The sequence below is a fragment of the Chenopodium quinoa genome, unplaced genomic scaffold, assembly GCF_001683475.1.
Source record: "Chenopodium quinoa cultivar QQ74 unplaced genomic scaffold, ASM168347v1, whole genome shotgun sequence".
Lineage (NCBI taxonomy): Eukaryota > Viridiplantae > Streptophyta > Magnoliopsida > Caryophyllales > Amaranthaceae > Chenopodium > Chenopodium quinoa.
The window spans coordinates 2,409,060-2,551,210 of NW_018744874.1; the positions used below are offsets into that span (position 1 = coordinate 2,409,060).

General features: G+C 35.2%; 14 protein-coding genes and 3 non-coding genes across 20 annotated transcripts; 11 read left to right on the plus strand and 6 right to left on the minus strand.

Annotated features, from left to right (window-relative positions):
• Positions 1–10,111: 10,111 nt before the first annotated feature.
• On the minus strand, positions 10,112–15,698 carry LOC110705172 (protein FMP32, mitochondrial-like). The gene is made up of 7 exons (XM_021883023.1): positions 15,233–15,698; positions 14,757–14,888; positions 14,566–14,625; positions 11,183–11,259; positions 11,045–11,101; positions 10,869–10,935; positions 10,112–10,651 (listed from the first exon to the last, which is right to left on the minus strand). Exons 1-7 carry the CDS (start codon positions 15,413–15,415, stop codon positions 10,532–10,534), a joined length of 696 nt encoding a protein of 231 aa, XP_021738715.1. The 5' UTR covers positions 15,416–15,698; the 3' UTR covers positions 10,112–10,531.
• A 1,012-nt stretch (positions 15,699–16,710) lies between these two features.
• LOC110705173 (nuclear cap-binding protein subunit 2-like) lies at positions 16,711–21,318 on the plus strand. Its single transcript, XM_021883024.1, has 9 exons — positions 16,711–17,112; positions 18,186–18,259; positions 18,635–18,858; positions 19,412–19,550; positions 19,672–19,705; positions 20,164–20,277; positions 20,538–20,591; positions 20,700–20,803; positions 20,959–21,318. The coding sequence occupies exons 2-9, from the start codon at positions 18,242–18,244 to the stop codon at positions 21,031–21,033; spliced, it is 762 nt and encodes a 253-aa protein (XP_021738716.1). The 5' UTR covers positions 16,711–17,112; positions 18,186–18,241; the 3' UTR covers positions 21,034–21,318.
• Positions 21,319–22,542: 1,224 nt separating this feature from the next.
• On the minus strand, positions 22,543–39,739 carry LOC110705174 (zinc finger CCCH domain-containing protein 19-like). Its single transcript, XM_021883026.1, has 11 exons — positions 39,600–39,739; positions 37,717–39,400; positions 36,960–37,039; positions 34,604–34,785; positions 30,417–31,470; positions 30,148–30,275; positions 28,970–29,029; positions 28,842–28,892; positions 28,158–28,228; positions 24,581–24,729; positions 22,543–24,503 (listed from the first exon to the last, which is right to left on the minus strand). Exons 2-11 carry the CDS (start codon positions 39,375–39,377, stop codon positions 22,792–22,794), a joined length of 5,148 nt encoding a protein of 1,715 aa, XP_021738718.1. The 5' UTR covers positions 39,378–39,400; positions 39,600–39,739; the 3' UTR covers positions 22,543–22,791.
• A 2,581-nt stretch (positions 39,740–42,320) lies between these two features.
• LOC110705175 (zinc finger protein GIS2-like) lies at positions 42,321–47,108 on the plus strand. The gene is made up of 4 exons (XM_021883027.1): positions 42,321–42,480; positions 43,786–44,046; positions 45,488–45,580; positions 46,286–47,108. The coding sequence occupies exons 2-4, from the start codon at positions 43,877–43,879 to the stop codon at positions 46,839–46,841; spliced, it is 819 nt and encodes a 272-aa protein (XP_021738719.1). The 5' UTR covers positions 42,321–42,480; positions 43,786–43,876; the 3' UTR covers positions 46,842–47,108.
• A 3,581-nt stretch (positions 47,109–50,689) lies between these two features.
• LOC110705176 (endoglucanase 24-like) lies at positions 50,690–55,175 on the plus strand. The gene is made up of 4 exons (XM_021883028.1): positions 50,690–51,590; positions 53,117–53,416; positions 53,735–53,896; positions 54,510–55,175. The coding sequence occupies exons 1-4, from the start codon at positions 51,159–51,161 to the stop codon at positions 55,116–55,118; spliced, it is 1,503 nt and encodes a 500-aa protein (XP_021738720.1). The 5' UTR covers positions 50,690–51,158; the 3' UTR covers positions 55,119–55,175.
• Positions 55,176–60,935: 5,760 nt separating this feature from the next.
• LOC110705178 lies at positions 60,936–63,823 on the plus strand. Its single transcript, XM_021883030.1, has 2 exons — positions 60,936–61,328; positions 62,686–63,823. Exon 2 carries the CDS (start codon positions 62,758–62,760, stop codon positions 63,496–63,498), a length of 741 nt encoding a protein of 246 aa, XP_021738722.1. The 5' UTR covers positions 60,936–61,328; positions 62,686–62,757; the 3' UTR covers positions 63,499–63,823.
• On the plus strand, positions 61,023–61,095 carry TRNAE-CUC. The gene has a single exon. It is a non-coding gene; the product is annotated as a tRNA-Glu (tRNA).
• A 1,006-nt stretch (positions 63,824–64,829) lies between the features above and the next one.
• On the plus strand, positions 64,830–67,734 carry LOC110705177 (fructose-bisphosphate aldolase 1, chloroplastic). The gene is made up of 6 exons (XM_021883029.1): positions 64,830–65,115; positions 65,787–66,056; positions 66,163–66,272; positions 66,377–66,467; positions 66,554–66,823; positions 67,242–67,734. Exons 1-6 carry the CDS (start codon positions 64,945–64,947, stop codon positions 67,518–67,520), a joined length of 1,191 nt encoding a protein of 396 aa, XP_021738721.1. The 5' UTR covers positions 64,830–64,944; the 3' UTR covers positions 67,521–67,734.
• A 975-nt stretch (positions 67,735–68,709) lies between these two features.
• On the plus strand, positions 68,710–68,781 carry TRNAG-UCC. The gene has a single exon. It is a non-coding gene; the product is annotated as a tRNA-Gly (tRNA).
• A 3,361-nt stretch (positions 68,782–72,142) lies between these two features.
• On the plus strand, positions 72,143–72,214 carry TRNAG-UCC. Its single transcript has one exon. It is a non-coding gene; the product is annotated as a tRNA-Gly (tRNA).
• A 12,586-nt stretch (positions 72,215–84,800) lies between these two features.
• LOC110705179 lies at positions 84,801–88,481 on the minus strand. Its single transcript, XM_021883031.1, has 4 exons — positions 87,863–88,481; positions 86,002–87,319; positions 85,869–85,915; positions 84,801–85,712 (listed from the first exon to the last, which is right to left on the minus strand). The coding sequence occupies exons 2-4, from the start codon at positions 86,425–86,427 to the stop codon at positions 85,307–85,309; spliced, it is 879 nt and encodes a 292-aa protein (XP_021738723.1). The 5' UTR covers positions 86,428–87,319; positions 87,863–88,481; the 3' UTR covers positions 84,801–85,306.
• Positions 88,482–89,934: 1,453 nt separating this feature from the next.
• LOC110705180 (B-box zinc finger protein 19-like) lies at positions 89,935–95,063 on the minus strand. Of its 2 annotated transcripts, none has more exons than XM_021883033.1 (6): positions 94,795–95,063; positions 91,971–92,067; positions 91,780–91,895; positions 91,422–91,661; positions 91,237–91,325; positions 89,935–90,479 (listed from the first exon to the last, which is right to left on the minus strand). In XM_021883033.1, exons 1-5 carry the CDS (start codon positions 94,885–94,887, stop codon positions 91,242–91,244), a joined length of 630 nt encoding a protein of 209 aa, XP_021738725.1. In that variant the 5' UTR covers positions 94,888–95,063; the 3' UTR covers positions 89,935–90,479; positions 91,237–91,241. The 2 variants fall into 2 exon arrangements, with proteins under 2 accessions (XP_021738725.1, XP_021738724.1); XM_021883032.1 differs by having other exon boundaries at positions 91,237–91,331.
• An 18,689-nt stretch (positions 95,064–113,752) lies between these two features.
• On the plus strand, positions 113,753–120,868 carry LOC110705182 (kinesin-like protein KIN-7E). Of its 3 annotated transcripts, XM_021883034.1 has the most exons (15): positions 113,753–113,956; positions 114,614–114,744; positions 114,861–115,093; positions 115,530–115,619; positions 115,730–115,830; positions 115,925–116,038; positions 116,107–116,188; positions 116,270–116,337; positions 116,426–116,491; positions 116,639–116,763; positions 117,234–117,570; positions 118,203–118,307; positions 118,745–119,512; positions 119,786–120,096; positions 120,274–120,868. In XM_021883034.1, exons 3-15 carry the CDS (start codon positions 114,874–114,876, stop codon positions 120,593–120,595), a joined length of 2,709 nt encoding a protein of 902 aa, XP_021738726.1. In that variant the 5' UTR covers positions 113,753–113,956; positions 114,614–114,744; positions 114,861–114,873; the 3' UTR covers positions 120,596–120,868. The 3 variants fall into 3 exon arrangements, with proteins under 3 accessions (XP_021738726.1, XP_021738728.1, XP_021738727.1); XM_021883036.1 differs by lacking the exon at positions 114,614–114,744; XM_021883035.1 differs by lacking the exon at positions 113,753–113,956 and having other exon boundaries at positions 113,998–114,744.
• Positions 120,869–121,524: 656 nt separating this feature from the next.
• LOC110705183 (NADH dehydrogenase [ubiquinone] 1 beta subcomplex subunit 9-like) lies at positions 121,525–124,793 on the plus strand. The gene is made up of 6 exons (XM_021883038.1): positions 121,525–121,757; positions 121,885–121,926; positions 122,301–122,382; positions 123,156–123,211; positions 124,225–124,290; positions 124,424–124,793. Exons 1-5 carry the CDS (start codon positions 121,629–121,631, stop codon positions 124,270–124,272), a joined length of 357 nt encoding a protein of 118 aa, XP_021738730.1. The 5' UTR covers positions 121,525–121,628; the 3' UTR covers positions 124,273–124,290; positions 124,424–124,793.
• A 6,664-nt stretch (positions 124,794–131,457) lies between these two features.
• Positions 131,458–133,583, plus strand: LOC110705184. The gene is made up of 2 exons (XM_021883039.1): positions 131,458–132,191; positions 132,633–133,583. Exons 1-2 carry the CDS (start codon positions 131,885–131,887, stop codon positions 132,938–132,940), a joined length of 615 nt encoding a protein of 204 aa, XP_021738731.1. The 5' UTR covers positions 131,458–131,884; the 3' UTR covers positions 132,941–133,583.
• A 728-nt stretch (positions 133,584–134,311) lies between these two features.
• On the minus strand, positions 134,312–134,923 carry LOC110705185 (30S ribosomal protein S31, mitochondrial-like). The gene has a single exon (XM_021883040.1). The coding sequence runs from the start codon at positions 134,779–134,781 to the stop codon at positions 134,500–134,502; it is 282 nt and encodes a 93-aa protein (XP_021738732.1). The 5' UTR covers positions 134,782–134,923; the 3' UTR covers positions 134,312–134,499.
• Positions 134,924–137,800: 2,877 nt separating this feature from the next.
• Positions 137,801–138,184, minus strand: LOC110704885 (glutaredoxin-C9-like). The gene has a single exon (XM_021882698.1). The coding sequence runs from the start codon at positions 138,182–138,184 to the stop codon at positions 137,801–137,803; it is 384 nt and encodes a 127-aa protein (XP_021738390.1).
• Positions 138,185–142,151: the final 3,967 nt, after the last annotated feature.

Sequence of the window (142,151 nt, forward strand, 5' to 3'; positions counted from 1 at the left end):
CCTTATTACTGTTGATCAAAGCATTATTTTGTCTATAGAGACCAAGTCGGTTCAGACCAACAAAAGAAAATCCTCAAATTTAAGAGTTAAATATATATATAGTATATATTTGTTGTATAGTCAAAGGAGATAATTATCTTCGTTCCTAAATTATAGACTATAGTTCCTTAGTATATTGCCATATATATTATAGTCAAAGGAAATAATTAGCTTGATAAAAATGATAATTATCTATTTATAATTAGTTGAACCTGAATATGACCTGACTTGGAAATGACCCGACTTGATTGTAACCTACAAATTATTGACTTGAACATAACTCGAATTGAATCCGAGAATGATCCGACTTGGAAATGACCCAACCTGATTATAACCCGCAAATTATTGACTTGAACCGAACCCGAAATGAACCCGAGAATGACCCGACTTGAAAATGATCCGACCTGATTATAATCCGCAAATTATTGACTTGAACCGAACCAGACTCAAACCTGAGAATGACCCGACCTGATTATAATCCACAAATTATTCACTTGAACCGAACTCGACTCAAACCCGATAATGACCCGACCTGATTCTAACCCACAAATTACTGACTTGAACCGAGCCGGACTCGAACCCGAGAATTACCCTAACCCTTTTTAACGCGTGAAAACCCGAATTAAACATGACCTATTGTTCACCCGACCCGAATGTAACCCGACCTAAACCCAATAAGAAGTATGATCCGACGTGACCCGACTCAAACATGACCCAACCCAAACCCGACCCGCATAGGTTATGGAATTAATCCGAATTGACCCGACTCACTCTTCACCGACTCAAACCCTGACCCGTTTATCCGAATTGACAGCTCTAATTATTACCAATATTGTAATGATACTTACCTATTCGTAAGGTTAAATTATTATACTCTAATAAATTTTATCACCATTTCTTCCATGATCGCACTTATATAAAAGGCTGATTATTGCTATTATTTTAATAGGTAAATTAATCAAGAAATTTTGTTCAAATTTATTCTAAAAATTTATTGTTAAGTCTAAGGATGCATTCTATATATTCACTTGATTTTACTTATCTTAACTTATCTAATTTTATCTAAATTTATTAGCCTTTATTAAAACTTAGAGTCTGGTTTGTTCACCTTATTTCACATATTTTAGGTTTAATATGTTCTAATAAGTTAAGATAAGTTCAGTTTAAGAAAAATAAGTTCTGATAAGGGTTGTCTAAGTTCAAATTACAACTAAAATAAGTTTTAATAAGTTCAAATAAATTAATATAAGTTAAGTTAAGTTCAAATAAGTGAAATTAAAATCAGAAGAATAAAACATATCGTAGTTATAAATTGAATTTGGGTAGCACTGATTATTAACCCTTATCACAACTTATCTAACTTATATTTCCTAAACTTATTTTATCTTAATTTATTAACTTATTTTTTTTGAAATAAGGTGAATAAAACCGGACCTAAAAGTTGAAACTTATATTAACGAGTTGAGTTTACTTTTGTGTATTTTTTATACTAATCCTAACATTTCTATTTGTTCTTCTTTTCGCCTTTTACACTTCTTAAATTTTGCTCAATTATTGTTCTTTATACTTTAAGGGTCTGTTCTGATTTACTAAACTAATCTGAACTGAACTGATTAGAGTTGAACTGAACTGAATAGAGCTGTAATAAATGATTTATGAGAGAAGGAAATTAGGAACTGAACTGGATTGGTTGGAGATAAACTGAACTGAACTGAAATTAAATTGAATTGGAAGAGAATAGCCCCATACTCATGTCAGTAATTCGGTAACACATAATAATAAAAGATTATCCATTTGTTACTTGCAGCTTGCTATATACGGAGTTTTTTTTTTTTTTTTTTTTTTTTTTATAATTAAAAAAAAAAACTTTTGCAAATAGTAAACATCAAAAATCTTAAAAGGAGTAAAACTGTAAAAGTAGTATGTACATCATTTATCGTTAATAGTTTTGATTAAAACTTGGAGTACAACATGTACAAACTTTTGTTCATTGAATTAGTTATATAGTCAACAGATTTTATGTTAGAAAAAGGAACTGAAGTGAATAAAAAGAAATGAAGGAAACCAACCTTTTTGTTTTTCTTTTATTTTGTTTACTTGGTTGATTGTAAGCGTAGAAATTTAAACATTCCTTTGTTTGTTTGATTAAATTTGTGTAAAAATGAGAGGGAAAACGTCAACTTTGTGATAATTGTTTTCTTTTTGTCCAAAATATCCTCATACAAAGATAATTAGTTGATAAGAATGGTGAAAGTTCAATATAAATCTTTGTCACTTAATTAGTTCTAATATCTTTTAAAAGCATATACTTTTTCACATTCTTCCAAAATCTCAATGCTTGTCTCTCATCGAATCCCGCTTAAAATTACAAACAACATTATTCAAAAATTGAATTAATTCCTTTAAAGAAAATTAGTGCACTCTACAAAAGGATTAACTATAGACTATAGTGATAAAATAATATAGTCTTTCATTTCACACGTCATTCAAACCTTCAAATACACAGTAATTTCTGTCAAAAAAATAAATAAAAGAATATACTAATTAGGTAAAAAAAACCTCATTCCTTGTAGCGGCTTGTTACGTCATTATTTTCTAACTACATTGATATAGATAACTAGGATGGATGAACATTTATTATTAGTAAGCATACTGAACTGATTGGAGCTGAACTGAATTGAACTGGATAGAGGTGAAATGAATATTTTATTAAAGAAGGAAATTAAGAGTTGAGCTCAACTGAACTGAACTGATTGGAGCTTAACTAAACTAAAATTAAGGTGAAGTGAACAAGCCCTCACTCATCTTGAGCTATGCATTATCCATATTTCACAATTATTAATTTTCTACGGAGCAATTGTTTGTAAGAATTAAGAATTTACTTAATTTTATTTAATATTTTTTTTTATAAAAAATATATGTTTAATATTTTCTATATGTTTAATATTTTCTTACTCATTTTTCTTTTTTAGAAAAAATCCATTATTTTCTTACTCTTATCATACAATGATACAAATACATTTATTTATTTTTTCTGTGGCAAAAGTATCTATTCCTATTATTTGGTTTATTTATTTTTTTTTTTTTAATATATTCAAGTCCCATTATTTTGTTTATCATTTCAATATTCGGGGCATAGGCAAGTTAGTGTGCTATGGGCCATTGGTGTCTTATCTGTAGTCGTTAGCGTCAATCATGCTATAAATGTACTTAACACTTAACAAGTGAGACATTTCCACCTTCAACCATGTCACCTAGATTCAAAAGAACAAACGCACCATGATTATGGGAATTTTTTTTTTATTTTTTATTTTTTATTATTCTACCCTTATTTCTTAGGTGATAGTGACAACTACCCATTCAAATTGGAAGGGAGATTAGTTTCAAATTTGCATTGCCTTGCATTTCAAATTCATAAGCGTACTCCCTTCATCACATACCTTCATCACATATGGTCATATGGAGTGAATTATGAAAATATCTTTAATTACGTATCAACAAAAATTACTCCCTCCGTGTTTTTTTAAGTGACACACTTTTCATTTCCGGCCGTGTTTTTTTAAGTGACACACTTCCTCTTTTAGAAATTCCTTACATTTTAATAATATATCTCCACCCCACTATCTTTTACTTTATCATTTCTCACTTCTTTCATGGTCCCCACTTCCTCTCACATTCTTTTACTTTATCATTTCTCACTCCTCCAACCTACCCAATAACATCTTATTTTATTAAATTCAATAAGATATCCTAAAACTCTGTGTCGGTCAAACTGTGTCACTTAAAAAAATACGAAGGGAGTAATAAAAAATATATAGTTCTCCAACAGACGTGTTGGATTTATATTCGAAGTATAATTTTAACCGACCTATATAATTTAAAGCTCTTAAACTCTATAAAAAGCCAATTAATAAACAAAATCGGATTAGCTTTGTTACTATTTACGAATTAATCAATCAATAAGTCCAAATAATATAAATGTATAGAATGGGTGTGAGTAATGTAAAATTCAATATGATGTAGCTATATAATGCCAAAGAAAAAAGAATTCAAAAAAATAAAATAAAAAATTGAAGTCTCATTGTGCCTTTCTAATGCAAATACATACACCATACTCTCTATGCCCCTTAAAATTTACTCTATTTTCTTTAAGTTATTTTTAAACAATTGTTTCATATCATTTTACATGGAGATAGATCACAATTTTAACTGGCATAATATAAAAATTACTTAATATCTTATGTATCGTTATATAGTCAAGATAATTCCTTAGTTAATTTCATTTAACCGAAACATTATATAGATATAAAAATATGGCTATGGGATAAATAATCGGAACGAAGAGATGGCATCCAATCAATGAATACATAATACTAATACCCCGTAGTAGCAGTGGCGGACCCAGGAATTTCCGACTGGTGGGTCACAATCGATAATCAAGTATGTAAAAAAAAAAAAATTACCGAACAACCAAATAATAGTACTAAAAAATTTCATCAAAAAGACAAAAACCCAACAACATTAACAAAAGGTTCAAAGTTTACCAAACAAACAACAACAAAATCAACCAAAGTTTAATAGAATTAACTAATTAGACTGAAATAAATTGAAGATTAGAATTTTAAACTAAAAATTAGAAATCAACTTACTAGCAAAATGAGAATAGGAGATTAGACTTTAGAAGAAGCGACGAAGCGAAGAGCGGTGAGCACAGAGGACAGAGCACAGAGCACAGAGCACAGAGCACTGGAGCAGTGGAGCAGGGCAGCAAGCGAGCAGCAGCCGCCCAGCAGGCCAGCAGCACAGCCAGCACTGGAGGCGTGAGCAAGCTAGCGAAGAGCACTGTCAAAGTGTCAAACATTTCACAAATTCACAATTCAGAATTTCAGATAATGCAAAATTCTCAGAAATTGAGTTGATTATTGAACAATTAGGAATTTAGGGTTCAAATTTAGTAATACTAATTCATAACTAACAAGTAATATCAACAATTAAATAAATAAATAAAAAAAAAATCCGAAAGATGAGTAGATGAAGATGACTAACCTGAAATTATGCGAAGAGGAAGACGACACGAACTAGCGAAGAGGAACTGGGGATGAGGCGATTCAGGCGAAGAGGAAGAATGGAAGATGCGAACTTGCGAAGAGGAAGAGGCGAACTGGAGTGGAGAACTGGAGTTGGAGATGATTGATGAAGGATTGAAGGGAAGAGGCGAATTGGCGAAGAGGAGAACTGAAGAAGGCTAGGGCTTGAAGTCTTGAACTGAATTCGTGATTTGGTCATTTGGGGAAAACTGATTTTAGTTTTTTTTTTTTTTTTTTTTTAAAAAAAAATAACTTAAAATTTTTTTTTGGGCCTGGTGAGTCACTTGACCCACCAGATCTAAGCCCAAGTCCGCCACTGCGTAGTAGTAGCTAGAAGCCTAGAATAGCATGCATGAATAATGTTTTACTACTCCGTACCATGCATGGGCAGTGATGGAATTAAAACTGTGTTTGGGAAAGTGTGATGGAAAGGATATAAGAAGGAGTGTTGGGAGGAACACAAAAACAGTGGTAGTGGCAACAGAGGGCCCCCTGGTAGATAGATAGATAGAGCAAGTAAATGAAGATAACATACAAATACTATACATTATATAGTCAAGATAATACGTACTCACTACTCATACACATACTCATTATGTATGGATAGATTGCATAGATTGATGGATAGTGTAGTTGTGAAACTTGGGACCTTCCTATAATGTAGTTCCATACACTTGATATGACCAAATATTTGGGCTTTGGGATATTTAATTACTTTAATTGGTTTAAAAAACAAGCAATTAAGAAGTTGGAATATAATAGCAATGTGGTCATGTGGAGAGAAAGGGTGCGACAAAGAGTCTTTATTGATATTGACGAATTAAAACTGGATGGTTTTTGTTGACGTATAATGAACTTTTGGAGTTTAGTTTTTCTAAAATATGTGAAAAAATGTGAAAAGGATATAGTTGAAGGAAAACGTACGGAAAAGTAAAACTGTGTTTTCATATATCAAATCTTTTCGGCTTTAGAAAGATTTGGCGTATTAAATGAAAAAAAGGATTTCTTCGTCCATTTTTCTAGTGTTCTCTTACTCGAATTAATTTCTACATTAAGGAGAATAAGATTTGGCGTATTAAAGAAAAAAGGATTTGTTCGTCCATTTTCCTAGTGTTCTCTTACTCGAATTAATTTCTAAATTGAGGAGAATAAGTACATCACTTTTCCTTCTCTTCTTTTCCCTTCAAATCCTATTATTCAAATGAATTGTTAAGCAAATCACAATATGTTTTAAACTCAAAATTTGAAACAATCATTTGATTCTCATTGACTTATTTCATAGGAATATCTAATGTCTTTATTGAAGATATTCCATTACATTTAATTTTAAAGTAGCAAGTTGTACAAAACAGGAATATCCGATCCTCGTTTCAATAAATTTAAATTCCTTCCATTTTATAAAAAAAAAAAAAAAACATTTATAATCTTGCAAGACACCCCAAAAAAAAAAAAAAAGTAAATAAAGTCAAAATTATACAAAAGACTCTCTATTTTAATTTGTTCTACTTAGATTTTGTGCACTTTACAACGCGCATGTTTTACCAATTATATCTTTAATTGCATACTAAAATAAATTAAGAAAATTTAGTACATGAAAAATATACATTGAAATAATTCTAACAAGATTATAAGTGATAATTGTAGATGTCTAATTGAACCCAATGAATAGTAAGGATCTGTTCTGATTGACTGAACTGAACTTATTGGAACGAAACTCAAGTGGAAATGAACTAAATATTTTATATGAGAAGGAAATTAAGATCGAACTGAATTGAAACGAAAATAATCAGAAAAGAACAGGTCTTAAGTGTGTAAAAAAAAAAAAAGATAATATACAGCTCCACAACTCAGTTAGATTGGGTGTAAAACATGATTGAATCAAATCAACATAAAAGGAACCAAATTGGCGGCCCTAACACAAATCATACAAACTTTACAAGCATACTGAGATAGATTCTGCAACTTAACATTTTGTATTTTATAACAACATTCTCATATAATAAAGCAGACAATATTTTCATTAATTAATTTAATTAAATTTAATAAATTAAAACTTTATTTCCTTTTCTCCACATACACAAGGTGTAGAATCTCCGTTTGTCGGTGCTGCATGTGACAAGATTTACGTATATCAATTTAATTTTATTCTATCAAAATCTTAACAGCCGGCTTCATCTTTTGGAAGTTTATACCTTAATTATTAAGCAATTATATTATTCAAACCCGCGTATTATATACAACTGGTATCAATTATCATGGTATGCTATTTACGTGTGACGTAATATAAGGATAATTTATACTTTTTCATAATAATAATATACCAATATATTATGTGAACTGCATGTATTAATTGGTTAAAGTATTGATCTGAATTCGGTTATATTTAAGGGTCAGTTCTGATTTACTGAACTGAATATTTTATGAGAGAAGGAAATTAGAAACTGAATTAAAAATAAGCCGAAAAGAACATACCCTCCTAAGTTATGAGACAATGAGACTAGTACTTATATCATAGAGCTTCATATTGAAAATATTAAGAAGTGAGACAGAATCATGTTTATCCACTTATTGTATACTCCGTATCAATTATAGAATTACAGAGTATTTAGGATATGAATGAACTTGAACCCCGGTCTACAAAATAAAAATAAAAAAGATTATTTTTATTCATTAGCACTCTTTTTACAAAATAAAAATAAAAAAGGTTATTCCATGCTGTATAGTTGAACGAATCTTAAAGTTATATTCGTAATCATAAGTAAAAGTCATAGGTTTTAAATTTGACTGTTCTAAATTACAGAATAGAAGGTAAATAAAAGTCAAAGACTCAAAGTTTGTACATATTGCCTAGTAATAATTTAATTTACTTGAATGTTACAGTACATAATACAGTTGGCATGTCGAATATTAATCTAGTTAGAATGTCAAATTTATAATTAAGACGTGGAGAGGATTATTGAAGGTAATGAGGCCACCATGAACAGGAGAGAGAAAACGCCATATACATGTTGACAACATGGTAATCAACTAAGCCATGACCAAGCTACTACCTACATGCTAGTGACTTGCCTCACCCCCCATAATTAACGATAAGCCATTATTAACTAATAGACTTTTTAAAATTAATTATTCAATAATTTACGTACTTTTTGTATCGTTCAACTCACTAATGAGCATTTTATATCGCGAAAGTATGTATATGAGAAGATTTTACCATTTCAAAGTCGTGGTAAACATGACATCTTAGTACGAATTTTCAAAAAACAGTCGTTATATAAGGTTCAACTGTTCATCATGGTAGTATTAAGGCATAAAAAAATATTCAATGAAGGTGACACGCTAATCACACAATTTCTGGTAGTCATTCTGTTGTTAATTACTTCCTCCGTCCCAAAAAGAACGACCCATTTGGCCAAAACTTTGTCCAAAAAAGAATGATCCATTTGCATTAAAACACCACAAATTTGTAACAATATTTGTGCAAAATTAGCTTCCCCATATAAAAATTTCATTTTTCATGTTATTTTATTACTTTCTCTCTCTATTTTTTTACAAACCCCATGTAAATTTATCTTTCCAATATACTTTTACTTCTTTTTACTTAACTTCCTTAATACTCGCGTAATCAACCCAAATGAGTCGTTCTTTTTGGGACGGAGGGAGTAGTTCCTTTGAAAATTGACAAATTTATATAGGTTTATTCACTTATTGACAAACAATAAAAGTAAAGATTTCAAGGTTCTCAATGAGTTAAATTTACACAAACTTAGTGTGTGTGTGTGTTTTTTTTTTGGGTGGGAAATTGTGAATTTGACCCTAGAATTTCATGTCATGTTAATTTTTTTTTTCTTTTTTAAACAACAATGAGACATTTGCATCAGCAATGAAGGCAATGGAAGAACTGTTTAGCCCATTAGAGCTTTGATAAGCCCAAAAGGCCGGAAGTCGTAACGGGCCTTTCCAATAGCCCAACATGGTACCAAATGCACAGTCTCAGTATATCATTGCTAATGGGAACACTGAGGCTCCAGTCTCCGCCTACAATATCTGTCCTTGGTGAGATCTCCAAGGTTGCCATCTTTGGCGTTCTTCTCTTCCCCCGTTCACATCACGGTCAATGAATTGGTTGAGTTCAAATCGGAGTGGGATGATAGGGACATATAACCGCGGTAAGTGTGCAGGTACTGATAGTATGGACATAAGTCACTTAACCAACACTTGTGAAGACAAAACATTTTAAATTATGAAAAACAATGAGTGGGCCAAGGCATGAATGAGCCCAAAGACGTTCCACAAGCATAAAGTTAGCTCTTTTTGGTAATTAGGGGTAATATAATGTCGTTTGAAATCATATACAACCATTTGTTAATTACATTAAGGCACGTGGTGATCTTGAATTAATGAAGGGTGGTGGGTATGTTAGAGGTTAAATCAACAGTTTTAAAGATAGATGGTTCCTATTGCCCAAACGGCCTCTCGAGGTTTCATGGGGTCCATAGTAAACAGCAAAACGTCCCGACCTTTCGTCTAGAAGTAAAGGCTATAACCCATACTTTACGACTAATTTCAAAAAAAAAAAAAAAATAAGTACCTTATGTGGCCTTGAAGTCATATAATTTGATTTGGAACCATACCAGTCTCACAAACAAGTTTATAAAGTCCGAAGAAAGAATTTGGTTCAATTATTTGGCTATTTTGAATTCTAATTACATTGGTAGTCAAGCACTATAAAGATGATTCCATTCACAAATAATCTAATATGACGTCCAAAGATTAAAATATCAGAATCCTTCTTTGGGTTACCAAACCCTAACTCACCCATTCATTACTTACCAAGTTACAATACCACTATATTGTTTATGCATGCATAACATGAGTTGTTTCTATTATACTATAATCCTCATTGCTGATTTTGGCTGTTTGTTGACGATTGTTCATAATGAAGCTTTATTTGAAGGAAAAGTGCACGGTTCAACACCTATTAATTCATTCTTTTACATCAAACTAAAAAACCTCCATATTAATATATACACCACGTAAACTATAACAGCATTGTAGCATAATCACAAAGCAATAGGTGACTTTTACTTTTAATTCTTCCCTATTCCAAAATTCCTTTCAAATACAATTTTTTTCATACAAAAAAGACTACACAGATTTAAGACTACAAATTCTGTACACAGATAACCACTCTTGCACCAAGAAATTAGTGTTAACAAGTCAAGTGATAGCTAGGATGTTATCAAATTTCGGCTTAGAAAAAAATACTAAATTCTGGCTTAGAAAAAATACTGCCAGATAAGAATGAATTTGAACCTTTTTCGTATGGCTATGGTCATAGGCTCCTAGTGGTCTTGAAAAGAATCATGTATGCTTGTAGCCATTCCATTATTACCAAAGTGAACCTACTTGAACACTCGAAAGAAAGCAAGACCAACAGCAACAGTGGAGGCAAGGGTACCAATGCAGAATCTGATCAACTCTACCTTTCCAGCTTCCAGTTGAGCTTTCAGCGCATTAATTTCCTGGAGGCCAGGGTTTATGAATCAATCATTTAATCCAAAGTTAACCTCAAAATTGAAGCCACAACTCAACTCAACTCAAGATGCAATGTAAATTTACACCAATCAATTCTCTTGTCAAATATTGAATTGAAACGTCAATATGCAATCAGCCTTGCAAAATACAAAATGCAAAACTTCAAACTGAAGCTCTAAAATTAATGAGGGCATAATTACTCACTCGATCGAGTTTATTGGTAAGGTTGTTGTTTTCTGCCTTCTGATTAGCAAGTTCATCACGTATGCGCCTGAATGCATATTAACTATAAGCTCAGAGTAAACCAAGGAAGATTCACGAGACAAAATATCACCAGAAAAACTGCTAGTTCAAGTAAATAAAGTGTTTTCAGTGCTCACCCTTTTTCAAGATTTAAATCCAAACGCTGTCCAGCTGTTACCTTGTCAACTTCATACCTAATCCAAATATCAATTAAATTCTAGGCCAAGGACTAAATCCAGATATCCAGTTTAGGTAAACAAGAAATAAGAACTCACCTCAGCTCACTACGCAGCTTTTCAATATCATTCTGAAGTTTCTCATTTTCTCTTTGTAACAAGGAAAAATGATGGTCCTGCAAACGATAAAAAGTAGTTCAAAGTAAGGAGTATTGCATTTTTGGTCTCTCTAAACAAGGAAAATAATGTCCCTGCTAATAATCGAACCACAGTTGTTGATAGGAGATAAGTGCCTTATGTAATTGTTATGAAGATATGTACTTAGAATTTTATCTACACCCCCATGCAGTGCCTTAGTCAATCATGTTTCAAAAGTTTCCCTTCATTTGTCAATCGTACAAAGCCACAGTTAAGTTTTATGGCCAAATGTTGGACAAAATTTTGATAGCTAATTTCAATGATTTTGACAAACATAAATCTATCTATGCTATTAGAAAAACTCTGTAAATGTTGGACAAGTTCATGGTCAAAGTTAGTATATTTCACCCATCAAAGTCACAAGTAAATCCGAAGTAATATTTGGAAAAATAGTAATACTATAAGTTATAAATCAGTCACTTACATCCATCTGAAAGCCACTAGCCCAGCAATATTTTGTCTAAGGCATACAGGATAGTTGTTGCCGTTTATTCAGCTGCATACAATTATACTAGCCTATGACAAAGTGTATGCAGCTGAATATATACCTAGCTTAAGAACTAACGTTGTTTGGGTAACAAACTATATCAAGTAGTGAAAAACTGTATTAAAAAAAAAAAACAAAAACAATTCACAATTCACAAATATAAAGTGTACAACACATCAGGTTTTTTATTTTTTTAACAAAAAACCTCTCCAGTCCATTGTGTTTTCGATGTTGACTTTTCACAACTCACCAATAGAGACAATTAGTTATATACATACACAGTCATTAACTAATTAGAAATTTTCATTAAACATCCCAAAACAAAAAAAAATGGACAGAAGGAGGGAGTTGATAACAATGATCTGTTCATCTCATCAATAAAAACGCAGAGAGTCTTTTTGCTCTCAAACAGATACAATTAGTGTAATCAACATTCATGTACTTTGGCAACATCTCTCTGATAACTAATAGAGAGGCTTTAAATATCATATTAAAAGCTCTTGCAGTATAATTAATCATACTATATGTTATCAGACTTGTCACTCTCTATGCAGAAAAGATGGCATTTATATTTTCAATATTTACACTCCAAGATCAATGACCCTTCAATGATGCCACACTTTTCACCTTATCAGAAACATAGTGCAGCGAAGAAACAGCTTCACCCAGCTAAGTAGGCAAAGAAGTGCAATAAAACTGAGATGTAAGGAGGAGAGTATTCAACTGGCACTGTTTGGAAGTTGGGATGAATGTTATAAGCTTGAGGGTGTGACAAATAATACGAACTTTGTATGAAATTGATAGTCTCACTTATAACTCTATAAGCCTTGAGATAACTAAAATCAAACAAAAAACAAGTTAAAGTTTCAACCTGATGGTGACTGCTAGTTAATAATTCAGCTCAAATTCACTATCTTGCCTTACACTCCCAAATTTTCCAAAATTATATCAATATCAACCTTGATAACTATATGTAAAGGGGCTTCTTAGGCAGAAAGGGGAGTTAAAAGTGCAAAAATCCTATTGACAATAGATAACAAAGAAAATGTTTTCTCTGAAACGCAACAATATGATTTTTACAATAAGAATAACAAGCTACTTCTAATCTAGAATTTTAAACAACCGTGGTTAAGGGATATTTCTAATGAACATATCGATACAGCACAAGTATCATCTGCCATAAGAAGGTCCACAATCTCCATGCAAGGAACATCTTTTCCCTGCACTGTCCCTTTTTCTAACTCACATGACACTATTTTGATGAGTCAGCTTAGCTTTCTTATCAATAGAATAATTTACTTTTCCTCAGTTACAGAGAGTATTCAGGGATGTAAAAAGGTGTAAGACAAGTGACTGTCGTTTTTTATGAAGAACTCTACCAGTTTTATTTTGCTTTCTATAATAACCATGAAAAGCTCCAGGTACTATATAGGATGAGAGTCGTATTGTAGTCTGGTCCATATGCTTTATTCAAGTTATTGAGAAGTAGAATTACAAGGAGGAGGTGAGGTTTAGCTGGACAGCATAAAGAAGAATGACAATAGAGGAGTTGGAATGAAAAAAAAAAAAAATAATAAGCTTGGTTTTAAAAAGCGCGCCTCGGGCGTGCCTAGGCGTGCCTCGCTCCCAGGCTCTGGGAAACGGGCTATAGCTAGGCGAGGATCAGTCAACTACGGAAGATGTGCGCCTCGTGCGCGTTAAAGCACCTTTGGCAAGTCGCACCTTTGCGCCTCAAGCAAAATAACTAAGATTTAAGTTATAAATTGAAGAATGATGGACATTTTTTCAAATTTAGACTACCTTAGCTTTACATATATCATTATTTAATTTATTATGAATCTTATTAATTGGTATTAAGTAAAATCAAAGTAAAAAATAATTTGAAATAAATATCTAAATACATGCGCCTTGCATACAAAAGGCGCGCGACTTCGCCTTGCGCCTAGGCTGCAAGGACCATTTGCGCCTTGTTGCGCCTTGCGCCTTTTAAAACTAAGATACTAAGGCTTCAGTTCCTATTATCTGAAAGTATAAGCCTTATCCAGGCATTCCAACTTTTCAGACAGAAAGGGTAAATTCATCTGTGAGTTCTCACCAATGGTAAGGTAACACCAATACAAGTGATGAATCCGAAGAAGCAAGAGCAAATGTTCATCCTTACATTATATGACATTGCAAAGTTCGATGCACTATATCTAAAAACTATGGAGTATATTCTCCATGTTCCAAGCTAAAAGTCTATATTCAAAAGACCCTTTGTATGTTAAGTGAATTGTCTGCTTGAACAATTAAAATTTAAAAACCCTACCCTAATTGACGATGTCACATAAAAAAGTTTTTTTTTAAAAAATGCCAAAGGAGAAAGAGAAAAAAAAAAGGCAATGACTAGTTGATAAAAAGACTTCAGATAAAACAATTCAGGGGGAACAAGACACACCTATGGGCTACGGAGTATACTGTTAACAAAATCAAATTGCTCTCCATGAGTATATTCAATTGCTCAAACATGAGAATCTTTCAGACTGTAGTTCTAGAATTGCTACACTAACATATATTTGGATCAATTCGACACATATTCAACTGAATCAAGTCATCCAACCAAATAGAAATCAATCCATATTCATGCAGTAAATATCATGGAATTTCTCCATTACAAAGCACTTCACATAAATGGTAAATGAACATAGAGCTTCTTATTTACATAGTAAAGTATCACTTTATATAACATTTCATGCTTAATATTCAATATATTTTGCAAGGCAAAAAAGTATAGAGTACTAATAGCTTGTTTCTATACCTGAGAGGTTTTTACTTCACCTTTGAATCTGGAAATGTTTGAATCCTGAAGCATTTCCGTCTACACCACATTCAGACAACAAAAGATCAATAAGTTCGATAGGAAGCATACGGAAACTTTAATACTACTCGAATACTCGTATATAACAAAGCCTGAAGATATCGAAAAAACAAAACAAACAATAATTATACCTTTTCCATTTCCGACTTAGAAACAAAGGATTGTGACATATTTTCCATGCTGTCACCCACAACCTGAATAATTGCATTTGTTATTGCCTCAGCCTGCTTCTGCGGAACACCTTGTGCCTCCAAATTCCTCACCTGTATTCATCAACAATAAATCTACATACTCAAACCTAAAAACTCGATAGATTTGCAATGCTCAAAATCAGCCAAATTAATAGTACATGTTTTAGCAGTTAAATCGCAAACAGGCAAAAACAGCATAACATTGCAATGTACTTATTTTTACTACAAAATCAAACAAAATCAGCCATAAAAAGAACTTCAATTCTACTAGTAAATTTGAATCTAAAACTACAAAATGAAACTAAAATATGAGTATAACACAATAATTTCAATGCGAATAATTAAATATTGATTAACAAATGAACACATAGAAAATATGCACGAAATCGGATGAAATGTGGAGAGAAATTAAGTACCAAAGCTAAAGTATCAACAAGTAATCCACGCCGATTATTATTAGGAGCTTGAAGCTGAGAGAATTGCCGAAAATTATGATTGAATCGGCTAAATTGCGGATCGACAGCAGCAAAACCTCTCGAATTAGCGAAAAACCTAGTCGAATTTACACCGAATTGAATCGCGCGCTTAGCAGCTGCCATTGAAGAATCAGATGAATTTTGGTAAAATTTATGAATTTCGAAGAATTTAACAAGTAGAAATTGCAGGAAATTTAAGCGAGGAATTCCACCATTTTTCTGGAAAAATGAAGAAGAAAGTGGCGAGAGACGAAGGGAGAAAAAAGGAGGAGAGAGAAATGGAGGAGGAAAAAGGGGCGGCCTATAAAATGGGAAGTTTTTCAGGGAAGATATTCATCGAGTCGTATTGGCGTGTATAGTACTTCCGACCCCGGGATGCTATGCTTCCGTGTTCATGTAGTCAAACTGTAAAACGACATCCATTTCATTAGTTGTAATTGTGTAATTACGTCTTCTCACAACACCGTGCCTTAATTAAACTTGGATAAGAATATACGTGGTAAGAAAAATTATAAAGTACGAAGTACTATTTTAAGAAGATCAATATCTTGACAGATTGATGAAATATGTCTATTGAGACTTGAAACAACATAATTTATTGTTTTATTTGATTTCTCAAAATCATATTGAGATAAGAAGGAATTGATTAGTTGAATTTGTATTTTTTTTATAATAATATTATCCATTAATATATGAAGTTATAAATGGTAATTATGATGGAGAGAATTCATATTTTTTCTCCTAGATAAACTTGATCCAGCCATATTTTCATCATTACCTACAAAAAGAGTATGGGTATTTTAGGAATTTTATCGAATAAGTCAAATTGAGTATGACGAATGTTTGTGGATGTTGGGTGACCAGGACTTAACCCTGGGTTTATTACCGGAAGAAAGAAAGTAAAAGGTAAAGTAAGTTGGAGAGAGAAATTAAAGTCCCGACTTGGAGAAAAAAGGTTAAAATTGGACGAACACGAAGAACGCTAACCACGAGAAGAAGATTAAGTAGTTGAAGTGAAGCAACAATTGGATGAACACAAAGAACCCTAACGTTGGTGGGCACATATGCAAATCGTAAATGTTTGGTTACTAAATTTGTGAGTTTCATCTCTTTAATTTTCATTTGATCTTTTTAAAACCATGATTCACTAATTTGATTTGATATAATGATATTAATCAAGTGTGTAATTTGTACATATCGGTTGAGTAAACTAGTGAGAGTGCCAAACGCTGCTCCAATATGGCTACAACTATTTACAAGAATAGTTCTAACTCCTAAGAATAATTGGATCAGTGCTTTAGCTAATCTCATGTGATATGTATCATACAAAATTACTTATAAACAATATTAACGGAAAAGTTTTTGTTACAACACTTGTTAGTTTTACATGGTACATAGTATGAATTCAAATTGAAATTTGACCAATGATCTCGTACATAATATTCAATCTTATGTACACATTATTCCACCACATCAACTTCGGTCAATATAAAATAAATAATACTCGGTAATAATATAAAAGTCAAAGCTACTAACCTTGTATACTTGTTAAAAAAAAAAAAACAGTAAAAATAAAAAAAATCCAGACTAGGTGTAAGAAAAAAAAAAAAAAAAAACTGATCGTTGATATTATTTAGATCTGACGGTTAATATTACTTATTTCATTAATCTTCCTTTTCTTTTTTTCCCCCTTCGGAGCTTCTTACTTATACAGTTATACGCTGCACCCCCTCTTTCTCTCTCCTCCATTGAAGCGCACTCTGAGTTCTCCATTGAAGCGGCTTCTCAGCTTTCTTTCCTCCATTGAACCAGTTTCCGAGGTAAGTTTGTTTCAACTTTCTTTTTTAATCATCTTATCAATTTCAAATTCTAGGGTTTAATTTCGCATTATCGTTAATCTAATTGTCAGTATTGTTAATTTAGGGTTCCTCTAACGTGGATTCTTTCTTCAATTACTGAAATTTTGATTGCAGTTACTGAACCTATGAATGCTTATACTGTTTTGTGCAATTTACGTTGATATTCTTAAGCCAGGATAATTTTACGTGATTTTTCGAGACTAATTTGATAATTGAGTCAAATTTGGTTTTAAATGTGTTGCATTATTCAAACCTAATCAGCCGAGCTTGGTTTTTGAGGTTCTTCGAGCTTCGATCTCTAGTTGAGCATGTCTAAAGCCAAGTCGAGCCTACTCTTGTTCAGGTTCGGCTTGAAGGTTTAGCAACTATAATGGAAACCTCTTACTTTCTTAGTGTTGGGCCTGCTCCTTGGCATCGGCTCCGGCTAGTCCGGATACCCAAACTCGGAACATGGTTAAGCTGTCCCAAACATTCCTTGTTTCCTGAAACATTAATCACTTTACTATGATGGTAGTACTTGTTGATCTCAGCTACTCGTTCTGTTCAAACAAAGGATAAAAAATACTGAAATGGGGCGAAATCAATTGTTTGATCATTATAAAACATAGTGAATTCTCTGAATAGTTTGCTTATGCTGGAATCATATATGTAAAGGCCTATTTGTTTCAGGGAAACACTGTAATTAATGAATTTTTATACTTTTTTCCACTAATTTTTTTGGCATGGGGGACTGAGGGAGATATGTGAAGTGATTATTTTAGTGTCAAAATACTTGGGCAGCGCTATCAGTTTCATGCTACTCTTAACATTAATAGTATTTTTCTTTCTTTTTTTTTTTAAAAAAAAAGGTTTTTAGTATATTACTGGTATATATTGGGAACCAAGGGCTTTTCAGCTGAATGTTTAAGGTCACCATGATAATGAAGGGTAAATATGAAGGAATAAATGGGTCGAATTAATAGTTAATTAATCATCAAAATGACAGAATCCTTCTATTTTTTGATGGAAAGTTAATACTTGTCCTATCTTTGCAGGACACCAATTATTGAGAGTGGACTCTTTGAAATTCTCACCCTTTTTTGGAGTATAAATGGCTTCTTTATTCAAGGTAAGACCCCCCCCCCCTACCCCTTTTATTGTACTGTTTGTTGTAGCTGCCTATCACATGTAGATATCTTAAGCTTATTGTAAAATCTTAGGCATTCATGTAATATTGAGCTTTTGATTGTTGGTTTGTGATTGAAAGAATTGGTATTCTTTGTGAAACCCAAAATTTTGACTTGATCCTGTTATCACGGGTCAAAGCTCAGCTCTATTAGATGATTGAGGCATCCCTCAGCTCTAATTGTCTAATTGAAATGCTGCCCACTTTTGCTGTTCTAGATTCCCATAATGAACGTCCTGTACTCCTGCCAGAGTAGTGCATGTATTGGTTAGTGTGTAATGTTTTCTTGACATATCTTTATTACTGTATTGTAATTAGGATTTAAATAAGCTCTCGGCGTACCGAGATAGAAGGTTTCCTGGATCTCAAGAAGAATTTGAGGAAGCACTCAAGAACTCAACGACTGTCTATATTGGAAACATGTCTTTCTATACAACAGAAGAGCAAGTTTATGAGCTATTTTCTCGGGTTGGAGAGATTAAAAAGATGATTATGGGTTTGGATAAGAATTCGAAAACTCCTTGTGGTTTTTGTTTTGTATTGTAAGGGCCACTTCTCTTCATATATATTAGTCTGAGGTGTAGGGAATTTGCAGTTAATTATACAGAGCACATTATTTTTTCAAGTATGCTATGCAAAATGTGGAAGCCCTTCTTTATTTAATCATCTGTTTCCATGGCATACTTTAAAAACTTGATGATGTGTATTTCAAAAAATTGATAAATGATTTTATGATACATGATTTGGTTATACCTTATATGATTGGTATTTTCTTATCAAGCTACTTTTTCATTCCAGTTTAAAGCTAATCTTACATTATGAACAAAGAATATATTTTTAAAATTATTTTATTAATTATTATTATTTTGTTCCACCCTAGCTTTTATAGTTTCAAAATTTCACCCTCTTTTTTCAGATTGTACTCAACAAAAACGAAGTTATGGTGTACAATAATTTATTTATTTGGTATAAAAACTTTCTTTTGGTTATTTGATAACTACGCATCAACGAACTTGACAATTGTTTTGACTTGTGGCAAAATATGTGATAAAATTTTCTGTACATCTTATTACAACATCAAAATATATTTGACAGATATTACTCCCGAGAAGATACTGAAGATGCTGTGAAGTATATAAGTGGTACAATTCTTGATGATCGCCCTATTCGTGTGGACTTTGACTGGGGTTTTCAAGAGGGCAGGCAATGGGGACGTGGTCGAAGTGGTGGTCAGGTCTGTTTGTGATGTTGTGTCTCATTTTCTCTCTCTTTTTTTGTTAGTTTTTTTTGAGGTTAGATATCTCCTTGTTTAGCTCTTACCTTTCTGCTTATTCTTTCACTGCCCATTTTTCCAGGTGCGGGATGAATATCGTACTGACTATGATCCTGATATCCTTTTTCTATTTAAGTCAAAAGCTCAGTTAATATTATCGGTGTCGTGATTATTTCCCTCTTTGAAGGTTGTTTGGTTTATGTTATTCCTTTGATAGTGTGCTGTCATGTCATATCTCATATATGCTTTACTTCAATAGGATTAGGGTTCTGCTGTATCTTAGCAGGACCGGAGTCAGGCCTCTTGATTATATGCTCACTTTTTGTTCATTTTTTTATTGCTTTCATGCCCGTAGATATGGTTTTTTAATCAGAGGAAGATCAGCTTGTACAGTGCTTATACATCACAACATCATACCAAACCCATTGCCTTTTTCTCGTCTGCCATTACTGTTGGGATTCTTGGGACTGAATGTTTAAGTGCTGGTTAATTTATATGTTTTACTAACCTTGCTAACTGGTGTACCATTCTTGTAATTGCTCATCATTCAATCAGTTACCTTAACTCATCGTACGTAGGGGTGGTTATGGAAAATTGGTCCAGAGAGAGCTTGAGGTGCAGAGGACACTTGTGGATTATGGTGCTGGAGCTCTGGGAGCTTTTCAGCCTGTTATGCCATCTAACAACTGTAAGTTCTTATATTATATCTTGGTAATTTTTGGCGCATCATGGCAAACCAAAGAACTCAAATGTAGGCTATAAATTGCACTAATAGTTACTTCGTAATTAGTATTTCAAATTCGTGTTTGTTAAAATTCACTAATACTTACCTCCTTGGCAAGTATAAATTGAAACAGTGTATAGTCGACTTACTTTTTACAGTAGTTATCTTTTCAACTAATTACTTCAGATTGTTTACATTGAAAATGATGACAAATATTAATGCAGATGGTAGAAATGACAGAAGTCATGGTCATGGAGGCTCCTACCGGCATGGCAGAGGTAAGTACTACGCGACTTCATATTTTTCTTTCACTGTGTCCTATTTGGTTAGTGAGTCAATTTTTGCTTTCTCTTAAATCTAAAATGATTTGTTTTTTGGACTAAAAGATTTCCAACGGAAGCGACACCGTGAGGATGATCGTCATCCTGTTGACGTGCCAAAGAGAAGTGAGCATGAACCACGTAGGAACGTCGACCATGAATCTAGACCGGTGGGTTTTATGTCTCTTTTAAACCTTGGTTGTTATTCAGTTGTTTCGTCGATGGCTTTACCTCTTAGAGGTAGAAGCCTGGCAGGTGTGAACCACCAGCTATGTTTTGGCATTTTTGAGGAGGGCTGCTGCTAATTAATTTGCAAATTATGCAGGAGAAAAATCCACGTTTCCGTGAAAGTGGAGACTCCGATGAAGATGAAGATGAAGACCGGAAGCGTCGTACTTAGGCAAACTAGGTAATAGCTGAAAGCATTGTTGATGACGATTCAAGCTCAAGAGTGTTTAGATTGCAATTTAACTGTAACTTCTGTTATTTTGATAGTTTATCTTTTAAATGTTGTACATCGGTTTAGGTTTGAAGATACCAAAAATGTGTTCATGCAGCCTCTGAGTGTTGAAAGGTGCAACACTCTTGATATGAGCATGTGAATTTTTTCATTGCAAAATCTTATGTCTCAATGCTGTTATTGAATTTATTTATGTTATGGACTAAGAAGAAAGTTCGTTATGAAGTTGCTATCTGGACGAAGGAATTAGTAATATCCTTGGATACCTCTACTGATCGTCCAGAAACGGATTCATAATTTTGGCATATTTTGTCTGGCTGGCCTAAAAAATAAACAGGGGGTATTCAGATTAACTCGAATTAGTACTGGGATGCAGGTTTTTGTCCTACCGGATCTTGATTTTGAGTGAGCAACTGTCATGCATGTCGTGAATTATTCACAATATATGTTACTTTCAACATCTATACAAGGATAAAGATATTTCCTCTGTTTTTTTAGTTAGCATGTTTTTTACTATCTTTTTGTGAGGCAAGGTTTGAATAAAAGGAAATACATTTAATTAAGATTATTTTCATACAAAGTGTATATTGTAAAGAATAATCGATTATACTGTAGAATCCATTTGAAAGTCAAACATGTTAAAGTTTCTTAAGAGTATATCATTTTTTTGTCCATTTGAGTCTTATTTCACTTTTGGTATATGTACCCTTTTATTTTACTCTCATCAATAACGGGGTTCACTATTTTATTATATTACAATCTTCCCTGAACCAAAATAAATAAAATGTAATCGGTGCATATTCAATCCATCAGAAGTAGCTGAGCACTGCCATTAACAATTTATGTTTACACTAATCAAGCAGAGTTCTCGAATCCAAAGGGGGTGAAGTAACAAGAGTATAAGGCCGAGCAATTTAATCGCTCCAACAGTCCAACAAGATAGAACGTGCCTTATATTTAACACAAAAGTTGTTTCAGTAATTAAATGACCAGTGAACTACTTCCTCCACTCTCCTAAAATTCCTTATTAAAGTATTGTTAAATTTCTGGTTGGGTGAAATTGTTGAAATAGTAAGTTCAATCAGATAAGTATGTTCAGAGCTAGGTTGTGGTATATCATACTTCCTCTGTTTCTATTTAGTTAAAGCAAGTGAGGTAACTTGTAAATGCAAGGTAAAAAAGTTACCCCAACTAAAGACGTGTCAACTAAAAAAAACTTCCTAAAAAGGAATCGTGTCAACTAAAAAGAAACGAAAGTAGTATTTAGTTACGGTAAAAGGTAAATCAAAAGAGAAAAAAAAAATTAGGTCAATCTTAGAGGCACAAAGGGGGCACAAATGAAGTAGATGAGAAAAAGTGGGAAATTATGAAGCGTCAATGATACTTTAATGATTTTGACTGGTATTTTAAGCTTTTAACATCTACCCAATAGCTCGCATTAACCAAATCTGAACAAAATCTAATACCCAAGAACCATATTTTTTTACTGTTAACTGTAAGTCACCCTACAAAATCCACTATTACACTGGTCAGAGAACTGACAATACCAACAGAGAGGAAAATTAGGGTGCTGCTGATAATAATTATTTAAGCATGTGACATACAAGTATCTATAAAATTAATGAGTTGCCACCCCTCCTCCAAGGACGAAAATTACTGTACATGAGAAGATACTACCTAGTATCTACTACTGAAAATTCAAGAGTGCATAAAATCACATGACGAACCCTTCCTGCAATGGCCGTTTTCATGGAATCTGCAGACTCCTCTTTGTCCTCCACTACCAAATGATGATTGCCTGTTCCATTGAGCCCCTCCGTCATTGCGGTTCTGATCACCTCCCCATGCACCTGTGTTCCCAGGTGCAGCAACCCAAACCATGTTACTGTTTCCGGCAGAGGGACTGGGTCCTGTACCCGTCCAACCCACAGTTGGCTGCGCAGCTACCATAGCTGGTGCTCCTGGAGAAGGGCTTGTCAATTGTTGGCCCATAGCAACAGCTGGTTGTCCAGCCCATCCTATGTTTTGGTTACCTGGCTGTTGCTGTTGCGCGCCCCATGGTATGTTGGCCTGAGTAGGTCTCCAAGCATTATTCGCAGGCATAGCAGGAAAGTTTGCGGCAATATTTCCTTGTCCTGGAGGATATCCAGCAGCATAAGGTGGAGGCTGGTTATTTACAGCAGCACCAGTCCACTGACTATACGAGACTTGTGCGGGCAAAGCATTTTGATTATTGGATGTCGTCACATTAGCATTCACCATTTCTGGTCTTGCAACATAACCAGTTCCCCAATTGTGAGTATAGACAGGAGGATTTTGTCCAGTGCCTTGTTGAACCATGTTGGAGAAGCCCTGAACAGCACCTAAAGCATTGGGTCCCACATTCGTTTGGTTCATTGTGGTATCAGAAGGGACAAATGGCTGATTTGCTGCTGCATGTAGGCCTGTTTGTGATGATATTTGTTGGGCATTTACCATACCTGTATTGGAGACAAACTGAACAGGAGCATGTTGAACTGTTCCTATAGGTGCTGCCACATTTTCTGGCTTGTTCCCAGCTACTTCGCCCTTAGATTGCTGAGAAATTTTGGCCTTATCCACACTGCTTGGATTTGAAGCAGGTGATGTGGGGGTAGGAGAAGGTAATCGTTCGTTCCCTCGAAATTGATTAGTCGACTGAAAAGAACTAGAATTTTGCATTCCACTCCAGGCGGCTGGGCTTCGTCCAGGAGTTGGAGATGGGAGGTTAGAGGAATCATATCTGCTACCAGAGAGTTTGGAAGCATCTGTTATAGGCAGTGTATTCCTAATATTAGAGCTAACATCTAAATTTGATCCAACAGAGCGGGAATCCTTCTGAAACTTTCCAGCTAATGCTTCAGTTAGAAGAATAGAATCATCTTCAGTTAGTGAAGCTCTCCAAATTTTTAGTTCAGCAGGAAAGTATCCTGTGCTACTCCATTTACGAAGCTGTGTCATAGAGAATGGTCCCTGGACCTTTCCAGTTGGATCTCTGTAATGCCACATTTTTTCTTTCTCGTCAATTTGCCCATCAGTTTGTACTGCTGTTGAAGATAAAGGCAGTGTAGGTTCTGATGCAGCCGCCACAGATAAATCTGATCGCATCCCAGAATGTTCAGCTCGATTGCTCATCAACGAATCCGGAGTACTCCTTGTTTTCTCCCAACTATTTGACTTAGGTGTACCCTTGTCTATCCCATTATTCCAAGTATGCTCACTTCTCTGCGGGGAACGAGTAGCATCGTCCCTTCTGTTTGAGAAACCCTTACTGGTCAAATTTCTGCCTGGTTCCCAACTCTTGTTCGGAGGTCTTGCATTTGCACTACGTGATGAATAATGATCTCTACCCCTTCTGAAAAAACCACTTTCTCTTGGTCTCATGTTACTTGCTGCGCAAAAATACAAAATATAAATTTCAAAATAACAATTACTACAATCAAGTTGACTTAGCAGGTCATGGACATACCTTGTTTTTTATCATGTTCAATCTCATCATCAGACTCACAGCTAGGATCCATTTTTGGATCTGCATGAACTTCTGGAATTTCATTCAACCTACGTTGGCGTTCTTCTGGAGTCTTCAGAAGCTGCAATTTCTCCACACATTCTCTGAGCGTAAAGGTCAGTTAAGGACAACCAGAAAATAACGATGTCATCATACCAAACAAAAGCTTTAATAGCATACTACATGAGCAAAGCAAGACTTGAACTTTATGCATATGTCACATTATCCCAAAGCAAAACTCAATCGCACACTCTGCTTCAAAACGATGATATTGAACATTCGATAGAAACAGGACCTATTCTCCAAAGATTCTGCCAAAATTAAATGTATCCATTACACAAACCTCCAAAGGAACTGTCTCAAACATGTACTGATTTTACAATGTTAGGGAGATATCAGTCAAATGTTAAGAAGAATTTAAGCAGTAATAGCAAATGACAGATAGGGTGTTTAGTTCACAATATCATTAAATGAAATATGGGTTTAGAATAGTTTGAACCCATAACATGTGTTTGGTAGATGATTTTAAGACATTTAAATCCATACCTCAAACCCACAAGGTATGGGGTTTGGAACCTATTCATTCCAGATACTTTCAGGTATAATATAAAAGAAAAAGATATTCATTCCAGAATTGAACCAAGCACAAGATATTAAATTTAATGTCCATAAGGCATGGTATTGAGAATCAAGTTAATCAATTCAACCTGTTTGTGACAAAATTGTGCGTTGAAAATAAGGGTCAAATACAACAGAATTGCAGAAATGCTTTGGGAATAAACATAGGCTAAAGCAGTGGATGTAAAGAACACAAGTTACATATCCAATTCAACTTAACAATAGCAGGCATGCACAATGAAGAAATACTCTCTTATATTTTTATCAGCTGCTTAATAGAAGTAATTTTGGCTGGCAGAGTGAAGAACACAAAGATAAGAATGTTAAGATGTCTATTTGGCACCACAGTGAAAAAAAAAAAAAAAAAAAAGACTAGAAACAAAGTTAAAATTAAAGGCAACACATACGACAGAAGGAGAAAGACTCAACGTGATAGGCAATTCAAAAGAGGTGTTTCAAATTTCAAAAGTAAAAACAAGATACTGATCAGATATTGGAGTTTCCCTGAGATAGGTTTCAATAGAAAAAAGAAACCATGGAACAGAATCACAAATTGAACAAGGAATCTTTATTTGGCTACAGTTCACAATGCAACAGTCAGAACTTATATTGTCTCACTCACATAAACAAAAAGAAAGGAGAGACAATATGCACAGATTCTAGTACAGCATCTTCATGATGAATATGAAAAGGAATAGGAACTTAATAGAAAAAATGGTAATTAATTTATTAATCAGAAGGTTCCATTTGTTGTCAAAACACTTTCTCCTCTATTGATTGGGCAACAGAGGGGGAGGGCAAGGGAGCAAGTAAAACCTCAAAAATGGGACTCACTCCGTCCCCAACAAATTCCCCATTTTCTTTTTTGGGTGTCCTACAAGGATGCTTTAAAGGTTTAAAAGGCATACTATCTCCCACATCATTACTTTCATTAGCTCCACTCAATCAAATTACTAAGTACAAAAACCACGTAATATGTATTTGCAGCATACATTAAGAAAGACATTTCTATCTTCTACGGTACTCAAATATTAAAAGAAAAGGAAAAACATGGCTGTAATTTCTAAGGCTCTATTGCTCCTGACATTTTTTTCATGTCTCAATACATAACCTAGACTAGTTCAATAAAGTTTCCTGGTTTAAATATGCCCAGCAAAGCACCTCTCTTTGTACCCTGTCATACGACTTCGCGAAGTCAATACAAACACGAGCACAACCTTCTTTCTTGCCCTATAATACTCTATTATTCTCATAAGAAGGGCAACTTTGATACATATTGTTACTCTTTCTTTGGTTAGGGATCAACCCAGCATATCATTCGTTATATTAATACATTTCCTCAATCAATAGTTCAATCACCCTTTTCCAACACTTCATTCTATGACATATGAACTATCCTTGGATAGTTTGAAAAGTCTTGGGTGTCTCCTTTATTCTGTGGTTCTTCTTAATTCTCATATATAAGTACAAAGTGGATTTACAGGCAAACAAATCCATTGACCAACATAATTCATGCATTCCCAAATTTTTCGTGCCATCCAAATCTCCTCACATAGTCCATAAACTCACAAAAACAGGGGCACAAAGGAAATAATCCCTAACCAAACAAAGAGTAACAATATAATTCAGTTCTGATCATTAAAAATATTCAAAGAGTATTATTATCTTTCCAGGCAACCTCAATAGATAAAGATATATTAATAATAGTATGGGCCATCTATTAGCTACAGAGTCATCTGAATTTGTTCATCTAATTCCCAATGCTTCTACACTTGAAAGGAAAATAACTTTTCACAACCTTGACATAAGCCACTAGGCCATTAAATAATGGACCATCATAAAAGACAAACAACACAATTACATGTCAAGTGTTGCCCTTGGCCATTTGCCAAATACTTCATTTCTTCCTATAAAAAAAATAGAATAAAATAAAATAAAAAAGAAAGAAAGAAAGAAAATTACTCCACGTACTACAATTTAAGGCTGTAGACTACTTGAAGGTTATAAACTTAGAAAGTGACCCCTGTGACATTTTTCCTCTATGTTTATCTTACACTTGACTATTTATAATATTTTATAGGTTTAACTCGTTTAAGTATCAATGAACTGCTTGTCACTTTGAAATCCCAATTTAATCACCAATATACTAACGAATTATTCTTTAGTTTGTGTGCACGTAAGATTATTTTTTGAAGGAGACACTAAGAGAGTAGCTCATTACTGAGTTGAAAGCTTGCAACAAAATATGAAAACCTTTTAAACATGCAGAATTCTATATAGAAATCCAACTATTATTCCTGCACATGCATTACCATCTATATCTTTCTCCACAACTACAAATTTCAGAAAAGACCAGCTCAATAAAACCAGGAATAGATCTGAAAATCTGAAAAAACAAGGCAAAACAATATCATGACAACTAGATGATAGAAGAGCAAAAAAAATATACTATTGCAAAGATGCACGGTGTGTGATCAGAAGATGGGATTGTAGTGTAGTGTAGTGTTGTGAGAATTTTCTCAATGAGCATGGATAGCATAACACAATCTAGCATTGGAAAAATTGCTTGAGGACATATCAAAAATAAATATTGTTCGTAATATGGACTTAATGACTAAATAAAGCTAATCCTCTTTAGCGTTAGTGTTTAAATCTAGATTCTATTCTCACCATTTACACCTCTCCCCTCTCTCCACACCTAACTGTCTTAAATATATCCTCCTCAAAAAGCTTCAATAATTAACAGAAAACTTAATAATGGCAATCTAGTCATTAGTCTGTAACATGTATACCATATATGCCATTTAAACATTAGAAAGATATTACCAAAAGATACAGACTATATAATGAATTGAAACGCAAACTACTTTACAAACATTACAAGTGCATAACAGATGTTATAGTACTATAAAAAGGATATTCTTTCTTACGTCCAGTTTCACTAGCTCGATCACGAAGATGACTAAGCCTCACTATCTCAGCTTCCAGCCACTGTGAAGTTATGGCAAAAGTATTACTTGTTGAGCCTTGTGAATATGTAATACAGAAAAGCAAATAATAATAAACTTTAAGATATGAACTCCACAAGACTTAAACAACACCTCACTGAACAGGTGTTGGTGAACAAACTAAATAACAAGGACCACCACAAAGATTCAAACAATAGCAACTCCATCTTCACAAATCACCTTGCCAACAACAATAAAGTATAAAAACCATATATTATACCAAATAACAATAAAGTCAATAAAACTCCACGGAATGTCAACAGTATTGTTTAGCCTTAGGGTTGCTTTCAAAGATAAAAAAAAATTTAGAAAGATTATTGTTTTTTTTACTAAACCCCCATCTATAAGTTTTACTGAATACAAAATAAACAACTTTGACAAATGACCTATATAATAGAGTAACAGCTAACCCGAACAATAGTATAACACCTAAAAGAAAATAATATGACAGTTTGAAGCTACTATAACAGGCGCTTTTGGCAAAATGAGACCTAAGGCAGCGAAGAAGCAAGCAACAAAGCTTCTAGAAACACAACATAACCCACTTAAAGCAAAATACTCAGATTCAATAGAGAGGAAGGTGCTTAGTTACTCACATCAGTCACTCTGACTTCCTGCAGTTCCCTCGCCTTTTCCAGAATATCACCCTGAAAGAAAATAATACATCTCAATAGCATACAAAGTCCAAGCATTTTAGTCCTCATGTAGAGCAAAATAGCCTTACCACTGTCATCCTGCTGATAAGTCCACATTTTATACTCTGGCGCAATCTCTTGCACTCATCCTAAAATCAAAACAAGATAAAGTTTACACTCTCTCTTAGAAGGAAAAGGGAATCTTACAGACTTACAGATACTGGCCATACTGCTGCATGTAAAAAAACACACCATTGGTCACTACCTAAGGCAACAAGCAGTCAAGCAGTGCATGAAACTGCTTCCATGGTAAGAACTCCGCATGACAAATAGTACACAGTCCCGCCTATAACTGTATTGCCTCAACAAAAATCAGTGTGTCCTACTTCCTTAATTTCTCAATTCATGCATCACTTTGCCTTTCATATATGCCAACATACAATTTTGACCATTATTAATATTGATTATGTTACCAAAAAATCATAAAAATGTTTTTTGAGAAACACATTGAAATTACCCAACAGTTAAAATAAGAACATTTGTTTTAACATAATAGTAAAAAAATGTGGTAAAACTAGTATATGAATAGTGTATAAAGTTAAGTGATGCTTGTATAGAAAACCCAGAAGAAATTGTTTATAAGAGATGGGAAGTAAAAGACTTAGGACGAAATTTAATTGTAGCAAGTTTGTAGATAGTGAATAATAACAGACACCATTGATCACTAATAACTCCCAAGTTGAGGCAAATGATTACACAAAACCATGATTGACAACCATCCCCTCAATCTCATTTCAAAATATAAGCCACTTTCATTTTTCGTGGACAATGTTATACAGTACTTTCTTTAACCAATTAAAAAAACTTCCCCTGATAAGAGGGAATTCAAAATATTTGGCTGAATATATTGACCCTTAAATGTATCATTGTAGAAATTGGAAAAGCATTTTGGATGCATTAAAGTAGAGAAATATTTATATAATACAGCTATTACAGAAGGATAACAACGTAAGAATGCTTCAGTTGTTTTCAAATGAAGTTAATTTACCCCCACCCCATTCCACCCACCCCCTTCAGGAGGATATCTTAAATACAACAGACCATATATCTGCATCATTATTATTCCACTTTGGACCCATGCGGTCATGCTCAACTGCTCAAGTCACTAGTGCAGAGCAGCCATAAAACATCTAAACTTTTCAGACACAAAAAAGACCGCCAAAGGAGGTTGATTAAACAAATAAAATATTGCAATGTAATTAATTACCTCTGTAAATTCCTGATTAGATATAGTATCTATTGATACGATCTCTGTCTTGTCCAAATTCAAGATCTCAAGCATAACATCAGTTGTCCTTTTACCAACTTTGTACGATTCAGGTGCCTTGCTTGTACCTGATTCAGACAAAAAAAAATGAATCTTCATTTTATAGAAGACTACATTACAGAAAATATTTTATAGAAGACTACATTACAGAAAATATTTTATAGAAGACTACATTACAGAAAATAAAACATCATAAACATATTGGTTACCAATTATTTGCACAAGCCTATAAATGTCCTGCTTTTGGCTGCTGCCAGATATTCTTATCCTCACAAAAGAACCGACAATTTTGTCATGGAATGTTACAGGATCATCCATGAGAGGCTCCATTAAGCTCCGGCGCAAGTAAATTAAGTTAATATTATGCATATCTATGGCAGCATAATCATCGAGGTTGGATTGCCCCCTCTCTTCACCTCTTTTGCGAGATTTTTTCCCCTTACTTTTGCCTGAGTCCCATAAAGGATCAGTATGATCATCAACATCATATTGACTGACTTCGGTATCAATAACGCTTTCATGATTATCATCTGCACGAGCATCCTCCTTCAGAAAGAAGTGTGATTCAAGCAGCTTCAACATTTCAAAGTGACCAACTCGTGCTTTTCCAAACAGCTTTTGAAGCATTGAATCACAAAGTATTTGGCTTTGTCGATGCGGATCACGAAGTTTATTTATTTTTATGTATTCTAGCATGAGTCCCTGCACATCAAACTGAGTAAGAACAGAGCTATCACCATTTTTCATGTGCATCACAAACTCCAATAGCTCCTTTGATGCCCACTCAATATTGCCTTCAGCAGTAGCAGATCCACCACCCTTTGAACGAGACTTAGCCAGCCTTCTGGCCCTGCTCCCCCTCTTTGAACCCTGGTTTCCTGAAGAATGTTCTGAATCTGAATATGTCTCCTTAGCCTGGGATTTTAACCTCCTTTTAGATTTTCTTTTCACCGTGCCTGTTTCCTTCTCAGAAGAGCTATCTGTATCAGAATCTACTGGCTTTGACTTCCTCTTAGCCCTCTTCCTTCTTAAATCAGTCACTTCTACGTTTGGAGGAGAACTGTCAGAATCAGTTCCCACATCATTACTACCCTCAAGTAGTTCAGCTGGTGTTCGTCGTCTGTTAGTTGCATCAGAATTCTTCCATGGATTTTTTGCTTTTGCTAGCTCATCAGATGTAATACCCAGTTTCCCTTTTTGTTCAATCCAGTAATCTTTGAAGAGATATTCCCAGCTACTCTTGTCATCGAAAGCAGCATGACTCTGAAAAGAGAATGAGAAAGAAAGAAAGATGAATTCAAATAATGTAGAGAAATATACTCTGTAACAAATTTAAATGATCTTCATTCAGTCAACTAGAGGCAATATGAAATACATATTTGACTGCAAAGTCATCTATAAGTGCTATGTTGCATCTTCTTTTGCCAGCAAATGCAGCCAAACTCCAATAATAATGCAGGGCATGGTGCAAGGAAAGAGTACAGAAAAATCCCATCTGCTGGTAAATACTCATTTAAAAAAAAAAATCAAACTACCACCCCACCAAGCACATAGAAATTAGACAAACTACGGTGATTTTGACAGATTTATATCCCCTCTAATCACATCAAACAAATCATGAAATAAAACTGCTGTGTCACCAAAATCAGATGTAAAAGTTTTTACTTAGCACCATTATGTCTAAAAAGCAAAGTCACAAATAAGAATTAGTTCCAGACATCAATTTAACAATGAAGACGAAATGGGGCAGAATTATCGACTCAAGCTTACAAGCAGTAGTAGGACTAGCAAGCTGGCCCTGTATAGCTCAACATCATATAAACAAAATAGATGACTCCCTCATTTTCCCACTACAAATTAGGACCCCAAAAGAAATTTGTGATAATACTTCAAATCCGTCAGTGTATAGCCTTTAAAGGAAGAGATGAATTATGAAGGTCCAACCTACCTAATAATAAATAGAGTGGGAACATTAGAGATACTTCAGCGTCGTGCTCCTTTCAAATACTTTGTTTTTTCCAGCAAGAGCACATCTCATTAATAGAAGCTCGCTTTCCTTTGTTAGCAGAACTAGCTTCCTTTGATTTAGATAGGGCAACAGTAGGTGTTCGATGAGTGCAAACTAAATCTAGACTTTTTACTGTAGACATTCACGATATACTTTGAAACAGAAAGCGTAAACTCCTCTTAGCACAAAGACATGTAGCTTTCACTTCCTTTAGCAAGTTCCTAGCTTCACATCACTACATAAGTAAGCAGTTGATCATTCCTCAATCCTCATGGCCCTTGAATTAATCTATGTTTGGGATGTGTTAGGTTCAGCCATTGAAGAACAAATAAATAGCCTACAAAAGGAGGTAAAAAATAAGAATACTTCCATCTTCATCTTCCCAAGAGTCCCCTAGCGTACAAAAACATGAAATGATAAAAGCAGATGTGACCAACTCCAATCCCTCTTATCTCCTTCTCAAACTTCCTCCCCATGCTTACGGCGACTCTTAATGAATCTGTCTCTGTTGTTGCTAGCCAACAAACAGTCAGGATCTACAAGTCATTGGTAAGACCTCAACCGGTCACTCCTCTCCTCCAATCCTCACTCCCTCATTTATATCTTTCCCCTGCAACACTTTGACAAATTCTTTCTTTACCCACCCCGGGCAATAGGGCACGACATGAGACAGCCAGGCTCACCAATGGTAACAAGATCATCCTGGGGTCTTTGCCCCTCTCTCAACCAGTTCCCCATCCTCAAACATGAAAGTTAAGGGTTTAATTTCAAATGTTTGAGTTGGTGGAACAAACAGGATACAATTCAAAATAGTTTGACCGACACATATTGGCCATGTTTTATAATTAGAGTTTTGACCAAAATGAGCTTATTTTGACCAAGTTAGAGGTTTGACTACATAAATCATCTAATTTGGTTGTTTGGTAAAAGTGCTTTTTAAATGAGCTTATTGAGGCAAATAAGCTAATTTGTAAAAAGCTAAAAAATAGAGCTTTTTAGATTAGCTTATTGAGTAATGGATGTCAAAAGACAATTTTATCCTAAAATTTACTCTAATTCACATTCTTGCCCTCCCAGTTTCTTACCCTAATCAAGTAAAAAAAAATTTATCAATGTCCTAAATTGTCATTTCATATGTTCAACTAACAAATAACTACAAATAATAAGCTAATTCTACCAAACAGCTCTACATAAAAAGCTCTTATAAACCAACTAGTCAAAACAGCAAATACAACCAGCTCTTACCAATCAGCTAACCGCTAATTACCAAACAGGGCCATTGTTAAATCCATGGTGATATTCTCCTTGCTTCATCTCTGTTTCCTTCTCATCTAACATCATTGTAGGGATATCAGCTATATCATTGGTGGTACGACAGAAGCCCATTTTTCTAGTTGTTTTGACTATTTCTAGATTGTTTAGTTTCAGTTTACACTCTCAACAACGATAGTCTCTCTATATGTGGAAGTTTTTGTCTTTGTGAGACTTAGTTAATTGTCTCGCTTGTGGTCCAAAAGCTTAAGCTTTTGGTTGAAATGGTCCTCTGCATGGTATCGGAGCGAGGTCACGAGTTCGAATCTCATCCACCCCTCCTTCAAAGTGGAATTATTTCGCGCCGGATATGAGAGGGCATGTGCTGCATTCACATTTCAAGCCCAAAGGCCCTTTCATGTGAGGGGGAGTGATAGAGTATAAAACATAATTATCACTAAAGTTGTCATAAGATTTCTCTTTAGAGCAATTATAGCATGGATTGTTGACAGAATACAATCAAGCATCTCAATAAGTCTTCCAAATCCTTTGCACTTTCAGGTAAAATGAAAAGATAGTTTTCCAGAGATATTATTAGAATGCAATGTTTCGAGTTGGCATGTTAAACCTCAGAAATTTAAGATAAAAACATAAAACTATTAACTTGAGAGCTTAAAGTAATCTAATCAACATTTTGGAAACAAAAGGGGAAAAAACGTTTTCTAGAAATAAACAAATTAGGAATATCTGGTGTTGACATTGCATATACGAATACAACTAGGCAACATTTACAGGGATTTCTAGCTTTGAGTAGTGAGTTGAGACCTAATCAAAGTCCTTTCTCTGATGGAACAAACACTTGGATCTGCTAAATTATAGACTATTTTGAAATGGTTCACTAAAACTGTCATATCCTTCTTATTGATAGAGATATATCACGTGGACAATGCATTGTGAAACAAGTGTAGAAGAAGAAGCTCTAAGTTGTCACTGAGGTATACTGACAAGGTCTCATCAACCATATACGACATGCATTTGTGTTGATATCCTTGCCACAGCCACAGAACACGTTTCAACAGAGTAGAAAAAGAAGAAAATCGAAACTTAACCATAAAAAGAAAGGAAACGAATACGTACCATCGCGTTTTGTTCACTATTTTCAATCATCATTACAGCTTTCATGCAGGATTCACAAAAGCCTTTGGTTCCTTTAACACAAAATATATCAGCATCTTTACTGCATCCTTTGCACAATGAAAATGTGCAGGTATAACACAAAAAGTAGGCGTTCTTCCCACATTGATTGCAGAGATGCCAGCCTGTTCATAAAGTGAAAAAAAATAAATAATCAGCCATTGTGATATTAAAAAAATAAAAACAAAGTGGTAAGGGGGAACATAATACGGAGTATAAGATAAATTTCACATACTGAGAGTAATGCAAGAATATGAAGCAAGTAGCAATTAAAACATCACCAACTAGCTAAAAGTACAAACCAGAAACTCTTAGAAGGTTTCATATTTGTGATGCCAAGCAGCATAGAAGCAAGGAATCTGCATTATGGCTGATTATAAAACTTAAAACTTATCATTTTAATATCAGTAATTCAGGTTCAGACACTGTAGCTTTGCTACTCATCTAAAATCATGAATATGTATGAACTCAATTAGCAGCAAGCCAGAATTGCTGAAACAACACCAAGAGACGCGAATGTGTAGTCAGCAGCACAAACCACCGCAGACATTGTGATTGCACTTTATATATAGTAGACCATGAATCCCAAATCATGAAAGACTGTAAGGGCCTAAGGGGGATTATTGCAAAACACACTAAGAAGTGTAATTGGGTACTGCAGACTGTAACATGCATAAATTTCAGATAGTTTGTAGGATAAAGAATCAAGGATTTTCAAATGGCCACGATATGAAAGTACATTACCAACATGCAGTTCTTCCACATAGCTGCACCAGTTATTCAATTACAGCCTTTACACTCCCCTGTCAAACAGATTATAATTTTCATATAGGATTCTATATGTATATTTCTCTTCTATAGTATCACAATATTCAGGCCAATACCTGGAAGTAGCATATATCTGTCTCTTTCTCTTCCTTTATTATTTTGACTAGCCATTTACTCACAAGGGAATTAAATTGAGAAGAAAGGAGTACTTGAAAAGTGGAACCATTTTGGTAAAGACAGGGTAAAGGTAGGATTATTAGAATTAAGATGAAAATTCTCTAACAGACTAACAGCAGACTTTAGGATCCATCAGTTTCCCTTCCCTAGAGAAAAAAAAAATCTGAATTGACAGTAAAAAGAGGAGTCTATAAAAGGTACAGGCCGTAGAGCTACACAAGATATATCTCAATTATATCCTCAAAATTTCTTACATGCCCGTAATCTTTTGGTTTAGGGCCTAGAATGAAAGCTTAACATGATAGTAGTTCTCTCAGGCAACAACAAAATAAACACGTCTTAAAAACGCCAAAGTACAGGGCAAAAAATCAAAATATATAGCCTAAAATTCTTGTAGATAACAGCCTTGCAAATTGTAATATGCATGAGCAATGTCCAGTGACATAATATTATCAAAACAAATTCAAATCTAAATGTTACTCCCACTGGTTTTTATACATATATATATATATATATATATATATATATATATATATATATATATATATATATTATTTTTATAAGCTAGTGTAAAATTTACACATTTGCTGAGACACAACTTTGAGCATCAATATTTTGAGTGTGAGATTAGTAAAAATTATGAAAAAATAAAATTTACAAAAGTAGACATTATGACAAATCCAACAACATATTATATGATCATATTTATATATTATATATTGGTTAAAAAATTAAGTCAATGATGACATATGAATAGTGGAAAATCTCTAACTCTAGCTTATAAAAAAAAATGGAGGGAGTATTAACTTTCCTGTGGTCAAGTAGGCACAATGTGCAAAACTAGTTTCAATATAAAACATCTTAAAATTAGACTCATGTAAATTGCTAATTGGCCATGAGATTATACAACCATATTACTCCCCTTGTCATCAAACCATTATTCTATATACCATATAGGTCCATTCATATTTACCTTTAGTGGAAATTTTACTTTATCCCAGCATCTCAACCTATGTGCTATGGGATTCACTATACGTGTATTTCATGTGATGTGGAGCCCACCACAAACATTCTCTATCCTTACTTTTGTACTAACAAACAACAATATAGTTCCCTATTTATACTCTCGATTGGTAAGCCTAACTTGAGAGAGCGATTATACGAGGATGATGGAAGTAGCAAGACTAGCAACTATTATGGATGTCCCCAACATAAAGCATTTAGGATTTTAGGTTAAAACAATGACAGTTAAATGAGACCAAAGGAGATGATTTCAAATAAACAAGCAAAAGACGCACATGAGTTTTTGGCGTAAACAACACATCCAAAACAATACAAAATTAATCAAACTTACCGCAGTTCCATTTACCCTTTGATTGGAAAAACTCCTCATCATGATCCACGCATGAAGGATGATATGCCTTGGGGCAGCCCCTGAACCACCAAGAATATAGACTTAATATATTAGTATCTTTCAGTAATCCATCCTTTTTTAAAAAAATTTGAGACATCTGCTCGCTATACAAGTTCCCTCATTTCAAAACATCTATTCACATATAAGTACCCATGCAGCAGTACTTCCAAAATTATATAGTCAATCTATGTTCTGCTAAAATGCAAAGCCAATGCATGTTACCATGCTACATGATGCCCCCTCACTATCAGTAACACTAACATCGGGCCATGCCAACTACAAGAGGGCATGTCATTACCAAACTGTAATCAGCCCCAAAACTCCCTCCAATCCAAAAAGCTAGACCACTCAACTAACCTTTTTCATCCAAATCATTTGCCTCTTAAAATATAAATGCAATATCCCTTGACCACTTAAGTTACAAATACAATCTTAGTTGCAGGTTTAAATACCAATGAACTAACGCCCCCTTTAAAGTTCTGTATTACTTCAAACAACAATGAAACTGAAACTAAAGGTAGTAATCATACAAATTACAAATGTAATAACTAACAAGTTCAGCATAAATGCTTTAACATTTTTCTTTAATATATTGGAAAGGACCAAAAGGTGATAAATGGAGTATAATATATCAAGCACTCAAATTCGCAAAAACTAACAGAGATATAACTTCCTATTCACAAGTAAAGGTACAAACCTCCGGTCACATAGCACAAGATCCCCTCCATCAAGACATACAAAGCAAACATCTTCACCCACAGTCTTCCTTGCTGGAGCCTTCGTTGGAGTGGGCGCCTTAGAATTCCGCCCACGTCTCCGCTTCCCACCACTACCAGGCTTCTCCACATCCATTTCTGCATCAGCAATAGGCGTCTCTTCTCCTTTCATTAGTTCCTCGTCTTCTGCCACAACAGATGAATCCTCCCTTTCCCCACCTCTCACATCCTCTTCCATTTTATCAGCTTCCTCCACTCCTTTTGCCATAACCGGCGAATCCCCCATCTCCCCACCTCCTTCTCTAACATCTTCTTCCATTTTGTCAGTTTTCTCACCTCCTTCTCCCACTACCTGTGATGCCTCCTCACCTCCTCCTTCTCTCATGTCTACTTCCACCTTGTCAGCTTCCTCCCCTTCTTCTCCCATAACCGCCAATACCTCCTCACCACCTTCTCTCACATCTTCTTCCACCTTTTTAGCTTCCTCAGCTTCGTCTCTCACATCCTCTTCCACCTTGTTAGCTTCCTCACCTCCTCCTTCCCCCACAACCCCCAATGCCTCTTCACCTCCTCTTACATCTTCTTCCACCTCTTTAGCTTCCTCACCTCCTTGTCCAACAACCGCCGATACCTCCTCACCTCCTTTTCTCACATCTTCTCTCACCTTGTTAGCTTCCTCACCCTCTTCTTCTTTCACATCTTCTTCCATCTTGCTATCTTCCTCACCCCCTTCTTTTCTCACATCCTCTTTCACCTTTGTAGCTTCCTCACCCACTACCTCTCCAATAAACTCATCAACCTTGTCAATTTCCTCACCTCTTTTATCTCCCCCAAACTCATCCACCTTATCAGCTTCCTCACCTCCTTTTTCTCCCCCACCCTCTTCTACCTTATCAGCTTTCTCAACTCCTTTTTCTCCCCCAAATTCTTCCAGCTTGTCAGCTGCCTCACCTTCTTTTACTCCCACAGACGGTTCCACCTTATCAACTTCCATACATCCTTTCTCTCCCACTACCTCTTCCGGCTTCTCAGCTTCCTCACCTCTTTCTTGTTCCACTAAGACCTCGTCTGCCTTCTCAGCTTCCTCACCTCCCTCTTGTTCACCCACGACCTCTTCCGCATTCTCAGCTTCCACACCTCCTTCTTGTTCACCCATGATCTCTTCCGCCTTCTCAGCTTCCTCACCTCCCTCTTGTTCACCCACGACCTCTTCTGCATTCTCAGCTTCCACACCTCCTTCTTGTTCACCCATGATCTCTTCCGCCTTCTCAGCTTCCACACCTCCCTCTTGTTCACCCATGACCTCTTCTGCATTCTCAACTTCCTCACCTCCCTCTTGTTCCCCCATGACCACATCCGCCTTCCCAACTTCCTCCCCTCCCACTTGTTCACCCATGATCTCTTCCGCCTTCTCAGCTTTACCTCCCTCTTGTTCTCCCATAACCTCCTTCGCCTTCCCAACTTCCTCGACTCCTTCACCTCCCAACACCTGGAATTCCTTCTTAGCTTCCTCACCTCCCACCTCTTCTTCCTCCTCCTCACCTTCCTCGCCCCCTACTTCACCTCCCACACTAACCCGTCCCTGATCAAGGGCAGGCCCAGGGAGAAAAGGTCCATTTTCATGGCTCTTTCGCCCTGACATTAAATAGTTATACAAACCAAAACCTGCAACACATTAGCAACCAAAGTTGACACAATTATCAAATTAGGCTCCAAAAATTACGATAAATACTTCTCGCTTAAGAACCCTAAATTGACTATACTGATAATCAAATTAACGATAGTGTGAAATTAAACCCTAGAATTCGAAATTGATGTGACGATTAACAATGAAAGAACAGAAAAGAAAAAAATAACATCTCACCTTGAAAGCTTCTTCAATGGCGGAGAGAAAGCTCACAAGCCGCTTCAATGGAGAAATTCAGAGTACGCTACAATGGAGAATAGAGAGTGCAGCGAGGTAGCGAAAACGTGAAATGGAGCTTAAGAGAAAAAAAAAACAATAAAATAGATATACGAGGAATTACGATGACACGTGTATAAAAATATTAACTGCAAAAGGGTTAAAAATTAACTCGATACGAAAATTTCACATTTAATTAAACCACATAAACACGATTACACGAGTAGCATTAATGGTCCATTGGTCCGTAGATCCAAATTCGTTGGTAATTTCGTAAGATACGACTATATGAGGTATAACTGATTAGAAGTTTAGTTGAAACCGGTTAGATAATGTACAACGAAACTCAATCTATTACAGAATATAACTTGATAATTCTATAATTGAACTGATTTCACTAAAATGATCAAATTATTTAGACTCAAAAATTACCTTATTTTACTCAAACTTGTTATTACCTACCCACTTTACTTAAATTGTTTTGACCCAAGCTAAAACTATTTGTAACCCAATTTGACTTGACATTTATTTAACCCAACATTACTCAGATTCCACATCAAACAAATATATTACATAATCAATTTACGTAATAAAAATTACTAGAAGTTAAACAAAAAGTTTGACAAAGATAAGTTACGTTTAGTAAAAATATTTTGTAGTTATTACGTCAATAAAGAATATAATTGTAATTTAGTATATATAAGTACTAATTAATATTCTTCAAAAAAAAAGTACAAACTAATAAAAATACGCCTGAGTTTACTAAAAATAATAAAATAAAATAAAAAGTTTTAGCTTACCAAGTATAAATTAATATTAATAACAAAAAATAATTTTAATTTAGCAAAAATTAAATAGTATAAATTCATCATAAAAAAAACAAAGACTAAGGGCATGTTTCATAGACTGAACTGAACTGAAATGAATATTTTATAAGAGAAGGAAATTAGGAGCTGAACTGAACTGAGCTGAGCTTAACTGGACTGAACTAAACTGCACTGAATTGAAAATAAACGTATGAGAACAGGCCCTAAATGTTATTTGTCTTTAATTAATCCAAATTATGTAGTATTAACATTGCTCAACCAATTTCTTGTTAACATTTTTTTCAACATAGACTGACATTAAAAACTTCTTATTTGTAATAATTTTTTTATTATTTTTTATTATTGTTGTTATTATTGTTGGCAAAATTGGCAAGAAAGAATATCTTGTTTTAAGTCAATTCATGAACTAGTTACTTAGGGCTTATTTGACCTTTTTTTTCGTTTTTAAAATAAAATAAAATAACAACAAACAAGAAAAAGGTATTTCCATTTTTCTGTTGTCAGTTTTCAAAATTAACATGAATTTTATTTATTTTTTTGAAGAAAAATTAGCATGCATTTAATAAACTTAACTAATTTTTTTATTCATTATGAATTTTTTTTTTTTTTTAAAAAAAAAAAAAAGAAAAACCGTTGTGATGCCAACAAACCCTGATGGTTTTTTTTTTTGTTGAAATTAAACATATGTCTTATTTTGTTTTCCTTAACTTTCATTAGACTCTACCAAGCTAAGCTAAGTCTAATAGAAAGGGTTATACCATCCAACCTTGAGGTTGGAGGTTTAATCCTCACTAGAGACACTTTAGGGTGGGAATTCCCTCACCCTTCACCCCACTCCCAAAATGCCTAGTCAGCTAACCCGAGTCAGGGAGGAAGTGTTAGAGTTCCAACCTGGTAGGGCATATCTCCTTACCAAAAAAAAAAAAACCTTCATTAAACTCTGGGAAAAATAAACTTAAGGTGTGCTTTATACATTTGATATTTATTAAAAACTTTTGAACTCCCTCCGTCCCTGAAAGAACGACCCATTTGAGTTGGTTACGCAGGTATTAAGAAAGTTAAATAAAAAGAAGTAAAAGTATATTGAAAAGATAAATTTACATGGAGTTTGTAAAAAAATAGAGAGAGAAAGTAATAAAATTACATGGAAAATCAAATTTTTATATGGAGAAGCTAATTTTGCACAAATATTGCTGCAAATTTATGGGTGTTTTAATGCAAATGAGTCATTTTTTTGGGACTAAAATTCGGCCAAATAGGTCGTTCTTTCGGGGACGGAGGTAGTACAAAATACTTAGGTGACCTTAGGCCCTGTTTGATTCACCTTAATTAACTGAAATTATTTTATTGAACTGAAATTGAAATTATTTTTACAAAACTTAAATTATTTTTACTGAACTGAAATTATTTTTACTGATTTTTTATTATAATTCTTCTTTAAGAAAGCTGAATTTTACTGAACTGAACTTATTTTTACTGAACTGAAATTATTTTTAGTGAACTGAACTTATTTTTACTGAAGTGAAATTATTTTTACTTAATATTATTTTTTTAAGGTGAAGAGAACAGGGCCTTAATCAAAACTTACTTTTTCCAAAGTATTATGAATTTTTACACTTAAAATAAATGACAGTAATATGAACAAACTAACCCCTTAACTGAAAGTTTGAGATAAATGTGGCAAAATACAAAGACATACAGTGTAAGTTCAGATTATACCAGGTTAAAAAAACACATTATTTCGATAAGTTACAATTACTTTGTAAATTCGTAGTTCCAAATATAAAGATATTAAGAGCCATTTAAGTTTAGTTTCACGATGAATTAAGAATAATTCGTGCTTTTAAGGTTAGGTTAGGTTAGATTAGATTAGATAAGTGCAATTAAGTCAATGCGTTACCAAATCAAGTGAATGGAACTTGGATACGAATACATACTTGTTTTTCTCTGAAACCCTACATCAGCAACAACAACTCTCCAATTGAAGCATACGTAACTTAAAGTTGTGAACCCAGGTATTCTCTCTTCACCTTCTTAATTTAAATTTTCAATCCAATTTGTTTCAGTTCAATGCAATTTATCTACTTTATTTGCAATTAAGAAATTGAATTCAGTATTTGAATTCGTTTAATTTGTGTTATACACTTCCTTTGCCTGTATAAATTCAACATGTAAGCCTAAAATTCATCGAATCCTTGTTGTTTACATTCGTAATTTGATGTTAATAGATCGTATCAATGTTGAATTGATTAATTTGGTGTTCAATTGGTTGATTTGATTAAAAACAAGAAGCAGTGTGACGGATACAGGACATTTAGTTAATATCATATTCTTTGTTTTTGGTTGAATATGACAGATTAAAATGTCAAAAGTTTTATGTTGGATTTTGTGGAAAAATGAAATTGAGTAGATTTGAGTTGTTTTGCAGCTTGTGAAATGAAGGGTATGAGTAGTGGAATGGGTTATTGCTTAACTATCGGCTGGGTTCCGGGTGACCATCTAATCCCCGAAAACCACAATATTACAATGGCTTCGATGTAAACTTTAACATGATTAAGGCATTATTATTACATGTGCATTCTGGTTTCAAGATTTTGTTTGTGACTTTTTGACAGTGCGTTCGAATTGTCAATTAATCATATCTTGTTTCGAGCACTCATAAGTGGTTCATATACATTACAACATTATTTGGTTAATATGCATGTTGTTGCTTTTAGCATAATTATACGCTTCAACTTTTTTTTGAGTGTATTTGGCTGTTTGTCTTATAATCAACTCGTCATTGTCCCATAGATGATTTGATAATAGTCAAGTTGTAATTTGTATAGCTTTAATGTCATTGCAGTTGAGATAAGAAGATGATTTTGCATTGTTATGTGGGCTATGTTGAGGTATATAATCCAAAGGGATATTACTTGTAATGTTTTGTTCTATGTTTGGGCACTATTTTTGTGCACGATGGTAGGATTTAATTGGAGCTTTGCATACTCGAGTGACCAATCTGACCACATCAGACAAACTTCTTATACTGGGAGCATCTGGATTTTCTAGTGTGCCTGTTTGTATGATTGTGTTTGCGTAATGCTGTTTTGGTTTACCCTATATCACAGTCCGCCTTCGTAGTTGATAAAATCTCAAGGTTGACCCATGGTAAAGACGTTAAGAACTGGTGGTGCAAGGATTGCTTAATGCTAAATAATGTGATATGCAGTTGGTAGATGGCTTGTTTTGTTATTTTTGTTTTTCTGTAATGGAGAAAGTAGAGGAGTTTTATTGCATCTTATAGATGTGGCATTGGGTGTGCTGTATGATATGGACAGGGAGAAAGTTGCAGCTCGTGGGGGTGTTTTTGTTTTGGCATTTGTATACACCGGAGGCGGGTAGTTGGCGTACAGAAGGAAGGTTGTGAGAATGAGTTCAGACGGGGACAGAAGCAGGAGCAGGAGCAAAAGTATGAGCAAAAGTAGAAGCAGAAGTAGAAGCAGAAGTAGAAGCAGGAGTCCAGTAGATCGAAAGATTCGTAGTGAACGCCAGTCATTTCGTAGTGCACCTTATGGGAGAGACCAACGTCGGGGTTTCAGGTTTTTTGTTATTGCTTGTTGGGCTGTTCAATTACCTATTTGCCTAGTCTTTCTATGAATAGCTGTGGAGAGGTGGTAACTTATTCTATTAAAACAAAATATAATGGTAAAACTGACGTGAGATTCTCCTGTTGTGTGTGTGTGTGTGTGTGTGTGACCTCTCTAAAATCATTTCGTTGTACCTCAATGTCTTATGGAATGAAGGGTCTGTCATGGTGTGCTAGTAGTTATAGTACGATGTTCTTCATTAGGAGTCCTAAAAGTTTGGTGCTAGTACTAAGTCTGCTGGCTTTTGTTTTAGTTATTTTTCCTCCTCAATATATTTTGCAACTGTTAATGGATTTCTTCGTAAGTTGATTTTATATAGGGACTTTATGTGAAACTAGTCACACTTCATATTTGGGATAATTTCTACAGATCTTGAAATTATTAATTGAGTATAGTGTCTTGATAATAATTCCTTTGAAATCAGTTTGAAGTGAGGTTACTTACAATATGTGTGTTTGTGAGTCAATGGTTTCTGACATGATTATTTGCATGCAACAAACTCTTTACCTGCACATTTTCCATTTTAATTTACAATTGGCGTGCCTCAACTCTTACTTTGGTAAGTTGCATAACAGCCAACATATATGAATGCTGGGATGTAATGTTCTAGGGAAGTCTGATGGTTTTAATAATCGGCCAATTTTTATGACTAGCCCTTTTGGCTAAATGATTTTAAAGTGAAAAGAACTGTGATCAAGAAGTATTTTTGTGGGACAACTCTCTCTAGCTTCAGTGCCTCTGTGCTGATGTGAACTCTCGCCCTTCTCAGTGGACTTTATCATTTGTGGTTTTCTTAAATACTGAGTGAATTTAAATTGGATTACGTTAGGGTATAGTTTTCTTGAATACAAGAGTTAACTTCCCCCTTCTGATATTTTTCCATACATTCTTTATGGCTAAAGATGTTGAATCTTTTTTTTCAAGAAAAACTAATATAGTGTCTCCATATCTTATTAAGTCGGCCTTAAAACTCAAGTGGACTTCAAGAAGACAAGGGAAAGCAAATAGTTAGTGTGGCAGAGCCATGAAAGAAGAAATATATAAACGATTAAGAGAATTATTGCTAAACCTGATAATAATGAAGAGGCAAAGCGAAGATGATATAAATTGTAGAACTGGTTGTAAATAATATCAAGGCGACGCTATATTCAACGGAGGCTGCATGTGGACGTGTAAAAGACCCTTTAACAATGTTTTCTTGTCATGTTGGCATTGTTGTTATTAATGGTTAAGTGCTTTTTTATGATTCTTGAAACACATTTTATTTTTAGCTGAAGTAAATATTCATGGATATAGGAAGCTTATTGCCAAATATTTATGCTCCCCCAAACACCCCCTCTCTTTTCTCTTAACTGAGGATTATGACTTTTCTTGATTGTGTATTTTCTTTCAGCCAGAACAATCTGTGCAAGAATTGCAAGCGCCCTGGCCACTTTGCTAGAGAATGTCCTAATGTAGGCATTTGTCATAATTGCGGTCTTCCTGGGTAAGTATGCTGCATAATTATCATTTGCTTTGAATTGCCAGCACAATCTCTGTTTCTTTGTTTACTTTTTTTTTTTTTTGTGTGTGTGTGTGTGTGTGTGTGTGTGTGTGTGCGCGAACGCACGCGTGTGTACACTCTTTATATTTAGTTTGCGCGTGTGTGTGCGCGCGCGTGCGTGCGTGGGGGGGGGGGACAGAGAGAGCTCTTGGTAGATGATGTTTTTTGAAAGTTAATCAAGAAACTTCAAACTTGTATAAAAATCTCCTTTCCAAGTTTTGCTGCTTTTCATAGCAACCTTACCTTGAGTTGATAAACTATAAAGTTCAAGGTATTAGTTTATGTGCTTGACCAAGGTTCAATTCATGTTTTAGGAAGTTGTAGGGCAATTTACATAGTGCCGTAGTCCCTTTTTCCTGCTGCTTTAGGAGGCTCTAAGCTTCTAATTGCCCTAATGATCTCTGACTTAGAGGGTCAGTGCCTTATTATCACTTGTTGTATGTAGTGGGATTGGTTGAGGGAGTTCATTAATATTATTTTTTCTATCCTGTTTTTCAGAATTGTGTTTCTATTCCCTCCCCCTGGCCGCCGATCTGCCACCTTTGAGCAGTTAGTCATAAAAACTGTTTTGAAAATGCTGTTAGTTTTTTGGTTGTTTGTTATAACAAGTATGGTTTCGTCATAGTTTGTCTGGTTATTTTCTATCAGGCACATTGCCCTGGAATGTACCACAAAGTCTCTTTGTTGGAACTGTCGAGAACCTGGCCACACAGCCAGCAGCTGCCCTAATGAGGGCATTTGTCACAGGTGTGGCAAGGGTGGTCACCAGGCCAGGGACTGTCATGTCCCACCACCGCCACCTGGTGATGTGAGGTTGTGCAACAACTGTTACAAACAAGGCCACCTTGCACCGGATTGTACCAATGAGAAGGCCTGCAACAACTGTAGGAGGACAGGTCACCTTGCTCGAGACTGTACTAATGAACCTGTCTGCAACCTGTGCAACTTGTCAGGACACGTAGCAAGAGGTTGCCCTAAGGCGGATGATCTTGCTGGGAGAGGAAGTGTGGTTCGAGGTGGCGGTGGTGGTTACAGTGGTGGTGGCGGTTACAGGGATGTTGTATGCAGGAACTGCCAGCAGCTAGGGCATATGAGTAGGGACTGTGTTACACCAGTGATCTGCAATATGTGTGGAGGTCGTGGTCATCTGGCATATGAATGCCCTTCAGGGAGGTACTTGGACCGCTACCCAAGGAGGTACTGATTGTTGAAGCTTATCGTGTAATGGCTATCCATGATAATTAGGTGTAACGGCATATATTTTGCCAGTTAGTTGTGTTACCAGAATCTTGAAGTAGACTTTTTTTAGGTTCAGCTGAGGTTTTAAGTTAACAAGTTTCAATTTGGTCTTTGAGTGCTGTACTAGTGAATGGAATTTTTAGCATTATTTGAAGTTTGTTGAAGTTGAGATTTGAAGAATTTAGTATTTCAATCCATTTTAATTTTATCATATCAAGATTATTAAAAACTATCTTGTTGCTTTTATCTCAGTCCTGATTTCTTTTAAAAGCTTGTTTATTTGTTAGCCTCATTACAGATTTGACCCCTTGGTAGAAGCCTAGAAGGATATGGAAGAGTCTTATTGGCTTTGAAGGTGAATATATATTTTAAAAACTCGATAAACTTCAAGGTTTAACGTCGTGCTCTTCCTTATGGGCGAGCCTTTGCTTGATTACGCTTGATAAATACATTAGCTGGTGTGTTTTTAAAATGCCTGTTTGGAGCAGCTTACACATACCTGGATCTGTGCTACCTATTTTGTCAAGGTACAATTACTAACCCTTGGAAACTGTCTGCATTTCAAAACTTATGTGTGTATAATTCTTACTCCTATCATCCTATGCAATTATATTATGATATATATCAGTAAGTTATGTAATTTGTATGCATTAGTCATAGGTGGCTAAAACATAAGTTCTTGTGGCTTGGTGATGAGAGTGCAATATTGTATCAGGAAAAATGGCCTGCTGGATTGTTACCGCCAAACTTCTTATAGAATGAATATGATTGTCGATAGGGAATTTGGCACGTTAAAGATCTAAATACAATTTTCTTGGGTTTTTAGGACGTTGTCTCCTATTAATTGCCTAATTAGTCGACAAATAGATGTCAGAAAAGTTGTAAACATTGAGAAGAGTACAACAATATCTTACTCATGTTATCATCTTTCACTAAACACAGGAAAAACTCGAAAAGTAAAATCGAAAGCAAAAGAAGCTTAATTAAGGTTTCAGTAGTTAACTCCTAGGTCCCTCTGATTCTCTTACTTGAAACATCCGCAAAGGTTTCTTATCAAGAAACTTGCAGACATAACAACCCTTAAAAAGCCAATAAAGAGTCATCTTGCTTACTGCAGACTGAAGATTTCTGCTGTACAACTCTGCTTCTGTTTCTGTTTCTGGTTCTGTTTCAATTGATTAAGTAATTATTAACAAGAAAGCGAAAAGATGAATCTACCAAAACATGTAGAGGCCACTCACATGCAGTTTGATTACCTAAAAAAGCAAAAAGTATTTCTTACAAGTTATAATATAAACAAGATTTGGAAGAATGTTGTTGGTAGGATGACAAAAGTGTGATCCAAGTTTTCTCAGTTGATTCTTCTGATTCAGTGAATTATTGACAAACAGCTGATTGTATGACCACAACTTTTTTTTATGCTTCGTTTGCTTCCACTCATACTTTTGCACTCCACTCTCACATTATACAGTACAATTAGTTGAGGAGAATAGCTTATTTTATGTTGTAAAGTTTTTGTTAGGCAACTTTGAATAATACAATGTCGAGCTGAGTAGTTTGTGAACGGATCATCTCATTTACACCCCTATGTAACATCTACTGTTAGCTTGAAGTACAGTATGTGTGATTTATACTAATACGATGGACATTAAAGACAATTGTTTTAACTGCTGTTATGTTTTCGATTGTGCAATTCTAGTCGTAAAAATTCCTGTCAGACGATGTTGTCTGGTGTGTGAATTGTTTCTGTACATGAGATGGATAGGAGAATGGAAATCGTTTATCCTTATGAATATGAGATACTAACTCAAAATATTAAGAGCTAACAATAACTGAATTGTCAAGGATAATGTTTGGGATGAACAACATATATGAATTGACAAGCTAAGCATGGTTGCATACATGTAAGCCAGAAATACTGGTTGTTTCAGTCTTTCACATATATTCTCCATATTGAGGCTTGGCAAAAAACTAACAAATACGAGTACATATTATCACATTGCGTATTATATAGTGATTAAATGATACTTCGTATGATACTTCTGCATACCATTTTTATATCGTTGTTTAATACAATACATACTTTTTCACGAATTCTATTATCAATTATTGGTTGTAGTTAAGGGTAGACTTTGATCTAATAATTGATGATAGCCATCAAGAGTGAAGACATGACAATTGTAGCAATAACAAGACATAAATCCACATAAAATTAGAATATGTATATGTGTTATAGTCTTTTTATCTGTATTTTTGGTTGTTAGTGGTAAAGTCATTATCTCATAGCTGAGGAATCTCCAAGTCTGAAGCAAATACAAAGGTCTGATGCAAACTGGGTCTCACGTGCAGCCGCTATTTACTCACAAGAACTACCATTATTCATGCTCTCTTGTAAATTCTTTCCATAGTAAGTAAAAATAAATTAAAAAAAAAAAAAACATGATTTTGTTTTCATTAAAAGAAATAAACAAGAATAACTAATTACTTTTTATAAAAGTGAGTAATACGCCATTTTAAATACAATATTATATGTCCCACACTTGTATTACTTGAGAATCTGCTAACCAATCAATATCAATTAAAGTACTACTTTATTAGATAATCAAGTATACCCAATGCTTCCTCTGTTTTCATAATAATCGAGTTTTATGCTTTGGAACACACAAATTAAACATTTAGTATCTTTACTTTATTTAATGTTCAATAAGAAAACTATAAAATGTTGACATATTGAAAGTATAAAATCAACAACTCTAACATGTATGATATTAGAAAACTGCATATTACCTTGTGTTTGAATTACAACCGATGGTTAATGAATAAAAGTCCGATTGATGCAATATTATTGGAGAAACGGGGAAGTAGTATAATTAATTTAGCAGCCTACCATAATATTGTTTTGCAAAAGCGTGAATGATACATCAAATGTCATCACATTATTCTCATCTTATTATTTGGCCGGAATGATTGAGTTTGTGCACAATTGTTTTGTTTAATGGTTTATTATCTTAATCTCAAGTTGGAAAGAAAGTGACCAACTTGTATACACTAGGTTTTTTTTTAAATTTTTATTTTTTTTATTTTTATTTATTTATTTTTATTGACAAGTGCTAATTAAATACTACTAGTTTTAGTTGAATATATAGTTTGTTGCATTTGCAATATGTTTTAGTACTTTTTTTTTTTTATCAATTTATGTAATTATTCATCGTTGGCCTTATTTGGTAGGCAAAGTTTGGTGGCAACTCATTATATTCGAAATTCATGAATATTGACATTAATCTTATATTCTAATGTCTTCTTTTGAGTTTAGCCTTTTTCCGAAATATATATATATATATAAATGATAAAATTAATATAGATAGAAGATAGAAGAAAGAAGAAAATTTGGTAGTTTGATATAGTGAACATAATTGAATTATCATAATTTTTATCCATTATTGTAACCTAAAATAACAAAAAAAAAAAAAAAAAAAAAGTGGCTAGTTGCTCCAACAGAGACAAACATTCCATTTGGTACAAAACTTCAAACTAAATTCTAAATTTAATAAGTACAAAGACATACTTCATGAAAATTAAACTTGGATTACAATTGATACATGTACCATTGGTTTCTATGTTCTTCATAATCCTTCTTCCGTTTTAAGTTGATCATTAGTAAAGTATTAAAAACCGCACTAAATAAAATACTTCATTCGTTTAAAGGACGTCCATGTTTACAGTCATGTAACACTTCAAAAATGTTTATCATAAATTTATAATTATTGCTAGTTTGTTGAACTCACTTCAATGTGAAATTTTAATTATCAACTTTATATTTTACCAATAGGATTAAACGAGTACGATATAAAGAGTAAAACCTCATAAATAAGTTGGAAAAAATACAAGATGGAAAACAATAGAGTAAAGCCAACACAAGTACTACTAACTTCAACTTTATGCTTATTAATTGGACCTACATATAATAAACTATAGTCTTCAATATCCTTTTTATTTTGTGACTCATATTTTTGCTATGCATGTGACTTCCCAAATTAAATTACCCATCTTGTCGGTTATTACAACCTTCCCACCCCCACCTCTTCTCTTCTCTTTTTCTCGTGAATAATCCCATTAATATTTTTTAAAAAAGATTTAATTTATATCCAATCACAATTTTACACGCAACTACCACCCCCCTTAATTTGGCAATAAAAGCCAACTTTCTTCTCAACTAACAAACACAACTTAAACCTCTCCCTCCAAAAAAAAAACTAACTTATTAACAACCTTAACTAAGAAAATGATGAAAATGAAACACACATTATTTCCTCATTTTTTTGTTACACTTCTAATGTTGTTACTTACTAGCATGCCATATTTGGTGTACTCATATCATGATTACCATGAGGCACTTGTTAAGTCTATTCTTTTTTTTGAGGGCCAAAGATCGGGTAACTTGCCCCGAGACCAACGGGTCGAGTGGCGTGCTCACTCGGGTCTCGGGGATGGATTTGAGCATGGTTTGGACCTTACGGGCGGGTACTACGACGCCGGGGATAATGTTAAGTTTAATTTTCCTATGGCCTTTACCACCACAATGTTGGCATGGAGTGTGGTGGAGTTTGGGGAGTTTATGCCTCCTAGTGAGCTGAGGAATTCTTTGGTTGCTATTAAATGGGCTACTAATTACCTCCTCAAGACGGTTTCTCAGCCCAATAGGATTTATGTACAGGTAATTTAATTGATTTGTTGATCTTATTTTAATTTATTTTTATTGGTTCATATGCATGGCTGCTTTTGGAAACATTATCTCTAATGTTTTGTACGAATGTGATTAATAAGGATAAAATTGCGTACATCTGCTTGAAGTCTGTTTGTTTTGTTGAGCGAAATTATGGATTAATATTGGGTTATTGTTGTTGTAGTAGTATGCATGGAGGTTTTGTAATTTTGCATTTCGGTTAAGGGTAATATTGGAATTTTTATTGTGTAGGTGATTAATTGGATTTAGAAACCATAATTAAGTGGGATTAGCCTAATACGCCATTACTATTAGTAGTAGTTAAGGAGTGTGTTTTGGTTCTTGTGTGTTAGTGAAGATATTATACTACTCCGTATATTGGACCCACAATTTACTTGTTTATTCACCAAAAAGGTTGAATTGGTGGGCCATAGTGAAAAATATGGCAATTATCTTGACATTAGGGAGGAGAAATTAAACCAATTTGATAATTAAGACATAAAATAAAACACCTAAACATAATTTTGCTTGCTTGTTATCAAGTAGCCATAAGCCATGCAACAAGCCAAATTAGCCATTTTGCATACAGAGTAATAGAGTACTACTTTTACTCCTTCCGTCCTATTAGAATTATCTTATTTAACAATTTTTATGAGAGTTTTTTTAAATCCATTGGTCAATCTTAGTGTAACGGAAAAAGTATATGATTGATTTTCTAGTACTTGAAGGCGCTAAACTATAACTACAAGGTGTTTAATAATTGAAATGTAAAGACAAAATGCACATAGTTTGAGATGTTTCGCATAAATGCTGTCTAGATACAAATTTTTACAAATTTTAGGAATCTCTCGTACATAGACGAAAGTGTTTGGCAGGAAATGCATATTTCTGCCCCCATTTTTTTTCCATAGTTACTGATATTAGATATTTTTTCCCTATAAAATTACATTTAAATTCATTTCCATTACTATCATTTTTATTACACTTCAAAGTGTTGGTAAGATGTTTAATGATCCATACACTATTTTATACTATTAGAGATGCGTGAATCTCTCACCATCACCGTCAATGCAATATGGGACATAAGTCATGCATATATCTTTTGTTCCCTTTCCTAAAAGATCCGCCATTCTCATAAGATCGAGAGGGTCACCCCATATCGTGTTGGGGCTATGTTTGTTTAGCCATTTATAACAAACCATGCGTGGAGAGTATTAATTAGTACGAGTACTATTTCATAACTTAATTGTACGGATATTCTTAAGGCTTAACAATACGTCTCCTTTATTACAATTAAATTTATCACTAGTTATACCATAAAGTCACGTGGGTGTCAATTAGTTTAGTTGATATTAAAATTTGTAGCAAACACTTGTCTTCTTATTCTATTAAGGATTGTAAAAGCCAAATGTTTATGATGATACCGACATTCTTGTTAGTCGTTACTAACTTACGATGTTACATACGTTGTTTAACTTGTGTATGTTTAACTTGTGTTAACTTACTACTACATGCAGGTAGGTGATCCAATTAGTGACCATAATTGTTGGGAGAGGCCAGAGGATATGGACACTAAAAGGACAGTCTACATGGTTGATGCACCAAATCCGGCTTCCGATGTAGCCGGTGAGACCGCGGCAGCCCTAGCAGCCGCTTCATTGGCCTTCCGATCAGCCGATCGTGGCTACTCGGAAACCTTGTTAAGAAATGCCCAAAATGCCTTTCAATTTGCAGATAGCTTTAGAGGAGCTTATAGTGACAATTCAGATGTTAGAGGTGGTGCCTGCCCTTTCTATTGTGACTTTGATGGATATCAGGCAAGTAATTTTATGATAATCCTTTAATTAATTACGATGGTAATTAGATTGTTATATAAACAAACACAAACTATTAAGTGTAACGAGTATGTGGTGTGGCCAAACAAACGTGTCACATAGTCGAGACTTAATAAATAGATTTAAAATTTACGTAATAATTATTGATTAGACTAGAACAATAAATAATTAGGTGACATTATAGCCGAATAAATCATTTCATTATCTATAAATAATACTGCGATAGTTATTAGAAATTGTCTAATCAATTTATTATATATATCTTAGTCAATTAACTAACTTTTAATTATTTTTTGGCAGGATGAACTGCTTTGGGGAGCAGCATGGTTGAGAAGAGCAACTGAAGATGACACATACCTTAATTACGTAGCAAGTAATGCCCACACTCTTGGGGCTGATGACAATATCAATGAATTTGGTTGGGACAATAAACATGCTGGTCTTAATGTACTAGTCTCCAAGGTTGGTAACATTTTTCTAACCCTCTTTCTTCTAATAACTTCCAAATAGTTTTGAAATCATATATATAGGACATTGTTATGGGTTCGGTATTGATGTACATGCTCGGATTTTACTCCGATACATTCTTAGTTTCTTACTTTGACGGACCTTGATTTAATTCAATAATATAACGTTTCATTGTTGTTAATTGTTTGTTGATCGATCAATTTTCATTGATGATAGAAGATTTAATATGTTTTACATTATGCATGAGGTAAGAAAAAGGTCAATCTTTTTTCCAAGTGTTGGAGTTGGACCATGCAATTTATCATAATGCATGCATCTTGAATTCTTGATAATCTGTTTTTTGTTGGGCCTACACAAAATATGATAGCGTATTCCTAGGAACATGTTTGGTAGAGTCAAATTTCTTTCTTCTTGTACATTTATTTCTAAGTTGCTATGATTTTTTGTGACGCTCAAGGCAATTGAATTTACATGTCTCCCTTATAATGTTTATGATACAATTTTTGCAATAGCTTTTTTCTAGTTAGTTTTACCGATTAGGAATAAGGTTGCGTATATCAAAATAGATCGTTCTATTCGTTAAATTAACACAATATTTATGTTGCAGGAAGTGCTAGAAGGAAGCACATACTCTCTACAACTCTACAAATCATCAGCAGATAGTTTCATGTGCACATTAATCCCCGAAACCTCGTCTTTCCACATTGAGTACACCCCCGGTGGCCTCATCTACCGCCCGGGGGGCAGCAATCTCCAACATGCCACAACCATATCTTTTCTCTTACTCGTGTACGCAAAGTACCTTGACAAAACGTCTCAAACCGTGAATTGTGGTGCCGTTAGCGTTGGGGCCGACAAGCTCCGGCGGATAGCGCAAAGGCAGGTTAACTACATTTTGGGTGAGAACCCCTTGGGAATGTCCTACATGGTAGGATATAGTCTCAAGTACCCTCAAAGGATTCATCATAGAGGTTCATCATTACCTTCTATTAAAGACCACCCTCAGCCCATTGCTTGTAAAGAAGGGTCCATTTATTTTAACTCGACCCAGCCCAACCCAAATGTCCACATCGGTGCTGTTGTGGGCGGGCCTGGAGAGGATGACTTATACGACGATAATCGGGCTGATTTTAGAAAGTCCGAGCCCACCACCTACATTAATGCCCCATTAGTTGGGGCCCTCGCTTATTTTACAGCTAATCCAGGCCCAAATTAGTGATAATGGGCTACTAATCACATTTTGTATATATAAAAAAAAAAAAAAAAAAAAAAATCAGTAGCGATTACATCTTCAACCACACTTGGACAATACCCCGTCCATACTCTAGTTGAAAACTCGAGCAGGGTAAGGTGAGTCATAGCATGTGCTACGCGATCCTCAATAGTTCTTAAGCTCAACCCATAGGTTTTTTTTTTTAATGTACATGGGAAGTGTCTCTCATCTTGTGTGAAGCCGAGAAGGAAGAGGCTTATACGTCCATTTTTTTTTTTTTTTTTGTGGAGAGAAATTAAATTTCGATCTTCAGTGAGATTGAGGAAGGGAAATCCTCCTACAAGTCACAATAAGTCATTGTGATTTTGCATTAATGATGTTGTCAATTTGATTTGTGTTTGATGTAATGAAATAGTGATGCCGACACTTTTATACTGTAGTATTGGTGTTGCCATTGGTACTTCCATAGTTAGTTAAAAGAGTATAAATATAGTACTATTCCATACCTTTTTTATAATGCTTAAATCTTAATCAATACTGAACTGATTGGTGTTAAACTGAACTGATTGGTGCTAAACTAAACTGATATTTTATGAGAGAAGGAAATTAGGAACTGAACTGATATTTATGAGAGAAGAAAATTAAGAAGTGAACTGAAAATAATATGAAGAATTGAAGAGAACATGCCTTAATTAATATGGAGTCATACTTAATCTATAACTATAACTAAAGTAGAAACCACTACATCACCGCTGCCTATGTGTCAGGTTTTTATTAAAAAAATTCCCGCCAAAACTATAAGTGACATCATCCTTTTTAAGTTTTTTTTTTCAAGATAAAGCTAATGTTTGGAAAAACTAAATTAATTACACATTTTCATAAAAATTTAATTTTTTTTTACTAAATTGACTAACAGCACAATTTCCTTATTAAAAAAAAAATACTGCGTAATTGGTGGTAGCTCCTTCATCTTTCCTTCTTTCCTCCTATATTAACCTCTAAACACTAATGCTATCATTTTTTTAATTTTATTTTAATTTTAATTAGAATATTTAACATCATGTCTTCTACGGAGTAATACAAATGAACAAATATTTTATTGCTAAAATCATGCATCGCACAGGACTAATCTAGTGTAAAAGTAAATAAATTTCTTGTAGTGCAATGTCAATAGAGTGTGCAATAGTTTATTGTATGATCCAATAATTATTCCAATATATTTATAAGAAGTTACAGTAACTAATAACTTCCATACACGTAGGTTACAAAACTAATTTTCCAACAAGAATTTCAACTAAATTAATAAATTATAGTTAGTTTCCATAAGTAAGACAATTATGTTCAAAAATTTGGAGACCATACACATTAAATGAGTGGGGAATTAATTTTGATCAAAAGACTGAAAATTGGACAAATAAGTCAATTAAATCGGTGCCCGCCCGATAAAATTCGTGGAGAAATATGTATGGTCGTATGGATCAAAAAAATTAAAATTAAATCCATTTTTATTCAAGTACTCGTATAATTAGGACAAAATGTTTAAGACATTTAATTCGACAATGACGTAATAAATAGTGTGTTATGCTCACCATTGAAAAATAATTACATAACAATATAACATCCATAATATTATTAAAACTCAAAGACACAAGTGCACAACCGCATAACATACTAACATCATGTGTCACCATTCCTTCGTTATGATTTGGTGTTACATGTCTTAAATGTCACCTTATGTGTCATCACTCTTCTCTCATTGTGTTGAATTGTGTTAATTTATATTTAGTCTCTTTGAAAACCTTTTTATTAGCGTAAATATAATTCTTTATATTTTTATAATAGTGTTTAATTTTTCATATGTATAACCTCTTATAATCTTATTATATTTTTATTTACTTATTATTCAACATTAACTAAATTAAGATGATTCGGGATACCACCTGAGCTAATAACTAACGCCAGTAATTAAGTAAGTTGGCATTTGAATATTAATTTCATAAAAGAAGGATATAGAAGTTGGCATTTGATTCTTGTCGATCAACATAACTACATGTATAATGCATTAATTGACTACTTACGTACCATTGACGTATTGTACCGTACGACCACATTAATTGTAGTTATTAGTAGGGTATACGGTACGGTTGGGTCAAGTAACTAATTAATCAAGCTTGATGTGATTAGCAGCCATCAAGCATTTGAGAGTCTAAGGTGAATACTGAGAGTCCGAGATCAAATGTTGTCTATATCATTTTTTTTTTTAGTAAGTCTTTTTTTTTTTTTTTTTTTTTCCTTTATGGATTCTACAATCTTCCTAGAAAAAAAAAAGAAGAAAAATAACTCATATTTTTCAGTATAGATGTGTATCCAGCCATCCAGGTATTAAACTCAACTATTTTATTCTGTGATTTTTATTTTTAATTTTTTTTGATATTAGAGAAAACTAAAAGGGATGAATTAATATAAGAGTAACATGAGAGCCAATGATATTTTTAGAAAAATAAAATAAAAATGTGAGTACCAAAATTGAGTCACATGAATACATGCATGATGCTTTGAAAAATTGATGATAGTGCTTAATTAAACTGGCAGCCCAAAATTATAAAACGCGTCTAAAGATATATACATGTAGTTTGCCAGCCCAAGATTTTGCCAAGATTTCATTTTCAATTCAAAGATCCTTGACTGTCAACACGTGTCACAATAAGAACACTCAAGAGAGCTCACCTATTAACATGACTCAGCCTCTGTTACAGGTAAGCTACCAATTATCCGACGTGGCCCAATTAAATTTTGCCCAATTTCATCTGGAAAACTATCAAAATTAATTGAAAAAAAATCTCAGAAAAAGAAAAATCTTATTCTCACCAATTAAAGAGATTCTCAATATTAATTAAGCCTAAAACGTGAGATGAGTTATAATTTTCTTAGCACATCTTTTGTTAGTTTGTTGCCATTTGTATTTTTGAGATATGTTAGATTAGTGAATCTTGTACTACTGAAAAACTTTTTTAGATGTTGATTGTTGACATGGAATGTTAAATAAATTGCAAAAGTATATATACCAAAAATTAAATTGACTAAATTTGCATTAGTATTTTTATTTATTTATTTTTTGTTGTTGTTGATTAAATTTTATTAAATCGGCTATATCTTAGATCTTGGGCGACCCAACAACAATTATGAGGGCTCGATCTACTTACAAAATTATAAAGTGATTTAGCTCTTTTCTTCTCCAATATGCAACAACTTACATATTAAGTAGACAAATTTAGCTCTTTTCTTCTCCGATTAAGTAAGCTAATATCAGTCCCTAGTAAATAGTAATGTACTCATGCAAAGGCAACTAAAAGGCCCTAGTAATGAAATTGATAGGGTGTTCAAATTTCAAAATAATGATTCTTATATTGAAAATCTACCAATTTATTTTTATATAAAACCACCCTGACATGCAATTCTAAAAAAAGTCGTCAGTCTTGCCTTGGGCCAACCCATGCTAAATTTTAAAAATGATATCTATGCATGATATATGACCACTATAACCCACCACCAGGCCTCTCATTAAAGTTGTCAAAACCTAATTCACTCGATCTCACCGACTTCGATCCGAATACTCGAATTAATACATCTACCTCTCATGCCATATCAAATCAATTTCTTGATTGGCATCAATGACCCTCAGTGCTTGTCCCATGCCAAAGTCCAATAGTATTGGGCTTGAAAATGAAAACCAAACCAAATGGGTTGGATAATTTCTATAGGTGCATGGCTCAATAAGCCTCAATTCAAAAACGTTGACCAAATAAAATCTTCAGATTTTTTTTCCCTTATAATTTCCTTTTTGTGTGTGAAGGATATTATAGGAATACAGTGTTACTGTGACATAGTAATGAAAAACACGGGTAAGATCATGTCAACGTTGTCAAAAAGCAAAAAAATTAATCCATCTTTCACTAACCAACTATCCCTACTGTAATACTACGTACTACTCTCCATAAAAATGACTATGCATGTTTTTAATCAGTCAACTAGTCTAAACTATGAGCTGGTATTTTGTTGTAACTCACAAGTTTATTTATGACCCCTTTTTTCTCCTTTCCACCCTCATATAAAGGTTACCATACAATTCACCCAAAAAAAAAAAAAAAACCTCACCTTCCAACATATTCCACTCCTAAGAAAAACCAACTACCTTACTCCCCACAAAATGTCAATAATAACATTCCTCATCCTTTTCCTCTTCCTCTCGCCCTCCTCGAACCTTGTCGAGGGCACGAGGCCACTAGGCTCGAGCTTCAGAGATGAGTACGTGTCATTGTTGGTGCCACAACCAATTGGGACTCCGGGCATGCCAGATGGGTATACCGGTAAGGAATTAGATGATTGCTTACCAAAGCACTTTCGGCGCAACTCGGCCCCTAGCCATTATGTCAACTACCACACTATGGATGAAACATTGTGCTCCAACGATAAGAGGACGGTACCAATTAAACCTTGAAGATCGATGTGATGTCGTATGTGACTAACGGAATTTGCGTGCTCAAGTGTTATGTTGATCGGTCGATATTTATTTTTTCACCCAAATGACTATGCATTAAAAAAGACAATTATTGCTGTTTATAATCGTTCATAACTTCATATACTATACAACAACCAAATGTATCAAATTATATATGTATGGGTATATTACATGTTCTGAATTTTAGTGGAACGAAATATATGTATTAACCTCTACGTATTGTACATAAATTATGTTTTTCTTTTTCTTTTTAATTAATTAATTTATTTATTTATTTATTTATTTTAATTGACATTATATGGCTTTTAATTAGTGATTAATTATTGCTAGAATTACTATAGCATGCAAAATTTCAGTTTGAATTTTATTACTGGTAGAATTAATGAGAGTAGAGATATTTAACCTGGATTGGTATATTTGACTATTTGAGTGGAGGAGGCTTAATTTATTTTTACGTACTTCATGAATTCATTCATGCTATAACTCTAAAAGTTGACGTCTTTTTGCCAATCCACTTTTTTGAGTTTATTGATCGGTAGAGAAAGGAAGGCCATTGATATTTTTTTTAAATAGTAATGATAGTTAAACATCATATCAATGTATGAAGCTAGTATCTTTAGAATGATGGTACACAATATCCGAGATCAAATTATACTATGAATACTGATATTGTTATATATACAAACGTATTTATTTGAGATTGTAGGGTGCAGTGCATAATGCATACTAGTATGTATTATAGTAGATATTCAATTATATATAAAAGGTATTATCGAAAAAATTATAAAGATGATAAAATAGTCATTATCATTGGTTTTTTGTCAATTGGAAAAAAGCCGATCATTTTCAATGTTGAAGCAACTTCATTTATGTTTATACAATTATTATCAAGCTAAGTCACGTACTCATGTTAGTTTATTGTACTATTTACACTAGTTCACATATACTCTTCTTTGACCATTTTTTTTGGAAATCGATCCTTTTTTGACCATCTTTTGGTTTATGCATAAAATAGCGTTAAATTTTATTAGATTTGTCTTAATATCCATTGTTAATATGATCAACTTTTATAATCTTTATTCATAAAGGATTAACTTTTTTTTTTTTTAACAAAATCCACGAAGGATTAAGTTATTAAATTAATAATCAAAGTTCTTGTATAGGAAAAAAAAAAAAGTTCTTGTATAGGAATTTGATTGACCTAATTAAGAAAAAAAAAAAACAGTAATAATTATTGACCTAACAATAATCATTTTTTTGGGGTGAGAATAAAATGATTATTCATATGTATAATATCATAAATTGTTTCTTCAAAAAAAAAAAAAATATCATAAACTGTGAGAAAAAACTTAGTTATAAGTTATAAGTAGAGAATTATAAACAACAAATCCGTTGTAGTCTAGTTGGTCAGGATACTCGGCTCTCACCCGAGAGACCCGGGTTCAAGTCCCGGCAACGGAATATTTTTTTTTTTTTTAATTTATTTTTGCCGCTTCGAAATTTATCGTCTTCTCCAAATATCTAGCTTGAACCCTTTTATTTTGCAAATCCCCTTTTTCTCTCTCCTTTGATTCCTTTATAATTCCCTCAATTTGTCCCCAATTTCGTCCCTGTTTTTTCTGCTCTTTTCAGATAACTTCAAATTTGGTTAATATTCAATTATTCTTTCTCTTTTTTTCTTCAGAAATCAAAAGGTAAATTTCTAAAGGGTGTTTTTTTTTTTTTTTTTTTTTTTTTTTTTTTTCATTTTAATTTTATCTTAATTCTGGCTATTAGTTCATTATTTGTTGACTTGTATGCAAATTTGAAATCCATTTGTTCAATTAAAATTGTATAATTGATAGTTTTCTATCAATTCGAACTGTTCATTCTCACTTAGGGTTTTAATTTACGTCTAATTAACCAACTTGATGATTCTAATCAGATTCTTAGTCGATTTTTGTTTTATTTGAAACGAAATTAAGATTCCTGACAAAATTACGAGATATTAGATGTAGACGGAAATCCGAGGTTTTAGGTAGTGTTGGCATCCACAGAATCATGTTATGTTACTGTTTCATGGTTTTGTGCATCCTTTTGGTAGTTTTGATCACAAAATTGGTGTAAGATTGTTTCTACAATATGTGTGTACTGAATACTGATTTTAAGCTTTAAGGATCATAATACTGTATTAGTAAATTGAGAATCAAATGAATATTGAATGTAATTATAAAAGGTCCCTTTTATTGGCTGTATGTTGGTGTTTCTTCGATTGTCGTTTATTGGATACACACTGAGATTTGTTCGAATTCGTCTAGAATGAGGTTAGGTATACTCTGGTAGTTCATATAAATATGGAATTTATGATTTCTGTGGCTTTTTTTTTCTTTTAGTGTTTAGATATTGAAAAATGTGGTGTACATAATAAAATTATGAATGAGGGTCCATTAAGCTTTTATTAGCTATTAAGTATGTTTTGCTGTGCTCATAGATAAGGGTCATCTTGTTATGGAATGATGAATGTTGATTTGCTAGCAATGTTGTTTATGATACAGCACGCGTTTTAGCTTTGAGTTAATCAGACTTAGGAACAATTTAAAAGATATTGTGAACAATCCATAACTTAGTAGTTTTGCATAACTAGAGTTAACATGTGTTGGTAATTGATCTTTTTGTCATTCCTTTTCATGGAATAGAGCCATCTCTGGAACTGCTAACTCAACATTGATAACAGGCTCTGAAGTTCGAGCTTTAAGTTTTTTTAACATGAATCAGTGGCAAGGCTGTTGTTCTTTTAATGACCTGCTCTTGATAATTATGCTTGGGATGTTCAATCATATCTTACTTTTTATGTTTGAATTTTCTCTTTTGATTAATTTTTCATGGGATATCCATCTTTTTCATTACATTGCTGATTGCTGGATGTTCTTCTTTTGTATTCTGCGTATGCCTGAAGAGTTGTACAGTTGTTCTTGCCTGCTTCCTTGATTTTGTTTAACTTGAGTTGATTACAATGGTGAATTTTTTATTCTGCGCAAGTACTCATCTTTCCTTTTACTTGTCTGCTTGCAGGTGTGGTTATTTCATTCTGAATACTTTCCACCTATCATTAATTTGATTAATAGAAGGCTAATTTTTCAGCCTATGGCTATAGTAGATGATGATATGAAGGAAGACTCACTTCGTTCTGTCTTTTTGAACTCCCTAATATCCAACGTCGATGAAGAGAGTCTCTCTCTTGAAGATGTAGCTTGGGCTGATTCATGCCTGAATAAAGATGTGGATGATTCGGATACAGACTGGAGTTCTATTAAAGATGCATTATTGGAGATTATCAGCGCTCAACCAGAACCTCCAGCCACGTCAGTGGTGCAGAGCAGTATGCAACTATCTGCTGATGAAATTCCTCAATTCAGAGAAAATCTGATTAGTATGGATTTTGGCGCAGGATCTGATGAAGATGAGGATCTCATAGATGGTGATTTTGGAGAGATTGAAAGCATTGATTTATCTGAAGATGATGAAGATGATTTTGTAACCAGAAATAAGAGAGGCAGGGTGAGAGGAAAAGTTCTTAACGTTTTCCGCCCAAATTATTCTGAAGACGTAAAAGCAGAGAACCTTGATTCTGATTTGAACTCGAGTTTGACAACATTTGAGGTGAATACTTCATTGGAAGACATCTTCAAAGTCTGGGATCTTGGGATTTCAGACGAGCAAGATGAGTTTGGAAAACAATTGAACAAAGCCCTTGCTGATGTTCCTTCACAGATTCAATCAAGTTCCAGTGATTCAGCAGTAGTATTAAATGATCCGATGCAGGTGTCTATAGATGATGTCATTGCTGGCATTGGTGATCTGTCTCTCAAGCAGTATACAGAATGAGTTGTTCGTTTGCTTCTAACTTTTCTTGTTCATATACAGAATGAGTTTTTGGTCATATATTCATCTGGTAGTTTTACATTTCTGCCTTCTACTTCTACACTATGAAACTCGAGTTTCTGTAAACTTGTTTTTGGCCTTCTGCTTTTCCTAGAAATCAGAAATGTGCTATTGAAATGTTCTGCTTTGCTGGTAAATTGTTTATCTTCAAAGTATTTAATTTCAATGGAAGTTGAAGTGCAAGTGTTCTTTTTTAGAGTAAGCCTGTAATTGTACACTCCTTTTGGATTTTTTCATCTCTATTGGAAGCTCATAAGTTCAGTAATCAGTATCCATGTCATTTAAAATTGATTTACAGGGACTTAATCATTTGAGTATTATAGCATAACACGAACATTAACTTTATGCTATGTGGTAACGATAACGGGTAGGGGAGGGAAGGAAAGAGGGAGAGAAAGGAGTAGGCTAGCCTTTTCCTTTCTATGCTAGCCTCTTTCTTTCTATCGCTCATAAGCATCCTGTTCTCTTTCTTTCCAAATTCCTGAGTCCAAACGCACTGCAACTTCTTTTTGAAGGAAATGAGAACCAAGTTCCATGATTTTGACATAGTCACTCACTGTTAGTGATACCGTAACTACTTTCTGAAACGGGCATTGAATGACATATTCGGACATCATGATTAGCACGAGGAATCATGTGATTATACGGTAATTAAGCAGGGTATTATTGTAAGTATTCTATACTCTACAACTTTATAGTTTGTATATCTTAAATGTCTAGCTTTTTTTTTGGATGTGGATGAGAATATGTCAAAAATGTATTTGGTTGTGATAGTATTGCTACTGATATCCATACTGATGTGTAAAATCCCATTTCTTCAAGTTGAAAGATAAAGCCAAGATAATGGGACATAAGGGTGGGCCCACACCCTTGATCAACGAAGATGGTTCATCCACATGGTTTTGAACCACAATCTTTGATTTGAAATGGCCAATTATTAACCGTCAAATGTAGTTCATCAAACCTTACCCTCAAAATCCAGTGATTAACTAATAACCATTTATCTCTAAAATGCTAAAAGACATTTTTAGAAGGATAATAGCCTCATATTCACCTTTCACTGATAGGAATACATTGCAATCTCTGCATCATCTGTCATTTTTTTCCTATTTTTTATTTCTATTTAGATTTTCTCGCTTATCGAGCTCGAGGCGTGCCAACTAGGCAAGATTTATCATCCACATGGCGGTACATCACTGGCCGAAGCATGACAGCCTCTCAAGCAAGACATATTATGATAACATGCATAACTAGACTTATATAAATTTGTAGTACTGAAGCATTGATTAGCCTGTGTGGTAGAGTTTGCTAAGAGGAGGGATAAGACTTTGCATATCTTTTGGCTAGTCTATTCTGTTCTCTTTAGCATACACAGTTCATTGAAGAAAAATGGCCTCAGCTTCTCTTCTCAAGACCTCACCAGTCCTTGACAAGTCTGACTTTGTCAAGGGCCAGACCCTCCGCCTTCCTTCAGTTGCTGGTGTCAGGTTTGCTCCCTCGGCTCCATCGTCTCTGACTGTCCGCGCCAGCTCCTATGCCGATGAGCTTGTTAAGACCGCGGTACGTTAACTTTGCCTTTTCTATCTCTTACTGATTAAATGTTATGATGTTTGCTCATGTACGTCTGTTAGCTACAGTATATAGTTATGATTGCTCCTGAAATTTATGCCTATGATTCTGAATAGTACTTCCTCTGTTGTTAATTAGTCGCTACATTACTTTAGTCATGTTTGCCAACGCATATTCTCAACCATTTATACTTTTAAATATCAATAAGGAATCGCTATAAAAATTGATATCTATAGATTACACATGGAGATTAATCTAATCTAACAAGAGTTCACGTGACTTTGTTTTTATTTAACACAAAGTATAGTCTAAGTAGATTATATGGATAGTTTATAAAAGAAACATAGCAACTAAGTAATAAAATACCGAGGTAGTATAAAAATAGAATATAATAGAGAATAGAAGTTATAAAGAAGAAAATAAAAAAAAGGAGTTTTTGTAGACATATATAATGACCGGGAGAAGTATCTAAGTGGAGATTCTATGATTCTCTGACACTTGTGTTTATGATTTTGACTACCTTAAAAGCTTATCCATGTTGAAGAACTGTAGTGAATGGTTTACCAAACTGATGCTAGCTCTAGTAGTTATAGTTGTCTACTGTAACATTATTAAAAAAGAATTCAGAATCAAAGTTGTTTATTTGTGGGGGTTGTATGCAGAAAACTGTGGCATCACCTGGCCGTGGAATCTTGGCCATGGATGAGTCGAATGCCACCTGTGGGAAACGTCTTGCCTCAATCGGTCTAGAGAACACCGAGGCTAACCGCCAAGCCTACCGTACCCTTCTGATCAGTGCCCCAGGCCTTGGTCAGTACATCTCTGGTGCTATCCTCTTTGAAGAGACTCTTTACCAATCCACCACTGATGGCAAGAAAATGGTTGATGTCCTCATTGAGCAGGGGATTGTTCCCGGTATCAAAGTTGACAAGGTTCGATATCTTGCCACTCTCTGACATGTAGATTAAATTAGAACAGAAAAGTAAGTATGCTAGTATAATATTGATATGTGAACATTGATAATGTACTATTTTACAGGGTTTGGTGCCACTTGCTGGTTCAAATGACGAGTCATGGTGCCAAGGTCTTGATGGTCTTGCTTCCCGCTCTGCTGCTTACTACCAGCAGGGTGCCCGCTTTGCCAAATGGTACATAACATGATTTTACTCGAAGTATGACTAATTGACTATGTATTTGCTTGTTAGATAATGTCAATATTCACAACAAATATTGGATTGTTGATTTTCTACAGGCGTACTGTTGTGAGCATTCCCAATGGCCCATCTGCCTTGGCAGTGAAGGAAGCTGCTTGGGGTCTTGCTCGCTACGCTGCTATCACCCAAGTAAGCAACTAAAAACCAGAACCTAAACTTTTTATTATAAACTATTTCACTTTTATTGGTTCTAATAAATCGTATGTTGTATTTAGGACAATGGGTTGGTCCCAATTGTTGAGCCAGAGATCTTGCTTGATGGTGAGCATGGAATTGACAGGACATTCGAGGTTGCTCAGAAGGTTTGGGCCGAAGTGTTCTACTACATGGCAGAGAACAATGTGCTCTTTGAGGGTATCCTTCTTAAGCCAAGCATGGTTACCCCAGGTGCTGAGTGCAAGGAAAGGGCCACCCCTGATCAAGTTGCCGATTACACCCTCAAGCTCCTCCACAGGAGAATCCCCCCATCCGTCCCTGGAATCATGGCAAGTTCCTATACCTTCATTACACTTAATACTAAAATGCTGAATTTAATTGACTTAAAATTATTCATTTATTATCTGTGTACTTTTATCATACATTTTAGCAAAACATCATGTACTGCCTTCGACCCTAAATTGTAGGCCACATAGTACCCGATAAGCTATGTTGATTAAGGTTTATCTCTTTATCGTTCATGGTTTCTATCCTGTCCATTCATTGCCCCTTAATACTTGAATGTTGAATATAAGGTATTAAGGTTGATCCCTAAATCGTTCAGTTATTAATTGTGAATGTTTACTGATATTATACATTTTATAGAAATGTCATGTATACTACCTCAGTGTGAAGAATTTAGTGTTTCACCCCTTTGATCATTTCCTGAGAATATTGTTGTGATTTTTGATTTGTTTTGGTTGGCAGTTCTTGTCTGGTGGGCAATCTGAGGTGGAGGCAACCTTGAACTTGAATGCCATGAACCAGAGCCCCAACCCATGGCACGTATCTTTCTCCTACGCAAGAGCCCTTCAAAACACCTGCTTGAAGACCTGGGGTGGAAGGCCCGAGAACGTGAAGGCTGCTCAAGATGCCCTGTTGCAACGGGCCAAGTCCAACTCTTTGGCTCAGCTCGGTAAGTACACCGGTGAAGGTGAGTCCGAGGAGGCCAAGAAGGGCATGTTTGTCAAGGGCTACACTTACTAAGAAGATCATTACTGAGTGGGAGTTCTTATTAGATTAAGTTTGTTTATTTTAATGGAGGTTGATCATGGACCTAAAATTTGTGTATTTAAGTTTGAAGGCCCTAATGATGTGATTAACGGCCATGAAACAGACTTTTTTGGTAATTACTTAAATTGTATGTACCTTATACTCAAGTTTTAATAAGATTGTTCAGCTACTAATGAGATTTACCTTAGCTCTTGGAAATTTGTTATTGCTTTTTACAAGGGTTTGAAATGAATATGAATTGAATCGATTTTCTTCCAAACTTAAATTTTAAGTATTCTTTACTTCTGCCACCATTGTTTACAGATTTGTTTCCTTGGTGCTTGCTTCATGTTAATTTGCGTTTTAGTTACATCAAACATTTCTTTAAGATATGGAAACAAGTAATAATGAGGAGTCCCTCTCTTTAAGGGAGCGTCTACCCATGATATAGAATCGAGAGAAGATGCAGACTATTTCAAAAATTTATATACATAGGGTGTATAACGGGTGATCAAAGTTAGCCATACTTTCTTGTTTCTTCAGAAATATGTTGGCTATACAATTAGTCGCTCAGTTTTTTTCCTAGATATGTGCAGTATCTATGATAAACTCTGTGTAGCTGTTGTCATTGCTTCTGACCAAGATCGTAAAATATCATAAGAGTCGTGTTGAGGTTGTTCATGTGGGCTGGGACGTGGTTGCTGTGATTGTCGTGGATGAAGCTGATGAGGAGTTGGTTTTACACGAGCCATCAAAATTAAGGTTGTAGCATCAATAATCCCATTGAGGAAGTAGTTGGTGAACCACCGAACAAAGGTATGAGATACGTAGTGTTATGGTTGATGGGATTAAAAGAAGGTGTTGAAAGTGTTTGAGGTAAAAAGGTATATGTGATTACAACTTACAAGCACATGAGCAAAGAAATAACTTTAGTTGTACCATGCATAAGGTACAACCGATTGTACATTAAAAAATCACTAATTAAGTATTTTTCAAATTGCATATACATAGTAGTATAATTAGAATATTTTGTTTTTTTCAATTTATGATATGTGGGCGGTAGAACTATTGAAATTGAAGGGCATTTTTCTTACCTAAAAATATTGAGAATACAAGCATATACTCTTGTGCTCCTTGTGTATAAGACTTCATATTTATTAATTATAAATTAAATTAACAAGTAGCGTTTGTAGTCCAACGGTTAGGATAATTGCCTTCCAAGCAATAGACCCGGGTTCGACTCCCGGCAAACGCAATTTTTTTCAATACCATCGTCTGTTTTATTATTGTCATGGTTTGCACACACACTTCTACTAGTAATTGTGATGCGAGTCCACTTGTTGATACGGTTGCCTACTTTCTTATCGCCACTGGTTTGCTCCCCGGAGCCATTGGTATTGTTTACAATATTGATCACACAACCCCCGTGAGGCGGAGCATGAACGGAAGGTAAAGGATTATAGCCGTAGTTCGGGTTGTGAGGAGCATGAAAAGGAGGATGATGATTATATAGTGATGAATGATGATGGTGGAACATATGCATGAACAATATTAGGAGGAGCTCCTCTTTGAGTTTTAGGAGCATAATTATTTTGGTTTGTTTCTTGCACTTTTGAAGTGAATATATTGATGATATACTTTTGAGTTGGGGAGGAAACCATGTCGTGTGAGATGCAAGAGAACAAAAGGGCTTTGATCATAGAAGAACAAGGACGGGTTAAAAAAAAATAGATGACTCTGATACCATGTAAAGAGAGTAATATGCGTATATTTAAGGTCGAATTAGAGGATACATGTACAATTATAAGCTTCATTTAAATTTATTATCATAATAACTTTTAAATTTTATTATATGATTCGTCATTAAACAATGTCTTCAAATAGTTACGATTCTATATACTACTATAATTGTAGGACAAAGATGAGCTAGATACTATTCTTCTTATTTGTGATTAATAGGCTATTTCATTGTCACAGAGATTCGTCCCATGGTGTATGCAATATGCATGTTGTAATGTTTAGTATTAATTAACCTAATTACATTATGCTCCTTTACATAAACTTTGCACTCAGATTTTTTTTTTTTTTTTTTTTAAAGAAATTTTGGCCACTTATCTTCTCAAATGAATTGAAATTTTCAATCCATATATTTTGAATTTAATTATAGTACATAAACGAGATAATCACAAAAGTTCATTGGATCATATTAATAAGAGGATTCATATATATTATTCATGATTTATTGCGTGAGATTGTGAAAGAGAAGAAAATTATCTATGACAAACCAATGCTTATGATCATTTTTCTAAATAACGACAACTATTAGAACATAATTTCTTAACCGTAGTATATTCAAGGCTAGCAAGAACTTAAAGCATACCTATATACCTCGTTACAAAATTATTACAAGCCCTATTATTATTAGTACGTATATATGTAACACGTACATGACAAGTCAAACTAGACATGAATAGTAAAGTGCGTTTATGTAAACAAGATTCACTTAATCCGGCCAATATCCCCTAGGGTAACATCCCCGGATTTGTTCTGGCTGTCTATATTGTCATGATTTCCACCAATACTTCTGATTTTGACATGACTCAAACTAGTGCTGCTATTGTTGCCAACTTTCACATCTCCGTTGGTTTGTTTACCGGAGCCATTGGTATTACTTGAATTGATGAATCCGTAGCTACCTGGCGACGGGGCATGGAAGAAAGGAAAATGATTATAATTATAAGGGTAAAATAGAGGAGTATAGCCGTAGTTTGGGTAGTAAGGAGTACCAAAAGGAGGATGATTGTATAATGGTGGTGGAAAACCATGACTAGCATTAGGAGGAACTTCTCTTTGATTAGTAGGAGCTTGATTTTGCATATTTGATATATAGTTTCTTTTTATTTTGGTTATGTAACATAAGAAGACTAGCTAGTTTCCACCTTTTATAATCAATGAGACGTACTAATGGTGGTATTAAGTATTATATTGTTTTTATTTGTTTGTTTATTATCATATATAAAGAATTATAGACTAAAGAGCATATGCTTTAAAGAACACTACTAAATTAATAAATATGCATGCATGCATGATTTTTCTTGGATGGTGGCTATAGGTCTTCTCTTTAGATATAAATCTTGGATATTATGGTTTCCATTAAACCACTCGTAGTTTTGTTCTTTTGTGATGGAAAGATAGATTAGTGGATTTTATTAATTCAGTTCGAGCTAGTTTTGTCAGTGTTGTTACAGGACTTGAGAGGAAAAAACCAATGTACATGCGATTTGAACATAATTACGAGTATTTCACCTAGCTAAGTAGCTAATAGACTTCTTGCATATGTGCAATGCCTTCCTTCACTTATAAATTCCCCAATTGTGTTATCTAATGGTACTTCTTGTACTAACAAAGTGCATTTATATCTTTAAGCTAGAACTTACCTGTTCAAAAACTCCACAATAATTTAAGCATGCTTGGTTAGGAATTTTAAATCATTGTTAATACGGAGTAATATATATGGGTGACTTAATTAGCTAATTAAACCTAATTGTGCATTAAATTACTATGGAACCACAACAATTTGGGAGAATAAAATTAAGAAGAGGGTGATTCACACATTTTAAATTTTTTTTTTTTTTTTGACAAGACACATTTTTAAAGATAGACAACGTTAGCTAGCTCATAAGGCAAATTAAATTTAAAAGAAATTTGACGTACTTATTTGAAAGTTAAAACAACATTTCATCACATGTTTATTAGGAGATTATTTATAATTAATTATTGTAACTTTTGATAAGATTATTCTTCTTTGATAATTGTATAAAGAAAAATGAACTAGATACAATTCTCTTTATTACTGATTGGCCTTTTCATACAGATACGTCCCATGGTGATTCGTCATAATTAATAGTTTAATACAATATTTAAACACTAATTAGCCTCGTTATGTTCCTTCTTACATGGAGTTTGTATATTTTATTTTGGTCCCTTATATGCTTCTCGAATGGAATTTGTATTCCATAAATTAATGTTTACATACCGTTTCTTATTAGAGCAGTCGGTGACAATTAAAATAATTAGTAGGGTCAAAGTAATTCAGATTAAAACAAAATTAAATCGATCAAATAATTTTTTTTTTATCCGGATTGGATTGATTTGGAAAAAAAATAAAATATGTATTACGGTTTAGATTCTGTTTGGGGTTAAAAAAAAAAAAAACTAAAAACCAAATTACAAACCGAAATTTTAACCCATTACATTAAGCCCATTTTCTTTTAAAAGTATCCCAACCCATTTCCCCTTTCATATATATATATATATATATAAAACCTAATTCTCAATCATCCTTTCTCAGTATCTCGGTCTCTCACAAAAAACTTGGGTTTCGGGTTTGAATGTTACGAAACAAGAGAACAAATTTTAGTTTGGATTGAATTCTAATTAGAAAAATCGAATTAATTTGGATTGATTTGGACTTAACTGAATCTTAATTCGGTTTAGATTTGGTTTGAGAAACCAAAAATCAAATTAATTTGGATTGAATCTGTTTTTGCTATAATCCAAACTGCAAAAAATAAATTCTGTACATAAGCTAAGTATACTTTATTAATGAACATCAAGCGTTTGTAGTCCAACGGTTAGGATAATTGCCTTCCAAGCAATAGACCCGGGTTCGACTCCCGGCAAACGCATTTTATTTTTATGGTTGTCAACGTTATATAGCTGCTAAACAAGTAGGTGTCTATATTATTGTCACTGGATTAAGCGACTTGAATTACGAAGTACTTAAAACAGCAACATTTTTATGAGAAACAAAAATGATTAATACGGAGTAATATATTTTTATAAGAGCTGTCAGCTGACACCCCATGCACCTTAATGGCGTGGCTATGCCTATTCAACGGAAGAGAAGTTCATAGTTTTTAGTAGTACAACAAAGATAATACTTATAAAGCTATTGTGGTCCAACAATTAGCCAATGTTGGCTAGTTTAACATCACCAACAAGTTGTTGTCCACCTTGGTTGCCAATGTTGCTACCAATACTTCCTATCTTAACACCTCCAGTTCTTTGGCTTCGGTTCCCAATTTTGATATCTCCATTCTTTTGAATGCCTGATCCGTTCACATTGTTACCCGTGTTGTAGTACGATCCATACGTACCATTAGGGGCATACGCGGGAGGGTATCCATAACTCGGGTTGGAATAGCAAGGCGGGTTTGAGTTTGATTGAAAGTTGGATTGATGATAATAACTACCATTTTTTGGAGGAGTTTGTGTTGGTGAGGGAGGAGCACAATTAGTATTAGAGTTTGGAGAAATTGGAACAACATTATCAATAGCATCAACGAGGCCCATATTTTACAATTGAAATTATAAGCTTATGTATGTTGAAGTATGTTGTTTTTTGTGATATGAAAAATATTAGCAAGAGATACAAATCCTTTCTATATAAGAAGGTATGTAAGATCAATTGTCCTAGCATAAAGCATCTGCTTAAAATTCAAGCTAAGCAAATTACTTGGTGATAAGATTCGCAGTAAAGTGATTATTTATACAAGCATAAATTAAAGTTTTTTTTTTTTTTAATGATTTTACATAATTTTTTCCTTTTACAATAAGACCACATGATCAGCAGTGTTATCCAGTCACAACTAAAGACGTGTCTGTATTGATGGGAGATTAATTTTGATTGGCCTAGAAAAGAAATTGGATAGATGCTTCAAGCTAGTGGGTGATAACCTAAGGGTAAAGGGTCATTATCATCATAACCTTTGAACATATCCCATGATTATAACTTTATAAGGCACATATATGTATAGAGAAAATCTAGCTCTTGTATGTAAAAAGCAAAGGAATGTAACTTTTTTGAATGTTAGAAGTAGGGGTGTACAAAAATTGGCCCGGACCTGAAATCGGACCTGAACCGACCTGAACCGGACCGGACCTGACCCGGACCTGTTGATTCAGGTCCGGTCCCGGTTCTTAAAAATCCAGGTTCCCGGTCCCGGTCCGGACCCGGTCCAAACTCGGGGTTTTCAGGTCCGGACCTGAAACCCGGGAAAATCGTAATTAAAAAAAAAAAAAAAAAAAAAAAGCAGAAGAAAACCAAATTCTGAAAAATTGAAACTGAGTTTTCGTGGACTTATTTGTATTTTCGGTGGACTCATTTGTATTTTTGGTGTTTGAGAATCGAGACTTTATAGACTTTATGTAGTTTTGTAATTGATAATTTTGGTTTGTATGTAATTATTAAATTATGCAACAGGTCTAAAAATCACAAAACAGGTCCATATGCAGGTCCAACAGGTTTTGTATTAAAAAAAAAAAAACGAAAAAGACACAAAACAGGTCCATTCAGGTCCAAACCCGGACCGGACCTGATTTTTCAGGTCTGGCCCGGAACCGGACCTGTTAATTCAGGTCCGGTCCCCGGTCCTCATAATTACCCAATTCAGGTCCCCGGTCCAAACAGGTCCGGTCCAGGTCCGGTCCGGTTTTGGACCGGTGTACACCCCTAGTTAGAAGTATGTATTTTTGTAAAACATGGACGGTGGTTAAATAATCAGTGATTCTATACCCACCATGTTTGAAAAGCATATATCCTTACTTCCTTAGAGTAGCTCTCTTCAATAGAAATAGATCGCGAAAACAATAGTTATCATGACTTCGATTAAAATTTTGCATTGACATTAGCCTTTGCCCATATTCGTTATTCTGTTGTGGCCTCACCATGTTTGAAAAGCACATATTCGTAGGGTAGTTAATTCTCTTTGTAAGAAGTTAATTGCGTAAAATTAAGTCATATGTTACGTAACACACAATGTAAGTTCAATTTGATCAATTAACTTTCATATAGCTCACTTTATTCAATCATAATGAACATATCTAAAGTTCACATGTTTAAAGATCCTTAAAAACATAAAAGGATAGACAGTCCATTACATAGTGGCTATAGCATATGTTACACAATAATATAAAACCTGACCTGTTTAATTAAACGTACATAAGGTCAGCTTTACGTTGTAGTACATTGTTAAGTTTAGTTGTTACGATTGCCAACTTTGACATCTCCATTCGATTGTGAACCGGAATGATTGACATTAAAGCCGGAATTATAAACATTTCCCGCTATAGGAATATAGCTACCTGGTCCCCAAGGAAATATAACGGTAGGATATTCATGAACTTGATCAGTAGGCTGAGTAGAAGCTGGATTTGGCGGCGATTGGTGGTTAGTCACGGATTGGTTTTGGTAGTGATCGGAAGGAAGACGAGGAGGATAGCCATATTTTTCGTATTGTTCCGGTGGATAACCTGGTGGGAAAGGCGGAGGGTAGCCATATTTTTTTAGTTCTTGTGGATAACCTGGTGGAAACACTTGAGACATGTTATTGTGTTGCAAGAAAAACCAATCCCCTTGATACCTTATATAGTGAGGAAGTGAAAGAAAATATCGAAATTTCATAAAATAGAATAAAATTGATATTCACAATTGTGCATGTAGCTTGTCTTTAAGTAATAATTAATTTTTTCTGGTTTTTGGCCACAGATTATATCGTGCACTTGGGATTACTCAGGATGGTGTTCCGAATCTAGCTAATACATGCGTGCTGCACGTGATTGCATGAAAGGATCACGTGATTGGCAAGGGATGTTGTGCATATAACTTAATCTCAAAGAAGTTATGCATGTTTGGTTCAGCCCTATTAAATGTCTAATTGGCAATGATTAAGAACGTGATTAGATCTCAAAAGTAAAAGTATCATCATGTTTCAAGTTTAGTTGTTTGTTCAATCTACTACTGATTATAATGGACAAAAAGCCTCAAAATAACACAAATATCTTGAACTTCAAATATATTAAACTTGAAATTCAAAAGACAACAAATTGTCAAAGACATCATAATCATACAAATGATAGCAAATCTTCCGAGTTACAAATTATCACAACTAATTAACGATACAATAATAAGCATAACAAATCAAAATAGCCTCTTTTTTTAAAAAAAAAAAAAAAAAAAAAAAAAAACTAATACATAGATTATAAATTATTCGATCAAATATACAAAATCAAAAGATTAAGCACGACCACCAATGTTGCCAAGAGTAACATCACCAGCTACTTGTTGTCCAGTAGTATTACCATGATTTCCACCAATTTTACCTATATCAACACCTCCGGATTTCTCCTTACTATTCCCAACGTTCACGTCCCCGTTCTCTTGCGTACCGGACCCGTTCGTGTTACCCCCGGCGTTAAAAACACTCCCGGGGAACGCGTTATAAGGGGCCGGGTACCCCCACGAGTAGTAAGGAGGGTAGCCACAATTCGAAGGCGGTGGATAACACGGTGCCGGGGCATAACCATAAGGAGGGTACCCTTGTGTTGGAGCTGAAGCAGGAAATTGCATGGCTAATAAATTTGTACGACTTTTCTATGTAATTTTAATTTTTTTGACGTGTTTGTAAAAATATCTCGTTTAATTGTATTTTGAAGTGATATATTTTGTGACATATATCATCTCCTTTTATAGAGGTAGGCAAATATAATAGAGTACCTGATTCAAAGTATGTACTACTATAATTATACAAGTACAATAATTTAATGGTTTGCAACTTGCTTGTGAATTATAAATTGGTCCTAAAATTATATTCTTAAAATTATCATGATCAATCACTTTGTTCCTAGAATTGTGATAAGAGATAGGATGGAATTTTACTCATGATTGGACTTGGATAATGACTTGTATGAAGTTGTGATCCCTCAATCTCATCCATAGAATATATCGTGATTAATGTGAATATTAAGGTTGCACCACATATTATTGTTGCTCGTCTCGATGTTGACTTTGATCATACCAAACATACATTCATAAGATTGACCTTTTTTCATGTCTAATATGGTGAATTTTAAATTATATAAGAGCTAATAAATTCATATTAGACTATATAGATAGGGTTAATAAGTCCAAATAAGACATAATATAAGAATATAAGATAAAGATAAGTTCCAATAAAATTTCAAGGTTCAATAAGATCGGTAAGATAGGTAATACAAATGGAGTAATACGAATGAAATAAAGGATGACGGATTCAGATAAAATAAAATGTTGATGACTAAGTTGAGATAAGATAAGAAAATAACTACTTGTAATAAATTAAGATAAAATACCCATTTAATAAGTGAAATAATGTAATGTAAATATGTAAAGCCTCATACAGAAAGAGGAGTCAAGACATTAATGTTCACAACTGGACAAATCGCAACTCGCAACTTCGCAAGTCCCTCTAGTAGGCTAGAATTTGCAAATGGAAAAGGAATCGGAATAATTCTGTAAGTAGACTTAACAAGTCAAATTATTCTAGATTTTTGTTATATATGGACTCACTATAAGCTAAATTTATTTGAATCACAAGTTTAGCATATGTGAATGTCTTGTTTAGCCAAGAATTTTTACATGGGCCACTATATATGCTTATATCATTATATGCAACCATGCATGGTTTGATTGGTCAATTATTATCTCATTTTTTAAAAAATGATTTTAACATTTTTCATTTTTTATGTGCATTTTTAAAAATTAAATTTAACATTATTTTTCCCTTTGTTCTGTATTTCTGTATTTGATAGATCCATTTTATTGTTTTACTCTTCTTATCTCACAACATTTATTCATTTATTTTATTATTTATACTCACTTTATCTTGTGATTTAATTCTTACACCAACACACCAAATAATGCTCTTTCTGATCTCCAATTATGTTAATCTATATATAATAAATAGATTTTACTTGATATTCCATACTAACTTTTGGACATAAAGAGAGTATATCAAAACAAATACTCCCTAGACCTACCCAAAGGTCCCAAGCAATTAACTACTTTTGTTTTCTTCTTCACAAAAATTAAAGAATTGAAGAATCTAGGTATCTAGCTATGTATGTAGCTTCATGATCACCAATCAAGAAAGTTGGCTTGTCCAAGTAGATTGTTTGAGCAAACTTTTGTGTTTGAATTTTACAACTTTTTTTTAAGTATTTGCTTTAAATGTATATTGTACTAGTTTGAAATTTGACTTTTATTACAGATTTTACGCGTTGATGATTAAAAATAAAAATATTTTTTCTGTACTCACGTGTTTACTAAGGTAAAAGTTTGACAATTTGTATTTTAGTAAACAATATAGATTTACAATTTTCTAACTAATTTTTTCCTTTTAACCCACTATTCACTAATAAAAGTCTGGTTTTGAATATAATTACATTGAACGTAATTGGCATAGAAATTGTGATTGATTTTTAAAAAATATTTCAATTTTACACTAAAAAAAGAAAAATCATTTAATCAATATTTGATAAATTAAAGGCTATGTGTCTTTGAAGACTTCCATACACGACTTGATTTTTTTTTTTTTTCGGGAAGACAAAGATATATTAGCATGTGTTAGTTATTTCATACATGGGTCACTCTATGCATGGTATGTTCTGATTTTTAGTTAGCCAATTGATTGAGACAAAATATATAATATCACATGTGAGCTTTTTAAAGCACAATAAGCAAATAAAATTAGAGTAACTTTATAAATATTTCATAACTTTTATTTATATTAGGGTAAATTTTGCTCATTTTAAAATAACTTTATAACAGTTCTACAATATTTTTTATACATCCGATTTATTTAAAATTTTGTTACAAAATCTCGTACTTAAAAGGCTCCTATGACTTACCCAAAGGCCAAAGACCCTATTTACAAATTTTTATTTCAACCTCACAAAATTAAAAGCTTAATTAGCTAGCTTTATCACCAATGTTGAATGTCGGTTGCAATCCTATCAAATGTTGGCTTGTCCAACTTTTTAGCACGTTTAATTTTACTTGTAAATGGTTATGGATTACCCATAAAAAAGACAGACTACTTACAAGCCTAAAAAAACTTTAGTGGTAGATATTTTTTAATCTTACCTAGTGTGAGATGACGGTTACGACTTATTGTAAAAAACTAAGGGCGTGTTCGGCAAAATATAGTTGTATAGGTAGCTGTTAGTTGTGAAAGTAGCAATTAGCTGTGTAAGTAGCTATTAGCTGCCAACAAGCTATTAGCTGTGAAAATAGATAATTTAGGTATGAGTATTCGGTAAAGTAGTGGTTAACTAGCTGTTACATATAAGAATCAATATTTTATTTTTAAAACTATACATCAAATATTCAACAGCTACTTCAAAAGCTATCTCTAATTTCAAAATCTAATAATCCTAACTTTTCATAAAAGCTACCTCCACCACTAAAAGCTACTTGAAAAACTACTTTGCCAAACACTCACTAAAAGTCATAAGTAACCTATCTGGAGGTAACTAAATTCCTCATCTACTTCTATTTCCTAGTAAATCCCAATTCTCATGTTTGCAACTGCGATTATGCCTACTGACTAGAGTTATTAAATTTCGCTTTGTTACAGTACATATTCAAGTCTGTAACAATTTTATCTAGATATTAACATTTTATCAGTCTATCTAGGCCATTATATATCGTAAACTCTTAATTATAATTAACTTTTAGCGAAAACTTAAGCCAATTTGAGTGACAAATAAACTTCAGGGCATCTGTTGATCTGTATATCTTGTGGCCAGGTAGCTGATCTAGTTTGAATCCTAAATTAGGGGAAAATCTAGCAAAAATTGTCATACATAATACCGTAGTAGCTTAAGATACAGAATCAACATGAATTACATACTAGCTAATATTATCTACTGCAAATCATTTGAGAATGATCAAGATCTGCTGCTATAAAAGTTGACAGAAACATCTCTGGTGTTACCAACAGCAGTATGCACATTCACATCGCTGTTAGTCTGTGTACCGGAGCCATTAACGTTGTGGCCAGAGTTATAATGAGAGTAACCACCACCAACCCCAGGAGTGAAGTAGTTCAGAACCACCTGTCCTACGTTCCATCCAGTAAGTTGGCTCAACTGATGAAGACCGCCGTTGTTACTAACAGGCGTTCTTACAGCAGCAATCTCTTTACTAACAGTAGTAGTCGTAGTAGTAGTATTATTAGTTGTAGGAGGAAGTGGAGGAGTGTTACTACCATTAGTAGAATTCTGTTTCTTCTGATCTTTTTTATGTTTCAGTAGCTGCTCTGCATCAACAAGCTGATGCACTATCCAGTTATGCAAGCGCGATTTACAGGCTGAAGTGTGAGGCTCCAATCGAGGAGTTGCAAATCTGTCATAGCTACACATCATAGATTTAGGACCTGCAAGGAAGTATCTAACTTGCTGGTAATCGATTGTGAGCTGAGCTTCGATCCCAAGACCTTCTCCGAAACTGACTTGCTTCAAGCTGAGGTTCCATTCAACCTCAGTGCCCTGATCTGGGGAAGGCCAGCGGTCTTGGTATACCCTTATATATCCCTGCTGACATTCACCTTCACGGCGAACCATCAGGACTTTTTTGTAGATGGTATGAAGGCGGCATTTACCTGTGAAAGCACCAGTTGGACCTTTTATCCACTTTACTCTCCACTCTGCTCCGTTAGGGAGTGCTCCAGACTCACTCCACTCGTGTTTGCGAATAAGAGTAACTGTTTTCTTGTCTTCACAGGCTGTAAGATAACAATTACAGTTTTGTTCAAAGAGACTTACCACTTTGATGGACTTTAAAAACTTGTCCATGATACATACATATATCTCTCATACACATAAACACACGATGTATATATACAACGTAGTAGACATTACACTCTAAATTAAATACTAGGCCTAATTTATGTAAGCAAGACCTGGAAGTGTGGTCCAAAAGTGCATTACACTCTACAAACTATATATTGATTATAGTGATAATAACTAATGATATGGTATGTTAATAATTAATTAATTAATTTATAAGCACCATGTAACACAATTGACTATAGGTTATGCGTTGTATACCAGCAGACAATGTTGAGTGATGAATATATCCCATGCTATAAAGTATAAAAGAAGAATGGTATCCTTAATGAAGTGCGTTGAATGAATGAGGTGCACATTATTAGTATCTTTCCTACATAACTAGACGTTTAGGCGACGGAATTTATCTGTTCAGCCTACTCAAGACCTCATAACCACTCGTAGCAAGATTCTTTTGAGATAGATATAAGATTCATTCTATTGGCAGTATAATAGCAAATTTTTATCAGTCGTAATGTCTGTTTCTGAAAAATTACTATATATTGCTACTGAGTATGAACATAGCATGCATTATCGTTACAGCAACTTCATCTTTACATTGAATGTTTGTCTACTAAACTATATATTAGCGAAACATACAAGGCATTGGCTTTTTTGCTATCTTGATAGTAGTCCAAACTAAAGAGTAAGGCCCATTCATTTCACCTTATTAATTGAAATTATTTTTTTTACTGAATCTCTATTTTATTTCTTCTTTACATTTATTGATTTTTACTAAACTAAAATTATTTTTGCTGAACTCAACCTATTTTTACTGAATTGTAATTATTTTATTGAATATTACTTCCTCTGTTTCTATTTAGTTGACGTGTTTGATTTAGGCACATGTATTAAAGAGAGGAGAGAGAGAGAAAATGAAAAGGCAAGTGGGGTAGCTTATAAATGTAAGGTAAAAAATTTATCCCAAAAGGAAATGTGTCAGCTAAAAAAAACTTTCTAAAAAGAAATAAGTGTCAATTAAAAAGAAACGGAGGTAGTATTTTCTTAAGGTGAAGTGAACCGGACCTAATTTGACATTTCTAAGTACGTGATCTAGAAAAATACATTGTCAAGTATTATATATATAGGAGTAATAATCTTGATGGACACGGTTTTAGTATCTAAATTACCAGTGTATCATAGAGTACGTTGCTGTACAAGTTTATGTTGCGGAGGACAGATCTTAGAAGGGTGCTCTTAGAATTTGTTACATGTTTTAGGGGTTTTAACAATATCGATCCTGCAAAAACAAGTAAGGATAATTGCATAGAAAATCAAATAAAATAACGAACGATATTTAATTTAGAAAGTAATAAACAAAACTGAAATTAAACCTTTAAGTTGGACCATCCATGCTAATAAAGAATGGGCGGCCCAACTAATTAGGGAGAAATACATAGATTCAAAGCCCAGTCCAACACCCTTTAATAAGGGCTCTCATATTTGGAAAAGGTTGGCCAACTTTCGAGCAAAGCCTTACCACATTACTAGGGTACCACACTACTTTTTGAAACAGACATTTTTTTTTTTTTTTTTGAAGAATTGAAGCAGACATTTGAATCTGGCTTACTAAGGTCTAAGGGTAACTGATTCACAATCAAAAGCTCAGATTCTAAACCCTCGTGATAAGCTGAAACTAACCAACCTACCTTATATGTGGTCAACTGGACACTGGTCAGTAGTATGAAAGTAAAGGTTACATAATACTATAGTAGTGTGAACTGTGAAGAGATGTTTGAATATATTATCCTTAAGAGAAATAATTTCTTGAAACATACTGAAATACTGATATAGAGTATAATATAAAACATATTTCTAGACTTTAACCATCATCTTAATCTTTTGGTTGAGTTGGTCTTTTAACATGGTATCGAAACCAACATGAATTCTGCTTATAAGATTAATACTGTTAAGTGGAGAAAGATGTGGAGAAAATGGCTTAGCCTCTAGAAATTAGAGAGGCATGATACCATGTTAAGTGGAGAAAGATGTGGAGAAAACGGCTTAGCCTTCTGTATTCCATTAATCACAAATATATACTCAATACAATAGAATATCTAACTTGCCTAAAACTCCTAACAAGATAGACTTGCCAAATATACAATATTCACATAAATATAACAAACCAAACTCCTAATAAATACAAAATCTCATGATATCATATCTCTAACAAAAATAAAAGGGTTTTATTAAGTTATGCCCTTGACGTTATTGAGTTTTCCTTACTAAGGTCTAAGGGTAACTGATTCACAATCAAAAGCTCAGAATCTAAGGTCTAATGTCTAAGGGTAACTGATTCACAATCAAAAGCTCAGATTCTAAGGTCTAATGTCTAAGGGTAACAGACATTTATAAGAACTTTTGGGCTGAATAATTTGCAATTCGCAAGTTGTGGCAACTCCTAGCTGATATGTTCAAAGCACAAGCAGGCAACATATTAGAAGAAGCAAGAAAGAATCAGAAACAAATAAAGATGCATTGGCACCCACAATACAGAGGGGCAACACAGTATGGCTCAAGCCAACTATCGTAGCCACGTCTGTCTCATCTGATAAATGCAGGTAGAGCATAGAACAGCAGATGAATGTTCAAGTGCAAAACACCAAAGAAACAGTTAATGTAAACTAACAAAGATGCATTTGACAACTGAGTTCACAACTTCACCCTTAGCAACTAGCAGAGTCAAAGTCAGCTAAAATATGGATAGATTAATACTTTATAATCCCATTCAACTACAAAAGGTTCATCCACGAATGAGTTCACCGTAAGGTAGGTATTACAAAGCAAAGGTAGGATAATTGCGGCTAATACACAGTAAGAAACTATAATTATGGGTGCACCGAGTCTGTATAGCAGCCTAGATAGTTGAATTGAAAATTTTAAAATCACAAAAGGAAATAAGTAACCATCTCTAGAGTCGCATGAAAATAGAGAAGTGGTAATTATGAAAAGTTCTGGCTGCCTATTGATTTTGTTGCGCTTGAAAACAGCATCAAGTTCTGCAGGAACAGAAAGGCCTACTTCTTTCAGTAAGAGCTGTCACAATTTTATTTTGACTGTGTCTGTGAGAAAGAGGAGCAAGAAGGACAGGAGTCAAGGAGGTTAACGAGCGTAGCCATGGAAGTAAATTACTCACTCCATGGTTTTTTTTTCTCATGAGAAATCTTAAAATGCTAGTAACATTAGATGCTTAGCAGATCACCCCTTCCCTAGTTGAAACCAGGCCATCTTTTCTCCCACGAGGCCATGATTGCAGGCAGAGTTTTAGAAGAAATTTTTTTACAGTAACATTTTTCTGGTTCCCAATCCATCAAAAAAGCAAATGCATTTAGAAAGAATTCTATTAGACCTTAAACCTCACAGAAAATTCAATCCACCTAGATATAGGAAAGGTTGTTACAGGAAAGAAACTGCATCAGAGTATCACAGTACACAGGTGTAAGCACACTTTCTTTAAGCATGAAATCATCAAAGCTCTACGTAATAAACACAGATTCCAAGGTTCAATTCAAAGGAACAATTATGAGATTTCCATCGTTCAGCTACCAGAATATGGTTCAATATCTTCTAAGATGAAGATAAAAGGCAGTTAAAAGAGGTTAAATAAGGTATTTACTTGATCATAATTGCATTTTCCCTCTGAACTAACACCAAAGGCTGTGATAGACCCAAAAGTTGACCACGAAAGTAAACCAAAAAAATGCCTCAATGCATCCCAGGCTCTACCAACAATTGAGTTAGGCTTGAAGCTAGAACGTGACCTATGACTACTAAAACCAGAGCTCGGGGTGTTGATACTAGATCGGTGGCCAAAGTAAACAATATTGTGTCCAGATGATCGGCTAAACGGCTAATATTACTAGCATTTCTAGTTGACACCCAAGGCAACATAAGGAAGTCATTAAGAGACCTTTCATCTAGAGATCTTCAATTTGTCTATTCTCCATAGTCAAGGTCAATTATCAATTCAAGGCACAAAAACAAGCCAAATCCCCCCTAAATTTCAAAAGCAAAGCCAAAATAATTTATTTTTCTAAAAAATAACACCAAAATCCAACTCCAATTATAACAATCAAGAAAACAACTAAAAAATCAATAAAAAGGAATTCCAAAAATACCTCACACTTGGCTGCAACCTCCAATCCTCCATTTGCTACAGTTTAAGCAACGCAAAAGTATGAGTCCATGAAAGAAACCAGGCTGAACTAGCTCCTCAACCAGCCAAGAATCGGGCTACTACTCTCAACCATAATTACTCTGAGAAGAACAAGCCACTATTTTACAATACCCTCCAATTCTACCCTAGTGGTGAAATAACCCCAACCTTGTTGGGTAATATACATTCCAAGTAGCTTTTTGATAACTAAAACAAGAGAATACTCCAATGGACTCAGCAATAGTAATATAATGACACAAGGACTCTCTGGTCCAAGTGTTCCTGTTGCATCATCTATATGACACATACATCTTAAAATGCATTAAGCAGTCATTTAGAGTTTTAGAGCCAATGTTATAATTGAAAGGTAAGATTTAAAATTAAAAAAAAAAAAAATCAACAAGTAATACTGGAAGTTAAGGATCGTGATAAATATAAAAATAAATTAACCATAGTTGTCCATAAACACCCTTCTAACAACCAAATATACCTAATATGTCAAACCAATAACCTACATTACAACTACAAGCATAATATGCCAGTCCATTCTACAGAAACTAACAACCTAAAGTTGGATCCGTGCACTACATCATTTCTGATTTCTGGACGTTGAGGCTTTACAGGGTTGAATGAATTGCTATAACTCAAAACCTCGCGACATATATCTCCACAGAACACCCGGAAGTTAGCCAACACAATGAGAGTTGAATTCAATGGCACAGCAACTATGGATTTTAATAACGGAATTTGACCTTTGATTAACTTCACGGACCCAGGCTCTCCAAAAAGAATACTCTGATAATACTTTCTCGCATAATGAGAAGAATATCCAAAGTTACCATATCTGCAAACAGCCCACCCACCAACTTCAACTCGCACGTCTGTTGAATCCAAACATTCTAAGCTAAACTTAAGTTTAGCTTGTACAGCATCGCTGAAAATTGTGTAATGCAAAGTTGCAAAACCATATTCCTTTTACAACTGAACAGATGCGCCTATTATACCAGGAACTAATTGTGCTCAAATCATATGTCGCATATCCTGAGCTGATTTCTCGTCCCTCATCGTCCTTCAAATCACAGTATATACCAAAATATTCACCTCTATAACAAGAACGGGGACCTTTTAGTCGAACATTTTCATTGGGGAATAAATCGACAGGCAATTTGTCTCCATCAAAAAGAACCGTGTTTCTTGATCCATCAGTTGCCTTAATAATTCCCTTGAGGCGAAATGAATCACAATCACCGCAAATAGGATGTACAGACACTGAAAAAATCTCCATAAGTGCATCACGATCATAACTGTCAGAATATGTGTTCCTAGAGAGAATACAAAAAAAAAAAATGAAAGTTATTTCACACCATAGTACAACAACAACATCGACTTTCAAAAGTGCTTTTATGCAATGCTCGTTAATATAGGAATCAACAATAATAACCTAGGCTATTTTCAAAAAGAAAAGGAAAGCAACCTACCATTCCATCTCCCTCAAATGTTCCAAATGTGGTTGAATATAAATGAGCTATAACAAAAGAAAGAACCAAGTCAAGTTTGTTATCTAAAACATGAATAAAACATCAAACAAATGCACTATTACATAGTACTAACCCGGTCTTTCTTTAGAAATTTATTTGTTGGCCTCGTAAAAGTAGGCATCTCAATCATCAAGTTCACATACTGATCTTCAAAAAATTCTATGATATTTTCATCAAATCCCCTTTCAAATGTTTTCAGCCCTTTCCATTCACTTATCGGATATTCAAGGAGGACACTTTTAGCCGGTGCAAACTCAACAAACACTCGGATACAAGATTTCTCCCTAAAAATTTTATCTTGAAAGGCTAAGCCGGGTTTGCCATAAGGTTCAAATTTCAAAATAGCAGCAACATTGTCATCATTAACCTTGATATTTGAATGAATTTGAAGCACGGAATGGCTAGGAACAGCAAATGTCGACGATATATTCACAGCACCGTAGGTCAACTCCTCTGACTTATCGAAAATAGTACGATCTATGAACGACATATCACTCATTTCATTGCTAGCAGTAATCGTACCGCTAACTTGAGCACATATAGCCTCGGTGTCTTCACCATTATTTTCAACTACAATAGACACACAAGCTACGAGGGCACAATGAAATATAACATAACTCACATAAATTGTGTGATAAAAGTCAAATTGTTGTACTTTGTCGTAAACAACGAAGTTAGTACAATCAAAAAATTTGCAATCATCCACAATCAGCGGCGGACCTGCCTTTGTGCCTGGTGGGTCAAATCACCAGGGCACAAAAAAATTATTAAGTTTCTTAAAAAAAAAATTAAATAAATAAATTAGTTTGTTAATTATTGTGATTATTATTTTAGGTCAATTTTAAGCTTGTTAATTATAAGTTAGTATTGTAATCTTGTCAATTTTCTATTTGGATGATCTTTGTAAATAATTTTTCTTAGGAATTTTGGTAAAAAAATTTTTTTACATATTTAGTTATCGATTGTGACTCACCAGTCGGAAATTCCTGGGTCCGCCACTGTCCACAATTACTATACTACGATGCTTGTCTCTAAGATAGAAATCAACATAAAATTTACTCGGCAAACAGTGAGGGCTGTCAAAATCAGAACTTTGGAGGATTACCGAAGAGTCACTTGTGCCATCTAAATAGACAAATTTAGCCTCAACGGACTTTCTTTTAAAGAAAGTGAATTCATTACCATATTCATCAATTAGGCGAATATGACCAAATATTTGAACAAAGAGAGCCTCAGACTTATCACCGGCTTCCATCAATCCGTGATTAATACCCTCAAAGACAGTAATTCTAACAATGGTGATCCTTCGATAGCAAAGTAGGTAGGCTGCCGAGTGGGTGATGTTCGTCTCTTAATACAACTACCATTTTTGAGAGGATTGTCCATTGTGCCTACCATATATAAATTTCAAACAAGTATTACAATTTCGCACAATAATAAAGAGAAGAGGTCTAAGTTCATAGGTTAATCCTAAAATTGAAGGGTTCTACAATACATTAAAAGCCAAATTTGATTAAATTATCAAAAAAGGCTCGTGATATTAGGGATATTCGGTTCAATTATCAAATTAGGCTCATAATTTTCGTAATGATAGTTATTAGAACCCATAGTTTGGATTTTCCATTATAAATTTCAGACAAGTATTACAATTTTGCACAATAATAAAGAGAAGAGGTCTAATTTCATAGGTTAATCCTAAAATTGAAGGGTTCTACAATACATTAAAAGCCAAATTTGATTAAATTATCAAAAAAGGTTCGTGATATTAGGGATATTCGGTTCAATTGTCAAATTAGGCTCATAATTTTCGTAATAAAATAGTAATTAGAACCCTAACTAATCTAACAGCACAGACAATTAAATTAAATTATATCAAATATAAACCCTAAATTGTGAAATTGATATGATGAACACAAAAGGAAACAAGAACTTACCACAGAATCTGCTTCAATGGGGGATACAAGTATGGAGAACGGAGAGGAGAGGGACGAGAGAGGGCAAAAGGCTACGATGATCCGTATTTTTCTTTTATTAAAGGGAGAGTGTCATGTTATTAAAGTGTGTAGTAAACAATGAAGAGCCTAAGTCAGACTAGTCCGCGACCCTATCGCAGTCCACCTACCTTTACCGCAGCCTATCCTGCTCAACAAGTTAACTTCCAATAACAACAACAACAACAACAACAACAACAACAACAACAACAACAGTTTAGTCCGCGACCTGCTCGCGGGGGAGACCCATATACCACAGCTTGCCCACTGCTTCCACCAGCTATAGTGAATGTTATTGTCTCTAAATTCACTTCACTTTGTCAAAAAAAAAAAAAAAAAAAAAAAAAATCCACTTCACTATTCTTAAGCTTAATTGACTATGCCTTACTACCTAAAATTAAAAGTGTAAATTTTTTTTGTAGGAATAAGATAGAGTAGAGGTTAAATGCATTATATTATTTCAATAATTTTGATAAGAATTGATGAGCAACAAGGGAAATTTGAATATAGGGGTAAAGATAGGATAAATATTGTAAGATTATGTTGAGTAATCACCAAAGATTATTGTCATAATCATGAATTAGTTTTGGTTATTAATAAATATATCACTAGTTCTTATTTAAGTTGAACTTACATCAAGTTATTATAAGACGGATTAAAGCTACCCTCAAATTGACCATCTTTTAGTACACTTAACGTAAGTTTGCTTATACAAGACTTATTGTGCGTGTCCATCGGTACTAAAGCCCCTAAGTATATTAGGTCAACCCTAAAAATAAAATGAATTTAGTCAGATTTACTATTACTAGATATACAATACTGTTATGATTAATCACAGCCCATACTTGCTTTAGTCATACAACTTCCTATCATAAACTGAGTTTCTTAATACACTTCAAAGTAAAAATGAAATGAGGAAAACACAATTGGGCTAAGAACAAACAAAGAAATTATCCCAACTCACAAAATCATCTGCTTTTGTGAAACCATTGACCCCAATCACAAAATCATCTGCTTTTGTGTTCTCACTGCTCTCAAAATCCGTTGTGTAAGACATGCCAGAGCAAGCATCTAGGATTTTTCTTAGATGCTAAATTCCAAGACAGAATTTTATCAACTAAAGATTCAGATTCTAAACCTTCATAACTATACATTGGATATGTGGTCAGACAGGTCAGTAGTCTGAAAGTGAAGGTTACATAATAGCGTGAAATTTTTTTTTTAATTCATTTTTTGTTTTTGAAAAATAGTTTGAATATATAATCCTTGTTTTACAAAAATATTAAGATTGGGAGAAATTATGAAATTTTAACATTGATTTAGTGTCACAATTTTTATTTGTACATGTAATTTTGCCACATTGATTGGATTTAGCATGCATGAAATTGCATATGGAATGTGGCATAACTATGACATACACAGGACGTGTTATGTAGGAATGAGAGTGTGGGGATTAGAAAATGGGATAAAGATACGAGATCAGAGATACTATGCTAAAACAATTGACATAAGCTAGACTCCTGATCTCTCCTCTTGTCAATAGCGATATAAATCTTCTGTACATGAGTGTGGGCTGCACTGTGGGAGCAAGCAGGGCCAGATCTTGCTATGGGTTATGTTGGCTACCTTGTGTGGTCCGACTGCGGGCCAAATGTTAGGCCATGTATATTTTAGGCAGCCATGTTATGGTTGCAGGTCTAGGCTTTGATTTAAGAGGGTGCATGATTTCTCTTTCAGCTCATTTTTCACTAACTTAATTGGTCTGCTTCAAGAGATCATGAACCACGGTACCAGACTAGCAGTTACCCCTTCCAAGTACATGCTCGAAGGCTCAAAAATCTTCAAGTGTTCGAAGGTTCAAAGAGTCGTGGATTCATGCCATAACTCGAGAAAAATAAATGATGCAGAATGAAGGAGCTGATGAAAACTGTGAGCACCATGCCCGACCCTTGTCATACTAATGATTTCTAAGTTACTTAATTTTGCTACCAAGACTTGAATACTTTATCACTATAAAGAAATATAGCAGATGCTTCAAACACTGTATACTAGATGAAAATTTGTTGCTGAAAACATTTTTACTTGAACCTAGACCATACAATGTTAAATTTTGAGAAAATTGGAATTGGAGCTGAGCCATGTCTATGAAGAAAGAGGAAAATAAAACCACTTATAAGCCTAATTAAGGTTTTATCCCAAAAATCAATGAAGGGAGCAACTCCAACAGCTTATAAAGTGGTTACTTTCTCTCATCTTCACCGGTGTGTAACAATTCACACCTGTACACATATATGGAGTTTCAGCCTGAGCAATATCATTTATCCGTAATCACTTACTTCAGCGATGGTAACAATGGCCACAGTGAATCCACTCTACTTACAAAGAACACCCAGTTTAAGTTATGGAGTTTGTCCTCAGGGGCATGCCAAGATAAGGGACTTCATATGAATGTTTTTTTAAAGCCTATGACTTTGGCTTTTTACATGCAAGAATAAACTTCAAGTCCCAAGGTATAATCAGGATTATGGGGCCTTCAGTAAGCATATTTGCATTTTGCGATCTGAAAATGAAGATAGCAATCAGATTATTCTTAGACTCGGTATGCAATCTCAAAAGGAAGATAAACTATCAGTCATTGCTTAGAAATTACAGGCAAAATGCAGAAGTAAGCTACCAGTTCTAAGACTCCAAACTATAGCAGATACTTGAATCAAAATAAATTTCCCACCACTCCCATATTAATTATTAAAATTCGCATACTATACGTTCTATTTATCTGCTTTAGAGGAAGGAAAGAATCAGACAAAAGGTTCATACATGAAAATGGAAAGGTGCTTGTTTGGTTGACATGGGAAGTAGAAGCTCCTAAGAAGTGGAAGAATGAGAAGTTTATTTGGCAGGCAAAAATGTAGTTAGTGACCTAGGGCCCCTCAAGCAGGTGGAACTTCACGTGACCAACCAAGCAGCTTATTGCACTTCCTAGTAAATGTAACTTCATACATCTTCCTAAAAAATGTTCAACCTAAGAGCTGCTAAAACAATCAGGTTGAGGGCCGGTATACAAAGGTAGCAAGTACAAATTCCATTCCTTATCCCCCCCCCCCCCCCCCCCCCCCACCCAAAAAAAAAAAAAAAAAAAAAAAGAGAAAGAGAGAGAGAGACCAGCCAAGGTTCTAAATTCCAACAATTTGCCACAACTGGAGCTCATGAACCATTATTTCAAAAAGTGACATTTTCCAATATCACCACTGAAAATACGACATTAAAGAAACACCATGATATTTAGTTAGCAAATTACAGTTATAAGTAGTAATAACCTGATTCATTTTTCCGGCTCACTTTTAAAAGATCTAACAGGAACAACACTTGCAGAATCACCATTAGTTCCAGGAACATAGTCCATTCCCTGTGTCTTAATCAGCCAGAGGAATACCAGTTATCAGCAACATATTTTATATTATTTAAAAAAGGCAAATTATTATAAACGAGTCGCGACATGCACCTGGTTATTGTTAGGAGACTGCCCAGAAGTCCTTTGGGGTCTGGCATTAAGATCAATCATTTTGTTATCCATTTGAGCATCAGAAACACCATTACCATCTACATGTACTACATGATTTTGCTCCTTCTCCATCACAATTGCGTCAGATGATTGATTTGGTTCCCTCCTAACTTCCATTTGATCACCTTGTGTCCCTTGTGAGCTCATGTCTTCAACATTGACATATTTATCCCCTGGAAACTACATGCAAATACCCATCAGTGACGGAATTTAAGTAAATTAAAACAAAATCCCTAAGAAAAGAAAAGATGCAACAAGCAGACCAACACTAATCAGTAATCAGCATTGAGACACAGACCTCTGCTCTCTGCCTCAATAAGAGATATCGTCTGTGAGTTCTTTTACCGCCAACATGAACAACCATGTCGCATTGCAGGCAAAGCGAACTCCCATCAATCTCGCAATAAAAGAAAGCTGCATACATGGGCTAATCAATCAACTCTACAGTAGGAAAACAAAAACACCACTCTGATGCAGAAAGCTACCCACCAGGTGCATTTTCGCAAATGTCACATTTTGGTACAGCATTCGGGGCAGCAAGTCCAACACGTATATGTCGACTAGCAAGCTTGTTACACATATGAACCTGCCACTCCAACTCATTAAAATTATATATTAAAAAAGGAATTCTTTTGTACATCAAGTATTGGTCCAATATGAATATATGATCCATAATAAAAATATCAAAGCTCTCAACTGTAAATTAACACACTAGTCTAGACTCTAAAGAAAGATACTCAGTATAAAAAAACAATAAGCTAAAATAAAAGGTTTTTAAGGCTATGAAGTAAGATCAGTCTTCTCAACAGCAAAACAGAAATTTGCTGTATTAGGTATTTGGTAACAAAATAGTACTGTATTAGTTTGTCAGAAAATACCTTTTAAAACATGAATTTTGTGAGACAACAGCCAAAAAAAATTTATTCCTATTCTATTTAAAATACACCAGCCAATTAGTTAAGTTCCATGCCATTTTGCCACTTACTAACTTTCCCAATCTTTCATGTATGTCACATGCACACTGTGCATCTTCCTCCTTTCTTCCTTAACTGCTGTTCATTCTTCCTCATTACTAATTATAATTTAATTAATTTTTTCCACTAATAACTGATTTATTTATCAAGCATACTGTGAGCATAAAATATGCTCACTCAAATCAGTCCATATAGATTTATTCAATTTGATTTGATGAATAATAGGTACTACATCCTTAGACCTCTGTTACAAAATAAATTTTATTTTTTTTTATTCCGAAATTAAGAGAAAACACTGATTAGGAGAAGGATAAACAAGACCAATTCCATTTCCAAAGCATAATTCTGACACTAAAGTACTGAAAGAAGAAACTAAGATTATATTTTCTCAGAATTAAGGAAAAAAAAAAAAAAGGCACCTAAATCAATATTGTTTTGCTGGACTTACTCAAGAAAAATATATTCATATTCTATCACCATCAACATCTTTTTTTATTCACCTTAATAATTCCACTACAAGTTATCTCCTAAATTACACCCCATATAAATAAGAATTTTATTCAGGTACAGGTGGAGTATCGATTAATTAAAAAACCTATCTTTAACTCTTTATAGTTTATATTCCCAAGGTTCAAATTTTTACTCTGAATGGTTGGCTATAGAGGTCTAATTCTTCTTAAGTTGCAGTAACACTAGAATTTATGCTATTTGCACAGAGATCAGTAGATTTACTTTCACATCAAAATCATCTGAAGTAAACAACAAGGAATCTGTGGATGATTCAAGCTACAAATAATTGTAGGTTTCATACTACAGGTAATCAGAATGCACTGCCATCACACAGCTTATACGTCAAAAGTCAAAACACAAAGTTGAAAAATACATTTCTCTAATCTCTTCCTCTATCTTTGCCAATGCCTGTTACTATATATATTTGCCAAATCAAAATTGAACTTCAAGCAAAATGCTTCCACAAACTACAATAGGGAAAGAAAAGAAAAGGAGAAGAGAACGGGAGGAGGGAGTAAAAAGAAGCTGGAGGAAAAGATGGAACCAAAGCGAGAGATAAGGCTAAGTGAATAGGTGTGAGGAAGAACACCGCTTATAAGTTATAACTTACAAGAATCTTTTTAAATCAATCCTACTTTACATTTACTGATAACTACCAAAAGCGGTCAACCAGAATAAACATCCTTGTGACGAGTTCCACAAAAGAAATAGGGCCCCAAGTCCGTAGGATAGAACCTAAATATAACACCGAATATTCTTTTCCGGTGAGCAAAGGTAATGCAAACAAATGGAACTCCAGATGCCCAAAGAAGCAAAAATGTAGCTTAGACCTATTCAAGCTCCTAAATTACACCTGGTAACAACAATGCTTCCAGACTGAGGAGATTATATAACAAAACATACGCTTCTATGTGAGAATGTAGCTTTTGTCAGGAGCATCAAGCAAAGTTGATGGAAGACATTTGATCCCATCAGCTGGTCCTTAACCAGAAAATACACAACAAATGACAGCAAAACACCCTAACCCAATTATCCCCACCTAACACCCTGCCTCCACCCCACATCTTATACCATAAAAGAGACAGTTTAATGGAATCCTCCACATCTTGAAACAAGTCACATTCAAGATTTTCCCTCCACACAACTCCGGGCTGACTCGAAACTCAACATGTGCAACCACATGTCACATTCAATTCAAACTTCCCATAAACACCACAGCCACTGACAAGCCAAACTAACCTTACTGTATGCAAATGCCAAATATAGCATTGTATGTGGCCCGAACTTTCTTCTTCCCGGATAGCTTAAGCCTAATTTCAGTATTTTCTGAAAAATTCACATTACTACGAAGTACAGGTACTGGACTACTGGTTATACTTTAGAAATCCTTATTAAAAAAATTTCCCAAACAACCTATTGGGTAATCATATCAAAAACTTTCTAGAACCACTAGAATTTCCAACCACACATAGTGCACCCATTAACTTGTATAGATATGGATGGCCTAAGATCGAATCTTGTCTACATCATTTGCATGTTAGTTGCTCTCTCTACATCACCAAGCAAAAAAAAAAAAAAAAGAAAATCACTTTGGATAAGCTTGATTCTTCCACTTACCTAATTTGAATACTAGATTTTGAACACAAACCCAAAAAACTACCAATTAAGCTAAATCACTAAATCTAATGAATACATTAAATTGGTAAGGCAATTAAAGTAGCAATTAATCAAAACCCCATCAAAAAATCATTAAATCAACAACAATCAAATTAATACAGACTAATCAAAAATTACCAAAAAATCAAAAGAACCCAGATAAAAGAAAGTACCTTCTCATCACAAGCACGGCAAAGCGCAGCCTCATCAGCAGCACAAAAGAAGATTGCAGCAGCACCTTCACAAACATCACACAAAGTCCTCATTTTTCCCTCTTTCTTTCTCCAAATTCTGAGCTTCAAGTATCACAAAATCATATTTTTGGATGGAATTTCCATGGATTTGATGATGGGCAATTCAAAAAATCAATAAAGATTGAAACTTTGGGTTGTATTTGATGGAAATGGCAGATTGAAGAAGAAGGGTTATAATAAAATTAAGTATAAGTTGTTTGGGTCCAATTTAGTCAAAATTGGGCCGGAGCACTAAATGATCCAATTAAAAGCCCAAGGTCAAGGTTCAACTCTCCAATTGCTCAAAAGTCAAAAGTCAGCCCACAAAGTAAGCCAATTGGGCTAAAGCCCAACCTCTCCAAGCATGATGAGGTATAAAAGCCCTCATATTGACATCTCATAACATCACATACACTATCAGACACAACAACACATGCATCATCACTTGCATTATCTCATACACCGATTATTGCAGCTCATATGCTCATTCTCGCATTGAGGAATACTCCACAAAAGCCTCAAGCTACAAACTCTCTTGCATAGTGTCTTCCTTTTTACACATTGTACTGACTTTAGCATCGGAGGGGCCTTCCTCGGAAACACCCCCGAGGCTAGTTTACGTGTGTTCACTGTGCAGGAAACCTTCGGCCCAACACAGCTTGGATCGAATCCAGTCTTCTCCATTTTAGTGGACCTTCGGCAAGGTCCCATTGTTTTCAACCGAAACAATTTGGCGCCGTCTGTGGGGAAGACTTTCAAAAATCTTTAAGCCAAATTCCTAACCAAGATCATCTTGCAATTGTCTTAGCAGCCATGGCTAAGAACCGCAAGAGCAAAAGCCTCCGTCAAGGAGCGGGCGAAAAGCCTAAAACCCCTACACCATCGCCCTCGCCGGACCGGAACTCTCCCAAGGGTGCCGGCTCGGGGGGAGGATCACACAAGGAGGATTCCCTATCTCCTATAATGCATGACTCTCAATATAGGCCGGACCACTCTCGGTCTAGCAGGGGTCAGTCTGATCATAGGACATATTCGGTGTCCCAAAGCCAACCATCGGCTGCACGGCCTCATTACCACACTCGGCCGGGGACCCCTTTGACGGGGCCCAGTTCGGAGGAGGTGGCAAGAGCGCTGGCAGTACTCATGGAGGCAATGAGGGCACAGAATATGCCACCGCCTCGTGATCGAACTCCTCCGCATACCCGGCATCAGCGGAGGAAGTTAGACCATGACGGTGGGAAGCTTCCTTCCTTCCGGGAACTGGAAGAGTGGGAGGAGGATTCTTGGAAAAATGAAAAACAGAGGAAGAAGAACTCTCAATTATTTAAAGGATCCTCATCCTCAAGACCAGCAGCGCATAAGAGCAGCAGCTCAGCTTCTCGGCCAGAATCTACTCGCCGGGAACCTGAGACTGCTCGCAGAAGCGTCCTTGACCGACTCGGCGGCCAGGAACCGAGCGTGCGTAGTCGCCTCACGTTCCCTGCAGCCGAGGCCCAGACTTCCCAGCCAGGGACGAAAACCACTCCTACCTCTCTGAGAGGGCGGAGCGCGGTCCCTTCGGCCAGGAACAAGGGCAAGGCCATTATGCTTCCCGCTAGTTCACCATTCGAGCAATGGATACTAGAAGAGCGCGTACCCACGGTTAAAATACCGTCGCATATCACATATGACGGGACCACGGATCCGAAGGACCACGTGGCCTCGTATGAGACTCATATGCATCTTTGCCCCAGATCCGAGGCGACTTGGTGCAAATATTTCCCAACCACTCTCAAGGGGGTCGCGCAAGCGTGGATCTCCAAGGGAGTAAGGCAAGGCTCCATAACAGGTTGGGATGATCTGTCCTCCAAGTTCAGAAGCAAGTTTTCCACGGCAAACCGCCGAGAGAAGACTACCGCAGAGCTCATGGGTCTGCAACAGGGGGAAACTGAAAGCCTCCGAGACTACCTGACCCGTTTCAGTAACGAGTCATCAAGCGTCTCTCAGCTGGACCAGGGGCTAGCTGTTTTTGCAATGCAGAATGGCCTTCAGCCAGGAAAATTCCTAGACTTCATGGTCATGCATACCCCGCAGACCTTGGAGGAAGCTCTTAGTGCTTCGGATAAGTTCATCCGAGCCGAAGAATGGAATAAAGCAAAAACCCAACCTCAATCCGGGGGAGGGAAACAGAGGCAAATACCCTTGTCTGAAGGCCAAAGCCATAAGGCAAAGGGAAAATCAAAGGCCTCGGAGCCATCTTCGGCCAGCGACCTAAAGAAGGACAGGTTTGCCTCATACACAGGCAGATACGAGTCCTACACTCCGCTCTCTCTTCCACGCGCCAAAATTTACAGTGTGACGAAGGAGGAGCAGAGTTACCGAAAGCCGAGACCACTCCCAGAGTGGTATCAGCGAAAAAATAAAAATCAGTGGTGTGAGTTCCACGAGTCTTCGGGCCACAACAATGAAGAGTGTATCCAGCTGAAGGACCAGATAGAAGACATGGTCCGGAAGGGATACTTGAAAAAATACATCGCGGATCACCGCGAGAAAAAAGAATCCGAAAGGTTAGCAAAGGACCCTCGGCAGGACCTTGATTTCCCTCGGAAAAACAGTAAAAAACCGGAGGGGAAATTCCCTCCGATCAATGTTATCTCGGGAGGAATATACTCTCGGAGGGAGCACAAGCGTCACCTTAGAGCTTTGACTCACCAGGTGAACAACGCTGACATTCAATCTCCCCAGTCGCCGGTGCCGAACATGACGTTCACAGCCGCCGACTGCCGGGGGATTACGTTCCCTCACGAGGATCCGTTGGTGATCATCGCCACGGTGGCCAACCACGACGTCAGTAAGGTCCTTGTTGACGGTGGCAGCGGAGCAAACATTCTGTTCCGAAAGGCCTACAACCAAATTAAGCTGAAGCCCAAGCACCTTACGCCGGTACCCTATCCGGTATCCGGGTTCAATGGGGCTTCAACTTATCCAGATGGGAAGGTGACGCTTCCTGTCACCATCGGTTGCGATGAGGCAGCCCGGAACGTCATGATTGAGTTTTTGGTCATCGACGCTCCTTCAGTGTACAACGTGATTTTGGGGAGACCCATAATTCACGAGATCCAAGGGGTCGTCTCAACTTATCATCAGCTGATGATTTACGTCTCAGACGCCGGCTTCCCCGAAAGGATACAGGGCAACCAGAAGGACGCCCGAAGGTGCAACTACCTCAAGCCATCCAGTAGTCGCCAAGATAACGACAAGGATGAAGAGGAGAAAGAAAAAGAAAGAGAGCCAAGCACAAAAAAGCCGAAAGGCCTAAGTGCTTCGGCCCAAGGATCAGTGCCCAGAGAAAAAGGTCCCGAAAGGGAAAAGGTTGACTCTTCATCTGAGCCGAAAGACTCAGAGAGCCAGCCGAAGAACACAAAGACTGGGACACCTGCTGACATTGGCAGCAGACCAGATTCTGAAGAGTCCAGTCCATCAGCAATGGACATGGACCAACAGACTGAAACAGCAGAGTTGGCCGAAGGAGATGCTGAGAAATGTGTAACAATCGGGATGGACCTTGATCCTAACACCCGTTGTGAACTTATTCAGCTCCTGCGGGATAACAGAGATGTGTTTGCTTTCTCGGCAGCTGATATGCCCGGGATAAGTTCAGACCTCATCTCCCATAACTGAAGGGTCCATGCAAGGCCTCTCAAAATTGGGGATCTTGTCCTTCGGAATGCTGCTGCAGTTCAGAAAGGCCGAATCCATGGGAAGCTCTCAGCTACATGGGAGGGACCTTATGAAATTTACGATGAGCTTCAGCCAGGGACATACCGACTTCGGCAGTTGGATGGAACTGAGTTGAAGAATCACTGGAATGCTGATGTACTGAAAAAATACCATGTGTAAACCCTTCGGGGCAGAACAATCTTTGTAAGTACATTTTGAACTAATGACAGGCCTTGGAGCCGCCATTTATATAAAATTTACAACTGTTTATCCTTTCAAAATTTTCTTTGTTCTATCTACTCTTTGAGGGTTTTTTATTCAGCCTCGTCTGAAGCCTTCGCCTTCGGGTAACTGGGTTTCAGATTGCTGACAAAACCTGTCTTTTTAAAGAACACCGGTCTTTCAGCTGAAGTCAAACTTCAGTAAGACTTGTTCTCCAAAGACATGAGTCCATGGACAATTCTGGGATATTGCCTTAACTGAGCCTTGTATCCCAGAGAGCCATTATCCGAAACATTGCCTTAAGTTGGCCCTGTGTTTCGGGTATCCATTTTTCAAAGATAGCCAGAAAATCAAGGATAACAGCAACAGTTGAAAATTTTTAAACCAGCCTCGTCTGAAACCTTCGCCTTCGGGTAACTGGGTTTCAGATGGCTTACAAAACTCAGTCTTTTTAAAGAACACTGGTCTTTCAGCTGAAGTCAAACTTCAGTAAGACTTGTTCTCCAAAGACATGAGTCCATGGACAATTCTGGGATATTGCCTTAACTGAGCCTTGTATCCCAGAGAGCCATTATCCGAAACATTGCCTTAAGTTGGCCCTGTGTTTCGGGTATCCATTTTTCAAAGATAGACAGAAAATCAAGGATAACAGCAACAGTTGAAAATTTTTAAATCAGCCTCGTCTGAAACCTTCGCCTTCGGGTAACTGGGTTTCAGATGGCTTACAAAACTCAGTCTTTTTAAAGAACACTGGTCTTTCAGCTGAAATCAAACATCAGTAAGACCTGTTCTCCAAAGACATGAGTCCATGGACAGTTCTGGGATATTGCCTTAACTGAGCCTTGTATCCCAGAGAGCCATTATCCGAAACATTGCCTTAAGTTGGCCCTGTGTTTCGGATATGCGTCTTCTTTAAGAACGCTGGTCTTTCAGCTGAAGTCAAATTTCAGTAAGACTTGTTCTAAAGAGGTTAGTCTCAGTAAGACTTGTATCCCAGAAGCATTGCCTTCAGTTGGCCCTGTGTTTCGGATATCCAACTTTCAGACAGTCAATCTTCAGTAAGACTTGTATCCCAGAAGCATTGCCTTAAGTTGGCCCTGTGTTTCGGATATCTATTTTGAAGAAGTTCAGAAATTGCTTATTCAACTAAAGTCATACTTCAATTTCTGTGGGGGCAAGAAGCACGCAGTGCAGCTATGTTCGGCAGAGTTGAAGAAAAGAAACAGTAAAGCATTCAAAAATAAAGCAACTGAAAAAAAAAAAAAATTTGAGCTACAAGTTCAATAATTCAGTATCGGCAGCCGCCCACAAGCGGAAAATAACAGCTGCCGAAATACGTACATAAGCAAAAAAATAAAACTGCTGTACGACAAGGCAAGCTGAAGCAAAAAACAAGGCAAAAAACTCAGAAAGCGGCAAGTCTAAAGTTAAGCACATGATGAACCGCAAGATTCTGAAGACGACTGCCCGAGTTCCTATGCTTCAGCCGGGGGATCAGACTGATCAGCGTTGAGTCCCATGATGGCCTCAGCCCCAGCAGCCGAAGAGGCGGGCTTTGCATTTTGCCGAGCCTCCCTTTCCCTCTGCTCAGCTTCCAACTCCAGTCTTTCAGCTTCCTCTTCGGCTTCCTCAGCCTTAAGAATTTCAGCTTCAGCTGGAGTTGCATACTTCATGTGAGGGTCTTCGGGATTCTGGACCCACTCAGCACATTTAGACCAGTCCAGCTTCGGCTCAGCATGAAGGCAGAGTCTTCGGCATACTCGGAATCCGTTTCTGAAACCCATCTCATATTCCTCTTGGGTATAAACACGGACCTTGAGTGAAGCCTCAGCATCAGCCAGCTTCTTCTGGGTCTCCTCCAAGTCCTCCTTGGATTTCTTCAGCTGTTCAGCGACTTTGGAGGAGGACCCCTTCAGCTCATTCAGCTCTTGCTGAATTTGGAAAGCCTTTGTCTGAGCTTGGGCCACTTCAACTTTCTGGATCAGCAGTTGATCCTCAGCCTCTTGGAATTTAGCTCTTTGAGCTTCAGCAGCAGCAGCAGCCTCTGAGAGTTGGACGTCTTTGGCCAAGAGCAACTCTTCAGCAGCCATTCGGCTGGCTTCAAGAGCCTCTAGACGCTGCTGCACTTCAGCTTGTGCAGCAGTTCCTTCTTGAATTCGGCTCTCAATAGCAGCCTTGAATTTGGAGACGTCCACTCCCATATGCTCCTGGAGGAATTTTTCCCCTTCCATCAGTGGGGGAAAAACCTCCATCTCCATAGCATCGCAGAAGGTTTTCAGAGCTTCGGCAGCTTTTTTACCGTACTCCTCAACCTCCTGCTGCTTCTCTTCAGCTGCTGCTTGCTTCAGCTTAGCAAGCTTAACTTCCTCTTCAGCCACCTTCCTTTCGTGCACAGCAGCGTCTACCCTATCTTGTAGGGTATCAATCAGCTCTACAGTGAGAGTCTGATTGTGCACGAACTGAAAACAGGAAGACAAAAAAAAATAAGTAATAAAAAAAAATAGAGCTGAATTTCGGAGGAAATGAAGGAAAATTACCTGCATCATCAGCAGTTGGTTAGACCTGGCTGGGTCAGGAACTGATCTACTGGATTCGCCCATCCCAGCAGTGGCCTTCAGCGACCAGATCCTTGCCCTGTCTACTTCGGACATGCCAGCAAAACTGCCGAAGTAGGCTTCAGCTCCTTCTCGGTTTTGACCCCATATGAGGTCCCAGATGTGATCTGGGATTGGAATTCGGGGGGCCGAGAAACCCATTTCTCCAGAATGCAGAGTCTGGAAAGAAGGGAAGGACGACGATGGAGCTTGATTAGCTTTGGTTGTCTCAGCATCGTCCTTCTCAGAGGAGTCAAGTACTATGACCTCCTCTTCTTCAGGGGTGAGGACGAAGGCCTCAACCTCTCTTGCGATATCTGCCGTGAAGCCTTCAGCACTTGACATCACGGCATCTTTATTTCCGTGCTCAGCAGCACTCTCCTTGATTTCTTCTTGGACCCCTCCCTTAGGTTCGGGAGTCCTCTGATCCACCTCCATCTCAGGAGGTGGCGGAGGGGTCTTTTGAGGAGATTGGGGTGTTGGCTGGGGAACCCTCGGCGATCCATTGCCTTCCTCAGGTTCCCTTATTGCGACGCCGATGGTCATCGGCCTCTGCTGAAAGTCATGAGGGCCGATGATGGCCATCCTTCGGCGCCTTTTCAGAAGGGGCTGCTCGTCCATATCTGAGTCTGAAGACTCTTGTATTTGATCTTCGGGACGAACAGGAGCTTTGCCTTCTCTGTGTCTGTTACTCTCTTCAGACTGTAACAGACAGGGGGGAAGAAGAGTGTGAGTAAAAAAAAAAAAAAAAAAAAAAAGAAAAGAAAAAAGTTGTCTGAAAGCTCACCGAGGTTTTCAGCAAAGCCTCGTCTTCTTCAGCTGCTCTAGCTGCAGCTTCGGCTTCAGCAGCTCTGGAGGACCCTTCTCCTCCTTCACAAGCCTCAAGTACCCGTGCAACCTCTTCGGCTGTGCGGGCAGCTTCAGCTTCTTCGTTCAGCAGCTGAAACCAAGGGTCTCTCTTCTTCCACCAAGGCTTCTGCCTCTGATACAGAGCGACAGCCTCAATTTGGAAGTGGGAAGAGTCCAGATGAACTTCCCTATGCCTCGGCTCAGTGATAGACGGGGCCCGTTCAGTTACAACTCGCTCTCGGTTAACACCAAGACGAGCGTAGTTAATACCAACGTTGGTCTCGTCTCGCTCTGAAAAAAGGAAAGGGAAAAAGTTTAGCTCAGATATGTTGGCACAGCATAAAAAAGCAAAGCGAGAGAAGAAAAAGAGGTAGTTAAAAAGCCTCGGCCCCAGCCGAAGAAGCTTACCATCCTTAAACTTTCGGCTGAGGCCAACAGCTGCTAGCATATTCTCTTGGAAAACGTAATGCGTATCGGGGAGCCAAGTCTCCGGGATATGCTGCATTCGACCACTCCCCCCCGGGTTCGGCAGCTTGCCGAAGATATGTTGCTGATCCAGGTTCGGATCCGCCCCGTTATCTGCGGGGGGACCTAGACTTCCCATTTCGGGATCAGGCTCAGCTAAGTACCGGGGAGCGCTGAAGACGCAAGGGTGGCCCGGATCTGTGGGTGCCCTAACCCAAATCCATTGACCTCTCCAGTCCTTGTCTGAAGAGTCATTTGGCCACATGGTCAAGTATTGGGGCCGGGACTCAATCCGATACCACCCAGAACCATGGCTTCCGTGCCCACTCTGAATACTTGGCACTAGCCGATGGAGCTTTCTGAAGCAGTGCAGGTTCGGCACGTATCTGAAGAACTTGCAGACCCATAAGTATGTCATCACCCTTCGGATGCTGGTGGGGGTTAGCTGACATAGGGAAATGTTGTAATGGATCAGCAAGTCTCGGACGAAAACGTCCAAAGGGAACCTCAGCCCATACTGAAGCTGTCTCGTGTACACCCCCACATACCCCGGGGGTGGACGATGGATTCTATCAGATGCTGAGGGCATTCGGCACCAATATCCATCAGCTTCAAAAATGCCGTAGTGCAACTCAATTTGCTCAGCAAATCGATATTGATCGGCGTTCTCTACCCACCATGAGTAGGGGCGGTTCTTTATCATGGCCGAAGCGACTTCGGCATTCTCCCACTCTGAAAACCCAGGGAGGATATCCCAAAGGACAGCGGGGATTTCATCGTCCCGTCCAGAAGCACTCGGCTCATCCGTTCTTTGAGGAGGAGCCGAGGAAAGGGGAGTCGCCCTAATCCCTTCAGCAGGGACAGACTCCGGCCTTCGACCATTCCAGGTCCCAATCCTATTCCTAGGATCGGGAATCGGCCTTGCTCTTCTTGGAGCACGGGCTCTGCCTCTAACTCCTCTTGCCATGGACTATTTCGAAGAGAAAAGTCGAAAGAAGAGGGGAAGGAGTTCGAATTCGAAGAAAAATAAACTGAAATCAAAGGAATTTACCTTAATCTGAAGCGAAAGTTGCCGATTTACGAGTTCGTAGTGGCAAGTCTCAGCTTCTAAGCTCAATGCTCGGGGGAATTTGCGAAGTTTTGATACGGATTCTTGGATTCTCTCTCGAAGAATTCTGGGTTTGTGTTGGTGAATCAGTGAGGAGAATGACGCGCCTCTGTTTATATCTCCAGGTACGGGATACGAAGAGTCTGTGCTTTAATTTCTCTTAAGTACCCACTAAGTAACCATTAAACACATGTCTTGTGATTAAACTGCCCATTATCCGTCCAACTTCCGCAAATCATTAACCGTTGTTATCTCATTAATTACGGTTTAAATTCAAATTTTTGGATCAATTAAATCATTTACTTCCCTCCTTTTCTGAGTTAAATCAAACCCGACTCGTCATTCTTCCAAATCGGGTCTGGGGGGCAAGTTGTTTGGGTCCAATTTAGTCAAAATTGGGCCGGAGCACTAAATGATCCAATTAAAAGCCCAAGGTCAAGGTTCAACTCTCCAATTGCTCAAAAGTCAAAAGTCAGCCCACAAAGTAAGCCAATTGGGCTAAAGCCCAACCTCTCCAAGCATGATGAGGTATAAAAGCCCTCATATTGACATCTCATAACATCACATACACTATCAGACACAACAACACATGCATCATCACTTGCATTATCTCATACACCGATTATTGCAGCTCATATGCTCATTCTCGCATTGAGGAATACTCCACAAAAGCCTCAAGCTACAAACTCTCTTGCATAGTGTCTTCCTTTTTACACATTGTACTGACTTTAGCATCGGAGGGGCCTTCCTCGGAAACACCCCCGAGGCTAGTTTACGTGTGTTCACTGTGCAGGAAACCTTCGGCCCAACACAGCTTGGATCGAATCCAGTCTTCTCCATTTTAGTGGACCTTCGGCAAGGTCCCATTGTTTTCAACCGAAACATAAGTTACAGATAAATGATGAAATTATTTATCTAAAAGAAGAAACAGATGGTTGAGTTGGAAGAAATAGGTGGTGACAGTACCAGATTGTTGGATGTTTCAGAACCCACTCACTGATACGAGAAGTAATAAAAGACTACTCCAGAAAATTCAAATTCTCTCTCTAGTTTCTCTCTCTAATTTCAATTGTCTTGTCTCTTTGTTGTATTTTCCTTTGGCTTCTTTTTCGGAGGATCGAAAGAAGAAAGGGAATGATGCAATTGATGGTACGTCTATAAACTGAAAATAAGAATATCCCTTTTTTTTAAAAAAAATCTATTTTATTTAGGAAAAAGATATATGAAGTCCCCAAGGGTAAGAAGCTAAAAGTAGAAAGAATTGACAATAAATATACAATTATTACACCGATTTACTCGTGAATTGTTCATAAATTCCCAATTTAATACTAAAAAAGGAAAGATATTAAATGCTTATATGCAGCCCGTAAGGGCTGCATATAGCATTACCCTTTTATTTATTAATTATACATGGCAAATTAAATTTTATCAATGGCTAAACAAAAAATTGTGGCAATTAGAGCATACACAATGGTAAAGAAAAAAATAGATGGGTTCTTATTTGTCATGTTTTTTTAACTATCTTATTTGTCAATTTAGGGTATGTTCTGATTTACTGAAATAAACTGAACTATTTATGAGGGAAGAAAATTGAGAACTGAATTGAAATGAACTGAAATTAAGCTGAAGAAAATAGGTCCTTAAACCCTTGTAATAGCTAAATAAGGACCCTAAGAATGTAAAAATCAATCAATCCAAAACAGATTATTCTAATTACGATGTCCAAAAGGAAAAGTGAAAAAAAAATATATATTTAATCCAATATGAAATATTCTAAAAATATCTATTTGGTTGGTTGGTATTAATTGAAGATAATTTAAAAAAAAAAATGTTTGATTGGTATGTTACCAGAGTGTAATAAACATAATTGTCTCTGATGAGATACTACACACTTATTGATATGGCACTATAAAAGGGAACCACTTGGAGTTTGCTCTACTTTCATTAATCCTACTTCTAAATAATACTCTGTAAAATAATTTTTAAATTATACTCCGTACTAGTTTTATTGTGTTACCAAAACATGAATTAATTATCTTTTAAAAAATCTTTACTTGAGTTATTACTTATTAAACTTTTGTAAAAAAAAAAAAACAAAAACAACTTATTAAACTTTTGTAAAGAAAAACAAAAACAACTTATTAAACTTGTCTTCACCTTATATCAACACTTATCAAACTTGATTAAACTTGATTGTCAATTTCCATAATATGATAAACAAAGCAAGAGTTTGATTCTATTTTCCAATTGTATATATTGATATAATAATACACATATACTTGGTGGCTATAATCTAGGTCTGTGTGGTGTGAGACTTGTTTTGATATGATACACTGAATAATTTATCATTGGATATTAACAAATCCAATTAGTGTTCATATACATGTTTGATTATAGTTTAGTTTTTTGTTTTGTATCTCACAGAGGATATTGTTATGCCAGATGTATTGATGTAGACGATAACCAATCTTGTATCTTGTGAAAAACAATTGACATCCACATAAAATTGTAAATCTCAACTATGGTTATAAAATTTTGGTTTTCAACTTGAGATGAAAATGATCGAGTAGTTTCTTGAAAATAGAGTGATTAATCACTATGTATGTGCCATGAATTTAATGCAACTTGAAATAATGTCCACAAACTAGATTAAGAAAAAGAAATGATGGAACGGAGTCATAAAAATTGGGTAAAAGCTATTTTCTTCAATTTCATCCACTAATTCAATGGACTTTTTCTGGCCCACAAATTTCTTTATGAACCACCCATTTGGCCTTATTCACTTCTCTGTTTTTTTGTCCATTTCGTGCCAACAAAGTCAATCATTCTATTTAAAGAAAATATTAGGGGTTTATCTTTTTTTAATCTACTTCTATTAGCCATTATTAGATGCTTTTAGCTTTACATTATTAGATTATTAAACTTTAGAAATCAAATAGATTCTTTATTTTAATCTTGGGTTAGATGTTTTTTAAAAAAATGCCTAATATCCATTCTTAGATATGTTATGCTTTTTGAATATTTTAATTTGTGGCCATAAACTAATGAGAAGTATAGTTTGTTCATCTAAATGTAGTTGTGGTCATTGGTCACTAATGGAGTGATATTGGAGTAGCTATTAATGGTCAATTAAATGTTATTAGGTATGAAAATAGATTTAATTTCCCTAATTATGTACTCCAGAAAATATCAACTTCTACTTAAATCCCTCAAAAACTAAAAACTAAAACTTTTTTGGCAAAAATTATTTTCTCTACTAATCACTAATAATAAGTACACATTGAAACTATGGTTTTTATTTATTATTATTTATTTTTATTTCTATAAATCACAAATGTTAGTCAAAAAAAGTTTATAAATAGTGTAAAATTTTAATAAGAAATGGAGGAAGTATTATATTATAACAAGTCCAATAACACTTTATAAAATCTACTTTATTTGTCATCATTCATTATCCTAAATGTTTCATACATTTAACCTTTGTACTTAATTTTCCTTAAGAACGTAACTCTTAAATAATTGCACAATAAATACGATTAAATTTGTAAGACATTAATCACACACTAATAGTTGTTGATTCCTTGGATGTTAATTTTTAGATTCAAGACTTATAAAATAATCATACAATACTCTCTAATATTTACACAAGTTATTATTTAATTTTATTTTGACAAGAAGTTATTATTTTATTATGTAAAGTAAAATGAATAAAAACTAGAGCCCATTAATCTTAATTTATTAATATATTTTTATTCACTTATAAATATTGTTGAACACTAACTTAAAAACTTAGGGTCTGTTCATATTTACTTAATTTCAGTTCAGTTCAGTTTAATTCAGTTCAGTTCAACTCCTAATTTCCCTCTTTCATAAAATATTCAGTTCAACTCAGCTAAGCTCAGTTCAGTTCATTTCAGTTCAGCTCCAATCTTTTCAGTTTAGTTCAGCTCTAATCAATTCACTTTAGTAATTGTGAACAGATGCTTAATGTTTTATCAAACTTACTACTCCTTAATTTATAGTGATCTGGGCATCGCCCAGACTAGTAATTAGTTTAACATAAAAAAAAAATCAAAAACAATTTAACAAGTGCAGAGTATGATTAGATGTTCAATTGTTATTACATGCACCATGGGCCAAAATGGGCCGAGCATCATGGGCCAAATTATTCTTTAAAAGCTAATTTGTTTTGTGCTGATTGGCCCATTGAGTACCTCTTTGGTCGGCGACGAAGCTTCATGAAGTCATGAACATGATTGAGGCCCTTTCACCTTTCCTTTTTTTTTTCATACTTCCTGTGATTTGATCTTTAAGAAATAGTATTGGAAAGTTATAAGGTTCACAAACGTATGAATATCCTCGTAATCTTTGTGTAAAATTTGAGATTCAAGGTATGTCAAGTTGTTAAAGCTTTTTTCCTCAGTTAATTTTTGAATTGTTATCATATACGCAAACATTTAAAAGAAGGGTGATGATGCAGGAATTTAATGTTTGATTTTAGTTTTTTTTTAATATAATATTTAAAACATAATTAAGGGCCTGTTCTGTTTATATTATTTTCAGTTCAGCTTAGCTCCAATAAGTTCAATTCAGTTCTTAATTTCCTTCTCTCATGAAATATTCAGTTCAGTTCAGCTCCAATAAGTTCAGTTCAATTCAGCCAATCAGGACAAAACCTAAGTTAGTTAATTTGTATTTACTGGAGCATGTTGTAATGTTGTTGTCTCGATTGTTTATGAAACATTTAAAAGAAGAGCAATGATGTAAAAACAAATACATACTAAGGGCCTAAGGCTCTCTTTGTACATACAAAACGCGAAAAGTTCTTTATTTTTTTTTTTAAAGAATACCAAAAAATCAACTTAAACATCGTCTATTAGTCTATAAACACCCATTTACAAAATTGTGTTCAATAAAAGTTATTTAAATTCTTCAATAAATCACCAAAACTAATTTACAAGTAAACAAACTAAACACAAATTAAATGAAAGTGAACATTTGTTAGAACACGTCTTAATTATTTGCCCTCTATAAACAACCTAAAACGGTATCCTTTGGGAGTACCATATAAACTCCTCATATTTTTACTAAATATCTCACACTTCATATAACAAACATACCAAGAAATACATCGTGAGTCAACAATGTAGATTTGTGCATTTTTGTTTGATTTTTTGTTAATCTTTATTCTCCAAAATTCATGCATATATAATCAAACATTATGAGACAAACTACAAAATGACATGAACAAGTCATAGCTAGAGCCAATTCAGAAGAACACGTACACTATTAAAATGGGTTTATTGAATTAAATTAATTGATTAATAACAATCCTTCCAACATACTTCGTACCTCATGTTAGTTAACTTTGAAATCAGTGTAATTGACCACTTATATTATTGACAGATTAGACTATGAGATTAGCCAAATTAGATTATTATATGATCAGAGCTAATGTTTCTCCTTTGGTCGGACAATTGTTGTTAATTGACAAAAGACAACGAACACTAGTAAGTACTAAGTTTGTAGTAATTACAGTAGTAATTAGTGAATTAGAGTACTAATACAATTATATAAGCTAAGCTTTCAATTATGAAGAGAAAGTAGTAAGTAGTGAGTAGTAATTAGTAATTAGTGAATTGGAGCACTAATACTAAGATGTTAGCTAAGCTTTGAATTATGAAGACAAATCACATAATCTTCATATATTAACATATAAGTGTGGTGGGTAAACCTAATTATTACAACTATAATATCTTTCTCCAATAACTATCAGAAATAGCTGGTAAGTTACCACTAATAAGGATGCAAGTGACCTCAAAGTACAATTTTGTGTGTAGCAAAAGTATTATGGAAAGTAATTAGTGGTTAATCTTCTTGATTTATAAGCAAAGGTGTAGTCTTTTTAATTATCATGATCTAACCATTTGCCACTTACTATTATTGTTTCATTGTTCCAAACTCGATCTCAAATTTAAGAATAAAAATTGATTTTACATAAAAACCATTTTAATTAGTTAGGGCTTGTTTGGCATTGTTTTTTGTTTTCGATTTCTAGTCTTTTTAAAATTAAAAATAGGAAACAAGAAACAAGAAAAAGGTGTTTCCACTTTTCAAAAATTTCATGATTTTAATAAGTTTGATTATTTTTTTATTCATTATGTGACATATATCATATGATTTAGAAAAATAAAAAACCAAAAAACAGAAAACCACAGTGATGTGAAACGAACTCTAAAGTAATTAATTTTCTAATAAACAAAATCTTGTTTGGTAACTATAGCTGGTATATAATGTACCCCTATCATATTCACAAGTTAGACTTACTTCTCAAAAGTTGATTACATCATTTTAGTCCATCTCCACTACTCTATCCATTAATTAAAGAATGTTTATGCATCAATTAATTCGGTAATATTTTTTTTGCTACAAACTTTGACCCATTGCTTAAAAAACAATAAATTAATCATAAAAACAATATATATATGATGGTCAAAGCTAAGTTTAATACAAAGATTAAACGGTAAGCACTCATTGTTAAGCCAGTGGAGTTGTTGACTTGTTGATCTCTCACTTTCATCTTAATTCTCACTTTAAGGTTTAATGCCAAGTATAAAATAGGGAATTTTGATTATTTCCCAACATCCCCTTAAGAATTGGGGCAAGATTAGGAGGACTAGTTATTGCTATTTTTAATTCATTTTTTTGGATCTCATCTTTATCAAGAGTACGTCTAGATCTCTTTTTTAATTTCTTTGGTTACAAACTTTCTTTGATAGATTTTGTTAAGATTTTTGGTATACATGTCTTTTAGCATTGTGGACACACATGTGCATAGAGGTGTTTTTACATTATTCCAATCAGGGTTTGGTTTAGTGGAGGAAAGATTAAATCTCACAACTTAATTTAATTTTTATTTATGGGAGCCTAGACGTCTAGTTGATCCGTGTGACATGTTAACATGCCGATATGATTTTTTTTGAGAGATTGATCGATGTTATAAATTACGATCAAAGGATTTTGGGAGCTGCTTTGCATATGATATATATAACATAATTTATTAGACCCGACTCTACATAATTCTTACATTCTATTCCTTACATGCAATTCAGGTCAATTAGAACTTTGAAAGTGTTGGGGAAAGATAAATGTAAGATGAATGACTCAACTGGATGTGACTCTCACAATTTTTACATTACATCCTTAGAAGTCGAATCCTTTTAAAACAAGCCGAAAATATAAGATTAAGAAATATCACCCAAAGCGTGGACTTATGATTGATCAATCTTAAGACATAATGGTTAGATTAGTCATACATCAATCAGCTCAATCCTTATCATTAACTACACGTACCAATTGTATTAGTTGGTCCTCTATATCGTTGCTTAATGAATTAGTTGGTCCAATACATCGCTACTTCATTAATATATGAATGTGTGGATGCGTTGAAAGCTTAAGGCATAGTACCAAACTACCAATACAATAAAAATCTCAACGTCAAAATTATGAATGTTCAAATTGAAGTAACCCATCTATCAATGCTGAGATCACGGCTTCTCTTCATCTTTTTTTTTTTCCAAGTTATAATAATATGTTCCTAGTAAAGGTGCCTTTTTCCTTTGATCTAGGCCTTTTCACTTGAACCTTAATGATTTGGTATGCTTTTCACTTGATTGTTTTTAAACTAATTTGCTTTTCACTTAGTTAAATTTAATTTAAATAATTAAATGTCGAGGAATAATGTCACAACTTTTTATATTAGTTATATAAGCAAATACAGAAATAGTGCATGTGCATTTCCTCGGCCAATTTTGCCTTCAAATGTTGTTGACTATAGTACAAATGCATTATTTTTAAAAGAAAATGATTAGCCTAGCAATAATTAAAATTAGTTAGCATAAAATGATTTTTTGGTTTGAAAAAGAAGATGCACCAAATCTATATCCATAACACCATTATTGATTTGGCCATGAAGGTTTACATAGTACATACCATACACCAACCTGAGAACCATGACAACCTTTTATGTCAATCGTTCAATCTATAAGTCTATAACACCATTATTGATTAGCTACGTTTACATGTATGTTTATAATACACCAACCTAATATATACTCGTATACACAATCTTATTTTTTTTGACAAAGTTGCTGACTTGAAATTTTGTCTATATATTTAGCTCGGTGATGATATTTTTAAGACTGTAGGTCTATCCCAACCAATAATTATATTAAAAATAAAAGTTGTTACATAGTTTAACAACCTTTATGTAATAACAAATTATCTTATCGCGTACAAATGAATAATGATACAGAGTACATATTAGGGCCTGTTCCGATTGACTGAACTCAGCTGAACTGAACTGAACTGAACTTATTAATTAGTGATTTCTAACTACGGATTAGTGATCTTTGATTATTTATTGATTATTTATTACTATACATATGTGTATATACAAATGTACATATTATTATTATTATTATTAATTTTGATTATTATTATTATTATTATTTATTGATTATTATTATTATTATTTATTGATTGTTATTATTAGTATTATTATTTCAATTATTATTGTTATTATTATTATTATTATTATTATTTATTGATGATTATTATTATTATTTATTACTTATTGATTATTATTATTATTATTATTATTATTATTATTGTTGTTGTTGTTGTTGTTGTTGTTGTTGTAATAAGAGCTTAAAAGAATGAAATTTGGCTTTATATCATTAGCATATCATTAGACGTAAATTAAGAGCTGAACTGAACTGAACTGAACTGAACTGAATTTCAACGGAAGAGAACAGACCCTTAATCTAACATTTTTTGTTTTGTCATTTTGTTTTTCTTGTTTCATACTCCATTGATTTTGTACTAAAGTTCTATCATTTCTATGAGAAGAGTAATTTTAATTTTGGCAACACCAAAAAAACAAAACCCTTCTAATTTGGCAAAACCTTTCAAGAAATGAAAAGACAAATTTACCCCTCAACCACTGTGTGTAACGGTAACAAAAATAACATGCAAGAAACAACATTCATTAACTCACAACTCTCAGTCTCTCACATTCTTCCATACACGAGTCCTCCTTCATCTATACTCCACATCAATATTCATGGAAGTAAACAAAGGTTTTTTCCTCTACAAACGCACCCATGTTAAACTCGGTGAACCTGGCCCCACTACCCCAATCATATGGATTAAAAATTCAATCAGACGGTTAAAACAGTAAAAACTAACTAAAGTGTAAATAGACCACTTTCAACAGCGTTACACCATATATACCCCCTACTTTATCCTGCCACGTGATAGTTTTCTCACTTTCTTGGTACCACAAAGTAGGGGCAAAATGGGTATTTCACTAAAACGGCAACAACGTTGACACTTTTGTTCTTTGTTTAAATTTTTGGTAAAGTACCGTAAAACACTATCATAAATTTTTTATATTGATCCCAAATAGTATTATTTTACTAATGAACTCCCGTCTTCTCGCTTATTAGACAATGACACATTTCTTAACCATTATTAATATAATTCTATTGATCTTTTCTCAAGAAAAGTGATTATATCGTCGCTCTTCTACTGTTTAATACGTAAGAGTATTCATTATTGATTTAAGACTTATTTCACTTTACAAATCACAACATAATTTTGTAATCTAAGGTTCTGAAAGAATGTCGTAAGTGGTGAACGAAGTTGACTCGCTCGTTAGAGGAAGTGATCGCAAATTCGAGTAATTTACCATTTTTTTTTTTTGAAGCAAGTAATTTACCATTTTAAATTGTTGAAATTTCTAAAAGAAATGCGAGGAAGGTAAAAGTAAAACGACCACCCATGAAAGTATGAAACAGTCAATGATATGTTTTGGTGGTTAGTTTTCACACCATGTTTCCGAAAATACCCTTTTTCTGTTTATTTCTGCTTTTTAGGCCGGCAATTTTAGAGTTTTTATTAAGAAATTTCGCGTTTTTGTATTTTCAAACTGAGCGTTTTAGAGAGAGAGAGAGAGAGAGTGTGAAGAGAGGAGAGAGAAATCAAAATGAGGTGACAAAAATTTATCCCAAAAAAAAAATAAATTAAAACACAAAAATCAAGTTTTTCGGAGGATCCGATATTTTTTGTTGGGATTTTTCGGAAATTTTTCCCCTTTAATGAGGTACACTATCTTAGACTTAACTCTTCTATAATTCTTCAACTGTCAAAAAAACAACGGCATTATTGTTTTAATTTTGAAATTAATTACTTCTTAATTGCTAATTTGATGCATAAAGTTTCGATCTTGATTTCATATTCTGTGTAATCTTGCTATTAATCTTAAAATTTCGTTGATTTTAAGATTATTAAGGGCTGTTTCATTGACTTTTCAAATTTTTAAAACGGTAAAAATATAAAAAAAATCTTAGAAAAATTTAAGGTTGTTCAATGTAGAAGAAGTTTCAGAAAAAAAAAATACTGAATTTTAAGAGGGAGAAAGTAGAGAGAGAAAGCTTGGGTGGGTTGCTTTAGAGTAAAGGGAGAAGCTTTATTATTAAGATTGCTGGGATTTTTATTTATTTTTTCTTTTTTGGAAACTTAAAAGGAAAGATCAAGCAAAGTTTGATTAGTTTTTGATTTATGATTATCAACCTAATCCCATGATTATAACCTCTAAACCCCCGTGTTTTTCTGTCTCATAAATCTTAATTGTTGAATTTTGTTGTGTTTTTCCTGTTAATTTAATTAAACCCAGTTAAGAAAAAGTGAGAAAATTGCTATAATTAGTTTCCTTTTCTCTTTATTTTTTTCTTTTGTTATTTGGGTGTTAATTTTGCAGAGAATAAGGTAAAAAAGGCACTTCATTTGCTTTTATGAGCTGTTGATACACCAAATTTTAATGATGACAATGCTTTTCTTGTGAGCAATTAACTGACTTTGTTGATTTTTGGAGAATCTAAGGTTACTAAAGTGAGTTGTTAATTTTGTTGTAAATGTTGAATTTATTTCCTATTTTAGGGTGTTTTTTGCATAAGTTGTGTTGTTATGAGTGTTGTTGATTGTTGTATTATGGCTACATTGTTCAGCTTTGGGTGTTGAATGGGGGCTATTGTCGCCGAGGAGTCGAAGAATTCGGACAAGATGACCGGAGGGGCGGGCCGAGAGGAGAAGATCTTGGTGTTGGTGAGGTTAAGGCCCTTGAATGACAAGGAGGTCTCCAAGAACGAAGTAGCTGATTGGGAATGTATTAATGATAGTACCATTTTGTATAGAAATAGTCTTCAAGAACGCTCTGGACTTCCCACGGTTTATTCATTTGGTAAGGCCAAGCTTTAACTAGTAGATCATTTAAAAATCGTGATCATATGTTGATGCTTGATGCTCGATGCTCGTGTTTATGTCCTTTTTGAGGTATAGGATTGCAAGGAAATTGTGAATTTGTGATGGATATATTATGTAGACGAGTGAAAATTGTAACATGTCTAATGTATGATTATAATATTTTTGCTCATGCATTTCTCGAACTTTGACATTATAACTTATAAGGTGCAATGTTCTTGGACAAGTGACTACATTGTAATTATAATGGCTGTTTAGTGAAGAACCTGTGAGGCCGTGATTAAGTGAATTTTTTAATGATTTTGGAGGTTGATATTATATGTTTGTAACTTGTAAGTATGTGCTTGTGCTCAAATGGAATGTAAATTCTTGTATGTTTATTATTAATTTTGGTTTATCTTAATCTTGTTTGGTAGACAGGGTATATTCAGGCGATTGCCCATCCAAGCAGGTGTATGAGGAAGGAACAAAGGAAATTGCTCTTTCTGTTGTTAGTGGGATTAATTGTAAGTTAATATTCGTGTTTATACATCTACCTACACTAGGTATATATTCAGACGATACAATTCGACTATTTTTGACATTTTTTTTATTGAAAACCTTTTTTGCTCATCAGCCAGCATTTTTGCTTATGGACAAACAAGCAGTGGAAAAACATACACCATGAATGCAATTACCGAGTATACTGTTGCTGATATATATGACTATATGCAAAGGGTAATGGAAAATCGGAGTACTTTTTTTCTATCTTGGAACTTTGGATAACTAAGTCGAATGTAATGTTACTAAGATAAGCTTCTGTGGTCTTCAGCATGAAGAGCGGGCATTTGCTCTCAAGTTCTCTGCCATGGAGATCTACAATGAAAATGTGAGGGACCTTCTCAGTTCGGACAATACTCCTCTGAGGCTAATGGATGATCCTGAGGTAAATATAATTCTCTTGTACTAGAGTATAGCGAGAATGCAAAAACTGATATGTTTGCATTTTTCCAGAAAGGAACCATTGTGGAAAAGCTGACTGAGGAAAAATTAAATGATTGGAGCCATTTAAGGAAGCTTCTGTCTATTTGTGAAGGTAAAGCACAATGACTACCAATTTGATATATTTTCTCTAATATTATGTTCTTGTTTATTCAATTTTATCATGACATTGCAGCTCAAAGGAAAGTTGGAGAGACCTCCTTGAATGAACATAGCTCAAGGTCACATCAAATTCTGAAACTGGTATTATTTTTTCCTTTGATGTTTTAATTGAACTTTATTTCTTATAATTTGTGTATCCATCTCTTTATTTGTTTGTTGATACATGCAGACAATTGAGAGTTCTGCTCGTGAGTTCATAGGCAAGGGAAACTCAAGTACCCTTTCAGCTAGTGTGGTAAGCAACTCAGAACTTAAGTACCTCTTGTCTTATTTTGAAAAAAATGTTTAATTTGCTGTGTATCAGTTTCTTCAATTTGTCTAAATACATTCCTTGAGGTTGAGGTTGTCAAACCAACATGATTTTATTGGTGTTCATCTGCAGTTTTTTATTGATCTAGCTGGAAGTGAACGGGCAGCTCAGGCAATGTCAGCTGGGACACGATTAAAGGAAGGTTGCCATATAAACCGGAGTCTGCTAACACTAGGGAATGTTATCCGCAAGCTAAGGTTTCTTACTGAAATCCAGTTCTCTAATTTTCTTTTTCTTGAAATGCCTTCTGACATACCGCTAATGAGATAAACTATGTTTTAGAGTCGCTTCTTTAGTGTGATGTTTAGTGTTTAACTTTTCAGTATGGCCCTTATGGATTTCTTCTTGCCTGCTTGTCATAGTGATACTCCGTATGTTACTTAGTAGTATCCTCAATGGTTAATTGACGACTAATTTGTGGTAATGGGGTAAATGCTAGCTCTTTTGTTGCTGATAGTTAAGTTCACAGCACCTTCTGATAAAAAGTACAAGTACTTAGAAATTCTTGCTAAATTTTGTACTCCTAGGTTACTTAATCCAATCTCTCATATTTTTGTTTTTACAAAATAAATTTATTTCCTTGTGTTACTTGACGGTTAAATCACTAGTGATCGTTGGGTAGCACCTTCATTGACTGCTTATCAATCTGTACTCTTTCTTACTGCAGCAAGGGAAGGCAAGGACATATCAATTATAGGGACTCTAAACTGACTCGCATCCTGCAACCCTGCTTGGGAGGCAATGCTAGAACTACCATCATCTGCACTCTGAGCCCTGCACGTAGCCATGTGGAGCAATCAAGGAACACTTTGTTGTTTGCTAGTTGTGCTAAACAGGTGACAACAAATGCACAGGTGAATGTTGTCATGTCAGACAAAGCCTTGGTCAAACACTTGCAGAAAGAACTGGCCAGACTGGAAAGTGAGCTAAGGAGTCCAGCTCCCACATCATCATCTTGTAATTGTTCAGTGACAATCAGAAAGAAAGATCTTCAACTTGAGAAGGTAATGTTTTTGTTCTGAGCTTTTCTACGAAGGTGGTTGAGCATTCTAGCTCTATCTAGTAGACTTGGCCACTTGGGTATGACCATGGTTCGGTCGATTGGTTGGCCATCTGTATGAGCAGTTACCTGGTTTGTTTTGTAAAATAGTGAGATTTACACATTTTTTTCTAAATATTTACTCCATCCGTCTGAAATAATAGCTACTACTATTTTGGGATTTATGGACAAAGGATTGAGAAATAGAGAGAGTGTGGACAGCCCAAATACAAAGGTTCTTTTAGTAACATTATGTCTACTGATGAACGAATATACTTTGAAAATCTTCCTCTTTTTGGTACTGCAATCTAGACCAGATTAGCTAATGATTTTATATCTTAATATGCTCTGCTGCATGTGAGATTCATTTTAGTCTGTCAGGAAGCAATGTGTGTCACAGGAGCAACTATTGTCCAGGGTTAGAAAAAGAATGTATTATACTATGATGCACATTCTTATACAGTTACCTGAACGAAACCAACGATTATCACTTTTGGTCTATATGCTGTATCTACCAATTTATTATTTTTTTTCTAGCTATTGAATTAATATTGCGTTGGTCCGTTGGATGCTATAATGTCCCTTTTTTTTTAACAGATGGAGAAGGAGATTAGGGAGCTGACAAAGCAAAGGGATCTTGCTCAATCTCGAGTTGAGGATCTATTGCAAATAATTGGAAATGATCAATCATCTAATAAACAGGTAATTAGACAATAATTCCCCCGTTTTATAGTTGCAGCGCTTCTCTTTTCACATGTGCCAGTGTGTAATTTAAATCACTTATATCACTAATTATCAATAACTAACAATCTTTTTCTTTTTTTTTCCCTTTATTTTTTGCCTATTTTTTCTTCGTGAAATTACAAACTGTTTGAGATGTACATAACAATATTTTTTGTTAAGCAAATAGAGTAATTCGTTAAAGAGTGTAAAAGCTGAGTACTAGGGTATGTGAATAGTGTAAAAGTTAAGTCGTTGCAACTTAAAACAACAGGAAAAAGTAATAATATTGTTCAATATGCTAGCTGAGAGCATGCTTCTATTTCTGTGGATTAGTGACAAATCTCCATTCATTAAAAGTAAATGCACCCTGAAAATTGCTGCTTTGGTAACTAATTGTCTCTGTTTTTTTCCATCAGCAACGGCATAAACCCCATTCAAAGTGGAAAGTACCGAACAAATGGGAAGATGAAGGTTCTATTTCAGACTCAAGTGTGAACGGTCATCATCGTGTGGATGGTGTCCAAGATGAAGACGGTGAAAGTTATATTGAAGATCCATCTTCACGGGCATTAGAGCATGAAGATTATACATCTGAGATGGGTGACGACCAGTGTAGAGAAGTCCGATGTATTGAGATGGAAGGATCTGAAGCTTCAACTACGTTTGGTAATGGGCATGGAAGCAATGGCAGGAGCTCCCATCAAAATGGTTATTTGTATGGTTCATTGGAACAAAGGATCCAGGAAGTGCAAAGGTCAATTGATTCCCTTGTTAGTCCTCAACCTGAAAATCCATCTGTGTGGGATGATTCTGCCGATGCATCAAGCTCCAGAAGTATGAATTTCAGTAAGGTTCGGGGCTCTAAGGGAAGTTATTCAAACGGCCAATCTTATCCCTCTAGTAAGGAAGAGTATTCGGAGAGAACCCCTCCTAGTGATGTGGAGATGGACTACAGTGGCAGACCTGGAGAATTTAAAAGGTTTGCTGTACTAGATTATGGTGGTAACTCTGAAAAGTTGTCACGTAATGGCTCTCAGTCATCTGTTGGAACAGAAGTTGTTGACGATGTAAGATCACTGAGTGGGAACAATGTTGCTGATGAGGAGATAACAAGTGTCCAGACTTTTGTTGCTGGCCTCAAGGATGCTAAGCTTCAATATGAGAAGCAACTTGGAGACGGCCAGGTTAGCATACTGCTATTCTCAGTTGTAGTATAGTAGCACTGGTAAAAAAATACTAGTAGATCTCAGCATTTAATCATCTAATCTGCAGTTTTTTTTTCTGATATTTTCACTTTTATTTTTGTTAAGAGTTTTTCTAATCCTGCCAATTATTTTAAGATATTATTTTTGAATGGTGCTGGATGAATACATCAAAACTACCGTAAAATTTGCTAAATTAGTCCTCTACATTTTGGTGAGATTTATAATTATGTATTATTTTGTTGATATGATTAGGGACCTCCTGAATTGAGAAAGTCGTTGAGAGACGTGGGATTGGATCCCATGATTGATGGAGAAGATTCAGAAGACACTACATTGGATTGGAACTTGCAATTTGAAAAGCTTCAGAAAGCTATTGTTGAACTTTGGAAAATATGCAATGTTTCATTGGTTCACAGGACCTATTTCTTCCTTCTTTTTAAGGGCGACCCTACGGATTCCATTTATCTGGAGGTCGAGTTAAGGAGGCTTACTTTCCTAAAGGATACATTATCCCATGTTAATCGTTCGGTAGATGGTGGACATGCACTGAAATTGATTTCAAGGTTCATCTTCCTTCCTCCAATTACTTATGAATGATTGCCTTCACACTTTTTTTTTATTAGTTTTTGTAGTATGTTATGGCGTACTTCTGCTTTAGTTGAACAATATAACCAGTAATAGACTAATTTAAGGTTGAAACAAGCATCCAACTAAGTAAAATGTGTTTGGTGGTGAAACAGTGAGAAGGCACTTCGAAAAGAAAGGGAGACGCTGAGCAAGCTGATCAACAGAAGGTTCTCAAGTGAGGAGAGGAAGAGACTCTACACAAAGTGGGGTATAAAGCCAGATTCAAAGCGTAGACGAGCACAGCTTGTATCTCGGTTATGGACAGAGACAGAAGACATGGACCATATTGTGGAGAGTGCAGCTATCATCGCCAAACTAGTCAAGTTCTCAGAGCAAGGACGGGCGTTCAAAGGGATGTTTGGGCTTAGCTTCTCACCTCCAATTTTAAGGAGGAGATCATATGGTTGGATGAACAGCAAGACATCCCTTGTATGAGTATTTAGTGTATGACTTGTGTTAGTGTGTAGGTAATAGGATCTATCTATATATAGTCGAAGTTAGCCACAGATATCGTTCGATTTGATTACAGTGTTGCCCATTCTTTCCACGTTTGTAGGTGAACAGAACATTGTTTCTGTGATTCTTGTAAGCTCAAATTAGGAAGTGTATGTTGGTTTTTGGTTTTGTGCTGCTTCCTGCTGGTGATTGTATCTAACTAAGAGTTGATGAATGGGAAAGTTGTTTTAGTTACTTATTTTTCGCTTCGAAGTTGGTGTGGTGTGACATCTTTAACAAGTACAAATTATAATACTAATGGCTTGGAGTATTGTATTTCACAATATGCCACTTGATTTCTCTATTGATCAACATGTATTGGTTTATTCTTGACACTAAATGTGTTGTAGATCCACCTTGATTTCTCTATAGAGTATGCCACTTGAGTTCTCTATCAATCTTGCATTTCTTGAATTAGGCTCTTGTCAATTTTCACAGCGGGCAAGGTACAAAAGTTAAAGGTATTCGAGGGTTGTGTACCTACAAGTCATTAGACCAAGATTTTTGAGTCTGTTAATCCTAGTCTTGCTCACAATTTCCTTTTCCCACAATCCGTCCAAATGTATTATATATAGATAGACTTACGAGTAATTGGTCCTTCCTCTAGAATGTGAATTAGTGTCAGTGCACGTCAATTTATCGAAGGACATTGTTAAATAGGTTGATTTGATTTAGAAGGCTCAATACTTTAACCAACTAAGTTAGTTGACATTCACAACGCAACATTAATTCGCATATGCCACATAACATTACATATGTGTCTACTTCGTGTATATCTTTACTTGTTACACATTACATGTCTACATCATTTACCTTTCGTCATCAACAGTCGTAAAACCAAAATAAATAAATACTCCGAACGACGTCGTAGGGAGTGAAACTCACCCCATTGTTGTAGCAAATGCAAAATTTCTCTAGAAAACAAGAAAGAAGAGAAAGAGAGAAAAGTTGAAAGAAAATCCAGAGAGAGAAAATGAGCTTGTCGACGGCGTCGTTCTTTGCCAGAAGAGCCGCTCAGAAGCAGAAGGTCCGCCTTCTCTATCGCCGTGCACTTCGTGATACCCTCAATTGGGCCGTTCATCGTCATCTTTTCTACCAAGATGTATTCTCATTTTCCCTCAATCTCAAACCCTAATTTCATTCCCATTTCCCCAATTCATTTCTAGGGTTTTGATCTGATCCCTTGTTTTTAATCTATCTTGCTTTCTTTTGATCTTCTTGTTCTGTAGGCTGATGAGCTCCGGAAAAAGTTCGAGGCTAATAAAAATCTGGTACCATTTTCCTTCTCCTTTTGATACAATGTAGAAATTAGGAATTAATTTATTTTTTTTCATTAGTTAATTTTGATGGGTACCAATTGTTCAAATTAATACACAATGTATTGGATTAGTAGCTGAATTAGAGTGTATAATTGGTGACATTGACAATGGACAGTCTTTTGATCGAAATTCGAGTGCTTTTGTATTCGATAATCAGTAAATTTGGATGCTTTTGTGTAAGAAGCTGGTGCTTTTGTGATGTTAGTTTTAGTGTATTTATATAGAGAAATGTGATTGAGGTATAATTTTCGATAGCGAATAGGTTATGCAATTGCTGATTGATTCAACTTTGTGTGATTCTTACTGTGTTTTTCATTGTGTTATAGGAGGACCTTGATACAATTGACAGAATGATTGCAGTTGGTGAATCTGAGTACAATAAGTGGCGACACCCTGATCCTTATATTGGTAAGCAGTGACATAAACTGTGGTTTCTTATTGTTTGATACATGTTTTCATCCATTGATTGATTGACGTGTAACCGCGTAAGTTGTATATCAATGTCATTAATTGTAGTGTTTACGAAAGGAGCTTTCAACTTTGGAACCTTCATAAATGCAATGTATTGTAGGAAGATGCTATATTGGTTAGCTTAATGTATGTATTGGATAGGAAATTAGAAGAAGAGGATAAAAGAAACATCTTTGATCTCAATTTGTTTTGTTTTTTTTAGATTGGCGGAGCGGGTTGGTTATTGTATAAGAAATCTTTTAAATGTTTAACAGACTGTCCTAACTCGATTCTGCAACTATATTTGAAAGCATGGCTGCTTAGGTTAGTGACTGCTTGGAAAATCGTTTTAGATGAGAGAAAATTCTTTTAGCTTGTAGCATTCCACAATGTAGGTTACATCAGAACCTTAATGATTACATGTATTTTGATCCTTATCCAATTGAACCATATGTGTCAACAGAGTTTCTTCCTGTGTTTTTCTATTGCTCGCCAATTTTAACTTTGTGTCACTCTAATGCCTGGTGTGGAGTCTTAAGATAAATCTGTACTTCTGTAGTGTGCTAAATAAAATGGGTCAATGTTGAGATTTTTCCATTTGCAATTTATAAATATGCCAACACCCTTCTTTTTAAACAAGTTAATGAAGTCTTATTGCTCTTTGTATCTTATGGTGTTGTAACTTGTTGATAATGGACACTGTAACTCATGCCTTTTCAAACCCTCTGCAGTTCCATGGGCTCCTGGCGGTTCAAAGTTCTGCAGAAACCCAGAGCCACCTAAAGGGGTATGTGACAATGTGCTATATGGCTATATCCTGTTCTTTCACTGGTTGGAAAGTGTTTATTCTTTCTTTGGCACAACTATTCTGTTTTGTCTCAGGATACTCATTTCTGATTATTGACATCATATTGCTATATATTTACCCTAATGAAATGGAATGTGATAAGTGCTCTATTTTTGCATTACCAATATTTAAATTTTGTACCAACGACAGCTTGTGTTAACATGGCTTTATGTAAGTTTCAAATGTTTGCTGGTTTAAAGCTTTGTTGTCTTCATATTGTAATTAATACGAAGTATGACTACCTTCAAGCATCAACGTATCAAGCTCCTTTGGCTGATTTTAAATAAAATGTATTTTGATTCTTTTGTGGAATATAAACGCCTCTTTTTACGCATTCTAGGCTAAGAAAAACCCCTTAGAATACTCTTGCATTTGCAATCACTAGCCATGGAACTAATTCTATTTTAATTACTACCTCCAATTTTTTTTAGTTGCAACTAAAAAAAATCGGAGGTAGTATTATTTGTGGCATCATTTAGGTGCCATTTTTTACATTGGTATTGTGTCCCCCCTTTCCATTTGTGTGCTATTGGTTGTGCACGTGTGTTCAAGTGTTAGGGTGTATACCTCTTCAGTTTACTGATTTGATAAAACAACTCCTCCTTACCAAGAGTGGGGAGATTCTTTTTCTTGGTTTCTTTTGTCCCCCTTTTGGAGAGAATTACATAGAGCTGTTTTGGGCTTTGCGGTGCTGGTCTCTGTTTCAATATTATTCAATATCATCTAGCAGTGTTGAATAGTTGCCATGACTCATGAGTTAGCAACTCAATGATGTTGTCCACTTTTCTATGCTCATATAAGTTAGTTGCTTGAGATTATTTGATTATTTGGATCAATTGCTTTCTTTGTGCTCTCTTGTTTGTAAATATCTTGAATTTATTATGGTTGATTCAATTTGCCCATTTGATTTCTGATTTCTACCTTGCCTGTTTCTTAAACTCTGTCAATTGCAGATTGAGATTATATACAACTATGGCCAAGAAGAGGCCGAGCTAAAGTAGCTGCATATACTTGATGCCGTAAGTTTGGCAGTGACCCATTTCTTTCTTTCTCCTTTTTTATTTTAGTGGAAAAATTGGCTTCTGACCTGACTTTGGATTGTGTTCTTTCAGTGATTGTTAGTCTTATGTGTTTCCTTACTGGTTGATGCAGATGAGATTATTCTGCCTGTGGTGGGAAGATAATGATGAAGAGTCATCTCCTGTTTGCATTTAATTACGCTTCAAACATTTTGAGATGTTCAGTTTTCCGTTTTGAAATTTACCTAGGTTCTCTGCACTTCATGTAAACTGTTTGAAAATTTGTGCACATGAATTGTTAATCTTCTGAAGATGTTAATAATTTACCATCATGAATAAGTTTCCTCCTTTTGTTAAGGCATGATTCAGTAGCTTCTCTTATGGTAAATTGGTGATTGTGGCTCGGGATTGTATCAGACAGGGAGCACTCTCTTAATTGCTAGGATGCCGTTACTGTGTGTTGGACTTGAGCATCGAGCCAATAACTTGGTATTGAAAAGAAATGAGAAATAAGCTTGTAAATTTCAGTATATACTTAGTAGCTGGTTTGAATTATCTTACATTCTTGCGGCTGCAATTGCCACCAGGACTCAATATCGACTTGGGGCTTAAGAAGCCACTTAAGCGAAAGCCTGTTGTTACACGGCATTTAGGCAAGATTATAATAATAATAATAATGATTATATACTGTATAATAAAGGTTCATATATTATGTTCAAGAGACTATTATAAATCCATGGTTTAAAATGAGGTGAATTTTAATCATGTTGTCAATGTCTTTTGTCAACCTCCCAGCCAACCCCTTTCATCGTTGCAAGACTAACATTGTCTATTGGAAGATATACATCAACTGTAAATTTGACAATCAAAGAATTGTGGGAAGACTGCGTTGCACCTAGAGCTGTCAATTTGGGTAAACGGGTCGGTTTTGGGTCAGGTAAGAGTGGGTTGGGTCAATTCGGATTAATTCCATAACCTATGCGAACTAGTTTGAGTTGGGTCATGCTTGAGTCGGGTCATACTTCTTATCAGGTTTGGGTCGGGTTTAGGTCGGGTTAATAACAGGTCGGGTGAACAATAGATCGGGTTTAATTCGGGTTTTGACAAGTTAAAACGGGTTAGGGTAATTCTCGGGTTCGAGTCGGGTTCGGTTCGAGTCAATAATTTGCGCGTTAGAATCAGGTCAAGTCATTCTCGGGTTTGAGTCGGGTTCGGTTCAAGTCAATAATTTGCGAGTTATAATTAGGTCGAGTCATTCTCGGGTTCAATTCGGGTTCGGTTCAAGTCAATAATTTGTGGGTTATAATCAGGTTGGGTTATTTCCAAGTTGGGTCATTCTCGGATTCAAGTCGGGTAATGTTCAAGTCAATAATTTGCAGGTTACAATCAGGTCGGGTCATTTCCAAGTCAGCTCATATTCGGGTTCAACTAACTATATATAGATCATTATCATTTTTATCAAGCTAATTATTTCCTTTGACTATAATATATATGGCAATATACTAGGGAAATATAGTCTATAATTTAGAAGATAATTATCTCCTTCGACCATACAACAAATATATATTATATTTAACTCTTAAATTTGAGGATGATACTCCTTTCTTTTGCTGGCCTGGACCGACTTAGTCTCTCTAGACAAAATGCTTTGATCAACAATAATAAGATGGTCTAAATTGCATTTAAGGTGATTTGAAATCGCGCCAGGAATAATTTGAGTTGAATTTAGGGTCAATAATAAGTTGTGTTAATTTCAAGTCGAGTTAATAACAAATCGGGTTGAAATTTTGGGTCAGGTAAGTAATAGGTCTGGTAAAATTCGGGTCGATCAATAACAAGTCGAGTTGAATTTGGGTCAGGTTAATAACAAGTCGATGATTTCGGGTCGGGTTTGTAACATGTTGGGTTAATTTCGGGTCAGGTTAGGAACGGGTCAGGTTAGTAACAAGTCTAAATAAATTCGGGTTTTGACGGGTTAAAACAAGTTTAGGTCAATTTAGGTTCAAGTTGGGTTCGCTGCAAGTTATTTAAATTGGCCGTTTTAAACCGTTAAATCGGTGCAAGTTGTAAATCGATAAATTGGTCGTTTAAAGGCAAATTGGATGGTTCCACCCACCCAATTGGACTCTCTGAGGATATTAGGGACCATGGTAAATATTTTGTCAATTTTTATTTCCGGGCGAATAAAAGTCAAAAAATTCCAAAATTGAAGGCTAAGATCCACACTTTTTCAGAAATTTTTGAGGTTTTGAGGCCCGGTGTCGAAAAGCCTTAAAACTTTAGGTACATCTCGAGGTCATATAATACCGTTTGGAACCATATATAATCATTATATGTTGTCATAAATGTTCGTGGTAGACTTGATTTAATGAAATCGGTGCAAGTTGTAAACTGGTAAATTGGCCGTTTAAAGGGAAATTGGATGGTTACATCCACCCAATTAGACTTCCAGAGGGTATTAGGATCCATGGTAAAAATTTAGACAATTTTTATTTCTATGCGAAAAAAGTCAAAAAATTCCAAAATTAAAGGCTTAATATCCACGCTTTTTGAGAAATTTTGGAGGTTTTAGGGCCCGGACTTTAAAAGCCTTGAAATTTTAGGAGATACATCTCGAGGTCATATAATGTCGTTTGGAACCATATATGATCATTATATGTTGTCATAAATGTTCGCGGTAGGCTTGAGTTAATGAAGTCGGTGCAAGTTGTAAATCGGTAAATTGACCTTTAAAGGCAAATTGGATGGTTCCACCCACCCAATTGGATTTCCGGAGGGTATTAGGGACCATGGTAAACATTTAGACAATTTTTATTTCCGGCAAAAAAAAAGTCAAAAATTTCCAAAATTAAGGCTAATATCTAATTTTTTTTAGAAATTTCCAAGGTTTCGTGGCCCGGTGTCGAAAAGCAATGAGATTTTAGGGGATACATCTTGAGGTCATATAATGCCGTTTGCAACCATATATGATAATTATATGTTGTCATAAATGTTTGTGGTAGGTTTGAATTAATAAAATCGATGCAAGTTGTAAATCGGTAAATTGGTCGTTTAAAGGAAAATTAAATGGTTCCACCCATCCAATTAGACTCCCGGAGGGTATTAGGGACCATGGTAAACATTTCGACAATTTTTATTTCCAAGTGAAAAAAAAGTCAAAATATTCCAAAATTAAAGGCTAAGATCCATGCTTTTTGAGAAATTTTGAAGATTTAGGGCTCGGTATCGAAAAGTCTTGAAATTCTAGGGAATAAATCTCGGGGTCATATAATGCCTATAAGAACCATTTATGATCATTATATATCGTCATAAATATTCGTGGTAGGCTTGATTTAATGAAATCGGTGCAAGTTGTAAATTGAATTTTTTTTCGTTTAAGGGCAAATTTTATGGTTCCACCCATCCAATGGGACTCCCGGAGGGTATTAGGGACTATTGTAAACATTTCAGCAATTTTTATTTTCGGGCGAATAAAAGTCAAAAAATTCCAAAATTAAAGGCTAATATCCACGCTTTTTGAGAAATTTTGGAGGTTTCTGGGCCCGTTATTGAAAAGCCTTCAGATTTTACGGGATACATCTTAGGGTCATATAATGTCGTTTGGAACCATAAATGATCTTTATATGTTGTCATAAGTATTCGTGGTAGGCTTGAATTAATGAAATCGGTGAGAGCTGTAAATCGGTAAATTGGCCGTTTAAAGGCAAATTGTATGGTTCCACCTACCCAATTGGACTCTCGTAGGGTATTAGGGATGGCAAACATTTCAACAATTTTTATTTTCAGGCGAAAAAAAGTCAAAAAATTCAAAAATTGAAGACTAATATCCACGTTTTTTGAGAAATTTTGAATTTTTCGGGGCCCGGTGTCTAAAAGTTTTGAAATTATAGGGAATACATCTTTGGGTCATATAAGGTCATTTGGAACTATATATGATCATTATTTGTTGTCATAAATGTTAGTTTGTGGTAGGCTTGAGTTGATGAAATCGGTGCAAGTTGTAAAGCGGTAAATTGGTCATTTAAAGGCAAATTGGATGGTTCCACCCACCCAATTGGACCCCGTGGGGTATTAGGGACCATGGTAAACATTTAGAAAATTTTTATTTCCGTGCGGAAAAAAGTCAAAAAATTCCAAAATTGAAGGCTAATATCCACGCTTTTTGAGTAATTTTGGAGGTTTTTGGGCCCGTTGTTGAAAAGCCTTGAGATTTTACGGGATACATCTTAGGGTCATATAATGTCGTTTGGAACCATAAATGATCTGTATATGTTGTCATAAGTGTTCGTGGTAGGCTTGAATTAATGAAATTGGTGAGAGTTGTAAATCGGTAAATTGGTCGTTTAAAGACAAATTGTATGGTTCCACCTACCCAATTGGACTCCTGGAGGATATTAGGGACCATTGTAAACATTTCGACAATTTTTATTTCCAGGCGAAAAAAAATAAAAAAAATTCCTAAATTTAAGGCTAATATCCACGCTTTTTGAGAAATTTTAAAGGTATCGGGTAAAGCTGTCAATTTGGTTAAATAGGTCGGGTTTAGGTCGATAAGAGTGGGTCGGGTTAATTCGGATCAATTCCATAACCTATGTGGGCCGAGTTTGGGTTGGGTCATGCTTTAGTCGGGTCATACTTTCTTATCGGGTTTGGGTCGGGTTACATTCGGGTCGGGTGAACAAGGTTTAATTCGGGTTTTCACTACTTAAAACGGGTTAGGGTAATTATCGGGTTCGAGTCAGGTTTGGTTCAATTCAATAATTTGCGGGTTAGAATCAGGTCGCGTGGGTCATAAAATCAGGTTGAGTCATTTTCAAGTTGGGTCATTCTCGGATTCATGTCGGGTTTTGTTCAATCAATAATTTGCGGGTTATAATCAGGTTGGGTCATTTTCAAGTCGAGTCATTTTCGGATTCAAATCGGGTTATGTTCAAGTCAATAATTTGCAGGTTACAATCAGGTCAGGTCATTTTCAAGTTAGGTCATATTCGGGTTCAACTAACTATAAATAGATCAGTATCATTTTTATCAAGCTAATTATTTCCTTTGACTATAATATATATGGCAATATACTAGGAAACTATAGTCTATAATTTAGGAAGATAATTATCTCCTTTGACCATACAACAAATATATACTATATTTTATTCTTAAATTTTATGTTCCTTTCTTTTGCTGGCCTGACCGACTTGGTCTCCAAAGACAAAATGCTTTGATCAACAATAATAAGGTGGTCTAAATTGCATTTAAGGTGATTTAAAATCGGGTCAAGAACAATTTGGGTTGAATATAGGCCGGGTCAATAACAAGTCGTGTTGATTTGGGTTAGTAACAGATCGGGTTAAATTTTTTGGTCGGGTCAGTAATAGGTCTGGTAAAATTTGGGTCGGGTCAATAACAAGTCGGGTTGAATTTGGGTTAGCTTAATAACAAGTCGGGTTTGTAAAAGGTTTGGTTAAATTTGGGTCGTGTTAGGAACGGATTAAGTTGAATTCAGGTCAGGTTAGTAACAAGTCGGGTTAAATTCGGGATTTGACGAGTTAAAACGGGTTTGGGTTAATTTCGGTTTAGGTCTATAATTTACGGGTTACATTCGGGTTGGGTCATCTCCAGGTCAGTTCATGTTCGGGTTCAGGCCTCACATACTCGGGTCAACTCGGGTATAGGGTTGGTTTCAGGTCGGGTTTGGGTCACCATTTTTTTGGGTTCAGATGGTTCGGTTAATAATCGTGTTTGAGTCGGTATTTCGGGTCGGGTCAACTTTGATAGCTCTAGTTACACCTCTTTGTTCTTATTTTTTTATCTTAATTTAACTAATTTTCAAATAACCCTTTATTTTAATTTGACTGATAAAAACCAATAATTAAGGGCTTGTTTGGCATCATTTTTAGTTTTCAGTTTCCTATTTTTTTTTTAAAACTAAAAACCAAAAACAGGAAACAAGAAACTAGAAAAAGGTGTTTCCACTTTTCTGTTGTCAGTTTTCATAATTATCATGATTTTAATAAGTCTAAATAATATTTGATTCATATGTAACATATATAATGTACTTTTAAAAATCAAATAACCAAAAAATAGAAAATTACAGCGACGCCAAATGAACCCTAAAGTTGCAAAATGTAGAAATTAAAGTACATGTAGTTTTGCAGTAATAAAGTGAAAGTCTACCCTTTGATCAACTTTGTTGAACGTTTAACCTTTTCCTAAAAGAAAAGAGTTGGTATTTAAATTGTTCTTAAAAGGATAAAATTGAGATTTAAATAAATCAAATTTAACAATTTGAAAAGGCAAAGGTTTGTCCAAGGTAGTATTTACCACATCCAAAACAATTATCTTTAATGAGAACATATTAACCTTCTCTATTCGTCTTAATAATATCAAACTTGCCCGATTGTCTTGATAAAATCTATAACTATTACTAAAACAAAACATTGCTGACAACAATTCTCCTTAAAATTGTATACGTGTCGCTTTCTTATGAATTTTTTCCCGCTTAAAACCATTGATGATGTCATTTTTTTTTGTATTAGGTTTTTTTTTTGAGTGATACTTCATAAACAAGCTAAGTAAGTTCTTTCAACAATTTTTATCTAGAAAATCGAAGTATAATAAATGGAATTGCTACTATATTCCTTTCTTTTGATTTAAAGATCTATCATTTTCTTTTCTCAATTCTTTAACACTAGTGTAATATTCAAACATGCGAAAAATTGTTGAAATATTCAAGCTATATTTCTTTTAAGAAATCTCCTTCCACTGAATTTATGACAAAATTGTAAAGATTCATTGTTATAAGATATCTATACTATAATTATTTTATTAAAACCGTGCATCGCACGGGGATAATCTAGTTTTCACCTAAATCAAAATCCTTAAAACCGGATTTTTTCAAGGTTACCACCTTCGTAAATAATTGACAAGTGCTTCCTTCAGGTTAATAGCTACGATGCTGTCATATAATGGCATCACATTAATCCAACAATAATAACCTAATTAGCAAAAAAAAAAGTGAGTTACTATATTTAATCAGAGGTGATGTAACCCGTTAATACAAGATTGGACAACGTAATTGGTGGCTTAGTGCTACTCCATACTCAACTCAACTTCCACCAACCTTCTAATGGAATTTCCCCCTAAATTTAAAAGTGGAATTAGTCAAAATATATGCAACTTCCATTTTCTGGGTTTGGAAGGCACGAACCCATTTTCTCTCTCCTATTTTTTTGCATTTTATGTGGTTCTCTAACTGCCAGATCATTAAATCTTATAGTAATATAACAGAATTTGTCAACCCATTTTATTTTATTTTTTATGTAAGAGAACAAGTCATATTACTCCTCTTAACAAGCCTATTATGTCTCCTACTAAGTGTTAATTATTAACCTTCTTCACACGATCAACCAAGTAAGTGGAAGAATAAAGCTGATTATGACATCCAAAACTCAGATTTTATATCTTTGATCATCATTAGCTATAGGCTGTTAATTGTTAAACCTATTTAAGCGACGAAAATCCGAGTGACAAACGTTAAAATAACCTTCCTCTGATCTTTCTCTCTTGTGTTTCATCTGAGTTACAGCAGAAGATACTGGCAATGGAGGATGATGAGGCTAAGAGAGGTAGAAGAGGTTGTACGGATACTGTTCGGGTTATTGGGTTTGTGCTTCCTTTGGTCATGCTTGTATGGATGGTCCATATGGGATATAGACTGACAACTGAAACGAGAGATGATGAAGGTGGTAGTTTTGAGGGAAGCTACATAGCTCTTTTGTTCGGGATTGTTACGGTAGTTTTTGGTTTGATCTATTTCCTCGTCGGGTTGACCATTGTTGCAGAATTAGCTCAGGACTTGGTAGCTTGGGCGGACAAGGAAGAAGACGGAGAAATAATCAGAAACCAAGGTAATTACAATTTAATTTTATAGTATTAATACAGCATTGCTTAATCAGAAACCAAGGCAATATACAACGCCATCAGGAATGTTAAAAAGAGTTACGCTAATTGGCTAACAGTTTGGCATACAACGGGACAAAAACTCTTTCATGTCTTACTCTATCTCTTTCATTGACTATAACAGTCTCTAGTTTGGTCCATAAGGGCATTTTGGTAGATTTGTCAGCATTCGTCGCCTAAGTTTTTAAGCAAATACCAAATACACATCTTTTGCTATACGAAACAGCTAATCAAGACAAGCATATTGGAGTAAGAATAGAGGGCCTAAATCCCTAAGCAAAATTTCTTATTCTCTACAATTCATACAATATACTTATGAACACATTAGCTCTGTTTTCTTGAATGCATGATACAGTGTAATAGTCTAACTATATGTAATACGTGCACAGAAAAGGAGCAGAAGACCATTTGTCAGATCGTTATACAAGTTTTAGCCACCATGATTTCAATGTTCATGCTCACGTGGACAATATACTACGGATATAGGCTAGCAGCAGAAGCACAAAGGGTTGTCATGTACAGTCACTTGGCATTCTTGATAGGAGTAATTACCATGGCTTTTGGCTTCATATACTTTATAATTGGGATTGCTCTAGTAGCAGATTCTGCACTACATCTCTCAGGAAGATTACAACAAGATGTCTCTGAAAGTGATCTATCCTTAGGCAAAGACATAGAAGCAAGTCTTCTGGTGTAATAGGGCAACCACCAGAGAAATACCACTGACTACATTTTTTTGTTCTGGCTGCTAACAAGCTGACACCCTATATGGTGCGATTATGTTCACCATATATGGATAACGCCAAAGTGCAGACTTTACAATCCTGAAACAGGATTAAGCAACAACTCTTGTAATAGGCTCGACTGGTGGGAGAGGAAGAAGAAACAGAACATGCAAGTGATGCATCCTTTTTTGAGCAAAATTTCAAGACACGAACACAAGAAATGCATTTGAGAAGAGCGATTCCTGGGCATGTTCCATTTGACTACAAGATCACAACTAACTGATCAAGTTTTGACTCTAGACAGATAATACAGTAATTCTAATATGAAAATAATTTAGGATAGAAGCATGACTTTAAGCCATTAAATTATATACAGTTAATGTTCTTATATTGTAAGTTTCTCCAAATCATGGTATTGTATGCTGGATATTGTCGTATTTAAGTATGTTTCTCCATATGTAAGCTAGCTATACTCCTAGAGATGAACTGATAAGATTCCTCTAAGCAAATTCTAAGTTTCTACTTTCTAGGCAGCATTACAAAATTGTCTCTCAATATCTGATCACATCTTCTGTTTGCAACTGACTCACCAATTCAACAGAAATTAAAAACAGCCACCTTTCCCCCAACAACACTTATAGCTAGATCCTGAATGTGAAGCTTACACAAAACCATCATTGAACTCACAATAAGAAACCTAATGCACTGCATTGAACAGGATTCTACAGAAAGCACGCCTCACACACGAAGGCTCCCATGTAAGGCTGTAAGCTCTCAATTCGTAGATTTGTGATTGGTACCTCCCTTGGTTGTTCAAAGGGAGTGCTATTATGAGGCATAAACCACCCCAGACCCATCGCCACATCCTCCCATCATCCACCATAAATGCCACCTCCCTTTACCACTTCTGAAATACAACGAGAGTGAGGGATAGCTCAAGTGGTTAGAGCTCCCCTTCCGGTTCCAAGAGATCTTGGGATCGATTCTCATCACCCGCCCTTGTGGCTCTCTAAGCACAAAACATCTGAAATACAACAAATTAATCTATATACTCCTAGAATCGGAATCACCGGACACAATCGAGGTTCTTAAGAACGAACATGGAGTCCCTCTAATTTCATAGCCAATGCCAAATAATAGACTTCCTAAAAATCCTAATCTATGTATAACTCTATGCTTTCAATCGCCAAGTTCCACATACTATTAATGCACACTTCACTAATTGATATATTGTTTTCAGCTTAATATACTATCAAAAACCATAGAAAATCCTCTAAACAATCCAGCCATCACACAATACCAATCAAAATTAAACAAAAACCCAATAATAAAACCAAACGAACTCACATTAACAACCACCATATCATAACATAAATACTTGTATTTCAAATACCAAGCACAAAAATTCATATTACCATTGATCCAAAATAAAAAAATTCACAACAACCCAATTCAAACATAGTAACATATTATTAAATCAACATCCATAATCAGCAAATATCAGCTGAACTATAACGAAAAATAACAAAAATTAGATAACTTTGAAAGGAAGAGGCCAAGGAGTGTTACTGGGAACTTCAAGTTTGTCTTTAAACCTCTGAATCATATCTTTCTTCTTGGGTCTGGAATTGCCATAAGAACCCTTGAATCTCTTTCCTCTCTTCGTCTTCTTGTCACCTCTTCCGCACACTATTGCCTCTGGTATTGATGAAGAAGACGCCATTGATGAATATGAAGAAATTGGGGAAGCTGGAATCTGATGGGTTGACATTATTCTTCTTGCAATTGAGCTGCATAACTGCTTCATCGCCATTTTTGCTCGGTTTTTTTTATGGGATTTACAAATGGGGTTTTCAATCGGATTTTGGGGTTTTAGGAATTTTGATTGAATATTATTTTTTTATTTAAGATTGAAGATTGAAATCGGTTGTATTGGATTTGAGGCTTTGAACTTGATTTGGGTTCAATTTTGCCCTAAGGTTTTGAAACTGAGCCCATGTTAGCACTCACCCAATTGACCCAATGTATTTTTTAATTTTTTTATTGTTTTTGTGAAAGATTGACCCAGTGAATTTTTTTCCTTTTTTATTTTTCTCTTTTCATTGAAAGAAATTTGCAAATATTATTACTCTATATCATAAAATGATAATCATTGCTATGGCCTGATAAATTTCGGGTTTAGACAATATTCTTAGTCTTAAGTTAGAATCTGGCTCGAAAATCATAATTTAATAAAGCGAGTTTGGGTATGAATTTTCGACTAAAGTCTGGCCTAACCCAATCTTTGACAAAATTTATTTCATTATTTCTATCTATATAGAGTGTATTTCTAATTTGGGATGTCTCAAATCGAGCTTTTGTTGTATTGAGACATTGAGTTTCTTAAATTGTCAATTTTATCATACTATTCTAAAATTCTTACTTCGTATTTATTTTATTTTATTTTTTATTTTTTTTAAGGTATGGTGTTTGTGTTGTTGTGATAAGAACGCTTGTTCAATTGTAACTATTGTGCTTACATATATCATCAACCATATGAGTAGTTATGCTATTTAGAGCACAAATTCCTTTTTTTTTTTATTTTTTTTTTTGACACAAGAGCGCAAATTTCTTATAGAAGGTATTTAATTATTTAAGTAATATGACCTATACATAGTGAGATGAAAAAGAACATACTAGTACAAGTTTTAATTAGTTTATGTACCTTTTAATTGTCAATCAAAGCACCATAAAGATTTTGGCTTGGTATTTGATTACCACACCACCTATAGCTCATTTGCAAAATAATATTATTGAAAAATAATTTTAACAACCTTTAATTTATCAATAATACTCGTATAAGCTTTCTAAGAAATATGTAATCATTGACATTGATGATACAAATTACAAAGTACTCCGTACTAGGCAATAATTACCCACTGATTGAAAGTCACAACTCACAAATTATCATGTCCAAATCGTGAAGCTCTACTCAGTCACAAGCTAATTGAAATTGTTAAGTCTTTGTCCTTTAAATCCCTATTGATAAATGAATCTAGCTTCTTTTCAAAAAAAAAAAAAAGAATCTAGCTTGGTTTTGTATGTTGTAATACCATTAGGCCTTCACTTTGTCGTAGATGTCTATTTGCCTTTTTCTTTTCCCGGTTATGGCAGAAAAATTAAAAGACACTAATAACATATGGAGTACTCCTGAGTCCTCACCCAAACTCTTATACAACCGAAATCGTACTCTCTTACATCAACCATGAATTCCAACAAGTTGTTCATGACATCCAATTGTCCAAATCATATGTGATCCCATAAGATAGACAACACTTATCACCTCATTCTTTTTAAATATGTAACAAAATTAAAGCAAGATGAAATAAAAATTTGGTTCAATTAATCAAAGCATCATGAAGTTCCAATGTCCAGTCAAAAGAATCCTCCTTTACACCAATGAGGTCAAACAAGATCATCCCACCAAATCTCAATTATACAAATTTACCACAATTTACATTTTCATATTTCATACAGAAAGGAAAACACCTGCTATAACAGATCACATGTTTTACTGTCTTTGTAATTTTGGCAAAACTTTTTTTTTTTTTTTTGTTTTTTAACGGTCAAATTAATCCTTTTCTTACGTGAGCATAAAACATTATCTTTTTTTTTTTAAATTTATTAAAATTCATATAATATGAAAATGATATCTGAAATAATTAATTTCTGACAATTTTATAATGAGCTAATACATAGTTTTTGATCAGCAACATTATCAGAATTCACCAGAAAATTCCTCAGAACTTGTTTGCCTGCCATTTGACACCTTTTTTGGTTCTCCAATTTTGGCTAAAATTTTATTTCAGCTAATTTTAAGCAAAAAAATGGTACAGTATCTTTTTTATTTTTATTTTTCTTTTTTTACCCAACATTTTCCCCTTTTCAGATTTCTGAATTTCTGGCCTCATAGTATTGGCATGCCATATTAATTATAGTACGATCCAATGACGTCCATCTCCTCCTTTTTTTTCATGTTCATTGAGTGAAAATTACTGTGTTACACTAATCAATTAATAGCTAAACTAATCAGATCTTGCTCTAATTATGATTGAATTTAACTTATTTAATCTACACAACATTGATAGAATTACTAAGTAGTAATAATCAATTAATCATTATTCATATGAGTTATATCTTTGCACTAATAATCATCTTATTATCAATCATGCATCAATTCATAATATTCAAATCTTTCAAGATAGCTAGATTAATGACGACTTTGTATGTAATCAATTGATATCAATAAACATGAAGGTCACAAATTCAAATAAAAGTGAAATGAGGAATTGGTTAATTTACTATTTCTATAACAATCAAATATTGTTTACCTACTTTTTTTTTTTTTTTTTTTTTTTTGTGTGTGTGTGATGATCTTCATTTAATTTGCTACCAATAATCATTGTGTAAATAATTTGCTAATTAATATCAAAGCTTAAAAATATTAAACAAAAAAGAGTCAATAAATACCATTTGCATATAACACTAACATAATTGAAATAATTACACACATTTAACAATATAAAAGAGGTTATATTACATGCATAATAAAGGCTACTAATAATAATAATACCATAATAATATGCTTAATACCATATATAATATGAGTTTATATTTACACAAACTAAATAAAAACCCATCTACTAAAAACGACTAATACAAGTATTATGCATTAATCTTCTATATTAAAGTTAAACATTAGTACTATATTGCCATAATATGTGTAATTAGACTAATTACTAACTAGTCATCCTAGTATAAGTAACTAAAAACAGATATAGCTAATAGATTAATTAGAGCCAAAGTGCACCAGCCTCTTTAAGGAGAGGAACAAGAGAACCATTAATATGGGAAGCCATAAGAGACTCAATCCCACCTAAAAACTTCCCACCAACAAATATCGCCGGAAGCGGGTGATGCTCACCGGAGAGTTGGTACAACACAGCTTGAATCTCGGCGCTACCCTTGTCTGAATCGAGCTCGATAACAGTAGGGCCAACGCCGAGGCTAAAGAGAAGGCGCTTCGCTACATGGCACATACAACAATCACTTGAACTAAATACCACCACCGCGCTTTCGCCTACCACGGCCTTAACTTTGTCGTACATCATAACCATCATACTGTTGTTGTTGTTGCCAATTTCTTGAGTCATTTTTAGCTCTTTTACCATTGCCATTATTATATGTTTGTTAGTGAAGTAGTAGTAGTGAGATGGTTTAGGAGGTATTTTGGTAGAGAATGTTTTGATAGAGGGAGACAGTCATGATCTTTTTATAGAGGAGAGTTGTACAATACAAGTAGTTTATTTGAATTTTTTTTTTAATCAAATTCAAATGTCAAGGGTAGAGAGGTAAATTACATGTATGTCTAGATCTAATGTTTACCTTATCCTAAATTCCTAATTAACTTAGGGTTTTCTTAACCAATTAAGGGCAAAACTACAAAGCATTTTGAATTGATGATTATGTTGCAAAAAGTATTTAAATTATGCTTTTATAAACATGGTGAATATTTGAATTGGTGCGCTTATTATTTTTTAGGTTTTGGTTTTGTGAAATTGCAAAATTAAAAGCAACGAACAACTACTAATTAGCAAGGATCGATATTGTTTATAATTTATATGCGAATAAAATTATATTTCGCACTAAATTTCTTTTGTTATGTGTCAACGGTTTGACTAGACGAGTTACCTTCATTCTTATCAATTGTGTGTATGTTTTTTCCCTTTAATATTTAGGTATTTTTTACATAACTATATAAATTTTAAGAATTCTAGTTCATACTTTCCATACAATAATTTTACAACTTTACTTCTTAACTTTTTATTGGTTTAGAATTTATAATCCTTTTGAACTTGTTTGACTAATTCGAATTTATTTCACCCTAATTATTTACTTTTCTAGATTTCTCAAGGTTAGCTTAGTTTAAACATGCTCATTACACAAATTATAAATTTATAAGCCAGGCCTACAATATATATAATCAAAAGAATTGTTATTCGTCACACCATACCATACATGATACATGTTTCGGGTGAAAACAATGGGACCTTGTCGAAGGTCCGATGAAGTGGAGAAGACTGGATTCGGTCCAAGTGATGTTGGGCCGAAGGTTTCCTGCACAGTAAACACACGTAAACTAGCCTCGGGGGTGTTGCCGAGGAAGGCCCCTCCGATGCTAAAGTCAGTACAGTGTGTAGAAAGAGAACACTATGCAAGAAAATTAATTGCTTGAGGCTTTGTTGAATTTATGTACAAATGAAATATTGATGGCTTTTATACCTTTTCATATATGGAGAAGGTGGGCCTTAGCCCAATGGACTTGCCTTGAGGACTGATCTTTGACTTTAGCACAAGTGGAGAGTTGAACCTTGACCTTGGGCTTTTAACTGGATCATTTAATGAATAGGCCCAATTGGACTAAATTGGACCCAAACAACTTGCCCCCCAGACCCGATTTGGAAGGATGACGGGTCGGGTTTGACTTAATCAGAAAAGGAGGGAAGTGAATGATTTAATTAATCCAAAAATTTGAATTTAAACCGTAATTAATGAGATAACAACGGTTAAGGCGGATAATTGTGGAAGTTGGACGGATAATGGGCGGTTTAATCACAAGATCGTGTGTTTAACGGTTACTTAGTGGTATATTTAAGAGAAATTGAAACTCAGACTCCTCGTATTCCCATTTCCAGAGATATAACTAGAGGCGCGTCATTTCTCCTCACTCATTCACCAACACAACCCAGCATTTTCAAGAGAACCTGAGAACCCGCATCAAAACTTCGCAAATTCCCCGAGCATTAAGCTTAGAAATTGAGACTCGTCACTACCAATTCGTAAATCGGCAATTTCCGCTTCAGATTAAGGTAAATTCCTTTGATTTTAGTTTGTTTTTCTTCGAATTTGAACTCCTTCCCCTTTTTTTTTCGACTTTTTCTTCAAAAGTATCAATGGTGAGAGGAGTTAGAGGTAGAGCCCGTGCTCCAAGAAGAGCAAGGCCAATTCCCGATCCCAGGAGCAGGGTTGGGACCTGGAATGGACAAAGAGCAGGGTCTGACCCTGCTGAAGGGATTAGGGCGACTCCCATTTCTTCGGCTCCTCCTCAGAGAGCGGAGGGGCCGAGCGCTTCTGGGCGGGACGATGAAGTTCCCGCTGTCCTTTAGGATATCCTTCCCGGGTTTTCAGAGTGGGAGGATGCCAAAGTAACTTCGGCCATGATAAAGAACCGCCCTTACTCATGGTGGGTGGAGAATGCCGAACAGTACCGGTTTGCCGAACAAATTGAATTGCATTACGGCATCCTTGAAGCTGATGGGTACTGGTGCCGAATGCCCGTGGCATCCGATAGAATCCATCGTCCACCCCCGGGGTATGTGGGGGTGTACACAAGACAACTTCAGTATGGGCTGAGGTTCCCTTTGGACGTGTTCGTCCGAGACTTGCTGATCCATTACAACATTTCCTTATGTCAGCTAACTCCCATTAGCATCCGAAGGGTGATGACATACTTATGGGTCTGCAAGTTCTTCAGATATGTGCCGAACCTGCACTGCTTCAAAAAGCTCCATCGGCTAGTGCCAAATATTCAAAGTGGGCACGGAAGTCATGGCTCTGGGTGGTACAGAATTGAGTCTCGGCCCCAGTACCTAACCATGTGGCCGAACGACTCTTCAGACAAGGACTGGAGAGGCCAATGGATTTGGGTTAGGGCACCCACAGACCCGAGCCACCCTTGCGTCTTCAGCGCTCCCCGGTATCTTGCTGAGCCTGATCCCGACATGGGGAGTTTAGGTCCCCCCGAAGATAACGGGCCAGATCCAAACCTTAATCAACAAAACATCTTCGGCAAGCTGCCGAACCGGGGGGGCAGCGGCCGAATGCAGCATATCCCGGAGACTTGGCTCCCCGATACGCATTATGTTTTCCAAGAGAACATGCTAGCAGCTGTCGGCCTCAGCCGAAAGTTTAAGGATGGTAAGCTTCTTCGGCTGGGGCCGAGGCCTTTTAATTATCTCTTTTCCTCTTTCACTTCGCTTTTTTATGCTGTGCCAACCTAACTGAACTGACCTTTCCCCTTTTCTTTTTCAGAGCGGGACGAGACCAACGTCGGCATTAACTACGCTCGTCTTGGCGTCAACCGAGAACGAGTTGTAACTGATCGGGCCCCCTCTATCACTGAACCGAGGCATAGGGAAGTTCATCTAGACTCTTCCCACTTCCAAATTGAGTCTGTTGCTCTGTATCAGAGGCAGAAGCCTTGGTGGAAGAAGAGAGATCCCTGGTTTCAGCCCGCTGGACGAAGAAGCTGAAGCTGCCCGTACAGCCGAAGAGGTTGCACGGGTTATTGAAGCTTGTGAAGGAGGAGAAGGGTCCTCCAGGGCTGCTGAAGAAGAAGCTGCGGCTAGGGCAGCTGAAGAAGACGAGGCTTTGCTGAAGACCTCGGTGAGCTTTCAGACTTAACTTTGTCTGTTTCCGTTCTGTTTTTTTTTTTTTTTTACTCACATTCTTCCTCCCCCCTGTCTTTTACAGTCTGAAGAGAGTAACAGACACAGAGAAGGGAAAGCCCCTGTTCGTCCCGAAGACCAGATACAAGAAGAGTCCTCAGACTCAGACATGGACGAGCAGCCGCTTCAGAAAAGGCGCCGAAGAATGGCCATCATCGGCCCCCATGACTTTCAGCGGAGGCCGATGACCATCGGCGTCGATATAAAGGAACCCGAGGAAGGCAATGGATCGCCGAGGGTTCCCCGGCCACCACCTCAATCACCTCCAAAGACCCCTCCGCCACCTTCCGAAATGGAGGTGGATCAGAAAACTCCCGAACCTAAGGGAGGGGTCCAAGAAGAGGTGCTCGAAAGTGCTGCTGAGCACAAGAATGAAGATGCCGTGATGCCCAGTGCTGAGGGTTTCACGGCAGACATTGCAAGAGAAGTTGAGGCCTTCGTCCTCACTGAAGAAGAAGAAGAAGAAGTCATAATAATTGACTCTTCTGAGAAGAAGGGGGATGCTGAGCCATCCAAAGTTAAAGAAGCTCCATCATCATCCTTTCCTTCTTTCCAGACGCTGCAGTCTGGAGAAATGGGTTTCTCGGCCCCCCGAATTCCAATCCCAGATCACGTCTGGGACCTCATATGGGGTCAG

Excerpts from the sequence above, each read along its gene's own strand:
- LOC110705185 (XM_021883040.1), bottom strand. The coding sequence starts at position 134,781 with ATGGCGATGAAGCAGTTATGCAGCTCAATTGCAAGAAGAATAATGTCA.
- LOC110705179 (XM_021883031.1), bottom strand. The coding sequence starts at position 86,427 with ATGAGTGATATGTCGTTCATAGATCGTACTATTTTCGATAAGTCAGAG. Across the intron at positions 85,916-86,001 it reads AATTTCTAAAGAAAGACCGG|CTCATTTATATTCAACCACA; the intron begins GTTAGTACTATG and ends CTTTTGTTATAG. Across the intron at positions 85,713-85,868 it reads CATTTGAGGGAGATGGAATG|GAACACATATTCTGACAGTT; the intron begins GTAGGTTGCTTT and ends TATTCTCTCTAG.
- LOC110704885 (XM_021882698.1), bottom strand. The coding sequence starts at position 138,184 with ATGGCAATGGTAAAAGAGCTAAAAATGACTCAAGAAATTGGCAACAAC.
- LOC110705177 (XM_021883029.1), top strand. The coding sequence starts at position 64,945 with ATGGCCTCAGCTTCTCTTCTCAAGACCTCACCAGTCCTTGACAAGTCT. Across the intron at positions 66,273-66,376 it reads GGTGCCCGCTTTGCCAAATG|GCGTACTGTTGTGAGCATTC; the intron begins GTACATAACATG and ends GATTTTCTACAG. Across the intron at positions 66,824-67,241 it reads CATCCGTCCCTGGAATCATG|TTCTTGTCTGGTGGGCAATC; the intron begins GCAAGTTCCTAT and ends TTTGGTTGGCAG.
- LOC110705180 (XM_021883032.1), bottom strand. The coding sequence starts at position 94,887 with ATGAGGACTTTGTGTGATGTTTGTGAAGGTGCTGCTGCAATCTTCTTT. Across the intron at positions 91,896-91,970 it reads CATTTGCGAAAATGCACCTG|CTTTCTTTTATTGCGAGATT; the intron begins GTGGGTAGCTTT and ends CCATGTATGCAG. Across the intron at positions 91,662-91,779 it reads TATTGAGGCAGAGAGCAGAG|TTTCCAGGGGATAAATATGT; the intron begins GTCTGTGTCTCA and ends ATTTGCATGTAG.
- LOC110705172 (XM_021883023.1), bottom strand. The coding sequence starts at position 15,415 with ATGGCAGCTGCTAAGCGCGCGATTCAATTCGGTGTAAATTCGACTAGG. Across the intron at positions 14,626-14,756 it reads CTAAGTCGGAAATGGAAAAG|ACGGAAATGCTTCAGGATTC; the intron begins GTATAATTATTG and ends AATGTGGTGTAG. Across the intron at positions 10,936-11,044 it reads GATTTAAATCTTGAAAAAGG|GCGCATACGTGATGAACTTG; the intron begins GTGAGCACTGAA and ends ATATGCATTCAG.
- LOC110705174 (XM_021883026.1), bottom strand. The coding sequence starts at position 39,377 with ATGTCAGGGCGAAAGAGCCATGAAAATGGACCTTTTCTCCCTGGGCCT. Across the intron at positions 29,030-30,147 it reads CTAATCAGGAATTTACAGAG|GATGAGTGCAAGAGATTGCG; the intron begins GTAATTAATTAC and ends TTTTGATTTTAG. Across the intron at positions 24,504-24,580 it reads TGAACATGATAAAAAACAAG|CAAGTAACATGAGACCAAGA; the intron begins GTATGTCCATGA and ends ATTTTTGCGCAG.
- LOC110705173 (XM_021883024.1), top strand. Across the intron at positions 20,278-20,537 it reads TGTTATGCCATCTAACAACT|ATGGTAGAAATGACAGAAGT; the intron begins GTAAGTTCTTAT and ends ATATTAATGCAG. Across the intron at positions 20,592-20,699 it reads CTCCTACCGGCATGGCAGAG|ATTTCCAACGGAAGCGACAC; the intron begins GTAAGTACTACG and ends TTGGACTAAAAG.
- LOC110705175 (XM_021883027.1), top strand. The coding sequence starts at position 43,877 with ATGAGTTCAGACGGGGACAGAAGCAGGAGCAGGAGCAAAAGTATGAGC. Across the intron at positions 44,047-45,487 it reads GACCAACGTCGGGGTTTCAG|CCAGAACAATCTGTGCAAGA; the intron begins GTTTTTTGTTAT and ends ATTTTCTTTCAG. Across the intron at positions 45,581-46,285 it reads CATAATTGCGGTCTTCCTGG|GCACATTGCCCTGGAATGTA; the intron begins GTAAGTATGCTG and ends ATTTTCTATCAG.
- LOC110705178 (XM_021883030.1), top strand. The coding sequence starts at position 62,758 with ATGGCTATAGTAGATGATGATATGAAGGAAGACTCACTTCGTTCTGTC.
- LOC110705183 (XM_021883038.1), top strand. The coding sequence starts at position 121,629 with ATGAGCTTGTCGACGGCGTCGTTCTTTGCCAGAAGAGCCGCTCAGAAG. Across the intron at positions 121,927-122,300 it reads TCGAGGCTAATAAAAATCTG|GAGGACCTTGATACAATTGA; the intron begins GTACCATTTTCC and ends ATTGTGTTATAG. Across the intron at positions 123,212-124,224 it reads ACCCAGAGCCACCTAAAGGG|ATTGAGATTATATACAACTA; the intron begins GTATGTGACAAT and ends TGTCAATTGCAG.
- LOC110705182 (XM_021883034.1), top strand. The coding sequence starts at position 114,874 with ATGGGGGCTATTGTCGCCGAGGAGTCGAAGAATTCGGACAAGATGACC. Across the intron at positions 115,094-115,529 it reads TCCCACGGTTTATTCATTTG|ACAGGGTATATTCAGGCGAT; the intron begins GTAAGGCCAAGC and ends CTTGTTTGGTAG. Across the intron at positions 119,513-119,785 it reads AGCAACTTGGAGACGGCCAG|GGACCTCCTGAATTGAGAAA; the intron begins GTTAGCATACTG and ends TGATATGATTAG.
- LOC110705176 (XM_021883028.1), top strand. The coding sequence starts at position 51,159 with ATGATGAAAATGAAACACACATTATTTCCTCATTTTTTTGTTACACTT. Across the intron at positions 51,591-53,116 it reads CCAATAGGATTTATGTACAG|GTAGGTGATCCAATTAGTGA; the intron begins GTAATTTAATTG and ends TACTACATGCAG. Across the intron at positions 53,417-53,734 it reads GTGACTTTGATGGATATCAG|GATGAACTGCTTTGGGGAGC; the intron begins GCAAGTAATTTT and ends ATTTTTTGGCAG.
- LOC110705184 (XM_021883039.1), top strand. The coding sequence starts at position 131,885 with ATGGAGGATGATGAGGCTAAGAGAGGTAGAAGAGGTTGTACGGATACT. Across the intron at positions 132,192-132,632 it reads AGAAATAATCAGAAACCAAG|AAAAGGAGCAGAAGACCATT; the intron begins GTAATTACAATT and ends ATACGTGCACAG.